Raw genomic sequence first — 144,179 nt, 5'->3', positions numbered from 1 at the left:
AATCATTTAGCATTATAATTACTATAAATGGGAAAATTCAAGAAAAATCAATCACTATATAGAATGGTAAGCTACCAACTCATTTCTTGTATCATATTGTTAAATTGTGTGCAACAGACTAAAAAAAAAGAAAAGAAAGAAGGAAAGAAAGATAATGAAAAAAAAAAAAACTAGAAAAAAAATTGTATTACTACTATAAAAAATAGTCTATTTTGAAATAAGTCAAAAACCTTCTCCAAAAATGTCCTGGTTAAGAATTCTAAAAAGGACTTACATGAAAGAGTCAATAAATAAATGTGTAAGCTCACAGGGCAGAGACCTTGTCTCTGTACCAAGCACTTAACACAGAAAAGGGAGTGGCGGTGGGGGTGGGGAGTGGAGGTGCAGGTAGGGTGAGTAAATGAAATTGTGCTTTAACTAACCGTGCTGGGTTATTTTTGTTTTGTTTTTTATTCTTGGCTTCTTTAGTATAGGATTCATTCAGTATACCCACCTCTCAAATAAAAACAAACATAACATACAAAAAACATAGCTAGAATATAAAGTTAAATAAAGATGGAAAACAATATATTGTTCCATAATTCATACATTCACTCAATAGGCATACTCTGTCTGGAAAGCTCTCATAGACTCACTGCTCTTAAGAATCCTTGGTTCCTTCTTATTCTTCAAGGCTCAGCTTCAATATTGCCTCCACTCTGCATAATCCCCACATGCATGAAGTATAACCCTCTGCATTTCTCTGGTCTCAATTATCTTGTGCCTGTTGCCTTTACAGCACTAATGTTTGTCACTTATTTACTGTTATCTCCTCAAGAGAAAGTAAGCTCCACAAAGGAACCTTGTTTGTTTTACTTATCACTGTATACCTCCTCCTAGTACAATCTCTAAGATACAGACATTTATTTTGATTGACTAAATGAGTATGAATAAATAATACCAGGTGCACTGCTAGACGCTGGGGAAAGATGAGCAAAATCAAGTCCCTGAAGGGACTCATCCAGTAGTACTAGGAGACTTATAAACAAATTACAATATAATGTGGCAAAGAATGGGAGCCCAGAAAAGGAAACAACTATCTTCATCTAGGTTGAGTCAGAAGAGCGCTTGTAGGATCAAGCCCTGAGCTGGGCTCCACATTCGGTGGGAGTCTGCTTGGCTATTCTCTACCTCTGCCCCTTCCCCTACTTGCTCACTCACTCGAATAAATGAATAAATCTTACAAAAGGAAGGGAGGCGCTTCCCAAACCTGCTGTCTGAACTGGGATTTATCAAAGGAAGGAAGGAAGGGAGGGTGGGCTTCCCAAAGCTGTCGTCTCAACCAGGATTTACCAAAAGATAAACAAGTCTGAAAGAGTAGCAAAGAGGTACTCTAGCTAAGGCACAAAGTGGTAAAAAAGAATAGAAGAGGAGAGACATCACTAAGATGGCAATATAAGTTGTTCTTAACTTTGCTCCCCCTCACAAGAAAAACAACTAACAACTATTCAAGAACAAGATATCACTGAGACTCCTATAGGGGTGAGGCTGAAACACCCCCTTATCATCATTGAGACCAAGACAGAATGCAATAGGAAGGTAAGAGAAGCAGCTATACACTGACTGCACTGTCCCTCCCCTGGACAGGGCAGCACCATGTGGAGAAGTCCCCTCTGAGACTCTGGTTCCTTCAGTAGGAAAAGAGAGCCCAGATGGGAAACCAGCACACACCCCCATTATTGTGAGTCACTTTTGGGGAGCTCCTATTTTGATCTTACAGCACTGTGATTTCTGGGAAATTTCCAGGGCTCAGCCACTGGGCATCTGACTTTGTCAAAGAATGGATGAAGTGCTTTTAACAATCAGCACACGGATCTTGGAAGAGCAAGTTCATACTTGCAGTGCCCAGTAATAATCTCAACCAGTGGCTTTGCTTATATGGAGAACCTAGACTGGGGCACACTACTGACCAGTGAACACAGCACGGTGCAGACCTTCCTGATTCTGATCCTTAGAAGGGGAGTTGTGACAGCCCTAAAGCCCAGTTTACCCACTCCCAGGTAAGGAGCTGAGCCACACCCCCATCCACACAGACTGTGGAGCATCTTCCCGCCCCATGAGACCAGAAGGGCTGGAGAAAATTCCTGAAAGCTGTGTGACCCCATAGCACTCAAGCCAAGAGGCGGCTGAGCAGGTATAATCACTCCAGAGCAAAGTCAGTACCACACATTGGGGCTTCCCCTGCTTCACATGGGCAGAGTGATTAATTCACAGAAAAAGCTGAGGATCACTCCCAGCCCCTGCCCTCCCACCCAGGCAGGGGAGCTGAGACATAGCCCCACACATTGCGGAGAGTCTTCCAGGCCATCTGACCAGAAGGGCTAGCAAAAATTCCTGAAAGCTCTGCAGCACAATGGCACTACAACCAAGAGGCGGGCGGGCAGAGCTGATAGACTGCAGACCAAAGCTAGTGGCCCTCTTCAGTCAAGGAACTTGGGATGCAGTTCTACTTGAGTTTAGACAACAAAGAGCTTTACTGGTGTTAGACCTCCTTCTGCCACTGTGCCCAGGCAGGAAATCTAATTTGTAGGCCCACTCATCACCAAATACAACCTTTAGTCGGCCTGACCAGAGCACCTAACCAGAGCACACAGGAAGCTCCACAGTCCAACCAACAGCCCTGTGTCCAGTGGCTCTTGAATAATGAGCACAACCCATGGCTTCCCCCATTTGCAGAGCATCACCTGAAAAGGGAATTGTGCACACTCGTGCCAATTCTAGTCCCCAAACAATGAGCTGTACAGATTCTGGAATCCATCCTGCTTCCCTGCCAGGGCAGGGAAGCTAATTTGTAGACCAATCCACCAATGAATATAGTACCCAGTCCTAACTATCTACTGAGTCCAACCAGAGAACCCAGGCAACTGCAGAACCAAGCTAGCAGCCTTATCCAATGTTAGCCTTCCCCCACCACTCCACCCCACTTCCTCAGAACTCATTAGCCCAGAAACAGACTGTAACAAGGCCCTACTTGCACAAGAACATTACCAGCAGACACACCTAAAAACCCAAACAGAGCTGACCAGTAAAGAACTCTCTCTGCAAAACAAACCCATAAATTATTAACGTTTGGAAGAGAAGGACAATCAAACGTGCAGATACTAAAGTAAGGAATAAAGGATCACAAATAATCAGATAAATATGACATCATCAAAGGATAGTAAAACTCTAATAATTGATCCTAAAGACATGAAAATGTATAAACTGTCAGACAAAGAATTCAGAATAATTCTCTTAAAGAAGTTTGGCAAAGTACAAGAAAAGAAACTAAGCAAAATTAGGAACAATGCATGAACAAATTGAGAAGTTTGATAAGGAAACTGCAGCTATCAAAAAAAAAAAAATGGAAATCTTGGGAGTTGAAAAATATAGTAACTGAACTGAATTCAAACATTTCAAAAGTAGACTCAACCATGCAGAAGAATCAGAGACTTTGCGTATAGGACACTGGGGTAAAAGGAAAAAAAAAAAAAAGAAAGCCTATGGGAATTTTGGTATGCAATAAAAAAAAAAATTCACATTATGGTAATTCCAGGAGAAGAAAAAGGAACAGAAAGTATATTTAAAACAATCATGGTTGAAATGGACATCTAGATCCATAAGGCTAATTACATGGGAATAAACTGAACGTGAACAGAGCTACACTGAGTCATAATTAAACTGTCAAAAGTCAAAGATAAAGGAAGAATTTTAGGAGGAGCACAAGGGAAAAAATTTACACACATGGGAACCCCCATAAGAATATCAGCGAATTTCTCTACAGAAACTTTTCAAACCAGGAGAGAATGGGATGACATATTTAAATTTTTTTATTTTTTATAAACATATATTTTTATCCCCAGGGGTACAGGTCTGTGAATCACCAGGTTTACACACTTCACAGCACTCACCAAAGCACATACCCTCCCCAATGTCCATAATCCCACCCCCTTCTCCCAAACCCCCTCCTCCCAGCAACCCTCAGTTTGTTTTGTGAGATTAAGAGTCACGGGATGACATATTTAAAATAATGAAAGAGGGGCGCGTGGGTGGCTCAGTGGGTTAAAGCCTCTGCCTTCGGCTCGGGTCATGATCCCAGGGTCCTGGAATCGAGCCCCACATCCGGCTCTCTGCTCAGCAGGGAGCCTGCTTCCTCCTCTCTCTCTGCCTGCCTCTCTGCCTACTTGTGATCTCTGTCTGTCAAATAAATAAATAAAATCTTAAGAATAATAAAAAATAAATAAATAAAATAATAATGAAAGAATTCTATACCTGGCAAAGCTGTCCTTCAGAAATGCAGGAGGGATAAAAACTTTCCTGGGCAAAATAAAGCTAAGGCAGTTCATTACCACTAGGCTTACTTTACAAAAAATGCTAAAGCGAGTTTTTTGAGTGGAAATAAAAGAATACTAGTTAGCTACATAAAAATATAAAAAGGTATAAATCTCATTGGTAATGGTAAATATATAGTTGTAGTTGGCTTCTGCAATATGGTAATTATGGTATATAACTCACAACTCTAGTTCAAAGTTTTTAAAAAATATAGTAAAATTACGCATGCCTGGGAGGCTCAGTCAGTTAGGCCTCCGATTACTGATTTTGGCTCAGGTCATGATCTCAGGGTCATGAGCCCCACATCAGGCTCTGTGTTGAGCATGGAACTTGCTTTAAGATTCTCTCTCCTGCTTTCCCTCTGCCCACACCCTGCCACTCATGGGCATGTGTGCATGCACTTTCTCTCTCTTCAAAAATAAATAAATAAACTATATATTGTCTTAATATAGTAAAAATAGAGGTTCCTGGGTGACTCAGTTGGTTGGGCATCTGACTATTGGTTTCAACTTGGGTCATGGTTTCATGGGTAGTGGGACTGAGCCCTGCATCAAGCTCTAAGCTTAGCGAAGAGTCTGCTCAGGATTCTCTCCCTTTGCTCTTCCCCGCACTTGTAATCTTACTCTAAAATAAAATTTTAAAATCTTTTAAAAAATTAGTAAAAATAACCATAACTAAAAAGTTTGCTACTAATTATACAATATTTTAAAAATGTGAACTGCAACAACAATGGTAAATGAGGAATGACTCCAATTTAAAGTCATAAGCTGCATCAGTCCCTAACAAGAGAATCAGCTTATTCTTTGAAGCCAGCCATTGACTTTTTCCTCTATGAAAGTCTTAAATGGTATCCTTCAGTAGAAGGCTGTTTCATTTACATTGAAAACCTGTCATTAGAGTAGCCACTTTCATTAATTACCTTAGCTAGCTCTTCTGGATAACTGGATAGCTTATGTGTCAGGATTTACTGCTTCACCTTACACTGTTATGTTACAGAGATGGTGTCTTTCCTTAAACCTCATGAATCCACCTCTCCTAGCTTCAAACTTCTTTTCTGAAGCTTCTTCACCTCATTTAGCCTTCTTAGAACTGAAGAAAGTTAGGACCTACAGGGAATGTTGTAGCTGGCTTAACCTTCTATCGAAACCACTAAAACATCCACATCAGCAGTATGGCTGTTTTGCTTCCCTATCATTTATGTATTCAATGGAGAACAATTTTCATTTCCTTCAAGAACTTTTCCTTTGCACTCACAACTTAGCTGTTTGGCTTGACGGGTCTACCTTTCAAAACTATCTTCACTTTCAACATGACTTTCTCACCAAGCTTAATCATTTCTAGCCTTTGATTTAAAATGTGAGACATGTGACTGTTCCTTTTACTTGAACACACAGAGGCCACTGTAGGGTTATTAACTGGCCTGGACTATGCAAGCCCTAGGAGAGGGAGACAGACAGGGGAATGGCCAGTTGATAGAATAGTCAGAACACACCACAACTTATTAAGTTAGCTATCTTACATGGGCATAGCCTATGGCACCCCAAAACAATTACAACAGTAATATCAAAGATCACTGCTCACACATCACCAGAAAAAATAGAGTAATAATGAAAAAGTTTGAAATATTTTAATTACCAAAATATAAAAACCTGAAGTAAACAAGTGCTGTTGGAAAAATGGAGGTGACAAACTTCCTTGATGCAGGGTTACCATAAACTTCCAATTTATAAAAAGGAAAAAAACACCGTATCTGCAAAAGGCAATAAAATGTGATGTGTCTTTACTTAGACAAAACAGACTTTAAAAATGGTAAAAAGCAACAAAGATGGTTATAATATGATGAAAGTTCAGTATATCGAAAAGATATTATAATTGTAAATATTTATGCATTCAATATTGGAGCACCTAAATATGTAAAGCAAAAACGAACAGAGTTAAAAGGAGAAATAGTGATATAGTAATAGTTGGAAATTTTATACGGCATTTTCAACAATGAAGATAGATTATCCAAAAAATCCATAAGTAAACAGTGGACTTAAACATACTATAGATCAAATGGACCTAACAGATATAAACAGAAGAAAAGACTCCTATATCCTAACTAATATATATGTACTTACTAAAACAAAATTACATCTTATATTTCTATGTTGATAATATTTAGAACATTTATGCTTCCATTCTATCCAACAGCAGAATGTAGATTCCTCTCAAGCACACAAGGGCCACTTCATAAGATAAACCATAGACTAGACAAGAAAACAATCAGCAAATTCAAAAAACCTGAAATCATATCAGGTACTTTCTCTGACCATATTGGCCAGAAACTAGAAATCAGTAACAAGTGAAAAATTAAAAATTCACAAGGAAATTAAACTACACTCCCCTAAGCAACCAATGGATCAAAGAAGAAAATAAAGGGGAACTAAAACATTTTTGAGATAAACAAAAATGGAAACACAATATACCAGAACTTGTGGGATGCAGCAAATGCAATTCTAACAGGGAAGTTCACAGTAATAAATGCCTACACTAAGAAGCAAAAAAGATCCCCATATAAACTACCTAACTCTATGCCTTAAGGAACTAGCAAAAGAATAAAGTGAGCCTAAAGTCAGCAGAAGAAAGAAAAAAAGATTGGAGCAGAAATAAATTAAACAGAGAATAGATAATTTATTTTAAAAAGATTAAACAAAGAGATGATTTTTGAACAAAAATGACAAATCCTTATTTAGACTAACCAGGGGAATAAAAAAAGAGAAAGGACTATCAACAAAACTAAAAATGAAAAAGGAGAAATTACAACTGGTATCACCTGGTTAATTCAAAAGATCGTAAGAGGCTACTGTTGAACAACAATATGCCAACAAACTGGACAACCTCGGAGAAGCAGAAAAACTCTCGGAAACATACAATTTGCCAAGATTGACTCAGGAAGAAACAAAATCTGAATCACCAATGAAAAATCTAATGAAGAGGGACACCTGGGTGGCTCAGTTGGTTAAGCAGCTGCCTTCGGCTCAGGTCATGATCCCAGCGTCCTGGGATCGAGTCCCACATCAGGCTCCTTGCTCGGCAGGGAGACTGCTTCTCCCTCTGCCTCTGCCTGCCATTCTATCTGCCTGTGCTCGCTCTCTCCCCCCCTCTCTCTCTGATAAATAAATAAAATCTTTAAAAAAAAAAAAAAAAGAAAGAAAAGAAAAGAAAAAAAAAATCTAATGAAGGAAAACCCAGATCCAGATGGCTTGACTGGTAAATTTCACCAAATATTTAAAGAAGAACCAACATTAATCTTTCTTAAACTCTTCCAAAAAATTGAAGGGGAGGGAATACTCCCAAACTGCTTTTACAAGGCCAGCATTATCCTGATACCAAAACTAGAAAAAGAGACTACTAGAAAAGAAAACTACAGGCAAATGCCCTAATGAATATAGATGAAAAACTCAATAAGATACTAACAAACTGAATACAGCAGCACATTAAAAAGATCATTCACCATGACCAAGGGGGATTTATCCCTGGAATGCAAAGATGGTTCAATAAATGCAAATCAATGTGATGCATCACATTAATAAAATGAAAGAAAGGAATCATATGATCATCTCAGGACACACAGAGAAAAGCATCTGACAAAATTCAACATTCATTCATAATGAAAAATTTTTAACAGATTAGGTATAGAAATAACATATCACACTATAACAAAGTCCATAAATCACAAGCCTACAGCTAACATCATACTCAACGCTGAGAGGCTGAAAGCTTTTCCTCTAAGATTAGGAACAAGACAACAATGCCTGCTCTTATCATTCCTGTTCAACATAGTACTAGAAGTCCTACCTAAAACAACCAGGCAATAAATAGAAATAAAATGTACCAGAAATGGAAAGGAGGAAAGAAAATTGTCTCTTTTCAGATGACCTGATATAATATAAAGAAAAATCCTAAAGACTCAAGCAAAAAAGATCAGGGAATGTAGTCAAGTTGCAGGATACAAAATGAACATACAAAAATCAGTAACATTTCGGGGTGCCTGGGTGGCTCAGTGGGTTAAGCCTCTGCCTTTGGCTCAGGTCATGATCTCGGCTCCGTGGGGAGCCTGCTTCCTCCTCTCTGCCTGCCTCTCTGCCTACTTGTGATCTCTCTCTCTCTGTCAAATAAATAAATAAAATCTTCAAAAAAAAAAATCAGTAACATTTCTATACAACAGCAACAAATATTCTGAAAAAATAAAAAAAAGAAAGAAAGAAAGAAAGAAATCCTATTTACAATGGCATAAAAAACCCCTTAGGAATAAATGTAAGAAAATGAAAGATCTCTCTACATTGAAAGCTACAAGACATTAATGAAAGACATCAAAGACACAAATAAGATACAAATAAGTAAAAAGGTATTCCATGCCATGGATGGAAGAATATTGTTAAAAATATCGATACTACCAAAAGCCATCCATAGATTCAATGAAATCCCTATGTGAAATTCCACTGGCATTTTTTACAGAAGCAGAGAAAACACTCTTAAAATGTATAAAGAACCATGAAAGACCCTGAATAGCCAAAGAAATCCTGTGAAAGAACAAAGCAGGAAGTATCACACTTCCTGATGTCATGCTATACTCTAAAGCTATTACAGTCATCAAGACAGTATAATAGGGCAATAAACAGACAAATGACAAATGAAACAGAACTGAGAGCCCAAAATATGATCAATCAATATTTGACAAGAGATCCAAGAATACTAAATAGAGAAAGATAGTCCCTTCAATAAATGGTGCTGGGAAAATTGGTTATTCACATGTAAAATAATAAAACTGGCCCCATATCTTTTATCACTTACAAAAATTAACTAAAATCAATTAAAGATTTAAATATATAAAACTATGAAATTCCCAGAAGAAAACAGGAATAAAGCTCTTAACATGCACCTTGGTAATTAATTTTTGGATACGACTCCAAAAGCACAAGCAAAATAAAAAATAAACAAGTGGGACTACATCAGACTAAAAAGTTTCTGCACAGCAAAATAAATCATCAACAAAGTAAAAAGACAACCTACAGAATGGGAAAAATTTGCAAACCATATATCCAGTAAGGGATTAATATTCAAAATATATAAAGAATTCACACAGAACTTAACAGCAAAAAAACAATTAGCCCAATTTTAAAAAGGGTAAGGGGCCTGAATACACATTTTTCCAAAAAAAATTCTTAAGGCCAAATGATATATAAAGTGATGCTCAATGTCACTAGTCATTAGGGAAATGCAAATTAAAATCACAATGAGATATTATTTCACACTTATCAGAAGGGACATCATCAAAAAGATAAGAGATGTCAAATGCTGGCATGGCTATGAAGAAAATGGACCCCTTATGCTCTGTTGGTGAGACTGTAAAATGGCACAGCCACTATAGAAAATAGTATGGACGTCCTCAAAAAATTAAAACTACCATATGATCCAGTAATTCCATTTCTGAGAATATAGTTAAAGCTCATATAAGGTGGGGGGTGGGGCGCCAAGCCCCCATCCATGTACTTGAAAATCTGTACATAACTTCTAACTCCCCCAAAACTTCACTACTAACAGCCTACTGTTGACTGGAAGCCTTAACAATTGCACTGACATTAACACATATATATTAACTATATTCTTCTAATAAAGTAAGCTAGAAAAAAGAAAATGCCAAGAAAATCATAAGAGAAAATACTTTTATAATACTATACTGTATTTAATTGAAAAAACGTTTACATAGAAGTGGACCCACACAATTCAAACCCATGTTGTCCAAAGGTCAATGTATATCCAAAGGAAACAAAACACTGACTCCAAAAGGTATCTGCACCCCCATGTTCATAGCAATATTATTTACAATAGCCAAGACATGGAAACAACCCAAGGCTCCATCAATGAATGAAATGGAAAAGAAGTTGTGGTATATATATATATATAGAATGGAGTACTGTTCACAGCCAGAAAAGAAAGGATATCTTACCATTTGTGACAACATGGATGGACCTTGAAGACATTATGCTAAAGTGAAATAAGTCAAAGACAAATACTGTATAATCTAACTTGTACGTAGAATCAAACCATACCAAATCAAACCCAAACTCATAGAAAAGAGATTAGACTGTGGTTACCAGGGGGAGAGGATGGGGAAGGGCAGGGCTTGGAGGAAGAATTATAGCCACAAGCTTCCAGTTATATGATAAATAATTACTAGGGATATAAAGTACATGACTATAGCTAACACTACTATATAATATATAGGAAAGCTGCTAAAGTTAATCTTGAGTTGACATCAGGAGGAAATTTTTTTTCCTGTCTTATTATATCTATATGAGAAGATGGATGTGAGCTGAACCTACTGTGGTAATCACCTCACAATATATGTAAATCAAACCATCATGCTGTATACCTGAAACTTATATAGTAATGTATGTCAATAATTTTTCAATAAAACTGAAAAAAAGTATATAATGTTCAAAAATCATGAAGATTTAACATGGTCGGGATCCAGGATAGAAGCAAAAAGAAGTAAAACTGGGGAAATCAGTTGCAATAAGATTGTAAAATGTCCAACAGGCCAAACCAAGGACTTGGGTTTTTATCCTGCAGGTAAAAAGGAACCGAGGAATAAAGAAAAAAAAAATGCATGATATATTTAATCTCCCTTTAAAGGCAGAGCAATTTTTTAAGTCCTCTTAAAACAAAATGAAACAGAGCAAAACTGAATAGGCTGAGCTCAAGTGTAATCAGAAACAACAGATTTTCTAACAACTATATGTTTAAAACTATTTGTTAGCTAATTCTACTGCATTGTTTTGGTTGAAAGAACAAAATTAGTTGTCAAATCTCAAAGACATTCCTCCTCCTAGAGGGCCTCCACACAACTGTTTGTGTGACTGCAAACAGCTGTGTGACACTGCAGCCTTGTCTTCTGCCCCTTTTTCCCCTTGGCCATCCATCAGTTATAATGTGTGCTGGAGAGACCACCTCACTCCCATCAGGTCCCCCTGTCCTCTATGCACAGCCAGTTCAACTGCATCCCCATTCCAGAACTGCAAGTCCCTACAATCTCACCCTGTCAATGAACACAACTACACAGCTTAATGCCACAATAATTTTTTTTTTTTTTTAACATCGTCTGGCTTTGGGCGCCATAGGGTAATTCTTTTTGACAAATGTTTATTGATAGGTGTGTTCTTCTTCCCCTACGTTCAAACTTTCACTATCCTTCTTAAAATCTGCAATCCAGTTTTCACTCATGAAATGATGTAGCCCAAAGAGACACAAAGCTTATTTGTAAGGAATACATCGAGGTCCCTACCCTCTCTTTATTCACATCTGCATCCATCCTACATTTCTCCTAACTTCTCCTAGAAGAAAGTCACTCCCCCTACAAAAGGCTGGTATCTTCTCAGTAGATCCCACCCCTCTCCTCTCAGTGGGAGCGATCATCCGTCTCTCTATCTTCTACTCCTTCCCTGCAACACCGATTTTCCCTCTGACCTTCAATTCATTTCCAGCTCTCGCCTTCTTTCTACACCCATTTTCACTGAACACTTAGAACAAACTATCTGCCTCCCCTTTCTCACTACTCTTCATTCCAATAATCCCAAAGTTAATGGACACTTTCCAGTCCTGAATTTTATTTGACCTTCTGCGGCATTTAACACAGATGGTGAATACTACCTAAAACTTCCTCCTCTGCTTTTATCTTTAGTCCTTATTCTCCTGTCTCCCCCCACCCACACAACCCATCTATCTATGTACTGGTGTTCCCTTGATATTCTTCTCACTCTTCACTCTCCCTGGACAAGCTCATCCTCATTTACAGATTATGCTACCACCTATATGACCTTGGCTTTGAAAGCAGTATTTCCATCTAGTCGACAGACAATCTCCATTTTGAGTAATACTCCACAGCCAGCTTAATTTAACACTAGCTCCCTGTTTACCCCTTCCCTACCTCCTTCTACCCAATTCAGAAATAGAATCACAGACCCCCATCAATTCTATATCCTTAATCTTTTCATTTCCAGACCCTCTCTTTCATGTATGCTTTGATTTAAGCTCTGTTTATCTCTCATTAAGATTATCCCAGGGTCGGGGCGCCTGGGTGGCTCAGTGGGTTAAAGCCTCTACCTTCAGCTCGGGTCATGATCTCAGGGTCCTGGGATTGAGCCCTGCATCGGGCTCTCTGCTCAGCAGGGAGCCTGCTTCCCCTTCTTCTCTCTTCAGCTCAGGTCATGATCTCAGGGTTTGGAGATGAGTACTGCCATGCAGGGCATGAAGCCTGCTTAAGATTCTCTCTCCCCCCCACCCCTCCCCCCTCTAAAAAATAAATAAAATAAACATTAAAAAAATAAAGACATTCCAATAGCTTCCTGTCTGTCTTCTACCGCAATCTCTCTTCCCTCACATCCACCTGTCACAGTTATCAAAATAATCTTTCTAATGAGACCGTACCACTGCTCTCCTAGTAGGCTCTTAATTTGAGCCAATAGCTCCTTACTGCCTACCTCTTAAAGTCCAAAATCCAGATCCTTGTGCATCTTACACCCTTTGTCCCCAGCCTTTTCTACCTCAAATGCCAGCCAAACTGAACTCTATACACTCTTTCATGTTTCTGTGTACCTCAAATGCCTGTTCCCAACTACATCCATATGAAAAACCATCCTTCATCCGCCCAGGTAAATTTTTTTTTATGAAATCACTACTGATGCCTCAATGCAGAGTGGGGAACTCCTGGTCTGCTGCTTTAACACACAAAGCAGGATGTGTTTCTGATACATTGGGTATCACAATATAACTTTATATCTGTCCTCTTTACAAAAGGAACTGCCAAAGAGCCATATTCAGTAAGTGTTTATTAAATTAATAAACAAATGAACTAATAAGAGTACAGAGGGCCCAAAAAAGTTAAAAATTTAAAAAAAGCTATTTCTCTGTTACCTTTAGATGTTAATCATTGGTTGACAAGGGAGAAATTAAGCATAGCTAAAAATGTTATGGACAAATAAACAATGAAAGGATATCTGTTTTAATCTTCCCTTAAGTCTGTAGCATTTCTGCACTACAAAATGGTTAACAGTCTACAATGACACTCATCCTATTGACTGCCAACTTGTTAAGTAGCAAAAGTATGAACTAGGAATAAATCAGCTGCAATTCAATTAATCTCTGCTAGATCTGGATTTAGATGTTAAGAAATACTTCTTTTATCTCAAGCAATAATTAAAGAAATATTTATTATCAAGCACTAACCATTAGTACTGCAAAGATCTTCCTTAGTCCAGGCCAAAAGGGGAGGTATACATTGAGCAATGAATTCTTTCTTGTCTTCTTTTGACAAAAATGGACAGAGACTTTGAATGGTATGCATATTACCTTCTGTTAGTGGGAAAAAACTGTTCAAAGAAAAGGAAAAATATGAATTATATTTATCCAAAACATGCAGTGGTTTCAGAAAATTCTTCCTCCTTCAGAATATTCAAAAAGACTAATAATGCCACTATATTAAGTGTATGGGGTAAAAAAGGAAACAATGACGAGACTGACAGCTGTTGGTTCTGGATGATGGAATTGTGGATATTTTCTGCTGCTTTTTTCTCCTTTTTACAGGCTTCTAATTTTTAACATAAGCATATATAACTTCACCCCCACGTAGAATTTTTTTAATTATACAATATATGGTGATTATGTTCTCCTTAAAAGTCAAAAGACTCATTTAAACAGTACCAGTTGTGTCCTTTCTATGAGTTGATAGTTGATATAAGTGCATATATATACTTGAATTTTATTCATATAATGAGATCACTCTAAATATACTGTTAACTCTAAATATACTTGCCACTTATATCAGAATATATATCTATATCAGAATATAGAGTATCAGAATTTTCTATATCAGAATATATAGTATAAATTACTTTCTATTTTAAAGCTACATAACTAAATTAAGAACAAAAAGAAAAATATCCCATACTATCATAATTTAACTATTGCCCCTAGTAGTGGACATTGATTTTTCTCACAAATTTTGCCCTTACAAATAAAGTTGCAATAAATGTCTGTGAGCAAGGTATTATTCTGCATATGTGCAAACAAAATACTAGTCTAGATTCCTAGAAGTAGAAATTATAAGAGCAGGGACGCCTGGGTGGCTCAGTGAGTTAAGCCACTGTCTTTGGCTCAGGTCATGATCCCAGGGTCCTGGGATCAAGCCCCAAATCAGGCTCTCTGCTCAGCAGGGAGCCTGCTTCCTCCACTCTCTCTGCCTGCCTCTCTGCCTGCTTGTCATCTCTCTCTGTCAAATAAATAAATAAAATCTTTAAAAAAAAAAAAGAAAAAGAAATTACAAGAGCAAAGGATATGTCTTATATTTTGTTAATTTCAAATTGCTTTCCTAAAAAGCATAATCAGTTTATACTGTCACCAAAACAAGTGTGACTGCACACTTAATGGATCTTCTTAATTTCTAGCAAGATGACAGATAAAATGTGCTGCTTTTAATTTGTATTTCTATCATTATTACTATGGCAAATCCTTTCGTATTTCACATTTCACAAATGAAATGACCATTGACTATCTGACTAATATATGAATTACCTGTTAAAGTCCTTGATACGTTTTTTAATTTGGATGGTTTTACTGATTAATAGAAGCTATTTGTATATCATGGACATTAAGTTTTTGTTAATTTATAAATGTTTTTTCCCATTTTGTCACTTGTCCTTTAACCTTTGGTTACTCCACTTTTGTCATACAGAAGTTTTCTTTTTCTAAAAAATTTTACTTATGGGTAAAATACACATTAATTTACCAAATTTTTACCAAATTAACTATTTTAAGTGTAAGCTCAGTAGTGTTAAGTACATTCACAATGCTGTGCAACCAATCTCTGGAAGTCTTTTCAGTTCACAAAATTGGTATCTCTGAATTTTCTACTAAATTTTCACTGAACAAGAACTCCCCACTTCCCCTCTCCTTGGTTCCTAGCAACCACAATTTGATCTGCTGTCTCTATGGATTTGACTACTCTAGATATCTCACATAAAAGGAATCATATAATATTTTGTCATTTAGGCCTGGTTTTCTCCACTTAGCATAAATGTCCTCACAGTTTATCCACGTTATAAGATGTGTCAGAATTTCCTTCCTTTTAAAGGCTGAGTAATATTCCGTTGTTTGTGTGTACCACATTTTTTGTTTATCCATTCATCTGTTGATGGGTACTTATGTTGCTAGAAGTTTTCATTTTTACAAAAATATCTATCACTTGTTTTACAGATTCTGGGTTTTTGTGCTTTAAGATCTTCCCCATAAGATTATACAGAGCCTCTTATTTTCCCTTGATACTTTTATATAGATCTGTTATTTACATTTAGCTCTCATCTGGACTTCATCTTTGTGTTTAATGTTAAGAGAGAGGTACCTCGCTTTTTTTTTCAAACAATCCAGTTTTCCTAACATCATTTATTATTGACTCACCACCTGCATCAAAAACTAAATCCTTGTATCTGTGTGGATTAGTTTCTGGACTCTGTATCTTGATCCAATGACTTATCTATTCATCAATTTAATATTACTTATTTTATTGGTAGGGCAAGTCTTTTTCACTTTTTCAGAAATTTCCTACCATTTTTCCCCCCTATCAAATCTTGAGCATTTTTTCTTCAAAGGTAGTTTGTCAAGTTTTTCAAAAAATATTGCTGGAATTTTTATTGAGATTGCACTGCAATTAGAGATTGATACAACCATTTTTATAATTTATCTTCCCACCTTCTTTTGTAATCTTTACTACAGTTTTATATTGTATTTTTTTTGTAAATTTGTTTCTAGGTACAGTTTTGTTGTCATTGTGAATAGACTCTCGTTTTTCCTATGTCATTTTTAATTACTACTGAATAGAATAGTTTTTGATTTTTCTGTCAAGTATAAATCCATCATTAGTAATTAGTTCTAATACTTCTCTAGTTAATTCCCTATTACTTTTATAATCAGAATCAGGTGGCGGGGTGGCCACCTGAGTGGCTCAGTTGGTTAATCCTCTGACTTCTGCTCAGGTCATGATCCCAGGGTCCTGGGATCAAGCTCCACATCAGGTCCCCTGCTGAGCACGGAGTCTGCTCTGTGTATGCTCGCTTCACTCTCTCTCTCTCCCCCCCCCCACAAATAAACAAATAAAATCTTTCAATTCTCATTTCCTTTCATTTAATTGCATTTCTTAAACCTGGTTTCCTTGATTGATTAGAGATTATTCATTAGTTGGGGTTGCCAAAGTAACCAAATACAACGAACTACAAAGTACAAACATTTTAAGTAAGAATACCCTTCTTTTCTCCTGTAATGCCGTTTTACTTCATCCGATGAAACACTTCGGGAAAGGATCAACTTAGCAATAATGAGAGACCAAAGGGTGCCATTTTCCATGGATCTAAAAAAGAAAAAGGAAAAAATCCATTTTCATAGTGTTTAAGATTTTTAAAGACTGTTTGCCTGATTCCTTTACAGAATTAGGTAAATTATCTCATGAGGGTATCAATTCACATAGGGCTTTTGCCCCAAAACAATGGTCATTACTGAATGGACTGGGAGACTTGGGCTTTCAACACTCCTTTACAACTGGTACTGAACTCTCATCCCAAAGCCCTTCGAATCCCAACAGAGGAGATTAGGCTTGAGCACCAGAGTCTGCAGCTGGGAAAAGGACATATTCCACAGGACACCAAGACTGGTTAATGCTGAAGAACCAAGGTATTAATATCAGCCAGCAAAAGTTCTAAGTGTCAAGTACATGGACTGAGATTGCAGAGAAAGATGTGCTCAGCCTGGGACCCCTGAAACTATAGAGCATACTCAAAACACTATTGGCTAGTGAAAAACAAAGGGAAGCAGTTCAACACAGTAATTTCAACAGGCTAAATACTAACTACTAAAACTGATATGATTACTCTAATACCTACTTCCTCAACCAGGTAAGAAAGTTTTGTGGCTATAACTTTTTAAAATATTTTATTTTTTTATTTAAGAGAGACACAGATAGTGAGAGCATGAGCAGGAAGGAGGGGAGAAGCAGACTCGCTACTGAGCAGGAAGCCTGATACGAAGCTCGATCCCAGGACCCTGGGGTAATGACCTGAGCTGAAGGCAGATGCTTAACCCACTAAGCCACCCAGGTGCCCCCGTGGTTATAATCTTAAGACACATCTGGGGGGTACCTGGGTGGCTCAGTGGGTTGAAGCCTCTGTGGGCAGCTCGGGCCACGATTCTAGGATCCTGGGATCAAGCCCCGCATTGGGCTCTCTGCTCAGCAGGGAGCCTGCTTCCCCTCCTCTATCTGTCTGCCTCTCTGCCTACTTGTGATCTCTGTCAAATAAATAAATAAAATCTTAAAAAAAAAAAAAAAAGAGGGGCGCCTGGGTGGCTCAGTGGGTTAAAGCCTCTGCCTTCGGCTCAGGTCATGATCCCAGGGTCCTGGGATCGAGCCCCGCATCGGGCTCTCTGCTCGGCAGGGAGCCTGCTTCCTCCTTCTCTCTCTCTGCCTGCCTCTCAGCCTACTTGTGATCTCTGCCTGTCAAATAAATAAATAAAATCTTTAAAAAAAAAAAAAAAAAAAGACACATCTGTATCAACATGCAAAGTAAAAGCTTAGATCTGAGAATAGTGGAAGGACTGATCACAGATACCAAAACAACTTCTACAAAGTTTCTGTTTCCTTCATTGTCATCTGTCCCATTCTTGAATGTATTTATGGATTTAAGAACACAGGCAAAGTTCAAATATCTTGATGAGTAAATCGAGAACTTGAATCCACAAAGTATTTATCATTAAGAATTGGGTTTAATGTAGGGCACCTAGGTGTTTTAGTTGGTAAAGTGCCTGTCTTTGTTTGGCTCAGGTCATGATCCTGGGACCCCGGGATCTAGCCCGGAGTCAGGCTCTCTGCTCAGCGGGGAGTCTGCTTCTCCCTCTCCCTATATCCCTCCCCCTGCTTACGATTTCTCTGTGTCTCAAATATATAAATAAAATCTTTAGGGGCACCTGGGTGGCTCAGTGGGTTAAAGCCTCTGCCTTTGGCTTGGGTCATGATCCCAGGGTCCTGGGATCGAGCCCTGCGTCGGGCTCTCTCCTCTGCAGGGAGCCTGCTTCCTCCTCTCTCTCTCTCTCTCTGCCTGCCTCTCTGCCTACTTGTGATCTTTGTCTGTCAAATAAATAAATAAATAATCTTTTTAAAAAATCTTTAAAAAAAAAAGAATTGGGTTTAATTTAGATCAATCCTCTGACTGAAGGATTAGCATGAAGTGAGCTTACATTTTACAGAAACAAAGCCAAAAATGAGTAAAATTATCATATAAAAATGGAAGTTGAAAGGAATTCTTACCTGTTAAATAACAGCTGTAAAAGGCCAGAAGTATTACCAAGTCCACATAAGTTATCATATGTAATATTCATCTTTTGAAGCATTTCACAAAATCCAGTTAGAAAAACAGGTGGATTATCTAATTCCTCATACCACTGCAGTGAATAGAGCAGTTCTGCAACTATAGAATGGACAACACATCAAGAGTGTTCTGTGAAGAGGCCTTTGATCATTTTCACTTCTCTGTCCCATTTTCTAATACTGCTATGTCCATCAGTCTATAAAATGATTTTCAAATCTGCTTTGAGATGTTTTATGATAATGAATTCTGAGAATATTCGATACAAAATATGAGTCTCCTTCCAAATCTTACTTGGTTCCTTTTCTGATTAGTTAAGAATGTGACAAGCCTAAGTTACCAGAAACACTGGAAGAATCTTCCTACTATTTTTGCCACAAGTGTTAACAAGATACTTACAGGAAAAAACAACTAAGGAACCCAACAGCTGAAATGAGAAGGTCAAGCCAATGTTAAGAAATGGGAAATACCATGATATAGTAAATAGGGTGGGGATCTCCAAGACAGACTGACTGGTCTGGATTCAAACGAGCTGTACGTATAGTTATCAATTAGAGTATGAAAATCTGCCACAGGGAGTGCTGTGAAAATTCAATGACCAGTACCTATCACAAAACCTAGCATATTATAGTAGACTACATAATTAGTTACAACTCTCTCTTGTAAAGCCACATATAGATTTTGGAGTCAGAAGACTTGAGACCTGATTCAAAATCTAATCCTCTCCCTTACAAGCTAAGTAACTTTAATCAACTCAAGATAAGAAAACAACAAGGTGAGAAAAACAACAGCAATAATATCTGATAGGATTGATAAGGAGATTAAATACATAATGTTGTCAGTTTGTCATTAGTAACACAGTTGACAAGAACAAGTGTTACAAAGATCATCACTCTGATTTCCAGTTCTATTTTGTATAGATTCCCTCTGTGGGCAATGGAAACTGTACTAAACTCCTCGCCCTTAACTGCCTGTGGAGAAGCTTTCTTCCCCAGGACATATGTTCTCTTCTACTAGTAACTACGCTATAGCTGAAGGCTTACAAACAAGACAGAGAAATTATGCAAATCCTCTGTACCTTTAATACCATTTTATATAGGTCACATTGCTTCCTACAATTCTACACCATTTCCTGGAAGGAGGGAATTTTCTGAAGTCCAAAATCCCCTTGGAATTCAACATTTGAAGCTCTATTTGCCAGGAAAAAAAAAAATGTATGTGTGTGTGTGGTGTGTGTGTATATAGATACACACATATCCCTATGAACACAAAGATATAGTGGTTCAAGAACTGAAAATTCAGAATCCTTGATGAAATACTAGACTCACTTAACCACTTTCTTTAAGGATATATGCCATAGGATCTACCTGTCTTACCAGCTTCAGTAACTGATATTATACCAAATTCTGCTCTACAGCTAACAAGATTATAGAAAGATTTCAGTATGTTTCCACCCAATCTGCAATTTACCACTCATCACTCAAGTAACCTCAGGTTTTTAATCACTAAAACAGCTAATAGGAATGGAAGATTCTTAACTAAATTGCAGGTTAATAAAAATTCTTCCAAAATTGTAATTACTTCAAAACATTTCTATTATATCTGAATGCTCATATATACTTACTTATTTTCTCAAGCTCATTATTTTCTAGGACTATTTCCTTTTTCAGTGCAACTAATACCATTTTGCTCAATAATGCTGAAGTACACAAATGGCTGGGAAGTTTCTTTGTATCTTGTTCTTTAAAATCTGTTTTGAAACACTCATAATTCAAACTCAATCTTCCTTCTAAAAGAGGTCTATGCAACCACTGTAAAAAGAATACATTAAATTATATACAAAATCATTAGATATTCTAAATTATCTATTACCTATACAATTAAGACAGGGAACAAAAATGAAATTATTAGAGTATCTTCAAAATGTTATTAGAATAACTTCAAAAGTGAAGTTATTACTAATTTATTAGCAAAATCACAGAAGTCTACAAGTTTGGGTTTTACTTTAGGAAATTATCAACATGTGTATTTAAGACTCCTTCAATTCACCACAGCAACTGCCACTGTCTTACAAACAAACATCCAATATATGAGCATTCAGAGATGTAAAGGCAAAGCAAATACTCATTTCACCTTTTTTTCTCCTCCCCCCAAAAGAAGACAGTTTGTTTACTTTTTCTTTCCCCCAGAACAAAATAAAAATGTCCAAGGCTGCAGAAAGTCCAAACTTCAGAATAACACAAGCACAGTTCAATCTTAAACATACCTGCATAGGAAGAGACTGTCTCATCTTCTCCCATTCACTGTTACTTGGCATTACACTTCCAATATATACTCCCAAAAGATTAGTATCCTCACTTTCTAAAAGTGCATTTAGCAAGTCATCAACAGCAGACAAGAGGACTTGAAGACTGAAAATAATACAAACAACATAGCTATTATGGTTACACTATGACTAACTTGACCACCCTGGTACACATTAAATACCCTGTGGCAGGTTAACAACTTACCTGAATGAAAGCCTAGTAAAAAATGAAGCTAAGCAACTCCTCTACCCTAAATTCAACATGTACACAGCAAAATTGTGGATTTAATCCATTATTTATGATTTGGAATTGAGTGCTGCTTCTACCTCAGAATGAAGGGGCCTTGACTTATTTCAGATCAGATATTTCTGAAATACAGATACCTTACTGTATGAACAAAACCATGATGTTCAGAAAAATATATGACCTAACCCTAACAGCCTCTGGAAGCATTCTCTTGGTTTTTCACTTTTACATATGGATTTAGGCATGAGTTGTGAAATATATTTGCAATTCAACACCTTAAAACAGTAGCTACCAGGCCCCCCAAAATAATGAAGAATAATCACTGTGTGTGGTGGCCATGAGAGGTCATTGCTATAATCCACGCCAGCCCACAAGAAACAGGATGGCACCACCATCACATCACTGAGCATAAATCTGGAGTCCAGCAGATATTCTAAAACAAATCACTCTTCAACTAAGGGAGTTTAAATGAATGATCATTAAAACAAATTCCTTTTGGAAAAATCTTTTTGTCTGGATCTTCTCTTAGAGTCCTATAGATTTTTTTTTTTTTTAAGATTTTATTTATTTATTTGACAGAGAGACACAGCAAGAGAGGGAACACAAGCAAAGGGAGTGTGAGAGGGAGAAGCAGGCTTCCTGCTGAGTACAGAGCCTGATGCAGGGACTCGATCCCAGGACCCTGGGATCATGACCTGAGTTGAAGGCAGATGCTCAACCAACTGAGCCATCCAGGTGCCCCAAGTCCCACAGATTTCTTATATCCTATATAGATTTCTTATATAGCAAATTGTTTTTCATATTCATTCATATTAATCATGGGATCTTATTTCAAGACAGTGATCAGGCATTAAAGAGAGAGCAAATGAGCAAATGAGCACAAAAGACATTAATTACCTTTTGATATCCAAAGATGAAGACTGAACTTGGTTCTTCAGCCACAGAGCAGACAAACGTAGGAAGGTACTCTGTTTATACGTATTGCCAGTTTGGTGGATCAATAAATTCACACCAGAGAGCCAAGTATTTTTCAGTTTACAGACAAGAAAGTCTAAAATCAAGATGTCAACAGTAATTTGTAATCCCTGTGAAGCAACTATCATCAGTACAAAATGTCTGAAATAACTCAGTGCAGACTTGAGATTTTTAAGATACTGCTAAAAAAGGAAAATAGAAAATTGTTCCAAAACAAAATAATTATATCATAAATTTGTAACGATACAAGGTAGCTCATGCCATGTAAATAAAAGTTAAGATTTTTAAAGTTAGCTTTCTTCCTCTCTGAACTTATTTACAAGAGCACTCTTCTTTTTGGAGATGTGAAAATTTATTACACCTTTTCCAAATAGAGAAGTTAGTATAAAAGGGTGTGGGAGGAGGGGTAACAATAGTAGTATTTTTTAACATTCCTTTCATAAGTAAGTCTCAATTAATATATAAGGCAATATAGTCCTTAAAAAGGCAATTTCAATTTCTTTTTGATATCTACCAACAGTGAAGAAGAGAAAGACATATTAATACCTGCCCCTTAATGAGTGTGGAGTTTGAGACATTAAGAAATTAAGCAACTTGCCAAACCACAGCCACTCAGTAAAGAGGCTAAGATTCTAACTCATCTATCATGGCCCCTTCTTAAACTGTTATCTTTGGTATCAAGAAAGAACTTAGACATAATGTCATATCCATCTTTAACTTGGTTTCTGAAGCTGAAAGTGTTTAAGATTTGCACCCCTTTACTCAAAATGCTTTCAACTTTCAAGTACATTATGATTCAATTAATAAAGCCTGGGCACTTACACTATGAAGGTCAGAGCCGGAGATTCCCAACAAAACATTTGAGCAGTAGGCTATTACCTGGCAAATGTGTTTTTTCTTTGCTCTGAGCACATAACTGAAAGAGAGTTAATAATAAGTCTTCAGATGATGGCATTAGCAAGCATCCTTTTGCTGAGCTGAAATAGTTATAGGCCACATCACAGATAAAAGACACTGACAAGTCATTATTTTCAGCTTCTGACAATTCCTTTCCTTTGGATAAAGTTTCATGAAGTTTAACAATAATTCTCTCCACATATACTTCTTCAATCAAGTAATCTAGAGGGAAAAAAGTTCACACAGACAAAAAAACTTTAAAAAATAAATTATAATATTAATATAAAAATATTTTAAAATATTTTAAAAATTTAAAAAATATTAAATCTGTGTATTAAAAAATGTAGTAGACAAAAGAACTTATACCAAAAAATCAATCTGATCTCTCACACATAAAAGCCCTCATGTAAAAAAAAAAATTTTTAATTAAGTAAAAAGAAAAAAAGCAATGCTTTACAAAATTACTGAACAGTTTTGTTATTTAAAACCCTTTAGAATATAAAACTGAAAGTATTACAATGTCTTCCAAGTCATGCTAGAAAGATTAATAAACATTTAGGGTGCTAATAAGATTAAAATATCTGAATGAAGTTTTGTTATTTTTAATCAATTACAAGCAAACATGGAACCCCTCCCCAAAAGTGAAAATGTATTCCCTACTAAAAAACAAAAGCCATATATTTGCCTACCATTTTTAACATGTTGGGATAATACCAAGCTTAGAAGAGCCCATCTTTCTGAGAAGTAAGATTCAGAAGATCCCGAGGATTCCAAGTCCTTACTACAAAGGTGATCTGCCAAGGCTGTCAACTTCTCTCCAAGGATTTCTCCTTTTAGCCAAGGAGTTACTAAAGCATGTTTATCTGAACTAGAACATGCCTAAAACCATAAAATCAAAGCAAAGATTAGAAGGAAGATCAAAAAATGTATCTGCCTAAAATATTACTTGTACTATATTACCTCCCTTCACCAGCATGGCCCCCCACTCTTCCTCAAGTTCTAAGAAAGCTGGTATTGTCTCTGTTCCCACTAGGCCTTGCTTACATACACTTTCATGCTTTACTCATGCTATCTTCCCAACCACAAATATTTCCCCTCTTCTTTACTTATCAAAATCCCATCCATCCTCTCGGAATTATTACAAAGCCCACCTGCTTTACGAAATCTCCCCCATCCACTCTAGTCCATACTCTGCACTGCTTTTCTCTGAATTTCTAAAGCACTTACTGGATTGTATTATTATTTATAATGTTTCATCTGTGTATGTCTTGTTTCCAATGGGATTGTAAGTTCCTTGAGAGTAGAGACTGTCTTAAACTTCTTTGATACCTGCTATCAACACTGCAGATATGTTCAATGAATAATGAATGGATCAACTTGAAAAGACAGATTTTAAAATGCTCTATATTTTAAATTTTTGTCCATTAATTTTACTAAAATTAAAGAACTATTATTTAATGGTGGTAAGCTACTTCAATATGAACAATGGGCCTTCTTATTTCCTCTTATTCTCTGCAATAGTAACTGAGGCCAGATACCTAACAGCAACTGGTTTATTTTCATGGAGTGGGAAAGCAAGAGAAAAAAAAAAACTGTAAATCCACCCCCAAAAGCATGCTGATCCATGTTTCCAGAGCTTCTTTTGCTTTAGGGCTGACAAGAAAGGAATTTGCAACTTGGTTCATTTCAAAGCAATCTGGAAAAAAAAAAATCCAAGTGCGGATTGGGTAGTGCCTAAAAAACTGTTAATCCTCTTATTTAAGAAACTTAGGTAACCAGAACTTTTATTTTAGCCTAAGCTTTACGACCTTGAACAAATCTCTTAACCAACCTGGGCCTCTTTCTTCATTTTAGAAATGAAGATTAACCTAGAAAATCTCTAAAGTCCTTTTCCGGTTACAAAATTCAGGTTTGTGTTTAAAGAAGCTGACTTTATAACTCTAATCAAGTTGCACAAAAAAGAAAAAACTAGAGTCTGGATAGCTCTAACATTGGCTTTGCTAATACAGTTTACTAAATAAAACTGATCTATTTTATAGAATCCAGGAAGTAAACTTCTAAATGTCCCTCAAGTTAGCAAGACATGAAGTACAATACTAATGTTTTAACAAATCCACAGAAACTGACCAGCTTTAAGGGGTTGAAGAGACCAGGTAGTCAGGAAGGGATAGTCTTCCAAACAGATATGAATATTTAAACTACCTGCCAAGTGCATTCCTAGATTGGAAATGGTCTTCTCTTACCAAATTACCAACCCTTTTTGCTCTGATTCTAGACTTACCAAGTAGTTTTCTGATAATTTGGCTTTTCATATACCCTGCCTTTTGAGAGAGAAGGTACTGGATAAACTAATACAAATGCTCTCTGATATGTTATATCTCTGACCGAAAAGCAGTAAATTAATATTCTGTGTTTATTTTGTAAAAAAACTAATGGGGGAAATAGAAAGTCACTATTTAGTGGGCATAGAGTTTCAGTTTTCCAAGATAAATTCTGGAGACTGGTTCACAATACTATGAATACAGTTGACACCACTGAACTGTAAACTCAGAAACAGTTAAGATGTCAAGTTTTATTATGGGGCTTTTACCATAATTGAAATAAAGATAGAGGAAAAAAAACCTGTAAATTAAAAAGTTATCTGGGGACGCCTGGGTGGCTCAGTTGGTTAAGCAGCTGCCTTCGGCTCAGGTCATGATCCCAGCGTCCTGGGATCGAGTCCCACATCGGGCTCCTTGCTCGGCAGGGAGCCTGCCTCTCCCTCTGCCTCTGCCTGCCATTCTGTCTGCCTGTGCTCGCTCTCTCCCCCCCGCTCTCTGATAAATAAATAAAATCTTAAAAAAAAAAAAGTTATCTATATAAAATTTAAAAATAATAAAAAATGCTAAAATAAAAAAATTTTAGGTAACTAGTCTAAACGTTTCTATGGTTGGAAGTATTGTGTCATTACATCTTCATTAGGATAAAACACTTAAGCCATTTCTAAAACTTCTAAATGGCTTAGGTTCCTTGATTTCTTTTCATTATTTTTATCACTAATTTTCTTATTTAGTCAAGTGGCGATCAGACAAAGCCTGCAAGATCTTAATTTACCGTACAGTATTCCAAAGTGGGACAAACTCAATTTCCTGAGGTGTTCTAGCCAAACCTAAAACCACTCAATCCATGTCTATAGAAGAAAGCGTAACTAGATTAAGGGTAAAATTTATAGTCTTAATTTAAAGGTAATCAAATGTTTAACTCTCCCTTTGTTATCTGTTAGGGGAGAAACACTGGATTTTCCAGAGTCTAGTCCCGCTTTGTGGATACTCCTATCCAGAAAAATAATACCTCAGAAAAGCAAACAGCAAAAGCTTTCCCAATAGTGGGAAGAAAGGTACAATAAGAAGGAAGTTCTCTAACAGCATGTGAATATGACTGGTTTTAATTTTCCTATACCCACAAATACAAAAAAAGGAGAAAAAAAATCCCTAAGATACCTTTTCGATGACCTGAAGAATAGAATTCCACTTCAGATCCCCCTGAAAGAGGAGAGAGAAATAATCTGCTAGAAGGAATGAAGTCACCATGTAATCACTACAAAATTAAAAACTTTTTTAGCAACTTCAACGTTAAAAAGTAGACTAAAAACCTCTGCCTTTTATTACCAAGCATTCATCAACTTACCATACTTACTCAACACATACTGGTCTCACACACTTCCCCATCACAATCAAGAATACATTGCTTGTGCTTGCTTTGGCAGCACATATACTAAAATTGGAAGAATATATTGCTCTTCTTTAAATAGATATTCACACCCAAGAAACCACCCAAGAATAACCTCCATGTGGGTCTCATTCTACTTTTATCTATAATTATTGTGGCAATATAAACCATTACAGTTTAAAGAGAGAGACAGAGGCACCTGGGTGGCTCAGTGGGTTGAAGCCTCTGCCTTCGGCTCAGGTCATGGTTTTAGGGTCCTGGGATCCAGCCCCGCATCGGCCTCTCTGCTCAGCAGGGAGCCTACTTCCTCCTCTCTCTCTGCCTGCCTCTCTGCCTACTTGTGATCTGTCTGTCAAATAATAAAATCTTTAAATAAATAAAGAGATAGAAAACAACAATACCTCAATGAGATCATCCAAGATATATTTTCTCTCCATATTATTGTCACAGCAACGGAGGGCACTGTATAAAATGTCCACCAAGAAACCAGCATCCTTCCTTGGATCTTCATTTAGCCAACCAATCAGTTTCTGGTATAAAAACTGCACTGCAGGATTTTTTTGTGCAAGTCTGGCTATTTCAAGAGGTTTGGCTTTGACAGTACTCTGTTTTTCATCACCTAACAGCATTTTAAATACTTGGGTTGAAGAGAAAGAGCTGAGCAGAGTAGAAAGGAACCTCAGATGTTGCTCTGACTTTTGCTCATTGACATAGTTAAAACTCATCATTGCTAGTTTACAGACCAAGTCTTCCAAAGGTTTCTTCCTTAGCGGCGATATAAGCTCTGAACAATTATGAGTGAGAGAAGGTTCAGTCATTAATTCAGAGCTTTCACTGTTCTCACCTTCTGAGGAAACACATTTTTCATTCTCCTTATTACTTTCAGGCAGCTCATCGGCAAATCTAACCTTACCAACTTTTTTTTTATTCGACTTCAGCGAGCTCTTTGGCTTCTGAAGGACCTGTAGCAGGTTAGATACACCTGACACGGATTTCACATCAGCTTCTGGCTCATTGATTTTCTCCACACAGATCTCTGACAGTCTTTCCCAAAAATTTAGCAGCACTTTGTCCAAACTGTGAGCTTTTTTATCATCTTTTTCCACATCTGCTTTGGCTTCCCAGGAACTTAAAGTTTCGGCTAAATGGTTAAACAGCTGCCCGTCTTGCAATCTTGCATCTTTGAGAACTGCATCAATAAAAGGAATCAACTAAAAGAGAAGGTAGAAATGGAAAAGTTCCATTTTCAGGAGAAATAGAAATAAAGTTTTAAACAAGGTATTTATAAAAAAATAAATTAAATGAAATAAACAAGGGCGGGGAGGTCCTTAAGCTGCCAACTCTGGATTTTGGCACAGGTCATGATCTCAGGGTCTTGAGATCAAGTCCTGAGTCAGGCTCTGAGCTGGGCATGAAGCCTGCTTAATATTCTCTCTATATCTCTCCCTCTGCCCCTCTTCTCATTTGCTTGCTTGCTTGCTTGCTCTCTCTCAAAATTTAAAAAAAAATAGAAAAAAAAAAAAAAAACACACACACAAAAAAACACAAGGTATTTGTAAAACACTATAAAATTCCGTATTTAATAACTGAAAAATGTTGAATTTTTCCCCCTCAAAATTCTAAAGAGTCAACTTGAAGGTCATTTTCATAACATACAAAGAGGTTAAAGATTTCACTGCATTCCCCCTAAATTATTCTTCTTATGATATAATTAACCAAAATTATTGGTCATTAACAAATAATACAGTTTTCTTCGCATACCCTGAACTTATTCAAGTTTTTTACTTTTTTCTAAATTAATATGAAAGACATATAGGACCAACAGAATTCAGAACCCTTTTTCTTAAATTACGAAGAGTAATTAAGTGAGATATCAAGCAGGATCTATGCTTATGTAACTTCATTAATTTCCTAACATAAGGAACCATATTCCAGAACTTGCTTTCATCACTGGTTCTAAAAGCCAAGCACAATATTTCACAAAAGGAGTTAAATATTTTAGAAGTAACAAATTATTGTATAATTTACATATAATATAAAAGGCCACAAATAATGTGTTACAACTCTACAAAACAGGGTTTGCACATACAGAGACTAACTAGTACTCAGAAATTATGGTATTATTCTGGCAACCAATAACATAGAATTTTTATTTAGCTGGTCAGAAATACACATTACTTAAAAATGAAATCTATATGAAGACTAATTAATAAAATGACAAGATACAATGAGCTTAATTTTATAAGGCAATGTGCAAAGGCACTGATGATTTTTACATTTGTAAGTACCTGGTCATTGACGAGCATCTCTTCAATTTCTTCTTCACCTAAGTTTTGTTGCATGATGAAACGTAAGCATTCAAAAAAAGCTGATATTACTGCTGAACATTCTGAAAAGCTGGTTTTTATTCTTTCTGTTGATAGCCTAAGAAATAATAAATAACTATGGCTTATTCTTTCACAAAAAAGAAAATACGCAACTCAGAAACACCAAAATAAAGACATAGATCATACCAAAAGAAGAGAGTTTTTTACAGTATAATTCTTAAAATGAAAACTAAGAACAATAAGAACTTGAAGTGTGAAAAAAGCACAATTTCAAATACGTCAACAAAAGAGAATACACAACTATTTTCTATTCAGAAACAAATCCACCTCCAAATTTTAAAGACAGGACTTAAATAAAGATAATAATGTAGTAAAAAATAATTTTTTTTTAAATTTTATTTATTTGACAGAGAGAGAGATCACAAGTAGGCAGAGAGGCAGGCAGAGAGAGAGAGGAGGAAGCAGGCTCCCTGCTGAGCAGAGAGCCCGATGTGGGGCTCGATCCCAGGACTCTGGGACCATGACCTGAGCCGAAGGCAGAGGCTTAAACCACTGAGCCACCCAGGCACCCCGTAAAAAATAATTTTGTAATCATTTAAAAAAACTGAGTATATTTTACTAGATAAAACTGAGTATCTTTTATTAAGTTCAACAAGTACAGTGAAATTTTTGTTTTAATTATGACTTTAAATAGCTATCATATTTAAGTTTATGGAAGTTACAAACTCTTCAGAGGTTCATTTTTTTCCATTTGGGCATTTGTATGTATCACAACATACCAAAAAATGACATTTTAAAAATGGTCTATGTCCATCTAAGGTCTTAATATATTCATTGCACTTTCTACTGTGTATTACCACCGAAGCCTTAAAAGTACCCAAGAAAAGCATTCCAATTGTAATTCTCTGAAAACTTTAATAAAAGTGTTTAATGAAGAGCAAAACAATATGGAGAAAATTTAAGTAAGACAATAATGAGTATGTCATCCTATCCATGTATGCAAACAAGAAAAATCTCTTGTTTTAACAATCAAGAAATTTAAACTTCTTACCCTGCAACAACAGAGGTGAGGAAATTTTTGAAGAAATCCAACTTTGGATCTGTAATGGTCTGAGGAAGTTTGCTGATAAATGGCAAAAGATAAGGATATATGACAGTAGCCAGACCCCGACCACCCTCACGAACCACAGCTGACAGCTTCGGAAACACACTTTTTTTTGCATTTACGTGAAGCCAACAGTCCTAACAAAGGAAATATTATATTAATAATTAGAGATCATAGAATACTTTTCCCAATTAGGAGACAAACGGGCTCTCAGAAGTATTAATCATGTATTCTACTTAGGCTAAAATCTCTTAACACTAAAACTAAAACAATTTAAACTAAAACTCAGAAACTTTAATAAATTTATTACATATAGAAATCATATACCCCACATGCTTAGGACAGAACTGATCAGAAATAATTAACTTAAAAGACTTCTATAAAAGCCGTTCTATAAAACGGGCAGCAGTATTCAATCTTAAATATAAGATTCAGATATACTGACTTGACTGGACGACATAAGGTTTAAAGAATAATTGATACTGGCTAAACAAAAAAGTACAATAAAAACTCAATGCCATTTTATAATCAGTTTAAAGATTTATACCAAGTTTCGGATTAAGTATTTTATTTCTAAGAAAGCATTTTTTTCCCAGTAAGTTTTAGATAGTATAATTCGATAGGCTCTCTCTCACACATATCTAAGGCTTCTAAAATATAAACTTCTAAGACAACAAATACTCCCCATGTATTAAATGTACCTCTGTTACACACCTCAATAGTTGTGAGTGTATAAAGTACAGCTTCCCAGAGAGCTGGGCACACAATGGGATCACTGTCATCAATGCTAAGCAGAACAGATGGGCTCACTTTAGATGCTTCCTCTTTCATCAACTGTGGAATACGCTGGCACAAAGCAGAAACTAACTCAAAATAAGCTGAGCGGATCTAAAACAAAAAAATGAAAAGCTGGATTAAATCAAAGCCTAACAGACCTAAAACGAAATTTTTTACTTAATAGCTGATAGTTTATTCATACTAGCCCTCTCATTAATAAAACTAAAAAGACTACAAAAAACATTTTAAAGTCTTCCATAGAGTATGGGGGCTGAAAAGACATTAGAAATTACCACATAAAAGGGAAGGCAGAAAGAATTCAACCTTCTATTTCTTTGGCTGAAGCAAACACAGATCCTCTCCAGTAGCTGAGGCCTTCAGCTGGGGCCTCATATTATTCCTATTGATGCACAAGGCTACGAGGCTGCACAAAGTTAAACACATCCAAACAAACAAAAACTAAGAAACCATGAGCCACTATCAACAGAAACAAAAGATGACACAGAGATCTGAGACTTTAAATCTTAGAATTATCAGTTATAAATTCCTTATCAACAATTTTTATTATATTCAAAGAAATAAAGGTTTAAAGAAATCTGAAAGGAAAAAGGATCTCAGAAAAAGCACAGCAAATGTGAAAAAGAATGAAGCACAATTTCTAAACTAGAAATAAACAGGCAGAAAGAAATACAGATACATGATAGAAAGATTAGAACTCAATTCACAGTTTAAGAACAGATAATGAGAAATAAAGAGCAAAAGAAATTATCCACCAAGTAGCACAGAAAGAGAAAAAAAGATGAAAAACAGCAAGGACAACATAAGACACAGAGGATAAAGAAGGTTTAATATATATTAAATCAGAATCCCAAAGCGAGAGGAGAGAATGAAGCAACAGAAATATCTGAAGAGCTTAATAGCTGAGCATTCTGTAGAGCCAATGAAATACACCAATCTACAGCTCAAGAAATCCAAAAAATCCCAAGCAGCATACATAGGAAAAAAAGCCACAACAAGACACATAATGGTGCAACTACAAAAAAACAAAAGCCAAAACAAAGAATAAACCTTAAAAGTGGCCAGAGGAAAAAGACAAACTACCTTCAAAGGAAGGACTGTAAGACTGACATCTAACTTCAATAGCAACAATATTAAGTCAGAATACAGTGGAATATCTTCAACAAAAAACAACTGCCTGTATTTAATCCTGTACCCAATAAAAATTTATGTCAATGAGAGTAAAGGGGTGCCTAGCTGGTTCAGTTGGTAAAGCACGAGACTCTTGATCTCAGGGTTGTAGGTTTGAGCCCCACATTTTGTGGAGATTACTTGAAAAAATAAAACCTTAAAAAAAAAAAGGAATGAAAATGAAACAAAAATATCTGATAGAAGAAAGAAAATGATTTCATCATTGTCGTATAAAATCAAGACATGTTCTTGTGTTCTACATACATGTTCTACATATAAGGCAGATGATCCCAGATGGAAGGTAAGAGATGAAAAAAGGAATAAAGAGCAAACAAAGCAACAAATATGTAGGTAAATCTAAATGAAGATTCAATGTATACTAATAATATTTTCCAGGATTAGAAAAATACACATACATACATACTTAACCCCATAAAGCACTTTATTTCTGTATATTTTATATAAAATACTACCAAATCAATGTTAGCAATGTACTTAAAAAGATAAATATATAGCATGACTAAGTTTCTCTCTTAAATGCTAGGCTAGAAAATTATATGATCATTTAAACATATCAGAAAAAGCAATCAAGGAAACTTGATCATTAATTTATGACAGAACTACTCAGCAAATTAAGAATAAAAAGGAAATTTTAAACCTTATAAAATCTAGAAAGCATCATACTCAAAATATTAAGAGTCTACAACTATTTCTTTAAAGTTAGAAACAAGAAAAGCATGCCAGCTATCACTTCTATTCAACTAGAAGACCTAATTAATACAAAGAGACAAGGGGAAAAAAAGAATTGGAAAGTAACCCAAATAAGTAACTATAGTCATAGCAAAATAACAGGCTATGAAAAATATTCAAAAAGATCTAAACACTGGCTATTAGAACTAATAAGAGTTTGAGAGAGTTGCTGAATATAAAATTAACATACAAAAGTATAAAATACCTACATCAGTACAAACAAAATACAAAAATGCAATAAAAATGTAATAAAAAACATCCCATATTTCACAATAGCACCAAAAACTATAAACTTGTTCAGGATAGAACACACTATAAAATATTATTTTAGGATGAAAAGGGCCTAACATAGCCTAAAATTTTTTGAAAAAAAAAAAAAAAAAAAAAAAGTTGGAGAGTTTCTAAACTTATTACAAAATAACAATAATCGAGAGAGTGTGGTATTGGTGTAAGGATAAACATATAAATAAATGGAACAGAATAGAGTCTAAAATTAAGATCCAAGATATACGGTCAACTGAATTTTTACAAAGGTGCCAGAATAAGGATAAGACAGTCTTTCAGGGGCACCTGGGTGGCTCAGTGGGTTAAAGCCTCTGCCTTCGGCTCAGGTCATGATCCCAGGGTCCTGGGATCAGGCCCCACATCGGGCTCTCTGCTCCATGGGGAGCCTGCTTCCTCCTCTCTCTTTATCTCTGCCGGCCTCGCTGCCTACTTGTGATCTCTGTCAAATAAATAAATAAAATCTTAAAAAAAAAAAAAAGACAGTCTTTCAACTTTCAGGATAATTCTATGTAAAAAGTTAACATGGGGATGTGGAAGGTTCAGTTGGTGACTCTGCCTTCAGCTCGGTCACGATCGCAGGGCGGTGGGATTGAGCCCTACATCAGGCTCCCTACTCAGTGGGGAATCTGTTTCTCCCTCTCCCTCTCTTGCCTCCTCATGCTCTCTCTTTCTCTCTCTCTTGCTCAAATAAATAAAATCTTTTAAAAAATTAATTTGATTCTCACCACTATGTGACACACAAAAATTAATTCTAAATGAACCTAAACTATAAAATTTCTAGAATAAAATAGAGAAATCTTTGCAACCTTGGGGTAGGCAAAGATTTTAGATAAGAAATCAAAAGCAAGAATCATAAAAGAAAAAAATGATAAAGTGGACTTCACAAAAATTAAAACCTACTCTCTAAAAACATTAAGAAAATGAGAAGTTAAGCCACAGACTAGAAGAAAACATTCATGATTCTTTATCTGACAAAATGTTTGCATCCACAATACATAAAGCACATTCACAACTCAAAAATAAAAACCAAAAACTCAAGTTTTAACACGGGTAAAAGAGGGGTGCCTGGCTGGCTCAGTCGGTAGAGCATGCACTCTTGATCTCAGGTTTGAGTTCAAGCCCCATGTTGGGTGTGAAGCTTACTTTAAAATTTTTAAATAAAAATTTTTTTTTTTTTAAATGGGGTGCCTGGGTGGCTCAGTCAGTTAAGTGTCTGACTCTTGATTTTGGCTCAGGTCATGATCTCAGGGTCATCAGATGAAGCCCCATGTCAGCTCCATGCTGGGCATAGAGACTGGGATTCCCTCTCTCCCCCTCTCTTTCTGCCCTTCCCCCCACTGCTTGCTTGTGTGTGCACTCTCTTAAAAAAAAAAATACAAAAAGTCAGTAGAAACTTTAGAAATAAAAAATTAAAAAGTGAGAGAAAAGTTGGAACAAACACCTCAAAAAAGATACACAAATAGCCAAGAAACACATTAAAAGATGGTCAACATCATCAGCCATCAGTAAAACTCAAATTAAAATCACAATGAAAAATCTCTATCCCAGACTCAGTAAACATTTTCTTTAAAGAGCCAGACAGTAAGGGCATCAGTTTTGGCTCAGTTGTTGAGTGTCAGCCTTCAGCTCAGGTTATGATCCCAGAGTCCTGGGACCAAGGCCCACATGTGCTCCCTGCCGGGTGGGAGGCCTACTTCTCTCTCTCCCACTCCCCCTGCTTGTGTTCCCTCTCTCTGTCAAATAAATAAAAAATCCAAAAAAAAAAAAAAAAAGAGCCAGACAGGAAACAGCTTAGGCTTTGTAAGCCATCTAGTCTCTCTCCCAGCTACTTAACTCTGCTTTACTTGTATGAAAGCAGCCAAAGACAATACAGAGTACTATTTACAAAAAATAGATGTGCAGGATTTTGACACATGAGCTATATATATAGTTTACTAATCCCTGATCCCACATCCATGAGGATGGCTTAAATTAAAACAACTGACAATATTGCAATAAGGATACACTGCTGATGAAAGTGTATACAATCACTTCAGTCACCAGTTTGAAAACTTCCTACAAATTTAACATATATGTACTTATCAACCACTGATTTCTTTCCTTGCCCAAGAAAAATGAAAACCCATATCCACACAAAGACTACATGAAACTAAGCAATAAAAAGGAATGGACTACTGATACATGCAACAACAATGAATGAATCTTAAAACATTATACTGAGCAAAAGAAGCCAAAGAGTAATGTTTGTCTCCATTTATATGAAAACCCACAAAGACCAATAATCTGTCGTAACAGAAAGCAGATCATTGGTTGCCTAGAGTTACGGGGAGGATGACACATCATTTTATCTTTTTTTTAATGTTTTATATCTTGATTATAGTGTTTATATGGATATGTACATGTAGATGGGTATATACATTTGTCAAAACTTACCAAACTCTCTGCCTAAAATGGCCCCATTGTACTATGAGTAAACTATACCACAATAAAGTTGGTTTAAAAATTATTCTAGGAGAGGCGCCTGGGTGGCATTCGGCTTCAGTCATGACCTAAGGCTCATGAGATCGAGCCCCGGAGTGGGCTTCACGCTCAGCTTCAGATTCTCTGTCTCCCTCTCCCTTTGTTCCTCCCCAACTCCCCTTGCTTGCTCTTTCTCTAAAATACATAAATAAAATCCTAAATAAATATATTCTAGAATGTTTTTTAAATCCATGAATAATTTGAGAGATACACCAGATTCATCATAAAGAGAGCAACAGAGAGCAAGCCTCTCCAAATCATTCATTACAACTAATGAATTACATTCATTAGTTACAGTCATCTGCATTTTTAGAAGGGTTTTACCCATTTATTATTTTTTACTATTATTCAAGAACTGCTGACATACTAGGGATGTAGTTGAGTATAAAACTTGAAAAATGCAGATGTTGAAGGAATAGTAGGTATCTTGTGCTTTAATACTTTGTGGCAGGATTGTACTATGAACAGACTATGTACATCACAAAAAAAACTAAAAATGAACCAAAGTGAAAAGGATACGTTCCAGGCAGTATCTTTCTATTGTAACCTGTTATTTAAGGGAATACTAGTGATTTGTTCTAAATGGGAGTTAAAACTTGTTCCAAATTACTCTTCCTCAATATCCCATTGAGGAATTCAATAAATTTACTGAAATTTATATAGAAGAATGAAGTGGTTTGGTTTCGTTTTGTCTTTTTTAAGCAACCTCTAAACTCAACATGGGACTTGAACTCGTGACCTTGAGACCAAGAGTCATAAGCTGTACTGATTGAGCCAGCCAGGTGCCCTGGAAGAATAAAGTTCTAAAACAACTTGGTCAATCCTGAAGACAAGGATTTAAAAAAAGTGACTCATCTGACCACGTAGTATTAGGATATATCATAATGTCATGTTAACATATCATATTAAAAGGGAATGGATGCAAACTTCTGGTACTGGCATAAAAAAAAAAAAAAAAAAAAACAACTAATGGACCAGAAGATAAGGTTTAGAGATAAACCTATGAACATGTGGAAATTTAATGTACCACAATGGCAGGACCATAAATTTATTGGAAAAGAGTGAACAGTTTACTAGGTAATGTTGGGAAAACTGGCTCATTATACACGAAGAGAAAGGTAACTAACTAGATCTCTACCTAACACTGTATAAAAAGGTAGATTATTAATGGATTAAAGACTTCATATGAGAAGTAAAAATTATATCTATAAAAGATATAACTATTAAAAATAGTTTTTATGGCTTAAAGTGGAAAAGGCCTTTATATGCCAAAATCAGTGACTTTGATTACAAGAAAATCACAATTTCTTTCTAAAGAGAACATAGGAGGGAACCTGGGTGGTTCAGTCAGTTAATTGGCTGCCTTCAGCTCAGATCATGATCCCAGGACCCTGAGATCAAGCTCTGTATCAGGCTCCCTGCTCAGTGAAGGGTCTGCTTTTCCCTCTCCCTCAGCCTCTCCGCCTTCTTGTGCTTGTTGTCTCTCTCTCTAATAAAAAAATAAATATTTTAAAATTAATAAATAATAGGGGCGCCTGGGTGGCTCAGTGGGTTAGGCCTCTGCCTTCGGCTCGGGTCGTGATCCCAGGGGCCTGGGATCGAGTCCCGCATTGGGCTCTCTGCTCAGCAGGGAGCCTGCTTCTCCTCATTTCTCTCTCTGTCTGTCTCTCTGCCTATTTGTGATCTCTCTCTCTGTCAAATAAATAAATAAAATCTTTAAAAAAAAAAAAAGAAAATTAATAAATAATAAATAAAGACGGCCTAGGAAAGGTGACAAAATGGTAGATTACTTGCAACGCCTGAAAACGACAGAAGTATTTAGGATATACAAAGAGCTCTTCTTATAAAATAAGAAAACTTCAAAAGAAAGAGGAGAAGGATATACACAAGTAGTTTACAGAAGAAACACAAACATTTTAAAAGCTTACATAGAGATGCTAAAAGTCACCAGTCAGCAGAGTAATTATAATTACAACTATCATTTGAACTCCTGTTAGAAAAATTTTGGGGGGGGGGGGCTGAATGCTGCTCGGTTCTGGCTGGAATATAAGGACATATATAAGACTCATCATGCAATGAAAGTTGAGACTAATATTCAGGTGAACAATCTGGCATCACTTAAAAAAGTAAGTATGCATATACTCTTTGATTCAGCAATTCAGAAGTTAAGAGAATTTCAGAAAAAGAAATCCTTGCAGATCTGAAGGTGTATGAAGATGTTCACTGCCGCACTGTTTGTGAAGGCAGGGTGTTGGAGGCAATCAGGGTCTCCACCACTGAGAGAAGGCAGTGCGTGTAAAATGGAAGGGATGCAAATTCCTGAATACTACACAGTAGTTAGAAGGCACGGACCAAATACACATATAACAACATGATAGACTTAAAGTATTTTAGTGGGGCACCTGGGTGGCTCAGTGGGTTAAAGCCTCTGCCTTGGGCTCAGGTCATGATCCCAGGGTCCTGGGATCAAGCCCCACATCAGGCTCTCTGTTCAGCAGGGAGCCTGCTTCCTCCTCTCTCTCTACCTGCCTCTCTGCCTACTTGTGATCTCTGTCTGTCAAATAAATAAATAAATAAAAATCTTAAAAAAAAAATAAAATAAAGTATTTTAGTACTCTTTATTTTTCTTTTTTCTTTTCTTTTTTTTTTTTTTTTGGAGAGACAGAATCTTAAGCAGGCTCCATGTTTAAAGTTGAGCCCAACAAAAGGTTCAATCTCATGACCCTAAGATCATGACCTGAACCAAAATCAACAGTTAAGACACTTACCCAACTGAGCCACCCAGTACTTAAGAAGTACTAAGTAAGGGGTGCCTGGGTGGTCCCGTCGTTAAGTGTCTGCCTTCGGCTCAGGTCATGATCCCAGGGAACTGGGATGGAGACCCACATTGGAGTTCCTGACTATTTCTCCCTCTCCCACTCCCCCTGCTTGTATTCCCTCTCTCGCTGTCTTCTCTGTCAAATAAATGAATAAAATCTTTAAAAAAAAAAAGAACTACTAAATAAAAAATAAATAGAATGAAATATAATACCATTTATGTGAATTAAAAATACAAGCAAAAAGGCTGCGATGCGCCTAACAGATAAAATTCGTGTTAGATAAGCTTCATTCAGGTGGGACTTCTAGTGCTTTTGTCCATGAGTTCAATGTTAATGAATAAGCAATATATATTAAGATGTTTTTAAACATACATTAAACAAGGTTATATGTTGACCAATTGAGAAAAACGATGAGACCAAAGACTCGCAGGCATCTAATCTTGTATTTCCCCTAAGAGCAATGCTTCAGTATTCACTAATTCAATGTTCCTGGGTTCTTCATATAACCTAATTACCATTAATAACAAGCACCAACTTTCTATACAAAAGGACATACACTATGCACATCAGAATGGTTAGCTGGTAGAAGAGGAAGATGGAGAGGGAAGGAGAAACTAAAGAGAAAAAAATGCATTAAGTTAGAAGAGCCTCACACAAAACAATTTTGAAGCACCATGAACAGAGGAATAGGATAATATGGCTCAGAATCTGAGGTCTAAATAACTAAATAAAAAAGTGAAAATACAATAATATTGCAGTAAAAGAGGAATTCCGTCCAACCACGAAGATGTGTTCACAGAGTTTTAAACGCAAATAATATGCATAAAGCAAAAATATAAACAATATCAAAGTGGAAAAAAGGAATCACAGAAATGCTTACAATAAAAGATTAAGATACCTGAGGTATACTGTGTTTTCCGTACTTCCAAAACTTATTCTGTGATAAAAGAGACTTAAATTTCTCCTCCAGAGAATCAAGCTCATTATCAGGTAACAGGCAAAGCAGTTTTTTTAATGCCAATAAGGAACAAGTTACAACCCGATAGAATTTAGCTTCTCTTTCTTCCTCTGGAACCGTTCTTGATGTGATGTGAAAAGAAAATAAATATACATAAGGATTGAGAATAAGCCAAACTACATATTTGGCACTTCTATTTTAAATGTTTTATCATTAAAGAGCTACTGAAGTTGCTTTATTTCTACATTCTATCTCCCTGTGCCAACCTTCCTCCCTTAAAATACAAACATAAACAGAATTTTAATCACATATTTTCAACTATTACGAGGTCAAAGTAGATTAAAAGCTGTGGCTTGAAAAAAACTGCAAATATGCTGCTCTCAGTAGCAAAATGATTCTAGGAAGCGGGTATCAGTGCATCTAAGATTACTTCCCATTATGAACTTCTAATAGTTATTAGTACATAAAAGTAAATGGGACATTTTACTACTCTTTCAATAGAACTATCCATAGTTCTTAACTATTTTAACCAGACCTTAAAATGATTCCTGCTAGGACTATCAAAAGGTAAATGTGGGAAAAAATAAAAAATATCTCTTTGTAAAAGAATAAGACACATAACTTCCAGATAATTCCAATTAAACAACAGGACAACTTGCAAGTAAAAACACTTAAAACAGCACCTGACATATAGCATTATATTAAGTATTTCCAGCTCTACATTTACAAACCCTTTTTTAAAAAATGTGACCTTGAAATGGTCATTTTATTATTTATGAGCGAAAGAAATCCTTAACATGAGTTACACAGATAGAACATAACTTACTGTGGGTCACTGAGTGTATCAGGTGTTTCTTTTATAAGATGATCCTGCAGCACCTATAGTGGGGTGAAAATTCCATAGCCTTGAGATTTTATTGAACTGTCAATGGTGAACAGTCCAAGCATAAACCTTATCTGACCTTAAAGTGTTTACCCCTATCCTAAAAAAGTAGCAAATTAAGGAGCAAACTAAAAGATTTGAACTTTACCTAATTTTCTTTCCCTATCAATCCCCAAGCTTGACTGCTTTGGGGATAAAAAGGAGAGGGTACTTCTTCTGAACATCTCCAGTCCTGTCAAGAGGAATTTTCCCTTAAATATTCCTGGTCTCTTGCTCCTCCGTTCCTCTTCTACACAGCAGCTGAATTCCCGATGAGCAAGTCTGGGAGAGCAATTGGGTTGTTTTCTTCTCCCCCTCCTTGTGAGTGCCCCCCAGCTCACAGAGGAGACCCATGTTGTGCTCTGCTTCATCATGGAGGAAAGTCTAAGGCTCCATTCAAAGTGGGTAAGTCTGCCTACTTCCAGGGTGCAGACTAGGCAATCTACTGTTCTAGTACCCCTTTTATCAGCCAATAACAACAGGTAACATTTAGTTAGCTTTTCCACATGTTCAGTATTGCTTTGAACAATTTCATCCATTAATTAAATTAATCCTCAAAACTACACAATAAGGTAAAATTTCCACTTTAATAGATGAAGAAATGAAGGCACAGAAACTTGCCCAAGGTCACATGCAAAACTAATGGTGCATACCCAATGGTATGACTCAGAATCTATGTTCTTATGGACAGTATTATGTAATACCTATAAATCTGACATTTTGGTCTTCATTTGCCTAACTCTTCTCTACAAAATTGATTTTGAACTTGGGGAAGCTCACACTCAGTATCTGTATACATAACCAAGTAAAGGGAGAATAATGGAGGAAACAATCCACATATTCAGTGAACAGTTATCCATCCATAATAAAACCAAGAACAAAAAATCAACCAAATGAAAAACTATGAACAGCCAAATCAGTTGTCTCAAAATCCACTTTCTAAAACCCTTAGTGTTCCAACTCATCACACTTCACTCTCATAACACTTATCACTTTGATATTTTAAATAAAACAATGATTCTTGGGTTAGAGAACTCCCTTTGAGAATATGATTAAAGCTACAAACCCTGTCCCTAGAAAAACAAACTTGGTAAACCTGAAAAATAAAGAATGGAAGAACCAAGAACTTAAAAACGGAAACAGAACACACATGTGTATGTAGGAGAGGTGTTAGGTGGAAAGATATGTAAGGCTAATTTTATGGTCTTCTGAAGGGCAATTTATCACTATCTACAAAAATTTTACATGTTCTTATCCTTTGACCCAACATATGGTTACTATAAATTCCATCACTCCCACAGGGTATGAAGAGATCTATTCAAGGATTGTTCACTGAAGCAGTGTTTGTTATAATAAAAAACTGAGGGAAAACCTCAAATGTTTATTAATATAAAAGGAATTAAATAAACCATTGTACATCCATATCAGAAAGCCAAAAAAAAAAAAGAATGACATAGATTCATACACATGTACTGATACAGAAATGTGAGGAAAAATAAACTTAGATTTATTTTTTAGAATGTATTCTTTCTTCAGATTTTGTAACATAAAGCATAAACCTTTTAAGTACTATGACTAAGATTTATAAATTAAAGATGAAACATTTAAATAACTTATAAAGATTCAATCCAAAATGTTACTTATGTTAAAAATCAAAAATGGTCAATTTTGTTAAACACCATTTTTAAAAGGTCCTCTTCCATTAGAAATATTTCACTTACTTATTTTTTCACAAGGCCACATAAAGGAGTTATCATTATAATATGCCTTATATCCCTTAAATATTTGAGGAAAAAAACAGAGAACAGTTCTAAGAACTTACACTAGTAATTTCATCCTTACAAAATGCTATGGCTTCAGGTTGCTTGCTTGGAGGGAAAGCTGCTTCAAAGGCATCTTTTGCTGCAGATGCAGCTGGTGTGTAAGTATCACACTGAGCCATTAGCCAATAGCCCATTAAACTTTTTAAGTAAGGAGCCAAGTGTTTCTTCACTTTAAGAATAAGTTTTTCAAAAGCCTGCTGTGTGGCTTCTCGAACCCGGCGATCATGGTCCTATTGAAAATACAACATAGTTTAAAATAGCTCTAGTCCATAAAAATACAAATACAGACATTTCTGGATATGTTATGATGACCCATTAATAAGAATTCACCTATGGGCAGTGCTAAACTAAAATTATTAAGTTTAAAAATTATAAGAATTTAATTAATTTTTCCTTTTCCCCTTCTTGCATGAGATAAAAACTATTCAAGATAGACTCAAGATTAGGCACTGAATACTGAGCAAGTCACACTCACTCTTTTGCAGCAAAGATGCAAAGAAATAGTCAAATTTTACTATGACTAGAAAGTATCTAGGTAATTCTCTAGTAATTACCTAATTTCTGAAATCAGACTCCCAATATACTTTATACAACAAACATGATCTAATCTGCATAATACTGGCATAACATTTTATAATTTTCACCAAAAATGAACCATATAAATTTAACAGTCCCCATGACTTCAATCAAAAACTATAACAAAACAAACAAACAAACCTAGCATACGTTTTTGAATACTTACAAGTGAAATTTTACAGAAAATTCTTGGCCAGTATGGAAGGACTCCTTTCACAATTTCTGTGTCTCTCTCTGTACACATGGTTCCAAATTCCTGCATAGCCTAAAAATAAATTAGCAACATTACTAAGGACCAACAGCCACAATATTGGCTATTGATGACATTTATTCTGTTCCAGAAGCTTAGTCTATTTTATACAAGAGGAGAATACACTGCTTCTGTTTATGCCATATGGGACTAATCTGAAGAGTTCCTTCACAGCACGGAAATTTTCTTTTCTTTTTTTTTTTAAATAAAATGTATACAAATTAAAAACTCCATTTAATACTATATGGTCAAAATTATGTTCTGTGATGGGAAAACCATACACCCAGAATTCCAAAGTGGTTCAAATACGTACAGAACAACAAACTAATTTATAACCCAGAAGATAAAAGGTAAAAACTAAGCTTACGTCTGTGTGTCAGAAAAAAATACAACTGTAAAAGAACTTTTTAGTGATAAATCATTGCTCATTTTTCTTTACATAAAGTATACCAATGACATTTTGTTTTAACAAAAGGATTTTTCTTGATCATTTTTATGAAAAACACAAAACTTGCTTTTAATTTTGTCGTGACATCTTTCTTAGAAAGTTTCCGCAGCACCATTCGGAAATCAGAATCTACAAGACTGTCAATTTCTTCAGCTCCTTGAATAGCAGGAACATAGCCTAGGTCACTCTGAGATGTTCCAAAACCAATAAATCCAGGCACCGTTCCCTGTTCTTTGGCAAGCAGTTCTGCAGCTCGGCCACTGTTTGAAGGCTGATAAGAAAGTTGGGAAAAAAAAAAAATCAGAGTACAGGAAGCATTTAAAATTTAACTTTATGTTCTTGTTCTTGACAATTCTCAAAGAGGAACAAGCTTTTATTTGATAACTTTTTTAAAAAAAGATTTTATTTATTTATTTATTTCAGAGAGTGAGAGAGTGAGAACACAAGTGGGGGGAGAGGGAGAGGAAAAAGCAAATGAGCCTGACATGGGACTGGATCCCAGGACCCTGGAATCAATCATGACCTGAGCCAAAGGCAGATGCTTAACCAACTGAACCACATAGGCACCCTTACTTGAGAACTTCTTATTTCCTAGCCTAAGATTTCATCTACTGCAATGTTCCCATTACCAAGAACCTATCAATAATAACCCTAGTGCTATTTCCTGGTCTGCTAAACATCAGAACAATGTTGGTTAAATTAGATACAATCCATTAGTGGCTCACGGTATCAACTTAATAGGTCATGACAGCATTTCCCAAAAAATGGAATAAAACTTTAAAACACAGAATGCCTCACATTTGGTAAGAATAAGTACTATTTTATAAAATTTTTAATTTCCAAATTAAATATACACACACACATATGTATACTATGTAATGATATAAAATTAATTCACACGTGACTTACATCTTTTCATTCATCCATTCAACAAATATTTATTAAACCACCACCATGGGACAAGTCTAATGACGGCTGTTTCTAAGATTAGGAGCTCCTTGAAGGTAGGTACACTCAGCTCCACATACACAGAGTTACCCTAACTTCTTTGAGCTATAATGGATACAAATTACATTACTATGGACATAAAATCAATTCAATGGTCAGCATATAAGACACAATCCTTTGAACCACAGTCAGTACTTTGTTAGATGGATACTCAATATAGTAGCTTTCTTGTATAAAAAGTTAAGGAGCTGGTTTTAACAACAAAAAAAATTTAAACTGCTGAAAGAATGTAGCATATTCATTGTCATCTAATAGAAAAATACCTCTGGGACGCCTGGGTCGCTCAGTTGGTTAAGCCTCTGAGTATTTGGTTTCAGCTCAGGTCATGATCTCAGGTGTTGTGAGACTGAGCACTGCATTGGACTCTATGCTCAGCATGGAATCAGCTTGAGAGTCTCTCTCTCTCCCTCTAGCCCTACACCTGCTCACATGCATTCTCTCTCTCTAAGATTTAAAATAAAACCTTAAAAGGGGGGAGGGGTGGCGCCTGGGTGGCTCAGCGAGTTAAACCTCTGCCTCCGGCTCAGGTCGTGGTCTCAGGGTCCTGGAATTGAGTCCCGCGTGGGGCTCTCTGCTCAGCAGGGAGCCTGCTTCCCCCTCTCTCTCTCTGCCTGCCTCTCTGCCTACTTATGATCTCTGTCTGTCAAATAAATAAATTAAATCTTTTAAAAATAAATAAATCGATAGATAGGTAAAATATAGTTACTGTTTCTTGTTACTTCCTCTACTGCATGTTCAATGCTTATACCCCCAGTTCAAGAATAAGAACCTTGATTCTATTTCTGGAAGTTAATTTTCTAATACTACACCTACATTCTTATGTGCTTGTCCTCTCAAAGTAGTAGAGGTAGCAATCCTAAGTCTACAGTTCAAAGGCCAAACTCAGGAAGACTTACAAGGTCTTTCCCCATCTGGCCTTAGCTTTCCCCAGGCCTATCTTCTGACACTCTTCTTCCCTTGTCACAGGTCCCCCTCTCTTCTCCCAATTTTGCTATCACCACTTATGCTCCAGTCCCAATTCAGTTTTCTGAATATGCTATGCCTTTCACAATCTGATCTTTGTGTAATCTTTTCTCTCCACCTGAAAACCTTTTCCTCCTTTTCACTGCCTGACAAACTCCTACTCATCCTTTAAAACACACTCTTGTTTTCACTGCTTGCCTCCTTCAGGTCAATTACCATTCTTTTTCTGTTCTCCCATCTTCTTTCTACTCATACCTATATTATAATTCTTTAATACATTATAATCATTTGCTTACTTATATGTCTATCAACAAATTAATAATTCAAAAATAAAAAACATCTATGATCTTTGAGTACATGGCATTCAGTACTCAAAGTCTTCTGCTGAATGAAAGAATGCTATTTTTTTTATTTTTTTAAGATTTTATTTATTCATTTGACAAAGAGAGAGAGAGAGGTCACAAGTAGACAGAGAGGCAGTGGGGGAGAGAGAGCGGGGGAAGCAGGCTCCCTGCTGAGCAGAGAGCCTGATGTTGGCCTTGATCCCAGGACCCTGAGACCATGACCTGAGCTGAAGGCAGAGGCTTAACCCACTGAGCCACCCAAGAATGCCATTCTTAAATTCAAATCTCAACTAAGCAACTTGCCCTTTCTCTAAGCCTTAGTACCACCATCTTTTTTTTTTTTTAATTTTATTTATTTATTTTTTGACAGAGAGAGACACAGTGAGGGAATATAGGCAGGGGGAGTCAGAAGAGGGAGAAGGGTTTCCTGTGGAGCAGGGAGCCTGAAGTGGGGCTCGGATCCCAAAATCCTGGAATCATGATCTGAGCCGAAGGCAGATGCCTACCAACTGAGCCACCCAGGTGCCCCAGTACCATCAACTTTAAAATGAAGAAATAGTAACTAAGTCATTACTTGGATTGTCAAAATTAAATGTAAATGTTTAAACCATTAAAACTGATTCCAGCAAGGATCACCAAAGGATGCTAAAACCATTAGGTGAAAGTTTGTGAGAAAAAAGATTGCTCCCAGTCTCAAAATACCACTCCCCATGTTATTTGTTAATAGCCGACAGAAAAAGATACCTTTATAATGGACATCACGGTAACCAATTGATTAAACAACACCAAAAATGGAACAAACAAGCAGCAATGTGCACCCTGATGCACTGATGATGTTTTATCATCTATGAAGCATTCCTATCAAAAACTGTTTACCTTGGGGGCGCCTGGGTGGCACAGTGGTTTGGGCTGCTGCCTTTGGCTCGGGTCATGATCTCAGGGTCCTGGGATCGAGCCCCACATCGGGCTCTCTGCTCCGCAGGAAGCCTGCTTCCCTCTCTCTCTCTCTCTCTGTCTCTCTGCCTGCCTCTCTGCCTACTGGTGATCTCTGTCTGTCAAATAAATAAATAAAATCTTTAAAAAAAAAAAAAACTGTTTACCTTGAATCTCCGCATAAGGAACAATCAGACAATTCTAAATTAAGCAAAAGTGCCCTACACTTTCCCAAATTGTCCGTCATAAAAAAACTGCCCCCAAAAGAAGAAGAAAAGGAAAAAAAAAAAGGGAAACTACCTAAAGCTAAATGGTTAAATGAATGGAATCACTCAGTCCTTCATTGTATCCTAGGTGTTTTTAAAAACGCTGTATCTAAAAACAAGTTATACAGAACATTATTGAGATGACTACAGAAATCTGAATACAATGTTACATATTATTAGACAATAGTACACTGAGGTTAAATTTTATGCATGTTGTAATTGTTCATGGTTATGAAAAAGAATTGCCTTTGTTTCAAATATATGTGTTGAAGGACTCAACAGTTAAATGTCATGATAGATGCAACAATTCTCATATGGTTCAGCAAAATACGTATATTTAGAGAAAGAAAACAAATGTGACCAGATATTAACAATTGATGGATCTAGGTAAAAAAACATATGGCTGGGGCGCCTGGGTGACTCAGTGGGTTAAAGCCTCTGCCTTTGGCTCAGGTCATGATCTCAGGGTCCTGGGATTGAGCACTGCATTGGGCTCTCTGCTCAGCAGGGAGCCTGCTTCCCTCTCTCTCTCTCTGCCTGCCTCTTTGCCTACTTGTGATCTCTGTCAAATAAATAAATAAAATCTTTTAAAAAAATATGGCTTGTCAGTCTAATATTTTTGCAACTTATCCTTATATTTGGAATATTAAAAAATTTTTTTAATTGTTTAAATAAGAAAATTAAACTTAACTGAGAATGCAAGTAAAGTGCTTAATGCAGTACCAGCACAAGGCAAGTTACTATTATTACAGTTGGTACTATAGGCCAAAAACAGATTAAGTGACAGATCTAACAAAATGTTGTACTGATATCACTAGAATTTGATCACAAACAGGAAAAATGCTTTCTCATAACATTGAACTGTGCCAAAACAAGCTAAATACTGTAAAAATAACATTATGATAATGTCCCTAATCATAAATTTAATCTACTTTGGGGTCTTCTTTAAACAAGTATTTAGGGGCACCTGGGTGGCTCAGTCGTAAGCCTCTACCTTCAGCTCTGGTCATGATACCAGGGTCCTGGGACAGAGTGCCCCCCCACCCCGCCCTGCGCTGGGCTCCCTGCTTAGTGGGGAGCCTGCATTTCCCTCTCCCTCTGCTGCTCCCCCTACATATGGCTTCTCTCTCTCTCTCTCAAACAAACAAACAAATAAAATCTTTTAAAAAACAGAGTATTTGGTGAGCTTCTACTATACACTAATCCTTGTTCTAGGCTCCTAGGACAATAGCCTTCATAAAACACCTGCCTTCTTAATACATCAGTGAAGCAAGGCAGTAAATGAAGACAGACTTAGTAAGTTACACAGTCTGTAAGAAGTCCTAAGTGCAAAAGAGTAAAATAAAGCAGGAAAAGAGCACAGGGAGTGCGATGGGGGCTATCATTTAAAATAGGAGGATCAGGACAGACCTCCCTGGGGTGTCTGAGGCAAAATTTGTAGCCGTCTAATAAAGAGCGTTAGGGAGCCTGCCAGGCAAGGTCAAGGCTCGGCGAGGAAGTCAGTGTGGCTGGATCGAGCCAGCGAGGAGGAAGCTGAAGATGGTGCCAGAGAAAGGAAGGGGCCAGAGGGTGACCACATACCATGTTTACCATCGTTTAGGGATCTGGCCTTTACCCCGAGGAATCTGGGGAGCCCCAGCAGGTTTCTGAGCAACGGAGCGACATGATCCGAAATGCCCTGCACACGAGGCTCACTTTCAATGCTTTCTACCCAACTCCCTTGTTCCCAGTGCCAGCCACCCCACCCCCGCCAGCCTGGCCAGGTAACCTTCCCACTGAAACGGATACTGAACCATTCCTTAATGGAAATTGTAGGATGTGTGCTCGGGTGGAGACAGCTCTGGCATGGGACATTTTTTCTCTCACAAACCCCCAATCTGCTCACAGACAACTCACCCCGTTCGTGGGGACGAACACACAACAGAGAGGTCACACTCGACACGCAAACACACGCCTCCCGACAGCCGCGCTCCACACGCCCTCTGGACGCGCGCGTGGTGCAGACAGCGGCTGCGACATGAGGCCTCCCCGGTCCGCCCAACCCCTCCGCACTCACCCTCAGGTTTCCCTTGGTCCGCTGCTTGTTCTTCCCGCCCATGGTCGCAGTCTCACCCGCACTCTCAGCCCGCAGCCCCCTGGTTGACACGGCCGGGCCACAACTTCCGGCCCCTATCGCCGGAAAAGGGCCGACTAGAGCGACTTCCCCGGCCCTCCCCTTCCGCCACCCACCCCGCCCTCCCACCGCCCCACTTCCGCTCCCGCCTCCCGCCGCGTCCTTCACCATCCGCCGCCGGAAACGTCACAACTAGAGCCCCGCCTTTATGAGTGACGTCATCCGTGCCCAATAAGAGGCCAAGCATGAGCCCTGAAGCTTCAAATCCTGTCTTTTCCAGCTTTCAAGGAACCGCATTTGTTCCTCTCTTAGCCGGTAGGAAATTAGGAAGATCCGTACTATGGCCATTTTCACGTAAAGGTAGTGGAAGAAGGACACGGTAGTGGCTGTGGAAACAGGGAAATGGTTGACGCAAAATGCAATCATTCTAATCACCTGGGCGTGTATTAGACATGCAGAGGGGCCCCAGATGGCGCACTTGGTTAAGCTACCACTCTTGATTTCAGCTCAGGTTCTGATCTGGGCATCTTGGAATTGAAGCCCGTCTCTGGCTCTGTGCTCTGTGCAGACAGCAACAGTGGGCTTCATGTTCTCTCACCCTTCCCCTTAACCCCTCCTCCTTGTGCGCGCTCTCCCTCTCTCAAAAAGACAAATAAATATTTTTTTAAAAAAATGCAGACTGTCAAAAAAAAAAATGCAGACTGTCAAGTCCACCTTAGGACTATTGAATCAGATTCTGCATTTTTAAAAAGTGGGCTCCCTTAAAAAATGGGGAGGGGGCTCCTTGCTTGGGGAGGGTAGCTGACACCAAGAATCAGAAACTTAATGGACTGAGCCACCCAGGCACCCCAGATTCGGCATTTTTAACAAGATTCCCAGGTGGTGTTAAAATTTGAGAAGTAGTGCCCTAGGTGATATTCTCTAAATCCCCGCCCCCCTTTCATATCAAAATTGTTAAGTGTGATTTTTAGAAAAGTCTAATAATATTTGAAATGTAAAGATCTAAGTGATTTTGTACTAAGTGATTTTGATTCTCAATGACACTAGAGAAACATAAGCACATATTGCTACTTATTGCCTCTCATGTCCACATACTCACCCCTTTATACTCAATTCCATGATACTGAGACTCTGCCAACTATTTCTGCTTTATTCAACTGGCCCTGTTAGGTTCCATCCATAGTGGGGACTAGAAGGAGACTGAGACAAGAAGGAGAAGCGACTGGCTCCATTCCCTTAGCGTCATCCCAGCAGTGGCGCTTTGCCCAGGCAGCATCAATTCGTTTACTTGGCAGCTGGTTTCACTTTGCATCTCTTTTCCAATAATCAACCATCCTTATTGTGCACCTCAGGGTTACCAGTAACTGAGCACCCAGGTAGGAACAGTCCCCTCAAAGGTTTAATTCCTAGCTCCATGGGACACCTCCTTTGAGCTCTAGACTTCTCTGAATATAGTTTATTCTGTAGACTGGAATTCAGAAACATGTTAATATTTCACAAGATTCTAGCCATAAAAATAAATCAAAAATTTTAAGACTCTCCTCAAAAAAGAAAAGCAAAATGAAACAAATACGCCTGTAATCTATAAAGTTGATGGCTTTGCAACATGAAAAGGGATTATTTCAGGGGCCCTTGGATGGCTCAGTCGTTAAGTGTCTGCCTTTGGCTCAGGTCATAATCCTGGGGTCCTGGGATCATTTCCTGCAGCTGGCTTCCCACTCTGAGGGAAACCTGCTTCTCCCTCTCCATTCCCCGCTTGTGTTCCCTCTCTTGATGTCTCTTTGTCAAATAAATAAATAAAACCTTTTAAAAAAATAAAAGATCTAATTGAAGATAATTATTAAATCCAAAATACTTTAAAAAATTAATAGTATATAAGTGCATGCCAAGAGATAAAAAACTACAAAACTTTAATCAGAGTCATGAATAGATGATGAAAATAATGACAACATTTAAAAGGTGTCAATCTCGAAAACTATGCATGTAAACCTAAATGTATTCCCAGTTGAAATCCTAGTAAGATTTTTTAAAAGATTTTATTTATTTATCTGAGAGAAAGTGAGAGAGCATAAGTGGGGAGGGGCAGAGGAAAAGGGAGAAGCCAGCTGACCCTGGATGTGGGGCTCCGTCTGGGGACTCCAGGATCATGCTCTGAGCCAAAGACAGAGGCTTAACTGGCTGTGCCACACACGTGACCCAAGAGTTTGTTTTTAAGTATCACAAAACGATCTCAAAAGCTCACTTGAAAGGATACACATGAAGAATAGCTACAAATATATTTTGAAAAGCAAACAGAAAAAAATGATTCATCTTAAACTTTAAAATGTGAGATATTGCCATAACCATCCAGAACGCATTGTTCAGGAATAAATAGTGAAACAGAAAGGCACATCCAGAAGCCCACCTTCAGGCTCTGGCAAGAGTAGCATTTCAAACATTTGAAGAACATGGATTGTCCAACAAATATCAGTGGAACAACTGGTTACTTTTTGAGAAAATAATTTAAATACCTATCTCATGCACTCTAAAATGAATTGCTGATGACTGAGCATTAAAAATGAAACCATAAGCCAATAGGATCCAACACTACATTAAAAGGATTATTCACCACTACCAAGTGGGATTTATTCCTGGGCTGCAAGGTTGGTTCAACATCTGCAAATCAATCAATGTGATACAATACATTAATAAAAAAAGGAACAAGATCCATATGATACTCTCAGTAGATGTTGAAAAAGCATTTAACAAAGTACAGCAACCTTTCTTTTCTTTTTTTTTTTATAAACATATAATATATTTTTATCCCCAGGGGTACAGGTCTGTGAATCGCCAAATTTACACACTTCACAGCACTCACCATAGCACATACCCTCCCCAATGTCCATAACCCCATCCCCCTCTCCCAATCCCCCTCTTCCCAGCAACTCTCGGTTTTTTGTGAGATTAAGAGTCACTTATGGTTTGTCTCCCTCCCAATCCCATCTTGTTTCATTTATTCTTCTCCTGCCCCCTTAACCCCCCCAAGTTGCATCTCCACTTCCTCATATCAGGGAGATCATATGATAGTTGTCTTTCTCTGCTTGACTTATTTCGCTAAGCATGATACCCTCTAGTTCCAACCACGTCGTCGCAAATGGCAAGATTTCGTTTCTTTTGATGGCTGCATAGTATTCCATTGTGTATATATACCACATCTTCTTTATCCATTCATCTGTTAATGGACATCTAGGTTCTTTCCATAGTTTGGCTATTGTAGATATTGCTGCTATAAACATTCGGGTGCACGTGCCCCTTCGGATCACTACGTTTGTATCTTTAGGGTAAATACCCAGTAGTGCAATTGCTGTGTCATAGGGTAGTTCTAGTTACAACATTTTGAGGAACCTCCATGCTGTTTTCCAGAGTGACTGCTCCATCTTGCATTCCCACCAACAATGTAGGAGGGTTCCCCTTTCTCTGCATCCTCACCAGCATCAGTCATTACCTGACTTGTTGATTTTAGCCATTCTGTCTGGTGTGAGGTGATATCTCATTGTGGTTTTGATTTGTATTTGCCTGATGCTGACTGATATGGAGCACTTTTTCATGTGTCTGTTGGCCATATGGATGTCTTCTTTGCAGAAATGTCTGTTCATGTCTTCTGCCCATTTCTTGATTGGATTATTTGTTCTTTGGGTGTTGAGTTTCATAAGTTCTTTATAGATTTTGGACACTACCCCTTTATGTGATATGTCATTTGCAAATATCTTCTCCCATTCTGTCAGTTGTCTTTTGGTTTTGTTAACTGTTTCCTTTGCTGTGCAAAAGCTTTTGATCTTGATGAAGTCCCAAAAGTTCATTTTTGCCCTTGCTTCCCTTGCCTTTGGTGATGTTCCTAGGAAGAAGTTGCTACGGCTGAGGTCGAAGAGGTTGCTGCCTGTGTTCTCCTCAAGGATTTTGATAGATTCCTTTCTCACATTGAGGTCACATGGGACTTGCGGTCCTCTGACCTCCAGCTCCTTGATAAATATTTTTGTTACTGAACTATAAAATAAAGTCTGTTATGCATGTTGGGGCTCCACTGGGTCATCAGCCCATGGAGACCTCCCCATCCCAGCTCTCTGTCTCTTGATTTCTTAATTCCCCTGTTCTCTCTCCGTCTTTCCTGGGACTTCTCGTGCTAGCCCAGAGGACACAGGACTCTATTTATTTATGTATTTATTTATTTACTTATTTTTTATAAACATATATTTTTTTCCCCAGGGGTACAGGTCTGTGAATCGCCAGGTTTACACACTTAACAGCACTCACCATAGCACATACCCTCCCCAATGTCCATAACTCCATCCCCCTTCTCCCAACCCTCCTCCCACCAGCAACCCTCATATCAGGGAGATTATATGATAGTTGTCTTTCTCTGCTTGACTTATTTCACTAAGCATGATACCCTCTAGTTCCATCCACGTCGTGGCAAATGGCAAGATTTCATTTCTTTTGATGGCTGCATAGTATTCCATTGTGTATATATACCACCTCTTCTTTATCCATTCTTCTGTTGATGGACATCTAGGATCTTTCCATAGTTTGGCTATTGTGGACATTGCTGCATTCAGGTGCATGTGTCCCTTCGGATCACTACGTTTGTATCTTTAGGCTAAATACCCAGTAGTGTAATCGCTGGGTCATAGGGTAGTTCTTTTTTCAACATTTTGAGGAACCTCCATGCTGTTTTCCAGAGTAGTTGCACCAGCTTGCATTCCCACCAACAGTGTAGGAGGGTTCCCCTTTCTCCGCATCCTCGCCAGCATCTATCATTGCCTGATTTGTTGATTTTAGCCATTCTGACTGGTATGAGGTGATATCTCATTGTGGTTTTGATTTGTATTTCCCTGATGCCGAGTGATATGGAGCACTTTTTCATGTGTCTGTTGGCCATCTGGATGTCTTCTTTGCAGAAATGTCTGTTCGTGTCATCTGCCCATTTCTTGATTGGATTATTTGTTCATTGGGTGTTGAGTTTGCTAAGTTCTTTATAGATTTTGGACACTAGTCCTTTATCTGATATGTCATTTGCAAATATCTTCTCCCATTCTGTCAGTTGTCTTTTGGTTTTGTTAACTGTTTCCTTTGCTGTGCAAAAGCTTTTGATCTTGATAAAATCCCAATAGTTCATTTTTGCCCTTGCTTCCCTTGCCTTTGGTGATGTTCCTAAGAAGATGTTGCTGCGGCTGAGATTGAAGAGGTTGCTGCCTGTGTTCTCTTCAAGGATTTTGATGGATTCCTTTCTCACATTGAGGTCCTTCATCCATTTTGAGTCTATTTTCATGTGTGGTGTAAGGAAATGGTCCAATTTCATTTTTCTGCATGTGGCTGTCCAATTTTCCCAACACCATTTATTGAAGAGGCTGTCTTTTTTCCATTGGACATTCTTTCCTGCTTTGTCAAAGATTAGTTGACCATAGAGTTGAGGGTCTATTTCTGGGCTCTCTATTCTGTTCCATTGATCTATGTGTCTATTTTTGTGAGAGTGCCATGCTATCTTCATGATGACAGCTTTGTAATAGAGCTTGAAGTCTGGAATTGTGATGCCACCAACTTTGGCTTTCTTTTTCAATATTCCTTTGGCTATTCGAGGTCTTTTCTGGTTCCATATAAATTTTAGGATTATTTGTTTCATTTCTTTGAAAAAATGGGTGGGATTTTGATAGGTATTGCATTAAATGTGTAGATTGCTTTAGGTAGCATAGACATTTTCACAATATTTGTTCTTCCAATCCAGGAACATGGAACATTTTTCCATTTCTTTGTGTCTTCCTCAATTTCTTTCATGAGTACTTTATAGTTTTCTGAGTATAGATTCTAAGCTTCTTTGGTTAGGTTTGTTCCTAGGTATCTTATAGTTTTGGGTGCAATTGTAAATGGGATTGACTCCTTAATTTCTCTTTCTTCTATCTTATTGTTCATGTAGAGAAATGCAACTGATTTCTGTGCATTGATTTTATATACTGACACTTTACTGAATACCTGTACAAGTTCTAGCGGTTTTGGAGTGGATTCTTTTGGGTTTTCCACATATAGTATCATATTGTCTGCGAAGAGTGATAATTTGACTTCTACTTTGCCGATTTGGATGCCTTTAATTTCCTTTTGTTGTCTGATTGCTGAGGCTAGGACTTCTAGTACTATGTTGAATAGCAATGGTGATAATGGACATCCCTGCCGTGTTCCTGACCTTAGCGGAAAAGCTTTCAGTTTTTCTCCTTTGAGAATGATATTTGCAGTGGGTTTTTCATAGATGGCTTTGATAATATTGAGGTATGTGCCCTCTATCCCTACACTTTGAAGAGTTTTAATCAGGAAAAGATGTGTACAGCAACCTTTCTTGATCAAAACTCTTCAAAGTGTAGGAATAGAGGGCACATACCTCAATATCATCAAAGCCATCTATGAAAAACCCACAGCGAATATCATTCTCAATGGGGAAAAACTGAAAGCTCTTCCCCTAAGGTCAGGAACATGGCAGGGCTGCTCACTATCACCACAGCTATTTAGCAAGGTACTAGAAGTCCTAGCCTCAGCAATCAGACAACAAAAAGGCATCCAAATCAGCAAAGAAGAAGTCAAACTATCACTCTTTGTAGATGATTTGATACTTAACGTGGAAGACCCGAAAGACTCCACTCCAAAATTGCTAGAACTCATACAGGAATTCAGTAAAGTGTCAGGATATAAAATCAATGCACAGAAATCAATTACATTTCTATACACCAATAACGAGACAGAAAAAAGAGAAATTAGGGAGTCCATCCCATTTACAATTACACCCCAAACCATATGATGCCAAGGAATAAATCTAACCAAAGAGACAAAGAATCTGTACTCAGAAAATAATAGAGTACTAATGAAAGAAATTGAGGAAGACACAAAGAAATGGAAAAACATTCCATGCTCATGGATTGGAAGAACAAATATTGTGAAAATGTCTATGGTACCTAGGGTGATCTACATATTTAATGCAATTCCTATCAAAATACCATCAACTTTTTTCAAAGAAATGGAACAAATAATCCTAAAATTTATATGGAACTGTAAAAGACCCTGAATAACCAAAGAAATGTTGAAAAAGAAAGCCTAAGTTGGTGGCATCACAATACTAGACTTAAAGCTCTATTACAAAGCTGTCATCATCAAGACAATATGGTACTGGGACAAAAACAGACACATAGATCAATGGAACAAAATAGAGAGCCCAGAAATGGACCCTCAACTCTATGGCCAACTATCTTTGACAAAGCAGGAAAGAATGTCCCATGGAAAAAAGACATTCAACAAATGGTGTTGGAAAATTGGACAGCCACATGCAGAAGAATGAAACTGGACCATTTCCTTACACCATACACAAAATAGACTTCAAACTGATGAAATGCCTCCATATGGGAAAGGAATCCATCAAAATCCTTGAGGAGAACACTGGCAGCAACCTCTTCAACCTCAGCCATAGCAACTTCTTCCTAGAAACATTGCCAAAAACAAGGGAAACAAGGGCAAAATGAACTATTGGGACTTCATCAAGATAAAAAGCTTTTGCACAGGGGCATCTGGGTGGCTCAGTGGGTTAAAGCCTCTGCCTTTGGCTTGGGTCATGATCCCAGGTCGTGGAATCGAGCCCCACATTGGGCTCTCTGCTCGGCAGGGAGCCTGCTTCCTCCTCTCTCTCTCTGCCTGCCTCTCTGCCTACATGTGATCTCTGTCTGTCAAATAAATAAATAAAATCTTTAAAAAAAAAAGTTAAAAAAAAAAAGCTTTTGCACAGCAAAGGAAACAGTCTACAAAACCAAAAGACAACTGACAGAATCGGAGAAGATATTTGCAAATGACATATCAGATAAAGGGCTAGTATCCAAAATCTATAAAGAACTTATCAAACTCAACACCCAAAGAACAAATAATCCAATCAAGAAATGGGCAGAAGACATGAACAGACATTTCAGCAAAGAAGACAACCAGATGGCCAACAGACACATGAAAAAGTGATCAACATCACTCGGCATCAGGCAAATACAAATCAAAACCACATTAAGCTACCCCCTCACACTAGACAGAATGGCTAAAATTAACAAGTCAGGAAACGACAAGTGTTGGCAAGGATGCAGAGAAAGGGAATCCCTCCTACACAGCTGGTGGGAATGCAAGCTGGAGCAGTCACTCTGGAAAACAGCATGGAGGTTCCTCAGAAAGTTGAAAATAGAGCTACCCTATGACCCAGCAATTGCACTACTGGGTATTTACCCCAGAGATACAAATGTAGTGATCCGAAGGGACATGTGCACCTGAATGTTTATAGCAGCAATGTCCACAATAGCCAAACTATGGAAAGAGTCTAGATGTCGATCAACAGATGAATGAATAAAGAAGATATTTTATATATAAGATATTTTAAATATATTTTACATATATAAAATATATAATATAAATAAAATATAATAAATGTGTAAAATATAGATAGCATATATAAGTACAATATATAAAGAATATATAATATATAAAGTAATTATATATAGGTAATATAATATATATAATACTTCCCACTATATATAATGGAATAGTATGCAGCCATCTAAACCCCCACATCTTGGCATTTACAACAATGCGGATGCAACTAGTGGGTATCACGCTAAGTGAAATAAGTCAATCAGAAAAAGACAATTATCATATGATCTCACTGATGTGAGGAATTTGAGAAACAAGACAGAGGATCGTATGGGAACAGAGGGAAAAAATAAAACAAGATGAAACCAGAGAGGGAGACAAACCATAAGAGACTCTTAACCTCAGGAAACAAACTGAGGGTTGCTGGTGGGGGGTGGGGTGGGAGGGATGGGGTGGCGGGGTGATGGACATTGGGGAGGGTATGTGCTATGATGAATGTTGTTAATTGTGTAAGACACAGATCTGTGCCCCCGAAACAAATAATACATTATATGTTAATTAAAAAAATGAAGCCATAAGATGTATGTTGCAAAGAGATAGACACATATGTCAAAAAGTACAAAGAAAGTTATGGGCGTGATAAATACTTTCTGGGTAGGATTTAATCTACCAAGGATTGTTGTAATAAGAAAAGCACTGAAGCAGAGTTCAACTACACTGGTAAAGTTTTATTTCTTAAACAGAGTTGTAAGACTATGACTATTCATTGTTTTACTTTTTGCCTTTTTGTGCAAAGTAAATATTCACAGATAAATAGAATGAATGTTGCATGTCATTTTCACAAGATTTTTTAAAAAAGTAATCTCTGCACCAACATGGGGCTTGAACTCACAACCCCAAGATCAAGCCAGATGTTCTAATGACTGAGCCAGCCAGGTACTCTTTTCACAAGAATTTTAAAAGAAATAATATTACAAGATTATGTAAATAGGTATGTTTTACAATTATCCTGGAGTAGGGAAAGTGTTGGGGAGATCATGGAAAAGAAGTAACAGCTGTTTGGAGAGCCTGGGTGACTCAGTCATTAAGCATCAGCCTGGGTCATTAAGCATCAGCTTGGGTCATTATCCCAGGGTCCTGGGATGCAGCTCCATACAGGGCTCCCTGCTCAGTGGGGAGCCTGCTTCTCCCTCTCCAGCTCCCCTTTGCTTGTCTTACCTCTCTCCCTGTCTCTCTCTATCATAAATAAATAAAATCTTTTAAAAAAAGAGAAAAAAAAAAAAACAATTGCTGGTTGACCCATGTGCTAGACCCAGGCCCTGAGGTGGGGGCCTCCTCACCACCCATCTGCCCCCCTTGAAATGTGGGTTCCATTTACTATTTTTGCTCCCAGAGACTGATCCAAGGACCCAAGCTTGACATAATGATGTGGTGTTAAGAACACCTGACAGGGGGTCCTGGGTGGCTCAGTGGGTTAAAGCCTCTGCCTTCAGCTTGGGTCATGATCCCAGGGTCCTGGGATCGAGCTCTGCATCGGGCTGTCTGCTCCGTGGAGAGCCTGCTTCCTCCTCTCTCTCTCTGCCTGCCTCTCTGCCTACTTGTGATCTCTGTCAAATAAATAAATAAAATCTTAAAAAAAAAAAAAAAAAAAGGACACCTGACAGTATATGTTACTGAACCTGGTTAAAACTTCTTTTTATAAACTTTTACGATTTGGTGGGCTGATGTGGGGATTCATTCCTCTTGTTGCCACCCAAGGAAGACTTTCATGTGTGTTCCCTTTGTTTATCAAACTGCTGCCTACCAGCGGTCAATGCCTCAAGCTTTAAGGTAATTAGTGTGTCACAAAACTTGGTGTGGAAGTAAGATGGGCTAATGGGAGAAAGCTCCATGTCTTCTAAAACTGTTTATAATACCAAAGGCTCAACACAGGATGGTATGAATACTCAAAAAAAAATTATTAAAATCAAAAAAGATGATAAAACCCTCAGTGTGTATTTCAGTTAAGCCTAAAAAAAACCATTAAAAATTTAAGAATATAATACTTTGATATTGTATATCCCAATTATTTGTTTACCTGAGTTAAGATTTATTAAACATTCTGATTATACAATTAATAAATTTTAGATAGTGGACTTTCTTGATTATTGATCTTTGGTTTTATGTTCTGTAACTCTGAAATAGTGGATTTATTCTCCTTGCATTTTCATGGCCAACACACACAGAGTAAAAATCATACTAAGTAAATTTTTAAAAAAATATTTTATGTATTTATTTGGCAGAGAGAGAGCACAATCAGGGGGAGCAGCAGGCAGAGAGAAAATCAGGGTCCCTGCTGAGCAAGGATCCTGATGCTGGGCTTGACTCCAGGACCCTGAGGTCATGACCCAAGCTGAAGGCAGATGTCTAACTGGCTGAGTCCCCCAGGCACCCAGGCATCTTCTATTTTTGTACTCACTTGGCTATTCCTTTAAAAAATAAAGCTTATTTTTTCTATTATTCTACCAAAAATATATTATCATTCTTTAACAGAAAGTTGTTGAAAATGTATTCCAAATTACCATAATATGTCTTAAAAAGGCAACAAGGAAATATGACTACCTCCCTGAAGCAACAAAAATCCAAGTTTTGACATCAAAAGGCAAATAGTCAAAAAGAGTAGAGTATTAAGTTGCACAATAAATACATTTCCACCAAAGATGACTCCCTTTAGTTTTGCCACTCAGTGGACAAATTTTAAGTGTACACCTAGACTCATAATTCTAGGAGAGAGAAAATCATTTTTAGTTCCAGGACACAGCATCCAATCAGTCCAAAACACAGAAGTTGGGAAGTCAGCTTGGTCCATGGATGGGTAAGTGACCTAAGTTGGCAAACTGGACTGACCAGAAGGACCTTTATAAAATGTTACGAGAAAAGGATTTCTTCTTTTCCTTCTACAGAATAATAAGGACTCTGGGGATATTTCAACTCTAAGAGGAAACAGCTTAAGGCTAAGGCTAAAAAACATCTTATTTCAAAGACATCTTTATTTGCCCCCCCAGTGATGCTTGTAAAAAGAAACAAAACAAACCATAACCACATGTCACCTAGTTCCCTGGAGTGGTATGCCTCTTCTTTCTCTCCCTGCACTCCCCAGTGGATGGGGGAGGTGTGGCCTCTCAGATTATAGCTGGGAAACTCCCACGGTTGTTTTTTTTGTTTTGTTGTTGTTGTTTTTGTTTTTTTTTTTTACCAACAGAAAGGTGATACTCCAAAAAAAGAAAACTATTGATGGATCTAAATACATTAAATTAAAATGTTTTTTCCCTCTATGTCAGAAAAATCAAATAGACAGGAAAGTCTGCAACATTAACTAGGGGCTAATATGCTTGCTGTTAAAAAGAATGCTTACAAATAAATATCTTAAGATATTTAAGAGTATAAATACATTATTTAAGATATCTTAAATATCTTAAGACTGCCCATTTAAGTAAAAATAAGTAAAGCATAAATAGGCATTTACCACAAAGGAAATATGATTGACCCACACTAAAAGTCAAATGAAGATAACATAAAATGTAGATTTTTCATCTAAAAAAATAACAAAATAATAATGATGATGATAAAAATCTAGAGAAAAGGAATTTTCAGAAGAATTGCAATTTTCATTTCTTAACTCTTTGTAAGGGCAATTTGACAAGAGACATCCAGGGTGTTAAGAGTCAATTTCCACTTTTGGAAATCTAACATGAAGACGTAAAGGTTGCTCATAATAGCTTTGTTGATTGCAAAACAAAAACAAAAACAGAATGAAACAAAAACCAAAAAGGTTATGATCTCAGTGATTAGGGAGCAAAAGGCAAGCTAAAGGCAAAGCACACGACTGCAGCACAAAAATTGCAAACCCCTCTGGGGGTGTGGGGTCAGAGAGGGTGGCCATATGTGTGACGTTCCTCAGGCACTCCTGGCTGCCTAAGAACAAAGGAAAGGAAAAAGCAAGTGGTTAACTGATAGAGATCACAGTCTCCATCAGTTTGCAACTGTCTTAATGATTTACCAAAAAAAAAAAAAAAAGCAATCTCCAGAAACCTATCGACTCAATTTTCTGGAGTCCTAACATCAACCTCCTCTCCATAGGACAGAAAAATCTTATATAATGAGTCACTCCTCACAACCCCAGTGCCGGTCTTTCTGCCCAGGAGTCCTGTCTCTGTGTTTTAATAAAGCCACCATTTTGTACAAAGTTGTCTTAAGAAAACTGTCTTGACCATGGGCTCCGAACTCTACCACTCCAAACCACATCATTCTGGCAGCCAACGTGGGGCTGAAACTTCTCATCTAGACTCTTAATTGCAGTGCAAACTTGGTGAGTAATTTTGCCTTTACTTTCATTTGAACCCTCATTTCAACCTGTCTTTTCATGTGTCCAAGTGGATGAGTTTTAAGTTCTGCTTTGGTGCTCAGCAGAGTCTGCTTCTGCTTCTCCCTCTGCCCCTCCCTCTGCTCATATACTTTCTCTCGTGCTCTCTCTCTCTCAAAAAAAAAAAAAAAAAAAGTTTGTACAGGAATTACCTTTACAAATAAAAGTGGACATATGGCCAATGTTTCCTGCCCACACTCTTGTTTTCTAATAATCCTTTTAACTTTTTTTTTTTTTTTAAAGATCTTATTTATTTATTTGACAGACAGAGATCACAAGTAGGCAGAGAGGCAGGCAGAAAGAGAGGAGGAAGCAGGCTCCCTGCCGAGCAGAGAGTCTGATTTGGGGCTCAATTCCAGGACCCTGGGATCATGACCTGAGCCGAAGGCAGAGGCTTTAGCCCACTGAACCACTCAGGCACCCCTAATCCTTTTAACTTTTAACCATAGTCTGATTTGGGACTAATAGCTTGTTTTCAGAATTTATCATTATTTCTTTGTAGATGATTCCTGTTCAAGATATGTATCAAATTAAGACACTGACAGATTGTCATTGTGGAATAAATGTACGTGCAATCAGATTGGTCAATTTTACCCAATAGGAATGTTTATATATCAAATACGTAATCGTATCAAATATGTAATCATTCTTAATAATCTCAGAAAGCTATGTGTCCTAACATTTAACTATAGTTTTTTTTTAAAATATTATATTTATTTGCAAGAGTGAGAGAGAGGGAAAAGAGAGCACGTTCTGGGGAGTAGGAAGGGGCAGAGGCAAAGGAAGAGGCAGACTCCCCACTGAGGAGGGAGCCCAATGTGGGGCCTGACCCCAGGACCCTGGGGTCATGACCTGATCTGAAGGCAGATGATTAACCAACTGAGCCACCCAGGAACCCTTAACCACAATTTCTTGTAGCTTTTTTTTTTTTTTTTTTAAAGATTTATTTATTTGAGAGAAAGGAAATCCCAAGCAGATTCGCTTCAGAGCTCAGAGCCCAACTCTGACCCAATCCTACCACTATGAAACCACGACCTGAGCCACAACCAAGGGTTGGATGCTTAACCAACTGAGCCACTCAGGCACTCAGGTACCCCTCTTACAGCTTTTATTGTCTTTTTCAAAGTATATAGTACAGGCAGGACCATCTAACTTGCTCTTCTCTCTTTTGATATCTTTTACTTAAATCCATTTTTATTTTTAAAATTTATTTATTTAGTAAAGATTTTATTTATTCGTTTGAGAGAGAGATTGAAAAAGAGCACACAAGCAGGGGGAGGGGCAGAGAGAAGCAGGCTTCCTGCTGAGTGGCATGCCAGATCCCAGAAACTGGAGATCATGGCCTGAATCAAAGTCAGATGCTTAACCGACTGAGCCACCTGGATGCCCCAAATTACTTCATCTTTCAAGAAAGACTGGGGCAAAAAATCAAAAGGCCAACAGTGACAAAAACTTTCACTATTCCTCTGCCAGTCATTGTCCTTCCACACCAAAGAACATCTGGAAAACATCCGCACATCCTTTGGTGTTTAAAAACTGATATAGCTGACCAAAGTCCATGTGGTTTCCTCTGGCTCCATTAACACTGAACACTTTTTCTTCAAAACTTGAAAATTTTCTTTGTCTTTCTATTTCGTCATTTGTACCATCAAAAGGAATGTCTTCTCGATGGCGAATTAAAATTCTCTTCCAGTTTAATTTTCTGAGTCTGAAAAGAAATTTTCAAAGTAGTCACACTGAAAATATGTTCTGTCTTCTAGAGCATTGAGAATAGAAGTTATAAAACAGACTTAGCAATGCCTTTTCCCAGAAGTAAAGATATTTACTTTTATGTCACAGGGATTAATTTTAATCAAATATGATGCTGGTCAGGATCCTATCCCTAAACTTATTCATTGCTACTGCCTCAAATCAGCATTTTACAAATGTGAAAACTGCTTTATCTCAAACTCCCAAAGGGACTTCTTAGAAACTCATTTAGGATGTCAGTACAGAAATGAGAAGATGAGAAACCCCTTTGTTTCACAAGGTATGCACAGCTTATCACATCACTAAGAATCCAATCCATGGAAATGAAGGGGATCGTAACATCTTGGACAAGGGCCCAAATAAACAGCTATTTACAGGACATCTTCTGTGTGCACCATGTCAGGGAAGGGGGTGATGCTGATCATATGTGAATTCTATTTTATCCATTGACTTGAGACTGAATCCCCCATAAGGTACAACACGAGGGACATACTAATTGCCAAATCTCTAGTATCTTGTTTACTAATAAAATTATTGACACAGCATACAACATTTGTGAAAGCAAACCTTGACCAGAATTCTTCACAGGCACTTTGTGGACCTTCCACACAAACAACACCAGGTTTCCCAGGCATGCTAAATCCTGATAGGGAAAGCTCCTTTGCCCACTCTAGAATATTCTTTCTTTTACACTTGTTGTAGATATGATGGCTATAGATCCACAGTCTTGTGAAAATCAGACCAACTGGATGGAATGTACTTCCTGGAGCAGGGGAAGGCATGGGGTCTCTGCTCATATAGCCAGAAGCATGTTCTCTAACCCACTCTGTGGCATTCAATATACAGACATCTCCAAGACAATTCTTTTGCAGGTATGCAGTCAGATCTGCGTTCAGCTGAGTCTGCTGGGATCTACTTAGTGATACTGATCTGATGGAAGAGATAAGGAATAAAAAATGAAGTCAATTTTCTCGGAACAGAGAACAGACTCAAGCCTTGCTTTTATTCTCAGGTTAATTTTAACGTCGATGTTGGCCAATTTCTGTCACATACCTGACAGTAATTTCAGGCAGAACTTCGGGGTATTGAAAGGGAAGAATACAGGCCAGAGAAAACATCACCTGATTAAAAAAAGAGAGAGAGAAGAAGAAAATGCCCTACGTGGTGTTTTAAGTCTTGACAGGCTTTCAGTTCTCCAAAAAGCAAAGTGAATTACCGTTGTTTCCTCGCATACATCCAGTTTCACATTGATAGTAAAGTAAACTTTCGAAGATCGTCCCTCCGACGTCCTCTTTTCAATACAATCTTTCAGTTCCGCTAAAGCCAGCTGGTCATTCACTATGAGCTCGTTCTCACCAGGGAACATACTGGCTAGGAGGTCTAACTCAGAGAGCTGAGCCTCTGCCTGTTCAATCTCAATCATTTTTGGATATCCGTAAATTTCTAAGGAGGTAAGAATAAGAGAGATAATTTGCAAATAGAACCTAGGGAAAACTCAATAGATCAATATAGGTCTTTATTGAAAGTGGGTTTGATTTCTTCATAAAATGTGAAATTTAAATGAGTGTTAATATACTAAGGATCCAAACTATGGATCATAAAGTGAAAGTCATAAAACTATAATAATAACCAGGTATCAAATTCCTCTGTATCTGGATAGTTGACCTGGAATCTTGAGCTATCACAATGAACAATTTCACTGAAGTAAACTAATTATATAGTCAAAAGCCATATCAGTGATATAGCCAGGAGAGAGGCTATGACTGGTTACTTTGAAAACCTAGAATGAACAGAATAAGTAAGAGAATTTTGTGGATGGCTAATATTTTTCTCTTAATGTTAGTGTTTATTTGTTTATAAAAAACAGAAGAATGTGAAGAAGAGAAAATATGCTAACAATCTCACAGCTCAAGTAACCTGTGTTGTATTAAAAGTACTAGGTTATAAAATTCAAGTGGTAGAAGGTTAAAAAATGAAGATATAGGGGCCCTTGGGTGGCTCAGTGGGCTAAAGCCTCTGCCTTCGGCTCAGGTCATGATCCCAGGGTCCTGGGATTGAGCCCCGCATCGGGCTCTCTGCTCAGCAGGGAGCCTGCTTCCCCCCACCCTCTGCCTACTTGTCATCTCTATCTGTCAAATAAATAAATAAAATCTTAAAAAAAAAAAATGAAGATATAGTTTCAGCTGGTGATCTCTTCCCCTACTTTCCTAAGTTTCCCATCCAAGTTGAAGAGTTTTGGTATTACAGTAATGTAAAATATTTTAGGCATTATACACATGCATAAATGGAAAATATATGGTGGTATAGTGTTTATGTATATGTAAAGAGTGAGATATATAATCAAAATGTATCTGCAGAGATCATATAAACATATCTTTTTTCCCTACTTCTTCCCTTCCAAATATATATCAAAGAACTATTCATTGTCAGTACATAGTGATTTATCTCATTCTTTCTAGTAGTTGACTGTCATACTGAATCATGTCAATAGGTCATAATTTACTGCATTCTTTGCCTACTGATGGGCACCTGGGTTATTTACACACATTTGATATTATAAACATTTATTTAATAGACGTTTTTAATAAAAGCTCACTGAAATTTTTTAAAGATAGGTTTTTTTTAAAGTTTTTTAAGTTTTATTTACTTTTTTTAAAAAAAGATTTTATTTATTTATTTGACAAGTAGGCAGAGGGTGGGGGGAAGCAGGCTCCCTGCTGAGCAGAGAGCTTGATGCAGGGCTCGATCCTAGGACCCTGAGATCATGACCTGAGTTGAAGGCAGAGGCTTAACCCACTAAGCCACCCAGGCACCCCTATGATACATGTTTTAAAATCTTTGTCGGGGGCACCTGGCTGGCTCAGTAAGAAGAGCATGCAATTCCTGATCACAGGGTCACAAGTTCAAGCCCCACATTCGCTGTAGTGATTACTTTAAAAAAATAAAATAAAATAAAATCTTTTGTCAGATAATCCTGCCATCTCTGTCATCCTGACATTGGCATCTATTTTATTGTCTTTTTCATTTAGTTTGAGACTTTCTTTCTTTTTGGTATGATGATGATTTTTTAAATTTATTTAATCTGGACATTTTAGGTATTATAAGACTCTGAAAAATACTCAAATCTTCCATTTTAGCATACTTCTTCTGAAACCCTGCTTCAGAAGAGAGAAAAAGGGGAGCTTCTGCCTTGGAGGGGTGGAAGTGCCTCCTTATTGTTACGCATGTGGCCTCCACTAACAGTACATTGATGTGTCACTTTGTTAATGTTAGGTGTTGGTGAAAGTTGGACTCCCCACTAGACTTCTTGGACATCACTCCAGAAGGGTGAAGGTGGGATGTCTTGTTACTGCTGCATCAGAGGGGAAATACAGGCTCCCCAAGTGGTCTGACATGGATCTGACATGGGTTTGACACTAAACCCTGGTAAGGTCCTCATTCTCACCCAGCAGAGAGGAAAGTCCTAGATCCCTAATCACATTTTTTTTTATATACCATCCTGACAAGGAGTGGGCACTGAAGTGGTTATTACAGCTCAGAGAAAGTGGAATCTAGGTGCACTTTGCTGGTGTGGTAGGGAAGAGGCCACAGTGTTTTCTTTGGTATTCACCCGATGTAGCACGTTTATTATCTAAGTGATTTCCATCTTGCTCAGCTGCACATTTCTTGGTACTTTAGCTAGAGAGAGCAGGGTTTTTTTTAAGGCTTTTCAATTTGTTTGGTCTGTACCCTTGATATTTCTTGGTTGCTGCTTCTTTAATCAAGTCTCAGGTATTTGAAGCAAAAAAGAATAACCAAGGATGTCACCATTGTGTCCTTCCTTGGCTCCCAAGGTCCCCTGGTTTTTCTGCTTTCCTCTTCACTTTTCAGAGTCTTTGTGTTTGTTTTATAGTGTCCAGGATCTTTAGTTGTACTTAGCTGGACAAATCAGGAAAAATACATCTACTCTGTTCCAAAAGTGGAAGTCCCTCCTACACAATATTTTTAACTTACTAAATTAGTATGCATGTGCAAACACACACATACACACACAGATACACATATACACACAAAGATGGTTAACATCTAATAATTGTTATAGAAGAAAAACTTGGTATAAGGAAAGCTGATCTAATTCTGTGAAACTGATCTAAAGAAAAAATCAGACAGTATATAAAAAAGGTGTTTATAAGGATATTCATTGCTCATTATCTACAATAAAAAAATCAGACATGACCTAAACATTCAACAATAGATGAGTTAAATAAATATATATCTAAACGGAATATTATGAGATCATTAAAAAGTACATATTAACATGGATATTCATGATACAATAGTTACCTTAAAAAAGTAGATTGTAAAAGGACATAAATAGGTATGATCATATTATTCATTGTTATATCATTATACACACTTGAAAAAAGTCAGAAAGAGAATTCACCAAATTAGTTTGTTAAATGTGGGTAGAAGGAAGAAAGGAAGGACTGACTAATTTATACGCTTCTTTATTGTTTGAAGTTTTAGGATTACTATAGAGTGTTTCTGAAATCAGGAAAAAAGGAGTTACACATCTGAAAAGAAAAACAGAGCTCAGTCCCATTGCTCCAAAGGAAACATGTCTTACCTTCTCAGAGAGAATTTACTCTGTGGAATCAAACACTATTATCTTGGTTAATGGCGTCTTCATAGAATTCTTTCTCATCTTTGGGTAAATGTTTATTGAGTAAATACTGTATGTAGAGCTTCATGCTTCATTCCTTCGCGGAGCTTCCTAATTAGTTTAAGGATCAGGACTTATTACCTAGTAAGATATAGAACGATGCAGATAAAAAAGGCTAAATGTGTTAAATGGCTAGTATAGGCATTATTGTGGGGATTAAGAGGAGTACATGTCAATGAAATGGGCTATCAGGAAAGAGTTAAGGAAGGAGACAGGATCTGAGTTGGATCTTTCTCCAAAAAAAATTTTTTTAAAGTTTTATTTAAGTAATCTCTACACCCAATGTGGGTCTCAAACTCATGACCCTAAGATCAACAGTTACATGCTTTCCCAATTGAGCCAGCCAGGTGACCCTGAGTTGAGCCCTAAATATAGGCTAAGACTTAGACAAGTGGAGAAGGAAGCATAGTGGTGACAGAAGAAAGGTCTGTAAGGCAGGAAAGCACCTGAAAAATAGTGTAGACCTGAACCTGTCCCTTCCTCACAATCCTGACTACAGAGGCCTAATTCAGGGGCTCATTATTTGGACCATTTTCTTTTCTGCTAGTTACTTATTTGTCCCCTAAACACATTCTTGGTCCTTCTTTTCCTTGCTCTAGACTCTAAAAAACTGACCTCTGTAGCCTATACCACCCCACTCTTTTTTCTTGTGGTTAGTTTCAGCTAATGCTCTGGCAGGAAAGGAGAGGATGGGAGGAGAAAGAAGCCAGGGTATTTCTTCACTACATCTTTCCTGTTTTGGTGGGATTCTGACAATGGTCGTGACTCCTAAAGACCATAGCTTTTGTGGGCCGCCCTTCTTCCTCAGCTCCAGCAAATCTTCCAGGCCTAGGGGCAATAATGCACCTCTGTCAACAGTCCCTTCATTATGCAATCTCTTCAAAATTTCAGAGTTGAGTGCATATCTATTTCCTTCTAGAACCGTGACTCCTCTTACCTGGACATTGCCTCCATCAACTCATGCTCCATATTGTCATTACACATATTGTATGCAGTGTCTAAAAGAGGTCTATAAAGACATGCAAGAGGGCACCAACTATTTATTAGGAATATGTTCTCATAATCCGTGATTGGGTAAGAATGTTGCAGTCTGAAAGGAGTTTGGGTGTGTTAGGTTTCCCTTAGTTGAAGGCAAACTAGCTGAAGACCCTGGCACAGCTACTTAGTGGAGTGAATTTATCCCAGTTCATGATCTGGCTGCTAGTTTCACAGATTGGTAGCCCAAAATGCCAACATATTTAGAGTGGACCCAGTTCACAAAGGCTGCCTTGGATGATTCATTATCAAGCCTTCTGAGAACATGTCCTCCCTTTATTACATCTTCTTTACTCCATCCAAATACAGTTGGATCATTTCTTTAATATTAGAAAATGGTATTTGGTCAACAATTTAGCAAGTTCACTGTATGGTAGTTTTAAAGAATAACAATTCTACTTAAATGGAAATGTATGTTAGTCACAAGTGACAGATCAATAACTGTATTAGGTCCTATCAAGAACACATTAAGGAGATGGGATCAGGAGGGAGGCAAACCATAAGAGACTCTTAATTTTACAAAACAAACTGAGAGTTGCTGGGGGGAGGGGGTCAGGAGAAGGTGGTGGGGTTATGGACATTGGGGAGGGTATGTGCTATGGTGAGTGCTGTGAAATGTGTAAACCTGGCGATTCACAGACCTGCACCCCTGGGGAAAAAAAATACATTAGATGTATATAAAAAATTAAAAAATTAATTAAAAAATAATTTTTAAAAAAGAACACATTAAGGACTATGAGAATGACTAAATGTGGTGGGGGTTGTTGATTTCATTACAATTAACTGGATAAGCAATCAGGAAAATAGGAAGCACTCTTACATGCATTGGCTGTCTCCACAGACCAGAGTATAAATCAATGCCAACACACCATTCCTAATCCCAGTGCTTTTTCAACTGAAGTCATTAAAACATTGTTTATCAAGGCATCAGTGCCATGCTGGGGAAAAAAATATTACACAGAGCACTTGTGTGCTCAAATAAGTTCTTGGATGCTGAATGACACAAAGTTTAACAGGTTTCTTCAGGGTAACAGCTGGCCATCCCATTGTCCTGACTAGTATTTATCTTAAACAAAAATAGCCCCATCTGGACAGTAAATTATATGGGCACACTTTTAGCATGTGGCTTCTCAAAGTCTTCATTGTTACATACCAATAGGGACTGTGAATTTCTAGGAAGTTTTAGTATGCTGAGTATCCCAAACCTATTTGACCCCAGATTTCTTCCCCCCAACTGAAGATTAGCTCTCTTCTACACAGAACAGATCAGGAATCCCTGCTTTGTCATCTAGTCATCCTAAGATAAATAGTTTAAATATTACCAATGCTACCCATCATCTCTGAGTTTTTTTAAAAAAAAACTGCTAGAGCTGCAAACACTTCTCCCTTCCTTAAACACAATGTTTTCTTTACTAACCAGTCACTTCATGTAATTTTATATCCTATTTTCATTTGACATCCTTAACATATATTTGCTCTGTTATTAAAAAGAAAATTCGGGGTGCCTGAGTGGCTCAGTTGGTTAAGCAACTGCCTTTGGCTCAGGTCATGATCCCAGAGTTCTGGAATGAAGTTCCACATTGGGCTACCAGCTCCACAGGGAGTCTGCTTCCTCCTCTGACCTTCTCTCCTCTCATGCTCTCTCTTTCTCTCAAATAAATAAATGAAATCTTTAAAAAAAAAATCCATGTAAGTATTCAAAGTCCCTGAACTCCTTGGAGTTCCATGAATATCTTTTCTAGTCTTTTATTTTTATTTTTTAAAGATTTTATTTATTTACTTGAGAGAGAGACAGTGAGAGAGAGCATGAATGAGGAGAAGGTCAGAGAGAGAAGCAGACTCCCCATGGAGCTGGGAGTCTGATGCGGGACTCGATTTCGGGACTCCAGGATCATGACTTGAGCCGAAGGCAGTCGTCCAACCAACTGAGCCACCCAGGCGTCCTCTTTTCTAGTCTTTTAAAGTTGAGGTTAGTTATTAGAGGTTATTAGATGGCGAGATGGTTATTAGAGAAAGTGAATTTATTTTGTATTTTTATCCTAGTGGTTTAAGTATGTACTCTGCTACTTAGACTGCCAACATGCACTTAACAACTGTGTGACCTTAGGCAGGTGGCTTAATTTCTCTGTGCCTCAGTCTCCCCATCTTTAAAATGGGGAGGATAGGGTCGCTGTGAGGACTAAATGATGGTGTGTGGAAGATGCTTTAAACAGTGCTTGGCAACAGAGTACTGTAAAAGTGGTTGCTGTTCTTATATTCATCCACAAATGTGTCTTGAGCACCTATTGTGTATCAAGCATTGTCCTTCACACTAAGACTCTAATAATGATCAAAAATCATAAAAAAAAATCTCAAAAATCACACACATAAAATGCCTTTTCCAAGCAAGAAGAACAGCAAGTTCAAAGGCCTTGTGGCAGGGAAGTGGTAGACCAGGTGCTGGAGCCGACTAAGCATGGGGCAAAATTTTAGGAGGCAAGGTTAGAGAGGAAATGTGGGGCAGTTTAAGTTAGGACTCAGAGGGCACGGCCAGGCTTTGGATTTTATTCTGTCCGATATGGAAGACCACCGCAGTGGTCTTACTTACCAGTAAGTTTCATCCAGAGACTTTACTTACTTATGAGACCAGTAAGTCTCATCCAGAGAATGAATCCAAGGCATTAAGAGACTGGAAGGATGGGTTTGGCATTTAGGTAGGGAAGATGGTGGACACCTGAAGCCTGATTTTAGAAATACTACGTAATGAAGTGTTATTAAGACATCTATCTCCTCAATAGAGATGTTCAGTAGACAGATGGATGTACAAGTATGCAATTTAGAGGTATATGGCTGGAGATGTAATTTTGGGAGTAACCAACATATATTTAAAGGCATGTTTGTTTTGTCACTTACTGAGTGAGTGAAGCTGGGAGAAAGTCCCACTGAATTTGGAGGTCTGGAAGATGAAACAGTGCCAGCAAACAAGTCTGGGGCCAAGCAACCTGGATGCGAACCACTGCGGGAACGATGCTACAGGTGTATCATTTACTTGTCCAACTTTTTTCGTAGATAAGATTTCAATGCAAAAACCAAACCAAAACAAAAACCCCGGAAGAGAATCTTCGGACTCAAGATTTCAGGGAAAGCTGTACGAATGTAGAATGAAAACTGAGTTTCCTAAGTGGAATCATTCTTTTCTCCTCGCAGATTCTTACTTGCAGCGGCTTCAGGCGGCACAAGCCCTGACACTGTGCTAGTCGCGGACCACTGCCGGAACCTTACGCACCGGCGCCGTCGCCCCTAACAACTGACTGGGGCGGGGGGGTGGTGGTGAGCGCGGGAAGGGAAGGTCCCGACGAATGCGGGCGGGGTCAGCAGCAGCCGGAGCCGGCTCTATCCAATGAGCAGTGTAGCGCGTGGGGCCGCGACGTCGCCGAGCTCCCGGAGGGGGCCACGGGCCTGGACCACGCGGGAAATCCTCGGTTCGGCTGGGCAGCGGTAGGCTGAAGACTCACCTGGGCCATGGACCCCCTGAGTGCGAAACCCTGGATTTTCTGGCTGCACGGACAGCTCAGGTCTCATCCAGCGGGAGCCTGGATGAGCGTTCCTCTGCTAGGCAATCCGAAGCCTACGCGGCCCAAGGGAAGTGAGACAACGTCCTCTTGGTTTGGCGCATGCGCACGCGGGGCCCTATGCCCCGGAAGCCCTTTGGTCCCGGCTGTTTGGTCCTGGCCGGTGCTCGGCGGCCGGAATTCCCGGCGATGCTATGTGCCTCTCAGTCGCAGAGTTCAAATTCCACTCTATTGGCATTTCTCAGCTGCTGCCACTGCCATGGAGAAGTATCAGACGGCACTGGTTCCCGGGTCAAGGAATGGTCCATTAAAGTAACGCTCCTCAAATACAAACATGGGTAGGAATCGTTCGGTTTTATGTAGCTTGGGATTAAGTATGTAAGAGTGTGGTTCCCTATTCTGCGTTTCTGCTATCTTCCCACACGACAGGGATTCTTCTGGCCCCCAAATAGCAAAGCGTTAGGGAGAAGTGAGCCTGGATGGTGGTGGTGATGACTTTAGGAAATACTGTGTTATTGCATAGAAATATGTCTCTGATAATAAAAGGACAGTTTGAAGGTGAATCCACCATAAAAGTAATTTAGATTTTTTTTCTTCACAAACTAAATATAGAGAATGCACTTTTTCTTTATGTTACATATTCATTTTAAAAATCTCGAGTTTTTTTGTGAACATATTTATTGGTATAAGGTATCAATAACTTGCACAACTTTTTTTTTTATGAAAATAAGATTAGTACATACATCTTCATAGCTGCATCTTTGAGATGCTGTTTTGTGGGCATTTTTCAATGTTATTACTCTTTTTTCTTCAACTTTAAAAACAGATTTTATTTATTTATTTGAGAGAGAAAAAGAGAGCACAAGGTGGGGGAGTGGCAGGCAGAGGGAGAAGCAGGCTTCCCGCCAAGCAGGGAGCTGGATGTGGGACTCAAGCTCAAGACCCTGGGATCATGACCCTAGCTGAAGCAGACACTTAACCAACTGAGCCACCCAAGCGCCCCCTTTTTCCCCAATTTTTATGAGACATTTCAAGCATGCAGTAAAGTTGAGATAATTTTACAGTAAAGTAGTGAAGAGACTCTCAAGGGAGGAAAGAAAGAAGGGGGTGATTTTGCTCCTCAGGGGACATTTGGTAATGTCTGAAGACATTTTCAATTGTCACAACTGGAACGGTGCTTCTGGCATCTAATGGATAGGGTCCAGGGAAGCTGCTTAACTTTCTTCAATGCTGAAGATATCCCCCTACAGCAAAGAATTTGCTGAGAAACTGATGTTGTCATGATTCTAGACACTATCGTAACCTTTTATTCTACCAGTTCTGTTTTATATTAATCCATTCATCCTAAACAGTCCATCTGTTTTGATGCATTTCAAAGCAATTGCACACATTGGCATACTTCTCCTTAAGTACTTCATTCTGAATAACATTAAGATTCAAATGTTTGATTTTTAATTTTGAGGTAAAAATGAAATTCACATCTTTAATGTATATTTGCTGAGTTTTGACAAATGCATACACCCGTGTGGCTTAAATCCTATTAAGATATAGGACATTACTACCATCCTAGAAGTTCCTTCATGCTCCTTCTCAGTCAGTCCCCACCCAAATCCCCAAGAGGCAACCACTTTTGATTTTTTCCTGCCATAATTAGTTGTGCCTGTTCATATCCATGGAATTACATAGTATGTACTTTTGTGTAAGTCTTCTTCCACTATAGTATTTTATTTTTTTTAGATTTTGTTTATTTGACAGACAGAGAACACAAGTAGGCAGACAGGCAGGCAGAGAGAGGGGGAAGCAGGCTCCCTGCTGAGCAGAGAGCAGGATTCCGGGCTCTATCCCAGGACCCTGGGATCATGACCTAAGCTGAAGGCAGAGGTTTTAAGCCACTGAGCCACCAGGCGCCCCTATCATATTTTACAGATGCATCCCTGTTCTTATGCCTTACAGTTTCTTTTTATTGCTTAGAATCCCATTTTATGAGTATACCACAGTTTTCCTATTATTTTGTTAAAAATGTGGGCTGTTTCTAGTTTCTGGCCATTATGAGTAAGGCTACTCTTGCAAACTTTTTCATTTCTAATGACTGTCCTTTAATAAGTATGTGGTAAGCATTTACTATGTTCCAGATATTTCTGAGTACTAGAGATAGCCATAACCAAGATAAACGAGATGTCCCATTTACATTTGTATGTTTCTGTGTATGTATGGGTGTGTGTGTGTGGGGGGGATATATAGGTAAATTTGAAAGAAAAATACTAGATAGTGGTAATTGCTGGGTAGTGACATAAAATAAAGTGATGGGAGTGATCAGGTGGTTCTATAACCTAGATTGCCCAATTTCTCTATGAGAAAGCGACTCTTAAGTTGTAAACAGAATTACAATAAAATAGCAACCACAGAAGATAGTGGCAGCAGCATTCTAGGCAGAGGAAGCAAGTGGTACAATGTCCCTAAGGCTGCGTTTGAGAATAGAAGAAGAAAAAAGCCTGTGTGCTGAGTGAAGAAAGTTAAAAAATTCTATCAGCGGTAAAGAGCAGAAGAGTCAAATGCAACTCTTGTTACTCTGGCCAGTTTGATAGGTCAGGATGCCACTTTCTTAATCTACTTTTCTCTGATTACTAATAAGATGAACATTTCTTCCTGTCTCTTATGACCAGTTGTCCTTTTATTGTGAATTACCTGTTCATATCCCCTGCCTATTTTTCTGCTGGCGCTTGCAGACCCCCCCCGCCCCCGCACCAAGCGATTGTTGTGTCTTCTGTAAAAGACTAAACTCCAGGGTAGCGAGCCGGTGTTCATTTAATTCACTGCACAGGAGGCGCGGCACTTACGTATTTTTAACAAACCCGTAGCAAATGTTTGAAAATTTTACCTTCCGTTGGCAAGGTTAAATTCAAGACAATTACGTACTGAGCATTTAGAAGGCGATTGGGCAGAATAAGGGGAACTGCGTGAAATGTAAATGTTACCGTCCTAGCCTGCCTTCAGATGTAACGTGAATAAGGAAACCCATCAAGGAGACTCCAATACTCTGACCACCACCAGGTGCTCATGCTTCCGAAGCATTTAAACCACTCCATAATTACACCAGAGTGAGGAAAACAGCCAGCCAGGTTCTTCCCCGTGGCTGTCCGAACTTCCGGAAGGAATTGCGCGCAAGCGCCGATGCAATAGCGTCAGCGCCGGAGGCTCCTGGGACTAAGCCGCCTCCCATAATGCCACGTACCGGAAGTTGTTGCTTTCTAGGGGTCAGTGTGGCTTGAGCTCTGTCGCTCTCTCCCCGTCACCGGGAGGAAGACAGAGCTGGCTGCCCAGCCCACAGGCTCATTAGGGGATGCAGTTATGGGCGCTGTCGCCGTGGGTGAGTTCTGCTCCCGCTGACGCGGAGTCACCGCTCGCATAACTTCCTGCGTTTTGAGAGCCCGAATTTCCTGCCTTGACCTGGTTCTCTTCTCGAAGGGTCCTCTTCCTTAAGCACGTTTACCCGGCCTCGGCCCGGTACCGCGTTCTCATTGGCTTCATGTCCTGTCAGTTCCAGGAGCTGGCCAATGAGTTGTCGGTGCTGGCGCCCCGATCGACCCCGGACCCGAAAGCTCCCCCGTGGGTGCTGAGCAGTTGAAGGGAAGGGGAGGTGTGGCGGGCGCCGCGCGGCCAGGAGCACCCTACAGGTGGGGTTTGCTGCCGCGTCCGTGTGGTGGATCGTAGGAAAGGCAGGATTTGTCATCTCAACGATTCAGTGACCCTAGGGTAGGTCAGATGTACGGCAAACTTGAAAGCCATATTTAAGATCTGCTGACAAAGTTTTATAAACGCTTCCATTTTTAATGGAATCGGGCAGGCATGGGAGGACTGGGAAGGGGAGGGAGCTGTATTACTATGCGAACCGGCAAGACCAGCTTGGATTTAAATTTTGTGTGGAGTCCTGTAAAGGGTAATTTGGTTGAGAAGCTGACTCTCATGTGAACTCACCTGAAAAACTTAATAGGTTTATTGATGTTTTATAGCTGATGGTACTTGATACTCTTTTTTCTAGGTTTATTTGATGCCCTTTATAGCGGCTAATGATTTATGGTAACGCTTTCCAAAGCTTTGAAGTGTCCTCTCACCGGAGTAGTTTACAGTTGTCAAGTTGGTCTTTGGTGTCTGGGCTACCGCAGTCCTCAAACCAGATTTGCTAATGCTGTCTTCACTACTGGAGACGTCTAAATTCTTTACCTTTTTGTTTTTCACCGGAACCTGTTTGCTTCATTCTTAGGTGTACCTACCTATGCACCTTATAATCGTCTTTTATATCTCAGGTACTATGCTCTTTTTCTGTTTCAGTGCAAGCAGTATTTCTTGGGAAGTATTTTTATATGTACTAACACTGTATTGGATGCTTTAGGCAATTCAGAAGCGATGCCTAAAACCATTTCTTTCTCCTAGAACTTTAGATTCCAGATAGAGAAATAACACGTGTCCAGGTCAAAGATTTAAGAAGCAGCCCATGGGATTAGGGGACAAAAGGAAAAGCACACGTTATAAAGGTTGGGAAACTTAAGTTGAGAGGTTTATTTATAGTAGAATGGTTGCCTAAGGCTTCATTGAAGTGAATATCTTGGAGAAATGGTAAGATTTTGCTAGAGGAGAGAACATCCTAGCTAGAAATCAAAGTCTTAGAGGTGGGGCCACAGTGTTTTGGAGAGACTGGTTTGACGGGAAGGCAGAGAGTGGTGGTCTTGGAACTGAAAAATCTGTGTTTTAATTCCATCTCAGCCACTCTGTGATCTTTGGTCATTTTGTTTCTGAGTTTTTTCCTTTAGCAAAACTCTCCATTTAAAGGGTTGTGTAAAATCAAATAATATAATGTTTATGAAATGGCATTGGAGATTAAAAAAAAAAAAAGTGGTATAAGTAAACTTTACTGGTTCTTTGCTGAGAAGTAATGAGAATCAGGATTACCAGAGTACTGAGGACAATTTTTAAGGGACTGTAAGTGCACAGGTCAGAAGCATAGATATGATGAAAATGGTATTATTAGATGTATCTGGTACTGGAATGCAGCACAGATTACAGGGAGTTGGATTGAGGCAAGAGCTTGGGTACTGTTTCCTCCCCCCCTTAAAATCTCTAATTCTAGAGAAGATGAATTATTTAACATGTTATTTTAGGGGGATGAAATGTATGTAAAAAGTACCCTAGTTTTATATATGCCTGTATACTTTGTGTTGTTTGTTGTTAGTTAATTCGTTTATTTTGTAAACATGGAACCGTGTTAAATTTTAGATGATCCTTGGAAAGTTTACCTATTACTAGATGTGGCACTTCATATAAACCTTTTTGAATTAACTAACTAAACAAGTAAGAGCTAAAAGAGGAATATTTCTAAGACCTTAGCCACGACAGGATAACAGCTAAGTATCAGAATTAATTGGGAAGTGTTTTCAAAACCTGTCTCCCAGGTCCTGCTTTCCACTTAATGTAATCAGAATTTTAATAAACATCCCAGGTAAAATAATTACTATAGTCATTCAGGTGATTTTGACACCACGTTATTTGAAGTGAAGTACAGATTTTCAGAATCATTATTATTTAAAGTTAGGTAGATCTGTATGTACTTTCAGCACTTTTAATCTATTCGAATTTTGAATTGTTAACTAAGGAGATGAAGGTTTGATGTGCAGCTAGATTTGTTATAGTCTTCCAAACTGATTTTGGCAGTAATATAATAATGTAAACAGTTGAGAATGCAGTTGTTATAAATTTTCAGTTAGCTAATACCCAGAGGGAATCCTGGTATGGAAAATGTGGAACAGTGGATCACTTTTTATATTTGGCTTTGAAATTTGTAAATTTTCTAACTCCCTTTAGTAGATTATCTTCAGAATTATTTCATATTTTTCTTGGAGAAATTATCAATTTGATTTGCATAGACTGCAAAGTTAAGAAAGATAGCTTAGGGGAACGTGATATTATTCTGTTTCAAAATGCCACCACCACTCCACATTCATGTAATGAAAAGTTGAATTCCTGGTAGTATAAAGTGCTGAGACTTAAAGATCTGTATAAGAAGACACAGATTCTTTCCTGACTCTTACACTTATTGCAAAACTCTTAATCTTACTAAGAATCAGTTTTCTAAGCTATGAAAAACAGGAGTAACACTTTCCTGTGTACTTCAGAATTCTTACTGAAAACTGGATGATATTTGTGAATGGTCTTTGTAAATTATAAAGTGTGATAGACGTAAAATATGTGGCTTAGTTACTATCGCCTAGAGAAATATAAAACATACTCTTTTTTTTTTTTTTTTTTGTCAAGCTAACTTTATCTTGTTTTCTAGATTGTTATTTTGTGTCAGTAAGTAATCCATAAAGTGCCAACATGGGAAAGAAACGGACAAAGGGAAAAACTGTTCCAATTGATGATTCTTCTGAATCTTTAGGTATATTTTACCAATTGAATCTTTAAAGTTATGTTTATATCCCTAAATGGACATATTTTAATATGTACAAATGGGATCAAAGTGTACATTATTGTTCTTTAATTTGCATTTTAACTTAATGTTTTTATTTACATGTCATTTAATCGTCTTGATGTTCTTAATGACATGATACTCCATTGATGTAAAGGACCATGGGAACATATTTCATAATTTGGTAATTCCCCAGTGTTAATACAAATTTAGGTAATCTTTAACTTTTCAGTGATATGAATGGAATGATAGTAAACATTTTTGTAGCTAAATCTCTTTGCACAACCAACTATCTTTTTAGTACAGATTTTACAAGTAGAATTGCAGAAATAAATGGCATAAATATTTTCAAGGCTCTTTTGCTTCCATAAAAATGCCCTTCAAATTTTTTTTACTAACAGGCCCCCTACCAGTGAAATAAAGAGCCCATTTCCCTTAACATTATCAACACTGGCTGGTATCATTTGTAAACATCTGCTGATTGTCTAGTTGAAAAGAGTATTTTCTTTTTTTAGTTTGTATTTCTTTAACTACCTGTTGAGATTTAGTAGTTTTTTATATGATCTCATTAGTTTTTATTTTCTCTGGGTGCAGGTTAAGTTCATTGTACAAAAGCTAAATGTGCCACTTGACTGGTTTCTGAACCTCTTGGGTCCCTGAAACAACTGAGGTGTTTTAGAGTGACTTGCAAAGCCCTTTACTGATCTGGTCCCAACAGGGTTTTCGGGCTCAGGTCCTGCTGTTTGTTTTTACACACGTGTGAGATGACAGTCTGAGGAGACAGTATGCACTTTGATATTTTATACCCTCATACTTTTGTTCATGGGATACGGCCTTTTCAGTTGTTCAGTCCCTGAGTTTATAGTTTAAAGTGTGAGCTTTGAGGTCAGGAAGACCTGAGTCCAAATTCTGGCATAGCCATTCTGTAGTTATGTGATCTTGTGCACTAAATCTTAGTTTTCGCATCTGTCAGTGGGGATAGTAGTGTCTTTCTTTTAGGGGGATGTGAGAATTAAATGAGATCATGTATGCAAAAACATTTAGCACAGTGTCAAATTCATAGTAAGTGCTTAATATCAGAAAACTTTCTCACTATAAATAAGACTGTACAGATGTTACCTAGTCTAGGTAACCTTCATTGATTTTAGCCCTTTGTGTACTGCTATAGCACATTTTGGAGATACTGTTTTTGTTTGTTTTAACATTTTGGAGATTCTTATACATTTATTTATTTATTTATCTGCTTCTGCCAGAATACTACTCAAAGAGAGGAACTGTGGCTTGGTCTTTTTTAGGTTTTCTGACCCCATCACAGTGCTGGGATTGCAATGGTTGTATTGTTGACTTAACAAAAGACCTCTTCATGAACCTTTTAAGATAAAGAGAATAATAATATGATAAAGGCCTTAATTGAAAGGAAACAGATAAATGAATTGAAGTGAATTTGGGAAGGTGATGTTTATACCTGGGACTTCAAAAAGCCAAAATTTAAAATTTGTATAGAATCTCTTTCTCACATCATCATAATATTCAAATGTCAAACAGAAATTTAAACTTTCAGATTATCTAACAGTTTGTTTATAAATTCATTTTTGAAGTTCAGATGAAGGGTAGGTTTTGAGTTTAACTTCAGAAAGCCATTTTTATCTCACATACTCCTTTATTATTTGTTTTAATAGAACCTATGTGCAGACACATTAGAAAAGGATTGGAACAAGGTAATTTGAAAAGGGCTTTATTGAATGTGGAATGGAATATTTGCCAAGATTGTAAGACGGACAATAAAGTAAAAGATAAATCTGAAGAAGAAACAGAAGAAAACCCTTCAATTTGGCTATGTCTTAAATGTGGGCATCAGGTATGCTTCGGTTTTGATCAATATGGGATTTTATAAAACTCTTTGAATTTATTTAGAAGGTGTTAGTAAAACCACAGTTTGGGTGAGTAGGCTGCCAGCTGGTTTAGGTCCTTTTTCCTGGAGAACAGATTGGGGACTGAGGTCTGTGTATATATGGTTTATTGGATAGTGTTCTCAAGTACCACAACCAGGAAGAGAGTTAGGGAGCCAAGATTAAGCAGAGGGAGAAGTTGAAGTGAGAGGCAGTACTATGGGGCCTCAGCTGATCCCATAATGAATTCTGGCCTTCAGAGGTGTCCTGAGCTGAGTGAAGGGGCCAGGCCTTTGTACTTGTGCATGGACTAAACACTGGCTGTGGGATGCTGCTGGGGTGGGGAACTGACCTTGGGCAAGGCAGCTTCGTTACACTGAGGATAATTCCTGGGGATGGATAGATTGAGCTGTGAGCTGTCAGTAGGCCACGTTCGTGGCAGCTGGGGGAGTGAGTACCTGGGTTTTGGCATGGATGGTATCTAGGGGCAGAACAGCTCACAGTATTGCCATGGTACCAAAGGTCAGGTCTCTCTGTTATTGGTGGCAAGTTAAGTTCCTATGTTAGGCTACTGGGCTGGGCGGCATTCCTGTCATGAAGCTTCAAGATGAGGCAGAGGACTTTTTTTTTTCTTTTTAATGGAATTTTTTTTTTTGAGATAATTATAGATTCATATACAGTATAAGAAGTAATATAGAGATATCCCTATATACATTGCCCCATTTCCCCCAGTGGAACTTTTTTTTTTTTTTAAAGATTTTATTTATTTGAGAGAGAGCAAGTGAGAGAGAAAGAGCATAAGCTGGTGGGAGCTGGGAGGAGCAGTGGGAGACGGAGAAGCAGACTCTGCTGTGCCAGGGGCTCGATGGGGGCTCAATCCCAGGGCCTTGGGATCATGCCCTGAGCCGAAGGCAGACCATCTGAGCCACCCAGGCACCCTCAAAGTGGAATATTTTATGAAACTATAGTATAATATCACAACCAGGATGTTAATATTGATACAGTCCATTCACTTTTAAGCAGTTCTTCCTAGTTTTACTTCTCATTTGTGTGTATGTATGTTGTGCATGTGCGATTGTGTGTATTAAGTTCTGTGTAGTTTTGTCACCTGTCTAGATTCATGTTTCCACCAGCACAGTCAAGATACCAAATACTGTCAAATTACACAGATCTCTTGTGTTGCCCATGCTCCTGCCCCCTTTTTAAAGTAGGCTAATGCAGGGCTTGAACTCCCAACCCTGAGACCAAGACATGAGCTGAGATGAAGAGGCGGACGCTCAACCAGCTGAGCCATCCAGGCACCCCATATGTTGCCCTTTTAAAATTACACCCACATCCCTACTGCCATCTCTCCCTCAAGCACCCCACAGCCACTCATCTGTTCCTTATTTCTAAAATTCTGTCATTTCAAAAATTTTATGTAAATGGAATCATACAGTATACAACATTTTTGGATTGGCTTTTTCACTTAGCATAATTGCCTTAAAAGTTACTAAATTGTGTATAGTTCTTTTTTATTACTGCGTAGTATTCCATGCTATAGATGTACCACAGTTTATTTATTCTTCTGTTGAAGGACATCTGGTCTGCTCTCATTCCATATTTGGTGATTACAAAGAAAGCTGCTATGAACATTTGTAAACAAATTTTTATAATTTCATTTTTTTGGAAAAATGTCTAAGAGTGCAATTACTGTTATGTACTAGTTGAATATCTAGTTTTTAAGAAACTGCCGAACTGTTTTCCAGAGTGTCCATTAATGTTTTATATTTCTACCTGCTCTGTATGAGTGATCAACTGTCTCTGCATTCTTGCTAGCATTCAGTATTGTCGCAGTTTATTTTTAACAGTTCTGATAGCAGAATAGTGCTATCTCATTGCAGTCAGACAATTTAAAAGTATTTGAATGTTGGGGCTTCCTGGGTGGCTCAGTTGGTTAAGCACCCAGCTCTTGATCTCAGCTCAGGTCTTGATTTCAGGGTCATGAGTTCAAGCCCCCTGTACTAGGCTCCATGCTGAACGTGGAGCCTATTTAAAAAATAAAATTGAATGTTAGCAAAGAACACATTTATTATTTGTATTTGAAAGGTTTTCACTGAAGCTCTTAAATTTATAAAGTGAGAATGAATATATTTTCCTTTACCTTTTCAGAATACATTTCCTATTATAAATTTTATTTTGCTATCTATTTAGTTCCTAAAGTTAAGATAATATCACTCTTAATTGTTAACTTTCGTCCTGCTATAGTCACCTTTTGCACTATTAGCAAGAGATTCTCAAAGGCTATCTTTTTTTTTTTTTTTAAGATTTTATTTATTTGACAGAGATGACAACCTCTCTTGGCAGAGAAGCAGGCAGAGAGAGAGGGAAGCAGGCTCCCTGTCGAGCAGAGAGCCCGATGTGGGGCTCGATCCCAGGACCCTGACATCATGACCTGAGCCAAAGGCAGAGGCTTAACCCACTGAGCCACCCAGGTGCCCTTTCAACTGCTATCTTAAGACAAGTCATCTCATTCTAAGTTTCAAATAATCTCAAATGGTGTTAAGAAAACTTTTTTTCAAAATTAATAATCATTTATTTAGCATTGAATATTGAATGGGATAAATTAAATCAGTGGTATTGATACCATAGAAGATTAGAAGCCATTGATAAACAGTTCCCCTTCGAGGTATATTTTTAGCTTTATAGAAACAGGACCACTTCTGTAGTGCAATCTAAGAGAGTTTGTGGCCTAATTCAGATAGATACATAGTGAAGATATATTTCATAACAGTGACTTAACCAGCAAAAGACAGAAAATCTGGTCGTATTCTTTTATGACTAAGTCTATACATCTTGTAGGTGAAAAATCTCCCATTTGCTTGTTCAGTTAATGCGTATTGACCTCCTTCCATTTGCTAATTTTTTTTTTTTTTTTTTTTGGTAGTAGAAGATTAATTCTGTTTTTGTATCTTCAGGATTTATAGTTCAGGGGAAGAAGGATATAAACATTAACAACTTTACTATGAAGTAGAACATAAGGAATGCCACCAGGAATTTACACCATGTTTTGTAGGAGTTTGTTTACAGCAAGCATACAGTGTTTTCTCATCCAGGAGGATAAACATAGGCTTCTGAGAGGAGGTGGTCTTTGAGCTAGACCTTGACAACTGGGTGGGATTTGATATAGGACAATATGAAAGTTAACTCCAGAAAATAGGGTCAGATGGTATTAGGTTTGTTAATTAAAAGTTTGAAAGCAGGGGTGCCTGGGTGGCTCAGTTGGTTATAACCGTCTGCCTGTGGCTCCGGTCATGATCCTGGGGTCCTGGGATTGAGTCCCACATGGGGTTCCTTGCTTGGCAGGGAGCCTGCTTCTCCCTCTGCCTACCTCTCTCTTTCTCTCTCTCACTCTGACAAATAAATAAAATCTTTTAAAAAAAGTAATAAAAAGTTTGAAAGCAATTCATAATTTTTGAATTGAGTATATGAACAGAAATTTGTTTCAGATACCATTAAGCTGAAAAAAATATGTACGTGAAGAAAAAGTCAAAGTCAGGAAAATACTTAGGAAGCTGTTAAGTGGCTCACACTAGACCTAGTGAATGGCTCCTTAACGTGGTTTAGTTGGGACTAGAAAGGATAAGTTGGAGAGGAAGAATACTTTGAGTGCACTGTTCCTAAATACCTTCTTGTTGAGATGTTTTCAGTTGCCTGTTCGTACTTAGGTTTTCACAAAATTGGTACTCTCTTTAGAGTCTAACATGTTATTTTAGAATTGTAAGAGTGAGAATTTTTCAAGCCATTTTCTTTTGCATTATGAATTATGAATTCTCTTTTTGTGAACTTTTGTGGCTGCGAGGTTTATGATTATGATTCTCTAGGGCTGTGGCAGAGATTCTCAGGAGCAACATGCCTTGAAGCACTATATGACACCAAGATCTGAACCTCATTGTCTGGTTCTCAGTTTGGACAACTGGAGTGTCTGGTAAGTTTCAACTCTTATGCCTATCATTTGACTGGTAATTATTTGAAATGGGGGGATGGAGGTGTTTAAGGAGCAAGAAATTGGGGAATGGAGGTGTTTAAGGAGCAAGAAAGTTTAAATTTTTGTGGAATTTGTTTAAATACTGTCACTTTCAGAAGGCTTGAGAATGTGATATTTGAGAACCTTTTGCTTAGTATTGTACACACTTAGAAATTGTAGCATGTAGAAGACCTGTGAATCTTCACCCGTTTGTTTTTCTTCTTGCTTGTGATATTATAAATGGCATGTGGTGGGTTATTATTTAAAATTTGGAACACTGAGAACAAATTTCAGATGAACTGAGAATATAGTAAAATTTTGGCAATGAATTTGCGTGAAAATAAATGTCAGACTGGTACATGTATTTCTTGTAACATCAAAACCAGTTTTCACATCTTTAAAAAACATTTACACAGCCGTGTTCACAGAACATCATCTGTCAATTTTAAAACTTGTGAATTTTAATGATGTAGGTCTGTATTTTGAAATATGTGTAGAAAAAACTTTTGACTCTAATATTGTAACTAGCCATTTCAGCAAAATGTCTGGAATTTTCCTATAGTATTTGTATGTAGCCACAGTTCTGGCTAATTTTACTAATAGTAAACCGGAGTTAACATGGGTAATCTTCTTCAAGAAACCACAGAGTTTTTATTTTCATTTTCTTTAATAGAATAATTTGGTGTTTACACATTTTTGGGTTCCAAGCATTATAATTTGTCCCCTTTTTTGGTTGTGTTTGTCACTTTTCTTCTCTGTGTTCTTTTGGGACACAGGTGTTACCTATGTGATGATGAGGTCCAGTATTGTAGTTCAAACAGATTGGGTCAGGTGGTTGATTATGTTAGAAAACAAGCTGGTACTACAACTCCAAAATCAGGTAAAATCATTTGTTTCTTAATGTACGCTGTAATGTTAACTTAATGTATCTATTTAATGTTAACTTAATGTTAATTTAGCTTAATTATTAAATGTATAATGCTAACTAATGTATCTTTATGTATCCATTAATGTATCTGTACTGCTCAGCATTACATATACCTGAATAAAATGAATTATGGTTGATTTCAAACAAACGAACTATTTTTGGTTAAGAATGTAAAACATTGGGAATATAAATTATTATCCTGTGTTGGAAGGGAATCTAAGAAATCATCTAGTCAGAGTCTGTGACAGTCTGAAGTAATGAGCAGTGATGCCCTTTCTGTAGAGGGGGACTTGAGAGAGGCCTGCCTCATACTGACTTCATTTTGTTACATTTGTGTTTGGATAATACAAAAGTGAAGGCCAGCTATTTCTCAGTTTTTTTTCATGCATAATCAAGTTGATTGGGTTGGCATACATCATCTGCTTTAAACTTGTTTTGATTTTTACAGTCACAGAAGTATCTTTGCCCAGCCAGAATTATTTGTTCTTAACTTCAGGGTTCGTTTTTGACCTGTTCATTTAAAAATATATTTCATGTCCACATTCTTTACTTGATTGCTTTATACTCTAATTTCATAAGGTAGGATGTGCTCATTTATTAAAAAACGCCTTGCAGTAGAAAGGGGGAGGGTTTATACCAAACATACAGTGTTTGGTTTCATTTGTCAAACTAATGCTTCCATCACTTTCACATATTTTTTAGTGGTTTTTCTCTTGTGATGGTAATTTACTTACATTTATTAGAAAACATTTAAAATCAAACAGATGGGAATAATGATGTTAGGTAAAATTTCACAAATTCTAGTACTCTGTCCCAAGTATAACTTTGCATTTGGTATACATTTTGCTGAATCGCTTTTTCTTTCCTTTTTCTTCCCCTTAAAGCAGCAAAAGATGGTAACATTGAACTCGAAAATAAAAAATTAGAAAAGGAGAGTAAAAATGAACAAGAGCGAGAAAAAAAGGAAAACATGACTAAAGAAAATCCTTCCACTAATTCTGCTACCCAAATAACTGTGAAAGGACTCAGTAATTTAGGAAATACATGTTTCTTCAATGCAGTTATGCAGGTGCCAACGTTAATTTTTTTTTCACTCTATAAAACTTTTTTCCCTCACATTATAGGATGTTCTTGCATACTTCTTATTATAGTATTAATTTTTTTCCCCAAGTAATTTATTTCTGGGTTTTCGAAGAATACTTCAGGAACTGTTGACTTTATATGACAGTAAAACACTGTGCTAAGCATTGCATGCATTAGAATTCAAAATAAACATTGACCCTGGCTTCAAGGAACTCGTACTCAAACGTTGGGGAAGCACAGGATAACCTAGTACCGAAACAAATACCTACTTACAGATGGTGGTAATGGTAATGTAACTACTTCATGTTAGATAGTAGGCAGTGCCCTTTTGGGGGTGATGAGTAAGCTCTGAACTGAAGAACTTATGAGCCAAATAAAGTGGGGGGAAAAGAGCATGCTGCTACCTTTTGTTTCCTGAGCTCGATACAATAAAGACTGCAGTGTTGATAGTAGTTTTCTGTTTTGATAGAATAGACAGTTAAACTGTTTAAATATTTTAGTGATAAAGTAAATATTTGATTTGCTTTGAAATAAATTTCCTTTTGTTTCCATCCCATATTCCAGAATTTGTCACAAACACCAGTGCTGAGAGAACTACTAAAAGAAGTAAAAATGTCCGGAACAATTGTAAAAATTGAACCTCCTGATTTGGCACTAACTGTATGTACTTAAAGATTTTCTTTTACAATCAGTAATTCTCCTCTCTGAATATCTGCATTCTAAATTATTTTAAAGAATTTATGCTCATTTTCACCTTTTTTTACTTGTTTTGTTTGCTTTTACTTTAGACTACTGAGTGAAACATTTTCAGGCTAATAGATTAAGCCTTTAGATTTATTTGCTACATGTATGCAATGTTGTGCTGTGCTCTGGTGTTTGGTGTAATTTTTGGGAAAGCTGTTGATAGGCATGAAGCCCTAGGCATGCATTATTATTTTCAACAGCTTTTCAGGTGGCTCAAATTGTGTGTAGTAAAATGAATTTTATCCTGTCCGTTTTTATTATTCACATTTTGCTCTGGCTCTTTCGATTCTTAGGTGGTCTACTCCTGATATTCTAAAACTAAAACAGTAGAACTGATTTTTTCATAAGTAGTCAATGAACAGAAACTTTCTACATCTTTTGATGTACGTTTTTTGAAGTTTTAAATGTGACCGCTCTATCAGGAACATTGGCAATAGCAGTTGATTAGCTACATTTTGGAAACATAAATGATTCCAAACTTTGACTGAAGAAAGTAATTTTTATTCCCATATTCAGGAACCCTTAGAAATAAACCTTGAGCCTCCAGGCCCTCTTACTTTAGCCATGAGCCAGTTTCTTAATGAGATGCAAGAGACCAAAAAGGGAATCGTGACACCTAAAGAACTCTTTTCTCAGGTCTGTAAAAAGTGAGTATCTGCTTTGATTTTGTTTTCAGTGCATCAGTAAGATGCTGAGAAATAATATGAAAAACTCAATAGCATTAAAGTCAATCCAGTATATATATTACAGCATGGTTTATTTCATTTGGATTAAAAAACATGAACTTCATGTGAAAATTAAATCTACTAAGGGTGTTGTCAAAACTGAATGGAAATTTTGAGAAAGTACATTACTTTTGAGATTTGGAATGTGATCCTAAGATTTTATAAAAATAGTTTCATATTTTAGTAGACTCATCATTGTTTTTCTGTCTTTTCTTCTTTTTTTTTTCTGTAGAGCAGTACGGTTTAAAGGCTATCAGCAACAAGACAGCCAGGAGCTGCTTCGGTATTTATTGGATGGAATGAGAGCAGAAGAACAACAAGTTAGCATATTTTGACCAGTATAATTTATATAATCCCATCTTCATTAACTTGTCCGGAATTTAACATCTGAAGGCTTATTAATTAAAGCAATGAAAACTAGTTATTGAGGCCATTGTATTTAAAATTTTTTTTCCACACCAGTGTTTTCAACTGGTATATTTTAATCAGTAAAATGAATGTAGAGAGTTAGAAATGATTCTCCTTTTCATGTTGCTCTGTTTTCCTTGGTGGCTAGGGCATTAATATTCTTTAGGAGCTGTTCTATAGTACTAGCCTATGCCAGGAGTGCTCCAGAGTATTGGAAAATGTTTCTCCCAAAACAGTTCCCAGTTGCAGCGCATTCTTACTCTTGCTCTGAGTGTGATTTAACACCGCTTTTTGAGTCTAGGAAGTATGCTCATTTTTAAGAGTCAGGGAATGTAGTTACGTTTTTAAATGTTTGTAAATTGCCAGATGTAAAGTAATGTATTTGGGGATGTTGAGTATAATTAATAATAGTAATATGAGTAAAAACAAGGGATAACTAGTGATGACATTTATTTTGCTCTTATTTTATATCAAGCATTGTTTTTAGAATTTTGTGTGAGTTATCTTACTTGGTCCTCCCAACCTTTCTCTGAGGTGGATGCTGTAAATCATTTTCTCATTCCATAGACTGTGAAGCTAGGGTGTAAATAAGATTCAGGACCTGGTTCAAGGTCACCCCGTAATGGTGGCTCTCAGCTTTGAATGCTGGATTCCCCTATAGCTCTCATTTAAACAGTCTGCTTCTAGGACATAATATTTCAGTGGTCTTTCCAAAGGAGGTGGGCATGGGCTCAAATGCTTTGGTTTGAATAGATTAAAATCTTAAAGTAAGACAGTGCCTTTGTGTAGGGGTTAGTGATTGTTTTGTAATTTTTTTTAGCTCCTTGAATTAATTTCAAAAATGTGACCTTAGAAATAACTAATTTTTATTCAGTAAGTTTGGGGAGCTAATTCTTGATCAGACTTGATTACATATTTTCTAGGGAAAATAACTATAAAACTTTAAAAATTTAATAGTATATATATATCCATTTTATTACTTTTAGAGAGTGAGTAAAGGAATTCTTAAAGCATTTGGTAATTCTACTGAAAAATTGGATGAAGAACTAAAAAATAAAGTTAAAGGTAATGTCTGACTTTTTGAACTAACACACTATAGTTGAATTCTTCTGTAACTTAGGACAAGATTGCTGGCACTTTTATTTCAAATTCAGTTATTAACATAATTTTTCTTTATCACCAATGATTTAGAAAAATAATTTATACTCCAAAGGGGAATATTTTTGAAAAATTTAACTTTGGTGTATTTTTATGCAGTATTATAGTGAAATTTAAAAAGATAGAGCTAAAATGAGATCAGTTTTGTTTTTCAAAAGCTTACACAGTTGACACTTGAACAATGCAGAGGTTAAGGACACCAGTTTCTTCTCATCCCCATTCCTGCACAGTTGAAAATCTATTTATGACTTTTGACTCTCCAAAAACATCACTATTAATGGTTTACTGTTGACCGGAAGCCTTACTGATAACCTAAGTGGAAAAGTAACATGTATTTTTTTTGTAATATGTATTATGTATGGCATTCTTACATAAAGTTAATTAGAGGAAAGAAAATGTTATTGAGAAAACCATAAGGAAGTGAAAATACATTTTTAGTACTGTGCTGTATTTATTGAAAAGATTCGCATATAGGTGGACCCACAAAGTTCAGACCCACACAGTTCAACACAGTGTTGTTCAAAGGTCAACTATATTTCTAATGAGCAGTGATATGTGAGTTACACTTGTCTGTGTGAATTGTCAGTAACTGGTTTGTTAATCATGGAGCCAACTTCATTATTATTGTGTGGCATTTAAAGATTTAAAACAGACCAGTCCGATAGAACTTTCTGTGATAATGGAACTCTTCCGTATTTATGTTGATAGAGTAGCCACTAGACATATGTGGCCATTTAGCTCCTGAAATGTCACTGGGGTGGTTGAGGGGCTAAACTTTTACTTTTATTTAATTTTAATTTAAATCATCACAAGTGACTAGTGGTTACTATATTGTAAAACACGATTTTTTGTTTTGTTTTGTTTTGGTTTTGTGAGGCTTGAATGCAGGGCCCTAAGATCAAAAGTCAGGTGCTCTACTGATGGAGCCAGCCAGGCACCCCTTTGAAGCACAGTTTAGAATCAACACATAGCACCTGTTTGCCTCCTTAGTGTCCTTTAGGGCCGGGCCAGTAGCAGAGAGAATCCTGCCCTGCTGGCGCTGTTGTCATCAAGTGTGTTTCTGTATAAATGGACACACTTACCATTTGAATAAGGCTTATATATTTCACGTATTTAGAAAATTGGGTGACCAGGTGGTAAAATTGTCTTATTCTAAACTTATGAAGATTATTTCTGGGAACATAGAAAAAATAAAAAGAAGATTTTGTCTGAAACATTTTCCTAGTGTTTTTGTTTGTTTGTTTGTTTTTTGATTTGACTTTGAATGGAGTTCAGTCTTAGAGTTTAAAAGTTTATGGGCATTCTCTCCTCAGTTTGCTGCTGAATATTATGAGAGTGGCAGAGCTAGAAGTGGTCTAGAGTATCGTCCAGCTTGGCCCCATCTGTTCATTTTACTAGTGGGATATTGACATGTAGAAGGTCTCACTGACTTGCACGGTTTATTTTCCACTGACCCGATCTAGGATAAGAACTTTTTCTTTTTCATGAGACATGATTGTGTTAAATTGTGTTATGCTCAAAAGCGGAGTATTTGCTGCTGACTATGGCATAAAATAAAATGGTAATTATGAACAGAGAAAACCTGTGGGATAGGAAATTAAAAATAAAATTTTAAGGTTAGATAGGTAAGTAAATAGTTTTAACTTATTCTGTTAATTACGTAAGGGTAATTGATAAACCTTTTTTCCCCTTCTAGATTATGAAAAGAAAAAATCTGTACCAAGTTTTGTGGACCGCATCTTTGGTGGTGAACTAACTAGTACAATCATGTGTGATGAATGCAGAACTGTAAGTTGATGTAATGTGGACTGGATTTATTCATTAATATTAATAGATTGTATTTCATCGGTTGTATCTTTCAAAAACAGAAGTATCTAGTTTCATAAGGTTTTCTCTTTTGGGCTGTGCAAATCTTCATAGTTCTTTCCTGGGACTGTGAGCACTCCTTATGTCTGAAAGAAGTTAGTTTAACATTTCAAGTTATTTCTCCTAACCCAAAGCCCTCAACATTGTAATTTTTTATTTTGTTAATTTATTTTAAAATGTAACCCCCCACCGTAATCTTACTATATAATGTCTAAAATGAATCTTTTCCTTCCTTTTTACATTTATCTGTTTTGGTTGATTAAGGTCTCCTTGGTTCATGAATCTTTCCTTGATTTGTCTCTACCAGTTTTAGATGATCAGGTAAGACCTACTGAGTGTATTTTGTTTAAGTAGATTTTTTTCCTCCCTGTGTTAGATTTTATGAGGGAAGCCTTGTCACTCTTTTCCAAGTTTGTACATTAACCCTTGGAGGAATTTTTTGAAATGTATTTGAGACAGAAGAATTTTAAAGATTTGAATGGAAATTGGGGTAAATATTATTTTATTTTAAAAAAGTATAGATAGTGTGTCTAGAATTCTTTATGGATTATTAGCTTGATTGGTAGACCTATAGGGAAAGTGTTTTCTTTATACTAAAAATTAAATTTTTTTTGTTATTTAAGACTAAACATAAATCCCTTACAGTCTTCATTCAGTTCATGCATGTTAATAGATAGTATCTCAGTTTTAAGCCATATCAATTCGGCTTCATCAACTAGTGGTTGGAAAAAAGAAAGCCTGTTATGAATATTGGATAAATTGTTATTCAGCTTCATATGAATTCAGGGTCTGTTTAATCTGTGTTACTTAGTGATTAAAGTCTTACCAAATTTACTTTATTTTCCCTTTTTCTAAAATTCTCATTTACATGGGAAGAAGGAAAAGGATAAAAAGGAATGCCTGTAGTGGGACAAGTAAATAAACCACTGATAAACAGAAAGCGCAGTTAGAAAGTGGCATAATTACTGTAGGAGGCAGCACATATCTTAATAAAATGCATGATATTCCTTTCAATTTTACTGGCATGAGAAGCTGCCTTTTTTACTGTTTTGTTTGTTGGCTTGTTTTCTCAGTATGTAAGATTGTTCTAGTATTTGAGATGAATGAGTTTGTCCTAGATATATTTTCAAACATTGTAGAAAGTAAAACCAATATGAAATAGGAGTAGAAAAATACTTAGGTAACATGAAATCTCTTCACCAAATAGTTGTAAAATTTTATTTTTGGCTCATATTTTAAGAGTGGTAAGAAAAGTATAAATGATAAAAATTTGAAAAAGACCATGGAAGATGAAGATAAAGAGAGTGAGGAGGAGAAAGACAATGATAGTTACATCAAAGAAAGGAGTGACATTCCATCGGGAACAAGTAAGCACTTACAGAAGAAAGCAAAGAAGCAAGCCAAAAAGCAAGCCAAGGTGGGTAACTGGGAAGAAAACTATGCTTTTCTAATTTTATATTTGCAACTATTGAGTCTGAAGTCTGAATGACCAAAAGAAAATGTTGTGCTTTTGTGTTTTTAAAATCTTGTGTTGCTTGTGAGACCTTTCCTTTTTTTAGAAGGAGAGAGCAGAAGCTGGGGTGGGGTGGGCGGGGCGGGGGGGGGAATAGTAGGGGGTGGAGAAAGAGAATCCCAAGCAAGCTCCATGCCAGCCCAGCATGGAGACCCTGTGGGGCTCTATCTCATGACCCTGAGATCATGACCTGAACCAAAATCAAGAGACAGGTATCAAACTGACTGAGCCACCTGCACACCCGTATTTGTGAAAACTTTTAGGAGTTGTAGTTCATTTTTAATAATTTTTTGAGTTCTTTTAATACATTGACTTTCAAAAATTTAAAAATATATAAAGAAGCACAAAGTACCCCTCCAGCTCTGTCCTTTCATGACATAGATAACCACTTGCATTAGTTTCGTATGTGTCCTTCTGGAGTTTCTTTTGAAAAATATGGTCAAATACAAATATGTAGTCTTTTTTCCTCCTAATTTTTTTTTTTTTTAAGATTTTATTTATTTATTTGATAGAGATCACAAGTAGGCAGAGAGGCAGGCAGAGAGAGGAGGAAGCAGGCTCCCTGCTGAGCAGAGAGCCCGATGCGGGGCTCGATCCCAGGACAGCGGGATCATGACCTGAGCCGAAGGCAGAGGCTTTAACCCACTGCCCAGGCGCCCCCACCCCAATTTTTAAAGAAATTATACACACTGTTCTGGATTCTTTGTTTTAGTTGGGTTGTGCTTAGTTGGGTTCTTGGAGATTTTTCCACTTCAGGACACAAAGATTCTGTTGTTTTAAACAGCAGTACAGTATTCTCCTTTATAGATGTCCTGTAGCTCATTTCACTGTTTCTCTATTGATTTAGGCTGTCTGTAGTCTTTGCTCTCTAATAACCAGTGCTGCAGTGAATAATCCTGTACGCCTGTCATCAGTACGGCACATTTTGAGAAGAGGGATGGCGTTTGTAATTTTGATAGATGTACCTAATTGCCCTCCACAAAGGCTGTACCAATTTATATTTCCACCAGCAACAATGAGATTTGCTGTTTCTCCTTAACCTTGACAGAAGTGTGTTATCAAACTTCTGGATTTCTGCTGGTTTCATAGATGGAAAATAATTTCTCAATGCAGTTTATTTTCCATTTATTTTAATATAAGTATGTTTTTATGTTTGAGCCTTTTGGGTTCCCTTTTCTTTGCAGTATTTGCTTATATCCTTTCTCCATTTTTCTTTCATGTTCTAACTGTTTGTAGCTGAGGCACACGGGAAAATGTTTGTGTCCTGTGTGTGTCCTTCAGCCTTCTGCTATTACAGATTAGCCGCACGGGACTGTCATCTTATTTGGAGTCTGTAGGCATTCCAGTGACAGTAGTGGTGATGAAATGCCTTTCTCCCCACTCTGCTTGTAAATAGGCTGCAAATGGCAGATCAGAATGCTTTTAGGAGGGAAGTCCTTTATTGTCCTCTGTTCGTGAGGCTTCCTTGCTTCCTCTCTAATTTGGGGCCATTTATTTCCTGGGATGTTTTCCTCCATCCTGCCCAAAACAGTCCTGTACTTGTGCATCCTGGAGTTTTCAGTTTGTTTTTTCTTCCCTCAGTACAACCTTGGATACACGTGGATACATTGCTTCCTGCTCTCTTTGTAGTCCTCTCCCCACGTGGTTTCCTACTTGGCTGCTTCGATTTGGCAGTTTCTGTCTAGTTTACTACCCTGTCTTGGTCACTTCCCTTAGAACACAGACTGTGTCTTGCATGTTTTTATCCCCCCCCACCGTGTCACAATATGTTGATGACTGGTGATAGTTTATTCCTGGTTTCAGTGAACGAGCTTTCTTCAAAATTTATTTGATCCCTGATAGTAAAGGAGCTTTTAGGATCAGAATTCTGGGAGTGCACACTCTTCCTTATAAGCTTTTTGGTAAACAAGAAGTGCACACTCTTCCTTATAAGCTTTTTGGTAAGCTGATGTGGTACATGTATGCTTTTTCTTCTCCTATTATTTTTTCTTCTTCCTTTTTTTTTTTAGTTTTATTTTTTAATGTTTCATGCTTTTTGCACAGAACCAACGAAGGCAACAAAAAATTCAAGGAAAAGTTCTTCATTTAAATGATATCTGTACCATTGACCATCCTGAAGATAATGAATGTGAGGTTGAAATGTCACTTCAGGGAGAAGTGGATGTTAAATCCAACCATATTTCAGAAGAGGAAATTATACATAAAGAATATTGTGTTAATCAGAAAGATGTGAATGGCCAAGAAAAAATGGTAGAAAGTGTAACTGACAATCAGAAATGCACAGAAGAAGTAGATATGAACAGTGTCCACGTGGATAACGATCTGGAGGTCCTGGCATCTTCTCCCGGTGACTGTACTAGGAATGTAAATGGTGCCTATCTGACAGAAGGGAGCGGTGATGTGGACATTTCCAGTGGTTTCAAAAACCTTAACTTGAATACTGTTCTTCAACCTGATGAAATAAATATAGAGATTCTGAATGAGAGTCATTCTCCTGGGACCAAGGTATTTGAAGTCGTAAACGAAGATCCAGAAACTGCTTTCTGTACTCTTGCGAACAGGGAGGCTTTCCATACTGATGAGTGTTCGATCCAACATTGTTTATATCAGTTCACCCGAAATGAGAAACTTCGAGATGCCAATAAGCTGCTTTGTGAAGTATGTACCCGGAGACAGTTTAGTGGACCAAAGGCAAACATAAAAGGTAATTTAGATTCTCTCATTGAAAGGGAAAATAATGTTCAGGGGCACATTTTGCACGAACAGGTAGAATACTGCTATCTTAATTGTATCGGGATTTGCACGGCATCAGTAAGTTCCCTCCCCTGTGTAATATTTTAACAGAAGATTGAACAAACAGACCAAAGTGGCTGATACTCTGTGGCAGCCGAACAGCAGATACGAGTGGGACAGTTTGCTCTCCAGCACCTCTCTCTGGGGGTGAATCATCCTACTGAGTTGTTATTGCAACAGGCTCCTCACAGATAGTGGCTCTCTCTTAGTCTGCTCAGTTTCCCGTCAGCATTTGTGTTGGCCCTCCTCTCCCTCCATGCCGGGAGCTGCACTTCCTCTGGGCGCTCCTGGGACATGCCCAGTGCAAGGTACCGGGAGGACAGTGCTTTCTTCTAGTCGCCCTCAAATACAGAACAGAAAAATAGTGATAATTCTCTTTCTCCCCACCCCCATTTTTTGAGCTTGGGTAAGTGGGATAAGGAGGGATCGTGGAGTCCCAAGGATTCTTACTAGAATTATCGAAACTTTAAAAAAAAAAAAAAAGGTCTAGGTTTTTATTTATTTGCATGTCAATATAGGAAGTAAATTATGTTGACTTTATAGCATTTCAGTTTGTTTTAGAGCAGACATTTGCCAACTGTTGTTCACAGTCAGGTTTTTGTATGGTGTCTAGAAATATTTTTTACTGATGAACATTTGAAAACGATTTGGTGGTAGAAAATACTAACTTTGAGCCCCAACTGATTCAGTGGTATCTCTTCAGTACCGTTCTCCTTGGTAGATCGTACTTGTATTCAGTTATTGCTATATTTTGAATTACAGCAATAAAAATGTGGGAATTTGTGGAAATTTTTACTGATACTTACAAAATGTCCTTGGTTATGCCTCTTGGTCCACAGAACCCAAAATATTTACTATCTGGTCCTTTCCAGAAAGTTTAAAAGATAAATCGATTGTGTTAGATGCTTAAAATGATACTATAGCAAATGTGAATGCTCTAGAAATCTAAAATGATTTTCACACTGTTAAAATTTCTTTCTTTAGGAGAAAGGAAACATGTTTATACCAATGCGAAAAAGCAGATGCTAATTTCTCTTGCTCCTCCTGTTCTCACTCTTCATTTAAAGAGATTTCAGCAGGTACCCCTTTTTAGCTCAAATTTGTTTTAAATAGGTAACACTTGCTTTGTTATTATCTTACCACATGACTGTGTTTCTTTGGTTTTCTGTTGTTTTGTAATTCTAACTTTAAAAAAAATTAAGAAATATACCTGGGCATGACAAAAGCTTAGATGAAGATGCCTCTCAAGGTGGAGACATGTAGGCACAATCCTTCCTCAATTTTATTAGAACGCGTGTTGTCTTTTCTTAGTAAAATTAGCATCTTCCTCTAAACTTTTTTCTCAGGTTAAGAAAAAAAAAAAGTCCAGTTTACTAGCTGTATCTCACAGTTAAGAAAATTAGTGATACTATTTTTTTGGGGGTGTGGTACCTTATTTTTACTGACCCTTCATAAAAAGACATTGATACCTTGGATTTTCATCATTTTGGCGACCCTGTCTTTTCTAGAAGACTTCTGTAAGCAGTACAAGTTTTAAATTAAGTTCCAAATTCCCAAAGTACCTTTACAACATTTTCCCTGCAGTGGGTGGTGTACGGGTTTGCCTAGCTGGGTGGGTCTCCATGAGCCAAGCACTAAGCTTGGTTAGAAAGGAGGCTGAGAGTATGTGGCTCCACAGAAAAGTATTCTGCTATTGCTGAGTTTTAAGCACTCAGAACTCTGAGCTAATCTGGCTTTTCTGGATGGCTAGAGCAGAAACACTGAGAATTTTCTCAGGGGAGCAGCTTTCTTTTTTTTCTCTTTTTTCCTTTTTTTTCTCTCTCTCTTCTTTCTTCCTTCCTTCCTTTCTTTGTCTTTCTCCCCCCGCACCTCTCTCTTTCTTTTTAAGTCAGTTCCATGAGCCTTGTGTGAAGCCCACTGTGGGGGGTTTGAACTCACACCCCTGAGATCAGGACCTGAGGTGAGATCAAGTCTGTGGCCATACCACCCTGAACATGCCGGATCATGTCTGGCTTGAGATTGAATCAGGCACTTAACCAGCCACACCACCAGGCGCCCCGTGGGAGCACATTTCTTAGTGCGTTGGGGGGTGTGTGTGGTGGGCACCTAGCAGAAATCATTTAATGGTCAGAAAGAAAAGAAAAGAGTCTCCTGAGAAGACTGAACTCTAGGGTTGGGTGTTGGTGGTGGTTTGTGCATCAGAGTAAGACTACAGTTTATTTAATGTGTACAGATTTTCCAGGAAAAGAAATCTATTATCTCTCCTTTTTTTAGGCTGGTTTTAACCTACGCAAAGTTAACAAACACATAAAATTTCCGGAAATCTTAGATTTGGCTCCTTTTTGTACCCTTAAATGTAAGGTAAGTGAAAGTGGTCTTTTTGGGATGATCCTTTGAAGGGAAATCATAGCTTATTTATCAGATACTCCAATAGTAACTCACTTAAGTATGAAGTTGATAAGAATGACTGAGTAGAATGGGTCTTTGATCTTTGTACCATTATAATTTCAAGATCTGTGATGAATCATTTTGAATATTAGGTTGTTAAATTTAATTCAACATTTTTTGAATCTCTGTTACGGTGGCAGACATTGTCTTGGGAGCTGAGGGCACAAGACTAAAGATCAGCAGGTAATTAATTTCAGTTTAATATGGTTGAGTGTTAAGACTGGTATACACAGAGCGGGGTGGTATGCACTTAACCCAGTTGTTGGTGGGTCAGGGAAGTCTGCTCTGTGAAGTAGACCACACCTCCACCGCTACTTAAAGAGTAAGAGTTACTGTGATGAATCAAGAGGAAGCAAGTTTTTCAGGCTGAGGGAACAGAACAGCTGGTGCACAGATGTGTAAACTGATGTGGTGGGGACCAGGGACTGGCAGTATGAGCAGCTGTAGAGCTTGCAGTGCAAAGCCGAGAGAGCACCGGGATGTGAAACCAGAGAAGTGAGGTGGGAATGAGGCCTGGAGGATTATCATGGTGAGGAACTTGGGCTTTCTTAAGAGTGTAGTAGGGTGCCACTGAAGAGCTTGAAGCCCTGGGGTGACATAGCCAGATGCGTGTATTACACAGGTGACTTGCTGAAGCATGGAGGAGGTTGGATTTTAAGAGGGAAAGACCAGAGAGGCAGGGTCTCCATATTAGAGGAGGTGAAGATGTTGAATTTAGTCAATGGTGAGGACTTCAGCTAGGTTAAGAGAAGGCAAGATTGCGAAAGTATTTTGGGAGGTAAAATTAACCAGACTTATGATGGGATTGGTTTGGAAGATGAGGAAGAGGCCTTGAGATGGATGGTAAGGGTAGTACAAGAGGCATTGAGCATGATTCCTGAGGCCTGGATGAGTGACAAGGCAGCTGGGCCATGGGAGTAGCATTAGCTGAGGTAGGAAACACAGGAAGAGGAGAGGTTGGGAGGTGGAGAAAGGAGAATGAGTTTGGTTTGGGTACATTTTCATGTATTTTTTAATACTCATGGGGCTTTGTTAAGAAAACATTTGGATGTACATATGTGAAGCCTGAGCCCTGAGGCAGGGAGGTGAGATTTGGAGATAAAGATTTGGAAATCAGTACATTGGTGGTTAAAACAGGATAGGATCTCCTGTGTGGAGCACGGAGAAAGAGAAGAGATGGTTAATGACAACTCTGGTGAGCATCAGAGCCCAAGAGGCATGTGAAGAAGAGGATGACACTACCAACGGTCTCAGCAAATATCCGTGTTGAAGAATTTGGATAGAGAAACTATAGTATTTATTTTTTTAAAGATTTTTATTTACTTGACAGACGGAGATCGCAAGTAGGCAGAGAAGCAGGCAGAAAGAGGAGGAAGCAGGCTCCCTGCTGAGCAGAGAGCCTGATGCAGGGCTGGATCCCAGGACCCTGGGATCATGACATGAGCCGAAGGCAGATGCTTTAACCACTGAGCCACCCAGGCGCCCCGAGAAACTATCCTATTAAAGCTGTAGATTCCAAATACCTCAGTATCAACATTACTAAGTTTTTATTGGCAAAATTTGAAATGATAGAGATTCTCTTTTCCTGCCTCCCAATTTAGAATTCTTCAAGAAAGGTATTTCCGAGCTGGTGGGTAAAGGGAATTGTTATTATCTTCATTGTATCACCATGGGACAGGGCCACTTTTGCTGGTAAACAGAAATACCTGTAGTTGGATTAGTTCAAACACAGGGTCATTAGGAATCTATTATTTGCCTAAAATGTCATTGGCCCATGTTCAAGTTTCAAGGAAAGGGTGAGGGGGCCTCAGTGTCAGAATATCAGAGAAAAAGAAAAGTATTTGTGGATTAGATGGTATAGGGGTCATGGTAAATTTTTAAAGAATTGTTGGTGACTTGAATGAGAATATTGGAAATAAAGCCTGTAGATACATCAGAGGCTTTACTGAAAAGGAAGATGGTGGACCAGTGATTTTGTTAAGCCTGGGAGACTTAAGTAGGTTCATAAGCCAAGAGGAAAATTTACTCCTTGAAGATACAGAAAAGAGAGAGAACTGATTAAGCAGGACCCTGGAGGAGAGGAGAAGAGTTTAGTAACACTAAGTTGGGAGCATAGTCTCTGAACAAAAGGAAGAGGTACTTCATGTTCCTGAGAATGGGCAGCTTAGAGTTGAATAGCTTGTTATCTTGGTTTTCCTGAAGTGGGAGGTGAGGTCAACTGCAGAGATTAGTCAAGGGTTGGGGGATAAGGAGAGGCTAAAGGAGTGGTGAAGTGCGGGTCAGTTGCTGTGCAGGCAGTCTGTGGAACTAGAGAGCTAAGGAACAAGTTACAAGATCGTAGTCACACGGAAGATCCCAGTTAGTCCTCAGTCAATTTACCAATCCACAGGGTGTGTAATTTTGCCTCCTAGCAATAGCAGCTGTCTGCGTGTGGGGCTGGAAAGGGTTTGTTGTAGGATTCAGAGTAGAATTTTCTGGTCAATGTGCTCGCAAAGCTGTGGTGTGTGTAAAATGATTTCTAAGACTGATGCATGTGGTCTAAGTTCTCCAGCTTTAATGTGCATATGTCACTTGGGCCTCAGTAGGTCTCAGGTGGTGGTCTGTGCTGACACTGCTGTTCCATTGCCACTTGGAGTAGTGAAGACACAGATCTGATTGGGGAATGAGGCCAGGAGAGGCTTCATCAGCCAGGAGAAAAGGACTGGAACATTCAGTTAGGTTGGAGAGGGGGAGACAGGTGAGATGAAAACTGGAAGAATGGAAGGAGTTGTGGGCTGAGACTAGAAAAATAGGAAGACTTGAAGTGGAACAGTTCCAAGGGAGGACGCATTGTAGAATTTAGTCCTGGGTGTGGCAGCTCAGTCGGGATGGCGGCAGAAACCCTGGGAAGCGGAGCAACTCTTTGAAGAGCAGACAGGATTTGGGGCAAAGTATGAAGTTTTCTAATGAATAGGGGGCCATGGATGTAAAGAGATGATAGTTTGGAAGGACAGGGATGCACATTCAGGACTTTTTACAAGAGAACCTAAGTTGGAAGTTGTCTGAAAGTGGCCCCCAACTCAGAGAACGCCTTTCCCCGTCCCCAGTCTGCCCTACTGCATGTATAGTATCTTAGAATAAGCAGCCTCCATGGTCTCGGTGGTGAAAGTGAACATGTGAGAAGTTGAATCTCTAAGGGACATATATAAATTTAAGGGGGAGTTTTTTAAACGTGAGCCTCTTGATCTTAAAAGATGACTTAGTCTGGGTGGGCGGGGTGGGGGCTGGGGAGCTATACTCGTAGAGCTATTATTTTGCAATTATCAGAGCCCAGGACTCTTATAGAAGCTGGCAAGTTCAATTATTTAAGTATCTGGGCCAGGAAACTGCAATTTCAGGTGGCCTCAAGTTTATGATTCTAGCAGAGAAACAGCAATGGTAACTTTCTAATAAAAGCAATAAAAACATCCAGCCATGGTGTGACACTCCTCAGTACGCTGGGTAGAGGTAGGGAAAAAGTAGTCAAGGTCAGACTTAGGATTTCTTCATTCTCAAAGTAAAGGTTAGAAACCCTTTGCATAAACTGATCCTGCCCCTGGCATCTGTAAATGGGACTAGAATTAACTTTTGAATTCTGTTCACTTTGAAAGAACGTGGCTGAAGAAAATACTAGAGTACTGTATTCCTTATATGGCGTCGTTGAACACAGCGGTACCATGAGGTCAGGGCATTATACTGCCTATGCCAAGGCCAGAGCTGCGAATAGTCATCTCTCGAATCTTGTTCTTCACGGGGATATTCCACAAGGTAAGAGATCTTGGAAAATTCTGGTATTCAGATTATGGCAAAACCAAAATAATAATGAACTTGAATCTCCCCATTTATATTTAATTTTACTTCTCTCGACAGATTTTGAAATGCAGTCAACCAAAGGGCAGTGGTTTCACATCAGTGATACGCATGTGCAAGCTGTGCCTACAACTAAAGTACTGAACTCGCAAGCGTACCTCCTGTTTTATGAGAGAGTATTGTAATAGTTTCAAAGAGTGCTTCCTCCAGAAACAAGCTTATGGCTTTTAAAATGGCTGTAATAATAATAAAGAAGTAAAGCCTAACTATAAAATCATGTTCACTTAAAATTAAACACATGCCAGAAGAAATCATGTTTATTAAAATACTGAAGGGAAGACACCTAAAAATTTACAGTGGTTTTGTATTGTCATAGTGGTTTTTATTCTTGCTGCCAGTTTCTGGAAAGGATTCTGAATTCCTTAAGTCCTCTGTGCTTAAATATGTCTGGGTGGTGGGTTATAACATCAATAAACTGACTTACCCCAAAACTTGTTTTATTACTTGGAGGATTTTAAGTTGCGTTTTTACCCTAGCAGATAACATTTTAAAAAATGTTTCAGACTGGCTAATGAAATTTCAAGTGAATTTTTAAAGTGTTGGTTATTGAAGCATAGACATTAGATATTGGCAGTAGTATATACTTGGAAGAAAGAAATCCTGTTATCTGCAATTCTGATGGCATATAGTGTGTGCAAGCTGGTGTGGGTTCTGTGCAGTTGTTAATGGATCCAAGGTAGATACTCTTAAGTAATATGATACCAGGCCCTCCTTAATGCTAGCATGCCAGAGAAAATGTCATTTTCCCAAGCCAGCCAGCATTGCCACATTGCTTATAATCCTAAGAGTTAAGGATACCAAGCTTGACTAAACTTCCATTACTCTTAACACTTGCTAACTTTATCTAAAATCCAGTGAGTCCTGCTGCTTCCAAAATTCTTTTTAAATACCAAAATATAAATTTTAATTTTTCTTTTTTTTTTTAGATTTTATTTATTTATTTGACAGACAGAGATCACAAGCAGGCAGAGAGGCAGGCAGAGAGAGAGAGGGAGAAGCAGGCTTCCCGCCGAGCAGAGAGCCCGATGCAGGGCTCGATCCCAGGACCCTGGGATCAGACCTGAGCTGAAGGCAGAGGCTTTAACCCACTGAGCCACCCAGGTGCCCCAAATTTTAATTTTCTTAAAATATAAAATTTCACTGTTACCAGGAGACCTTACATAACCAATACACATAATAGCACATGTCCCATAAAAGTCAGTTAACCTTTCATGTTATTTTTTTCAAAACTCCATACTGATCTTAAGGAAAAATATCTACTTCATAAAAACTAACTTGCTTAATTTAACTGTATTAGCAGATAGATTTTCAGTTGCATTACAAATATCTTTATATTCTACTACTGGACTGTATTTTAAGTTAGGCATTACTAAAACAAGTTCTCTCAAGTCTAATTCCCAGAGCGGAGCTGTGAAAAAATTGAAATCCAGCAGTCTGTGGGACGACAGACTTCCTGTAAGGGGACAGAGAGTAAATCTGGCTTTGTAGGCTATTTAGTCTTTATCACTGCTTCTTTACTCTGCCATTTCCTTATAGAAAGCAGCCACAGGCCATATGCAATTACACGAGCGTGGCTGTAGTTCCAGAAGGGCGGCAGGCCAGATGTATATTGGAACTGGCCCCTAAGTACTTAAGTGGCTTGCCTGAGGTTCCACAGCTAATTTCATTACCAAGGTTGAGACAAACAGGTCATTTACATCCAAGAACAGTACTCATCAGACGGTGAGGCTTTGATACCAACAACATGTTTATTGTATCATCCAGCTGAGGATATAAACACAAAACACTTCTTAATTTAAGGAAAATATGAAAACATCAGGCAATTCTTAGACTACTACTACAAATGTAGTCTTCAACTATAGTAAAAACTAAGCCAGTCAATCATTTTGGTCATCATCCCAGTCTTTCTTCCCGCTTGGAGGTTTGGGCCCACCGGCTGGTTTTGCCATGATGATCTAAGAAAACAAAAACCACAAGCACATACTCATAAACTCTACCTTTAAAATGAAAAGAAAGATTTTATACTAGACTGATTCAAGATGAAGCAATCCTCTCAATATAAGCAATCTGTTACACACTGCATACAGGACACTATCACAGAGTTGTTAGCTTCCAGCAATGCTCTTGTGGACATTAAGAGCAACAAATCCACCCGTTAGTGAAGGGCATTCTAAGACATGCGCTTCAGTAACTCAATAACCCTATGAACCAAATGTGAAAAATAACTGCATGCATTACTGTATAAATCTGTTTGGCACCTGATTTGCTATTTATATATGAAGTTCATCTTGCCAGTCATCTTTATCCCAATTTCCTTGTGGTTTAGGAGCTTTAGGTCCACCTGCCAGTTTTGCCATTATAATCTAAATGGTTGGTACATAAATATAAATATATATAAAAGTTCAACACTGAAATTTCATAGTACCTGTAAAATCCATTCAAATGGCAGGAAGTGTATATTCATAATTATCCAAATACGTAGAGTTTTCTGCTAACTTAAAACCAAGAAGCCCCTTATTTGTCTAGAATGCACTAATCAAGTATGTTCCAAGTATAACCATCTTGAATTTTTAAAGGATTAATTTGGGAGAAAAGAGTTAGTGGCAGCTTTAGCTCAAATTTGGAGAAGCCAAATTAAATTAGATGGCTTTCCTCAAAGTAGAACTCTCAAACTCTTAATGTAAATTCTGAATGTCTAAACTAAAAAGAGTATTCATTGCTTCCCAAATTTATAGGACTGAGAGACCTCTTATGGTAGAACATCAAGGGGTATGGCTGGTGTCTCAAGCAGCACAAACCCTAAAACATCTTCACAACCACTTCCAACAGATCAGCATCCCTTTTCAGAAGCTTCTACGGGAAATCTAAACTTTAAAATTCTTCATACAACATTTTATTAACTGAGGTTAAATTCAGACTGAATTAAAAGCATTATTGGGTACAGTTTAGAACCAGAGTAGAGCTTGATAAAACCAAACAACCCAGAACAGTTCTCAAACTATTAGTAGGCATCAGTCACTGAAGAGCTTATTTAAAACGCTGCTGGGCCTCCTCCCAGAGTTTCTGATTCAGTGGGCCTGTTAGGGCCTCTGGAATTTTTGTACTTTTAGCAAATTCTTAGGTGATCTTGATGCTGTTGGTTTAGGGACTATAATTTCAGAACTAGTGAAATACACACTGAACAACGATGAATCTAGCCCTATGTTCTTCAGCACTTAAAATTCCAATTCCCGAATATATACTACGTGCATATTATTTACAACAATCTTAAAGAATGTAAGTTCATTACAGTAACAAACTGGTTACTGATAGATGGGTTCTTCAGGTACGTATTTGAAAAAAGTTCACAGATACCCAATGAACATCCCCCTTTACTAGAAAACAAACAAAACCCAGGCTTCCCAGTTTAAAACCAAAATTGTGAAGTATCTTTGTGATCAAGGTACTTGCATTATTGTATTACTGTCTCACTTGGGAAACTGACATTCAGGAAGTTCCTTGTTAAAGAACTTCCACTATTAGAATTCCCGTTTACTTCATGCTTCCAATGTACTTAGCTTCTCCAGTCCCTGCTATTTTTAATGTAACTTTTAGAGCAACCATTTTCTTCGGCTTGCATTATAACTATTTGAGAACTCCAAAAGCATATTATGCTGGACACTACTTGATACAGATATAAACACACCCTATTAATAAAATCCAGGGCATGAACATTCAATCTGTTTATTTCCAATGAGCTGAAACTAGATATCCAGTTCCCTTTTTTGGTCGTCTCACAGACCACAAGTAGGGAAAAAGCTCTTATTTTTACTGCGGCAGAATATTTTAATCTCCTTTCCATTAATTTCTACTTATAACTTGCTTCTCCCCAGGTTCATTTGGCATGATTTTCACCTAATGGATTTTTATAACAATGCCCCTTCACAATTACAATTTTCTATTAAGTACTTGAAAAATAACTCATTGCTTAACAATCAGTTTAGAACTCTCTAGGAAAATGGATTTCACTGGGTACCAGAAAACACCTTTTGAAAAACCTCCTCTGAATTCAGGCTTGTATCTGAACCTAGAATAGTCTTGATTGTTTTCCTCTTTGCCACAGTATCCTTCCCACCACCCCCTACAAAAAAAAAAAAAAAAAAAAAAAAAAAAAAGCAGAAATACTATGATTTTTAACATTTTTCTTTTAGATCTTCAAAACTTAATTTGTCATAGCAAAAAATTCTATGCACCTAAGTCCTATCATTTCCACGGACAACCAGAAGTTCCATTTTCCTTAAAGTTGGTGGCACATGTGCTTCAGGGCTTCATGGAACCTTCCACGTTATGAAACTGAACTCCCCTCCCTTCCCCTTATTTGTAGAAATGGGTTTCTAGGCTAAAAAATATCTGAAAACTATGAACTTAAGCTTGTTTTATCCATTCCAGTTTAAGAATGGCAAAAATTTCTTTCAGTGAAAGGATACTCACTGCAGCTGAAATATACTAAAAACAATTTAAAACTGTAACAGAAAAAAACCCAAACTTTTTGAGGGGGCACTTTTAAATAAAGGAACAGACCTTTGGCTAGAATAACCAGGTCTATCAAAATACACTACTGAACCATATGAAAATGAATATTTTGTAAGATCAGAATTTGTCACTCACCTGGTCTACTCTGAGTACAGTGACGGCAGCATTCGTAGCCAGTTTGATAGCCCAGTATTTTCCCAAATAAGTGTCTAGAATACCAGCTTCCAACATGTCCTTTACAGCAGGAACTTCAGCCTGTCAACACAAAAACAATTTTCATTTTTTCACTTTAAATTGCTGAAAGTGAAAATGTGTTTAGGGCAGTAATAAAAACACACGGCTCCTTATGTAGGAAGCTGCCAGGTCAAAGTACTCCCCTACGCACACTATAAAACAAAGGTTATTTAAGGAAAACAATCAGACAAACTGTCAAAGCTTTTGTTAAAATCATTTGCTTACAAATCAGAACATTTTCCAAATAACTTTACCTTTTAAACTTACTACTTCCATTTTTATGTTTTACATTTACAAAATAAGTTCATAGTGTTTGTTTTTTCAAATACCTCAATATCTAATCCAACATTCTTATTTCCTTCTTGATGTACTGCATAAAGTTTGGAGATGACTTCATTGGCCTTAACTCCAGAATTTTCTGCCAGTGCCCGGGGAATAGCTTCAAATGCCTCAGCAAACTTCTTAATGGCATACTGTTCAAGTCCAGGACATGTCTAAAACAAAAATGTGTTTAGCACTGTATTCTATTCAAGGACCACGAAAAAGTCAATTTATCCAGAGAAAGCTATACCTCTCCATATGATGTGATCTGTTTGGCTAACTCGATTTCTGTTGCTCCACCTCCAGGAACAAGGCGTTTATCCTAGAATACATAGTTTAAAAGCATACAATACCTCACACCTGCATTTCAAAGGACACAGTACTAAGAATAATGCCTTAAGCAACTAAAGGTACATTTAAAATAAAAAACCATAAGCTAACTTTTTCTAACAGTTAAAAGTTACTTTGCTGTTTCTTTGCATAATCATTTCAGAAAACTATTATACTCATCAGCAATGAACACTTCAATCTTAAGTAAAAAGGGTACTTTGCTTTTACATAAGCCATTCATTTTGAAATTCTCTACCAACTATGTTTGAAGCTTTACAAAGTACTAAATTAAAGATTATTGCGAATACTGACCCTTGTGAGAACTTTGAAAGTATTAACACCATCATCTACTGCCCTTTCTATATCATCCATCAGATTGTCTGTGGAGCCTCGAAGCACTATGGTAGAAATGGCACCATCTTCCTTTTCTGTCAAGAAATTTAAATAGATTAATACAAGCAAATGAACACCCTGCACTTACATAAACATACTTGACCATTTCTACATACCATGCTTAAAAACCACCACCTGTGTGTCTCCAACTTCTGAGAGGTAAACACTGTCACAATGTCCCATTTCTTCAAGGACAGGAGGAGTCTAAAAGAAAGTGACTGTTGTAATAAAAGTAATTCAAATAGGTTCAACTACATTTTATAATGTTGTCCAAAATACATACCAATCTAGGAAGAGCTGTAGCACCGACTGTTTTACATAGCCTTCTGAGATCCCATTTTGAATTCAACCTTAAAAAAACCCCAAAGACTTTAAGAGAAGTTTTAATTCCATCAGATAACATAACAAAATGCAGAGATGAATGAGGGAAACTACCCTGGTCCCCTAGTCACATTCTTGATTCTGAATTGAAGTTCAATAGGTCTGGACGACACAGTGTAATCCACACATAGGTGTATGTAGATGACATTATTCTAGAATTGGGAGAGCTCAAGTCTCACTAGAATGTCAGGATTTATAGTCCTAAAACACTAAGGCAGGCCTGGTATATAGAGAACTTCTCCCTTACTCTGGCAATCGCTCATGGTGTCCCAAGGAAGAGAAGAGACTTACACTGCATATTCGGTCAGGTGTGCTGGGAGGGGTCGGAATGGGTAGGTACATTGTCTCCTGTCCCCATAAATGGGTTTATGGGTTACAAGTTATATTTCAGATCCCATATCTAGACTGTGTGCCCCTGGCTTGAGTCTGGTCTCTCAAATTGAGGCTTTTGCCTGGAATGCTTTTTCTGCTCTCTCCTCAAATAGTATCTGTTGATTGGTCCTTCAGCTCTCAGTATAAATACCAGTTTTCTCACAGGTGTTTCTTGTCCCTCTAGATCAAGTTAAATCCTATTATTTGATCCAATGTCTTCAACTTGCCCTTTTTTTAACAGTCATGAATTCATGGTGTACTGAAGCTCTTTGGTGTTTCACCATCAAAAGGCTATTTACAATACACGTTAATAGAATGCAGCTCTCACCTCACCAACATGATATTGTACTTGTTTGCATAATGAAGAGCCATGTCTGCCACTTTACCACCTGTTACGATGACATTTGCTCCAGTATCAGCTATTGCTTTAACTTGTACATCCATGAGATTTTCTTCTCCCTTGCTAAAATTCATCAATTCTTCAGCCGTCTTTATCAATACCGTTCCCTAGCAAAACAAACAAGCATGCTCCTTAGAACCATTTTACTACGTTGGTGTTTGAAGTCACAGAGTAATATTGTACGAAATAAAGATGTGGAAAAAAATATGAAAATAATTATACATGAGTTATGAAACAATACATAGTGTGTATGAAACTCATTGAAACTCAGCTTATTACTAGAGCCCCCCCACTCCTAAAACTGATGCATTTTGCTGTTCGACAGGCGCTTTGTTGGTAAAGTTGGAGAAACACTGTTATTCTAGATATGTTGGGCATGTGATCTTGGCATTACTTTTGACAAACGTCAATTAGTGTACCCAAAGCACTGTATTGTGGTTCTTCAAGTTTTTCTCAACTTTTCTAAAATGACTACACCTGGCCCATCTATAACCGGTGACACTTTAAAAACCATCGAATCAGATTTTAAGAATTCTAGGGACAAAGATGGAAGTGACTTACAAACAAGAACTTCAAAACTTCCTAAGGTTTTTTTTTTAAAAAACAAACCTATCATTTTCATATATTAGCATGTTTTTGTTTCAGGATGCTATAGGATCTCAACCTCTAGATATATTAATGAAGAGCACACAGTACTCCCATTCCATGAGCATTTCACTTGCAAGAACCACAAGGAGTCAAGAGCTGTATATGAGAACATAAACTATACTGCTACCATTTCATATTTCAAACTTAGTATGCGAATTAAGTATCCAAAAAAGAAAAGGAGTCTGATTCTAAGAAACACATACAATCCTGGTCTTCAATAATTATGCAGTAGAGCAATCTCTTCCTGAAAGCTTAAGAATCATAAAACATTAATCTGAAAAGGCAATGTCAAATTTTTACCTTTAAGGTTTTGAAGTCTACATACCTTAGTTTCAGTTATCATGCCATCAAAAGGACAAGAGTACACTGCTATTTTGGCATTTTTGACAGATGTTACATCACCTTCGGTTTCCTTCTTAAAAACCATGCCATGTAATACTGAAGATGAATAGATGCCAGAGCCCTAAGATTGAATATAAAAATCATCAGTGATCTCATCAAAATAACATTAGGGCTCAGCTGTCGATTTTACATGTACCCAAAAGACCTGTTTCTAAATAAAGTAAGGTATTAAGGCAGTGACTCTTGGGACTAAGGAATGGGGTGGATAGAAAGCACATGGGTCTGCTGAAGGTAGAAATCACTGAAAATGAGCCACTGTTAAGAAGGGGGTGGAGGCTGGGGCGCCTGGGTGGCTCAGTGGGTTAAAGCCTCTGCTTTTGGCTCAGTTCATGATCCCAGGGTCCTGGGATCGAGCCCCGCATCGAGCTCTCTGCTCAGCAGGGAGCCTGCTTCCCTTCCTCTCTCTCTGCCTGCCTTTCTGCCTATTTGTGATCTCTGTCTAAAAAAAATATCTTTAAAAAAAAAAAAAAGAAGGGGGCGGAGGGCCTTCAGTGCACTAAGAGCAACCAAAGACAGAGAACAACTGCTCTGAGCCCTTCATTCTCTCACTCACCTAATACATGGTGCCAATGTAGCTGGCACAGCTGTTAGTACCAGGGATAGAAAAGGGAACAAAGCAAAGTTTCTGATCTTACAGGCTTACAATTCAGTGGGGGAGGAGAAGGTAGTGCATGGAGTCAGAAAATGCACAGCATCTATATAAATACACAACAGGTATATTTATATAAGCTAAACTCAAAATTCTAAATTTTCCTATGGGAAACACAATTTTTTAAATAAACAAATACTCTTAGTATTGCATTAAGATGTGAATTCTAATATTGTATTGAACTTCATCTCATTTGAAATTAGCTTCTAAGTTTATTAGTTTAATTCAGCTTAATATGAAGAACACAAGACATATTAATATTTTGTTTATACACTGTTCTCAATCTTCAACTTGTCGTGAAAAGATAACTTTACAAGGAGATAATACATCAACACCCTTAAAAAATTTAACCTACGAATATAAAAAATTACAAATGATAGCTCAAAAGACACAAAGTCCTAAATGCTCAAAACCTGGGATAAAATTTAGATTTGGATCAAGATATCTTTTTCTTTCTGCAAAATGTAACTGACCTTTGTCGACAACACTGATAGATTTTCTAAACTTACCAGAATCTTACAAACTCTGATGTTATCAACATTGAAATGGCCAGAATCCGGAAAAATAGACACTGTTAAAAAAATGAGACATATCAAAAGATATTTTGGAACAACAGATAAAATATCTTACTTTCATTAAGATATTTTTATTTTGGAGCTTTTCATTGACCAATATACTCACCACATGCTTGAGCAATAAGCTTGGCCAGAAATACTTCATTACCGTATTGTTTACTCATTATGGAGGTATGAAGCAGAGAGGATACTTCATCAACATCCCGAAGATTTTTTGCAGAACAACATACTAAATCAGGAAGAATCTCATGGGCTTTTCTGCAGGCTATTTCATAACCTTCTATGACCTTAAAGAGCAAAAACATTTCCTTAAAAGACGTAATTTTGACATGACTTTATAAAACATAGATTATTTTGGTAACCCAAGAAATATGGGTATTGGTTTTCCAAATAAAATGGCAAAGTATACTTTCAGAATAAGCATTCATGGCACAGCCTACTCATCAAGAGTTTAGGCTTTTGTGATGACCCAAATTTGAATGCTAACTGCCACTTACAGATTTTTCTAAGTTAAATTTCCCTTTCCTCATCTAAAATAAAATAGAACTTTAACAGGCCATACTCACAGGTTTCTTGTAAGAAGAGGATAAGATACTACACGTAAGGCATGTGTGCTCCAAGTGGCGCAAGTTAAACTGTTACTACAATGATGATTCTTACAGTGTGTGTATACATGGTCACAAATTAAACAGGAGTACGTTATAAAATGAACACTTGCCTCTGAAACTGACAGGCCAATTCTCAGAAGCTCTTCAGCTAGTTCCAGAAGGGCTCCAGCAAATACCAGAACAAAGTTCGTGCCATCTCCAACCTCTTGTTCTTGCATGTGAGAGGCCATTACAATCATTTTTGCAGCAGGATGCTGCACCTGGTAGAAATTTGAATTTAAACATCGAAATATTTGATCCTTAAGCAATACACAGTTTTTCAGTTCCATTCCCTCTTAAATTAAGACTCCAATCTCCCCATGGGCTAGGTAGCTCCACTCAATCATACTGCTACATATTACTTATAGTGTAGTGCACCTTCCTTTGATGGTCAGCAATCCAGTATAGATGTCTCTGCACATAAGATTCAGGAAATTACACGCATATTTGAGAGAGCATGAGCATGTGTGCACGTACAAGTGGGGGAGGGACAGAAGAGGGAAAGAATCCCCAAAAGACTCCCCGATGAGCTGAGAGCCCTATGCGGGGCTCAATCCCTAGACTGAGATCAAGACTTGAGTCGAAATCAACAGTTGTACACTTAACTGACTGAGCCACCCATGCTCCCCATCATTACAGTTTTTTTTTTTTAATTATTATTATTTTTTTATTTGACAGAGATCACAAGCAGACAGAGAGGCAGGCAGAGAGAGAGAGGGAAGCAGGCTCCTGGCTGAGCAGAGAGCCTGATGCGGGGCTCGATCCCAGGACCCTGGGATCATGACCTGAGCTGAAGGCAGAGGCTTTAACCCACTGAGCCACCCAGGTGCCCCCATCATTACAGTTTTATTAAGGCAATGTTCCCATCATCCCTGAATAACTCCTGAGACCATCTTACTGTCCAACATTAACAATCACAATGACTAGTCCTTCTGTAAACATCTTATGGAATGAAGTTTGTTTGTTCACCATATTATTTTAAAAATGCACTGTTATTTAAACAAGTAGAGAAATGTTAACATACTTACAGTTTCATCTGAAAAGATTAAGCTCTAATGCTCTAAGAACGAAGTTCAAGAAAATTCCTTGAAGTTGAAAATATCTTTCAGCTACAAAGCAGCTAGCTGAGGAATGGCTCTCTAATGTTCAGGTGCCAGACCTTTCTCACAACCCTGCCAGCAGTTACCTATTCTACAGACTCTAACATCAAAACTGTAGGTGAACAAAGCAAAATGCCACCAACTTTTATTTTCACAAAGCCAAAGAAATAGTTTGTGTTTTTTTTAAAAATCACTGTTTTAAGTACTAGTGATTTCTGCATTATGGAATAATTCACTTCAGTGTCCTACTCTATACAGAATGAGACAACATACTCAATTTGATATGATTATTAGCAAATATACTTTTATCACAACCAATTCTCCATAAATTAATAACTTGTGAGGTTTTTAAATCAAGTGGTGAGATGTTAAAACTAAAGAAGACTCCATAATTAAGAAAATCAATATAATAAACTTTGAAGTTGGGGCAAAAAGTTCCTTATTACCTTAAGAGATTTTTTCCTATGTCAATCTATACTTAATTTTTGACATCATCAAAATATTTCTTGGCTTCAAAGAAGTAACTTACTTCTAGCTCTCTTAAAATAGTGGCTGCATCATTTGTCACAAACAACTTCTCCAGGTGGTTGATAACCATTTTGTTCATTCCTGAAATTAAAGAAAAAAAAAGAAAAAGAAAAAGGGAAGAAAAAATTTAGAAAAAGAAATTCATTATCACTCAAATCTTTCTCCAAATACCCCAAAAAACCTAGTTAAGAAATATAAGCTTGTATCTATTTCTTAAAATAACTATAAAAATTTGACATGTATTATTTACTCTTTTTTTAAATTATTATTTACTCTTTAAAACTACCTTAGCCAAAGGGCACATGGCTGGCTTGGTCATTAAGTGTCTGCCTTTGTATTAAGTCATGTTCCCAGGGTCTTGCGATCAAGCTCCGCACTGGGCTCCCTGCTCCCTTTTCCCTCTCCCACTCCCCATGCTTGTGTTCCCTCTTGCTGTCTCTGTCAATTAAATAAATAAATAAAATCTTAAAAACAAAAACAAAAAAAACTATGAGCCTAAACGTACTCCCATATTATTCCTGTCCTTTCTAACCTCCGACTGTTTATTAGGGAGACTATCTTCTCATATTTTTGTTTAATAAATGTAAATTACATTAACATGTAGAAAGACCAAAATAATCTACTTTAAAATAGTTTTATTGCTTTCCATACATGTGTATCAATTAAATTCAGTTGATGGTAGGAGGCAAAAGAGAACTTTCTCCCTTACATTAGGTATCACCTCAATAGTGAAGGCACCATAATTTTTCTATCATCTTAATGAGAAAAAGTAACACTTTGATTTCTTTTTTTTTTAAGATTTTTATTTATTTATCAGAGAGAGAGGGGGAGAGAGCGAGCACAGGCAGACCGAATGGCAGGCAGAGGCAGAGGGAGAAGCAGGCTCCCTGCCGAGCAAGGAGCCCGATGTGGGACTCGATCCCAGGACGCTGGGATTATGACCTGAGCCGAAGGCAGCCGCTTAACCAACTGAGCTACCCAGGCGTCCCTGATTCCTATTTTTCTAAAGAGATCTGAGTTGCTGGTTAAACACTGTGAACACTACACTGGTGGCAATGAACTACAAAATTACTTCTGTATGGCGGCTAGAACTCAGTTTATGTATAATATTTTTTTTAATGTATAATATTCTTAGAGTAAATTTGAAGAAGTACGCAAAATTCGATTACTGCATCTTTTAAAACATGAATTTGGAAATTACCATTTGGTCCATATGCTGTACGAGTTGTTTGGGCAAGCTCTTTGCAAGCCTGAATGTTCCTGTACACAGCCTCTTCTAATCCAGAAAAATGCTGTAGAACAAAAACAAAAACAAAACCTCCTTCTAATTAAAGAGTAAAAGACAAGGTTTTTCTTCATCTTATAATGGGGATAATTATAATAGTACCTACATATAGGACTGCTTAAAGAATAATCAAGCAAGACTTATGTAAGGAAAGCATAGTGTTTGGTATTCATAAATTTGCTCACTGGGGGAATAAACTGACATTTTTAAGGACCACAGGTATCCACTTACACATCAAAACATAAAACGTATGATTTCTTTTTTAAAATATAGTGAAAAGTGCAGGAAAGAATGTTGTGACTGATTAGTAAATGCAGATGAGGTATTTCAGGTAAAGTTTATCATTACTTTTGGACTAAATGTGAAAACATGGTATGAATACTTTTCTGATTGTGTTAGGAATCTGAGCATTATAAAACCAGCAGTTTTCTGTTTGTTGGGAATTTCCACTTAACATACCTGTCCCCAAATGCTTATATGGACTTCTGAGTGCTTCTGTAAACTGGAACACAATTCTAACGCATCCATGTTGAAAAACTGCTGAATTGCTCACAACGTGAAAATTCTCAAACTTTACACTGGATTTTGATTAGAGCTGGGATTTACTTATGGCCTCAGATGGGTTTCATGAGCCCCCCGTTTGTTCAGTGAGCATTTTTCTAGAGTTGCTATGCTCAACTTAGTAGTCATTAACCACATGCAGTTTAAATAATTAACATTAAAAATTCAGTTTCTCAATCCGGTTCAGGTGTTCAGCAGACACATGTGGCTAGTGGATACTGTATTAGACAGAACTGATACACTGCTTCTCACCTTTTGGCTAAGATCAAGTAGACAACTGACACAGAACATTTCCCTCATCATGGGTAGTTCTATGAGAGTTCTGCTCTGGAGCATAAGGTGTAGCTTTTATAATATTCATAAAAGGAACTGTGATCTGCACAAGGTTAATAACCACTGCTTTAGAGACCATGTCTTCAGAGTCAAGAGCTGAACTCTTACAAGAGCATTTAGTCTGATCTGGCTTAACTGCTGGCTTTTCCCCCTCACCCATTCTGAGGAACAGCCATGTGATCATAAATCCGATTCCATCAATGGTCTCCCATCACTCCTAGGATAAAATGTAAATCCTTCCTCCGGGCTAAAAGGTCCTACATGTTCTGGTCCTGAATTACAGGTTCTCTAAATTCATCTCACCATTCTTGAGTTCCCTTAATGAGGTTCAACCCCATCACGTTTCTTACCGTTTTCTCTAACAGGTCAAAACTCACTTCATCTTTAGGGCCTCTGTACCTACTGGTTTCTCAGCCTGGAACACTACCCTGTTCAATCTTGGCTGGTCCCTTCTGTCACTCGGTACCGAGCTAAGAGTTCTTCCTTGAACATCTTATTTAATTGTTCTATCTACCTATGACCCTTCATTTTTTGGGGGGGGGGGGGAGAGACTTTATTTCCTGTCATTCCCTACTACAGTACTTTCTAAGGAATCTTTTGTCATTACTATTTTTTTTTTTACAATACTTTCTTTTATCAGTATCTGAAACTATCCTTACTTGACTGTCTCAAAAGAATAAAAACTATGAAAAATCTTCAGTCTCATTTTTTAGAATAGTCAATGTCATTACCAGCAAAGCTGTTTTACCAGTATTTACATCGGACCCTGATATTCGATATACTCCTGTTATCCCACGTGTATTCCGCCATCCAGAACCTAGTTCCCTCACACTGTTACTGTAAACTGAACCACACAAGGATCTGTTATTTCTTTAACCAGGTACAGGAGATCTGGCGGACAAAAAAGGGAAGACTTTGAATACAAGAGTCAAACTTACTGGTAGTATATGAAGATATTTTAAAGAACTTAGGCTCTTGAAATGATGTTCCTGAGCTGACCACAAAACAGATAAAGTCTTAATTAATTAGTCCAGGGCGACCCTTATTCTTGCAGTTAAGCCAGACAGTGGCACCTCAAAGGGACCCCCATCCTTTTCTTAACGGAGAGACGAAAGCAAGAGCTGCGGGTAGGCTGTACATCAGCTCATCTAAGTTGGGACCAGAACCCATCCGGATGGAGAGTAACGTTGTTCCTACCGCAACGCACTACTGCGGGCGAGCCGAGGAGCCCTCCCTCTATCCCTCGCTGAAGGACAACGGTCCAGAACTGGCCCGGGTCCCTCTCCTCTCCTCAGATCACCCACTCCCTGAACTGCTGTCAGTCGGCTTCGCGGTTCCCGAAGCATTTCACCTACGTCATTCGACTTCACCCTCAAGACCCCCTTTACGGGCGGAGAGCCGGAGGAGCCCCGTTTCAGGGAGGGAAGAAAACCCCATCAGCGGTTTCCCGCTTGCCCGCCTAGGAAGCACAGGACGCGAATCCTGCGGCCGGGCCTGCCTCTCGCCGCCTCCGCCCCTTCAGGGAAGGGAAGGAACGAAAATGCCCGTGGGTCTCGGCAGCCAAGCCTCCCCCTCCCCCCAGAACACCTCCCTTTCTGGAATCTTCCTTTTCTCCGACCGCTGTGCCCGGGGAGCACACCCAGACTGTGAGCAGGCCCCTCTCCTTCGCTCCGGCCGCCGCAGCGCTCCGGCAACTCTCCTACCTCACTCCCTCTTCCGCCATGCCTTACCTTCGCCCCCTCCTTGAGCATCTGGGCAAAGCCCGGGGCCTTGGGGACGTGAAGCGCCATGGCCTCTGCAGGTAGCCGTTCACGCGCTCGCTCGGAAGATCCCAGAGGAAGCGAGGGGCACGCAAAGCCTCCTGGGGACGCAGCGTGCGGTGACCTCACGCTCCTCCTTTCTCTCCAACTGGACCCACCTCTTCTCTAGCAGCCCGATCTGAAGCCTCGCGAGAAAAAAACAGCGTCTGCAGCCAGACCCGAGTTGACGATCCTCGATCACGTCGATCGATTGGGCCGATCACAGAGCGCGCCCTCCGTGTGTCAGCTAGCGCGCTGGGTCCGGGGTGTTAAATCCCTTGCTGAGACTCCAAGGTTGGGACGTTTGGTTTTTGCCAGATTTGACCTGGAACCCACTCCTTTTAAAATTAAGACCCACCCCCAACGTCAGGGCAGTTGTGCTTTTTTTTTTTTTTTCTTTTTTCCCCTCCAGCTTTATTGAAGTATAACATACACATTGCAAGACATACGCAATATACATTGTGGTGATTTGATATAAATATCCGTTGTGAGATTTTTCAGTATGATTTCCTCACTGTGAAAAGGATTAATGATGGTACTTTAATCTTTTTTTTTTTTTTCCCAGTGTGCCTCCCCCCCCCCCCCCCCCCGAGGCAGAGCACCTGCTCTCCTCCCCTTCGAAATACCTCGCTGGGCGTCAGCTCTGTCCTGGGCCTGTGGGAAGCGCTGGAGACTTGAGGGCGATAAATAAAATCTGTAGGAAAAGCTATACACCGTGTGCCAGCCTCGGCTGTTGACGTGCGCTGTATCAGCTAGTGGTCGATCTTAGGAGTTAGCTCTGACCATCTCCGTCTGATACAGGGAAACCGACGTTTGCAAATGGTAGTTTGTTCAATATCGCAGCGCTAGAAACGTTAAATTTAGGATTCCTAACCCTGATTACAAAATACGGGTTCTTAGCCATTAGCTGTATTGCTCTGTTCTGCTTCTTCTGGGTCCCAGAATCTTAAAACCCGATCTCTGTGCCTCCCCACATCACCATACGGCTGATTTCAAAAAGGTTGAATGGTAATAGAATATTTTTAGGAATAATTTCACTCTGTGAAAGTAACCCACTCTTATGGAAAATGCAGAAAACGTGAAGCAGAACGTTTTGACTCGACTTTTGTCCTTTGACTCGGACACTACCAAATTGTATATTTTTAAAAATTGGAACACATTTGCTGTGCCTTAAGGAATACTCAGAGGCATCAAGTGTATCATCAGTAATAACTTCTAATAATCACTTAAAATACATAATTATTGAAATAAAAACTTTTTTGCCATGTCAGATCTAATGATGTGTGAACCACTTGTTGGGAAACATTATAAGAGATCAGGGATTCTCAAAGTGTGACCCAGGCACCTCTGAGGCTCGCCAAGACCTTAGGGTCCTCAGTAGAAAACGATTTTTATAAGACTAAGACATGTGCTTTTTTAATTGGGGAGTTTTCCAGAAATTCACTATGTGTGTGATTAAAATAGTTTGCATGTAAAGGGCATGAGAAGCCACGTTTTTGTTTAGTTTTTTTAATTAATAAAAATAAAAATAGGGGTGCCTGGGTGGCTCAGTGGGTTGAAGCCTCTCCCTTCAGCTCAGGCCATGATCCCAGGGACCAGGGATGGAGCCCCATATTGGGCTCTCTGCTCAGCAGGGAGCCTGCTTCCTTCTCTCTCTCTGTCTGCCTGCCTCTCTGCCTACTTGTGATCTCTGTCAAATAAATAAATAAAATCTTAAAAAAAATTATACAAAATAATTTTTGTTTAAGTCAGTTTTTAATTTATAATACAACAAATATTGATAGCTTTAACTCACATAAACAAAAGCTCTTTGAGAACCTCAATTTTTAAGAGTAAAGGAATCCTAAGACTGAAAGGTTAGAGAACTATTGCAATAGATCAGTCTGGAATAACAGAACAACTCGAAATTTTCTTTTCTTTTTTTAACTCGAGATTTTCTTCTGGATTGGCTAAGAAATTAAAAAGTTTCATTCATCTGACTCAGAGCATTACTTATAAGCATAACCAACACAAAATAAAACTGAAAGGGGTTAAAAATGATACATGGTGACATTTTATTAAAAATGACTAAGGAATCAAATTTGATAAGGACTATGGGAAATTAAACTTGAGGACAACTATTGATGAATCAAGTTTCCATGGGAAGTTTATAGTAAAAGATCAATATCATTAATTTTAGTAAATTGAAAGGAAATGGAAAGAACTAAAATCAATTAAAATCTCCTGTATGGTAATTTACCAAAGGATTAAATTGATTTAATTGCTAAGGAAAATACTTTTTAGATGAAAAAATTCATTGATTTTTTTTTATTATTTGGGTTAAATTGTGTATTCATCATTATGGAATCAAAACCTCAAGGACAAAATTTCTGCTGGATCCTAATAGTAGGTCAAATATTCCTCACTTGGAATAGAAAATAACAAATTCTTAATATGGCTTCAAGCCCGAGGTACTTGTCCCTGCTTATCTCACATGTGTCTTCTTCTTGGCTTTCTCTCTTGGCCACAATAGTAGTTCATCCTGTCTGCTTTACTCTTCTGCCTCAGGATATTAGCTTCTATCTACTGTTCTCTCTACCTAGAATGGTCTTCTACTCGCTTTGGCTGAGTTAATTCTACTTCAGTAAACAGATACTTTCCTTAGAGAGCCTTTGATGATTCTCAAGACAGTTCCCATTGGTTACTTTAATAGCTTCTGTGTTTCCCCTTCATACCATTTGCCACAATTGTAATGACAAAATTAGTTAAAATCTTTCCTAACCAATAGGTGGGTGCTGTGTCATCAGCACCTATTAATGGGCATGATGCAGGGCTCCATCTCAGGACACTGAGATCATGGTTTAAGCAGAAACCAAGAGTTGGACACTCAACTGACTGTACCACCCAGGTGTTCCTAGTTTTGGATTTTATAATTTATTTTGTTTGGACTTACTATTTTACTTCATTTTTTGGTTAAAATCTCTTAATTTCCCTCTATACATTTAAATGTGTTTCTTTGTTTTCTGTTTTAATCAAATCTTGTTGGGCTTAGGGAACCTGTGTTCCCTTTCCATGTTTGGAAACAATCCCAGGGAGTCAGGCAGCTGGGATTCAGAGTATCACTGGACTTTGGAGGCTATGGCTTAGTTTGAATGCTCAGACATGCTTGTCCATGAATGGTGCTTTGCACTGAATCGCAGTGGATAAACAGAAAAAAGGGTGATAGATTTTAATGGATTAATTCCATGTAATCAAGAAAGCTGGTTCCATGTCAGTCACCCAGCAAACTAGATCATTCCTTCCAATCAGGGAGAAAAAGGAGTGAAGCACCAGGCCAAAATGATTGGGGAGAACCAGGGGAGTGCAAAGAAGCACACACCTCCTGATAGGTGACTTTTATGTCTTTATTTCCCTCTAAACTTTCCATTCCTAGCCTGTTATCTATGGAGTAGGGGTGAGGCTGTGGGACATTGAGCCTCAGACTACCATGTCTGTTTCACAGTGTTACAAGTTTCTGTCAAGCATGCATGAGGTAAGGAAGTTCAAGACCAAGCCCTAATTGATTTGGATGGTGAAGATACAATGAGCCACTTTCAGAATCAGTTTATTACTGACATTGACAATGAAAGGAAAATTAGCCAAAGGTGTCAGCTCCCTGGGGTTATTGTTCTACATGCAAAAAGAATGACACTGTGGGCATCTGTGTGGCTCAGTCAGTTAAGCCTCTGCCTTCAGCTCAGGTCATGATCCCAGGGTCCAGGGATGGAGCCCGCATTGGGCTCCCTGCTCAGCCAGGAGCCTGCTTCTCCCTCTCTGGCTCCCCCTGCTTGTGTTCCTTCTTTCGCTGTGTCTCTTTCTGTCAAATAAATAAATAAAAATAAGATTGTAAGGAAAAAAAAAAAAAAAAAGAATAGGATTAGCCGTAGCCATGCCTCATAAGAACCCTGGAGATGATGAGAAACTTCTTCATAACAGCTTCCCAGAGGGGATAGGGAGGTGTTGAACTTTTAGATCCAAGACAAGACTCTTGTCCAGGGTACCACATCAGCAAACTGAAACTTAAACAACTTTTGTGTTTCTGGAAACACTCTGCTGCCCAGAAGTGCAGTATATCCAGTCAACCAATCCCCAAATACCAAGCCAACCCTGGGCCTTCTCAATCCAAACAAGTTTGACTGTGTGGCCCCAGACAATCAGAAATTTCCTATTTGTTTTTTTCTTATTCTTTTTTCTTTTTTTTAGATTTTATTATTTATTTGAGAGACAGTGAGAAAGAATGAGAGAGAGAGAGACCATGAGAGAGAGACAGAGAGAGAGACCATGAGAAGGGGGAGGACCAGATGGAGAAGCAAACTCCCCGCCAAGCAGAGAGCCTGATGTGGGACTCGATCTGGGGACTCCAGGATCATGACCCAAGCCAAAGGTAGTCACTTAACCAACTGAGCCACCCAGGTGACCCATTATTCTTTATACTTTATCCTATTAGATCTTTTTGCCTTGCACTCCACTTTGTAGTTCTCCATAAGGTGACTGCTTCATGAAGTTTGAATTAAAGTTTGTTTTTATTTTTATTTATTTATTTGACAGAGAGAGATCACAAGTAGGCAGAGAGTCAGGCAGAGAGAGGAAGGGAAGCAGGCTCCCTGCTGAGCAGAGAGCCCGATACGGGACTCGATCCCAGGACCCTGAGATCATGACCTGAGCCGAAGGCAGCGGCTTAACCCACTGAGCCACCCAGGTGCCCCTAAAGTTTGTTTTTATCACCTACATTGTCTTCTTTAATTTTTTTTTTTTTTAGTGGAGGTAAGAGGGAAAAGGCCTTGGAGAAGCTCTTTGCAGGCCTCCCATCCTCTTGTAATCCAGGAGAATCCTAAAACATTCTGCCAAGACCCAGCTTAGTTTAGGATTGCCTTTGGCTGTGTGGTCTACACGAACAGACGCAAAGTCTACATGGATAGATGCAGATCCATTCTCCTAGTTTTTTGGCACAATTTTTCCTTGTGGCTATCTTCAGAGGGTTCACTCCAGCACTGATTCCTGGTCCTCAAAGAGGCACATCTTGCCCTTCCCTCATTTGAAAGCTTACCCTTCCTCCTCATTCTGCTGAAATAACACTTCTCTAGCCCCGTGTTGTTAGAGATCTTACAGCCTTTTGTTACCCTGGATTATTTCCTAATCTATAGAATATTGGCTTTCTAAAATATCACCAAGACAGCATGTTAATGAGACAAAGCTGAGTTTATTGTACTGCAAAGGGAACACTACTTTGATACACTCTTAGTAACGCCTTACTTTGAAGATGGCAAAGTTAGGACGTTTATGAGTTTCTGAAGTCCAGGCAATGAGGAGCGTGGGTCGGTTTGAATAAGGATCACGATATAGAATCGATGAACACAGCGAGATGAGGATTTGAGGCAAGGCGTTCAAAGAATCTTGAAACATAAACTGTCATTTGATCCTTTCTATTGAGGAGTTGGTGGATCTTTCAGGAACTTCCTTGAAAGTACAGTAAAGTTATTTGCAGCTTTGATGTTCCTGTGCCAGTGTTTTCTGGAATAGTTATGTTGATGATGACTTGCACTAGTAAAGTCATGCTTATGTGGACATCAAGCTGTGTAGACATCTCCCCTGTGTAGATGGTTTCAGTTCACTCCTGACTACTTTCCCTGGTGACCATCAAAGGGGATCCTCTCCAGATAATTAAATGTCTCTTGAGCTTAGCAAAAGGAAAGGTATCTTAGTCTGAGCGTTTCCATCGATCCAAATGCTGGTGATGGTGGTCATGTTTGGAATCAAAAGAGGGTGCTGGGTTGACCCTGAGCTGACAGAGGCAGATGCCCCTCTTGCTGACACCAATCCCCACACCTTGATCAAATATGTATCTTCTCTATTTTTGGTTGTTCAGCTGGACCTTGTTTCCCTTCCAGGGAATAAAATTCCTCTATTAGCATGTGGTGTAGTTGGGAACTTAAGACCTTATTTTAAAAATATCAAGTAAACCTGCCATATGTCTTCTGGCTACATTAATCGTTTTACTGAAGGAGGCTTTAAATCCCAGGTTTTGTTTCCTCTTTTCTTAGAGGGAAAAACTTCCATAGGAGGTGCTAGTTATGCCTTTGTTTTTCAAACTTACAGGAGGCAGAGATGATGGCTACCAAGGACTTTTAGTCAGTTCAGGCTGCCATAACAAAATATGCTGTTTTATTCTGAGGCCTCTTTCTTGGCTTGTAGGTGACTGCCATCCTGCTGTGTGCAAGACCTCTCATGTCACTTTCTTAGAAGGCACTGATTGTATTGTATCAGGACACCACCCTTAGGGCCTCATTTCACTTTAACTACCTCTTCATAGGCCAATCTCCAAATACAGTTACATTGGGGATGAGGGGTTCAACCTATGAATTTTGAGGCATTAATGTCAAAGCATTCTCCAGTCTTACAAGGACTTTTTTAGTCTTGATTAATTTTTCTGATAAATCAGCCGAGATTCACCTCAACGCACATATGGCCTTTAGCAGACTTCCCACTGTCTTCCGGATGTTGGGCCCCATTTCTGTCATCTTTGGACTTAAATTTATTCCATGAGTCCCCTAGCAGGAAGAACCATTTAAGCACTTGGTCTGTTAAAGAACAGATGGAGACATTCATCTGGCCTCAAAATATCCAAAGACAGATTTAATTTCCCATGAGCCATTTCTCTGGGACCCCTCTCCCCCCAAGGAGATGCTGAATGGTAAATTTCCCACCAACTTCATTTCCAAACAGAGGCTGCTCATTCTAAACAGTAAAACAAGGCACAAACCTTGAAAGGTCAGTTCTGTCTACTCTGGGAGCAGTATTACATGAGTTAGGCTCCTTGAGGTTGCACGGAAGAGAAATCATTTTAGAGGGTGTGGATTATTAAGGATTGCAAAAAAGTAAGAAATTGCATATCTATCCTAGGGTGAGATGACTTTTCATGTCTACTGCTACAGGTTGGTATCTCTGAGTTACTGTTTTTTTTTTTTAAATTTAATTTTATTATTTATTTGAGAGAGAGCAAGAGTGGCCGAAGGAGAGGGAGAAGCAGGCTCCCCACTGGGCAGGAAGTCTGATGCAGGGCTGGATCCCAGGGCCCTGGGATCATGACTAGAGCTGAAGGCAGATGCTTAACCCACTCAACCACCCAGGGGCCGCTCTGAGTTATTATTTTTATACCCAAGTTTATCTCTGTTTCTATGGTTTCTGCTTCTCTTCACCTCTTTCAACTCTTGGCCTATTTTTCTTCTCTCTACATCTTAGCTTCAGCTTCTTTCCTTGTCTCTATGTGTCTCTTAGCTGCCCTGTCCCCCTCAGGTGGGTCTCTGTGTGTTTCATATTTAAACATCCCAAGACAGAACATTCGGTCAGTTCAATGAATTGCTATCTAACAAAAAGGCCCCAGGTTCTGCTGAATTCTCAAATCAAGGCTACTACAAGCCTTTGTGACTGCCTTGGCCTAAGCAAGAATTGCTGGCACGCTTAATGGTGACCATGGGCCAGGATCATCTGTAACTTTCATGTAAGGAATGCCTTATGGCTCTTTTGTTCCAACATGGGCTGTTTGTGTGACCCACCTTCAGATCGTGTAAGATAAGATAAGTAGTCCAGCCAGTCTGTCTAAGGCAATGCTTAGTGAACAGCTCCCCTGAAGTCTTTCTGGATCAAAGCAAAGTAAAAAGAAATGAAATTTGTTATCCTTAATCACTCCCTGAGTATTAACCATTCTGAGAATGGAGATTTTAACTGTATGAACGGGATCATTTTCCTTACTTTAAATATTGGCTTAATTGCCCCATGCTGATTTGTGCCTAGCCAGGACTGATCTGGTTAGGTTACCAGGATAAGAAAGGGGAAATGGAACAAGACATGTCTAGATTCCATAGGCAATGCCTCAGATCACTGGAGACGGATGACATCTCTGTCTCAGGGCCTGAGAGACAAGTTCCCCTTCTGTGTTTACTAAAGGATTGCTGATATGCTGAAACTGTGCTCATCAGTCCCTCTTATAGAAAAAAGAGGAGTTACCGCCATAGCTCCTCTGATGGACATGCGAGACTAGTGCCCTTGTGCCGACCTGTGTTGCAGAGGCCAGGAAGCCCAAATTGTACTTCCCAGGTTCCCTTGTGGTTATGGTCCTAGGTATCAATGAGTCTCCAGCAGTTATACACACTCATGTGAGAGGTGGAAGGAAGGTGGTAAGGAGACCTAGCTGATTTTCGTGAGGACTTGTTGTGTCCTCCAGCAGATAGGGTCAAGACAGGATGCATTTTTGGCATCCCAATTCCATAGTTAGACTCCAAAAATGTGTGGCCAGGAGAAAGCTTCTGCATCCTGTCTTTGGACTCTCTGCATCAGAGCTGTGGTGGGGTACTCCTGATCTCTCACACTGTCTGGTGGTGTTTCTTGACTCTCAACTGTCCCATCATGTAGAAAGTATAGTTCCCAACGTGGGTCAGTTCTGTGACACCCAGGATTTATTCCTGGAAGCTTGCCACTCCTTCCTATCACGGATGTTTCAAGAATCTTGATTCCTTGTACTAAGGCCTTTCTGCTTGTAATACTTGAGTGGTTTCTGTTTTTACATGGGATGTTGATTGAGAAGTTCCTGTGTGTATGATTTTTAGGAAGCTGAAAGCACTCATGGCCAGCCTTGTGAGCTAACATAGGAAATGAAATTTGGAACTCATTCAGGATCTTGCCAAATCCAATTTTTACTCGGATTTTTAAAAGTCTTGTTTTTAAACTTAATTTCTTGTGGCTGGCCCAGACCTGGCATATAGAGCTGAGAGGAAAGATTTTGAGATGAATCTGGTAAGGATGTTTGACGACACCCCAATAGCAAACAGTATGAGACTCCCCTTTTCTCAAATTTGTAATTTGAGATAAAGTGCTTTCTTTCTAGTGTATGCAGAGAACATTTTCTTTCATAGTCTTTCTGATTTAAAAGGTCAAATTAAATAAGTCCCTTCGTGAAGATTTTCTGTTACTAAAATGGTTTATGGTCTGTTGGTGATTGGCCTTTCTAACTTTGTTCTGATGGACAAAGTATATAATGTATCCTGCTCTCCAACCTTTTAAAAAAAGATAAATCCTCTGCCCTTTTCTAATTATGGATTTATCAGATTACTGTTTCTTTAAAAAAAATATTTTAGCTACTTTCTTGTCGCAAATTGCAAGTCCAGGTTTCTCAGGCCAATATTCTATAGAAGGAACAGGCTTTTGGTAAAACTATTCCACAGTAAAGTATTTTTCCTCTCTGTATATTTTATACAGAAATCTTTCTGTAGAAGATAAGATCATATGAGATAAATAAGGACTGTATGTAGTCTCTACTATAGGCCTGTTTTCATGGATGTCAAACATTTCATTACTTTTCCTTTTTATGTGACTTGTCGGGAAAAGTCATCTCATCATTCCTCCATTATTTTTATTTTATGGGCTCTATGAATCTTACACCTTTCATGTTTCTTTCTTAAACTGCTGGAATTTTTGAGCCAAATGTATATATTAGAGTCCCCCAATAATGGGTCAGTGATCAAAGGAGCAAGACTGATGCAAAGCAAAGGTCAAGCAAAGCTTTATTTCATGCCAAGCATTGAGAATCAGACCGACCAGTAGGGGCCGTCTCTTACAAAGAGGCGATGACCCTTCCCAGCCTCACAGACTAACTTTTATAGAGGTGGTTGAGCCTGGCTTATACACAGGTGGCCAATGAGATTGCAATACACAGGGAAAACTGCATAGTCATGCTACGTTGGCAATACGGGTGGCCAACTGGATTTCAACTTACAATAGTAAATATATGCACGCCCTACTGCACGCCCTTGTATCAGGGCTTTGCAAGTAAGTTCCTGGGCGGGGCGGTGGGTGGGTGGGCAGGGTCAATCTAAGTTTACAACCAAATGGCTCCCTCTGGCTAATCAGGCCCTTACAGTATAGGTCTTCTGTGTAAGATAAAATCTTCCGTGTAAGATAAGAACAAGATAAGGCGTTCCCATCTTTTTATTTATTTTTTTAAAATCTTTACTCAGTATTTGGTTCTGTGGATAGCAACTAGTTATAGACTAACCAGTACAACATTGAACGCAATCTAGAATCCCATATAGAAGTTGTATCATAACACCTGTGTGAAGATCTGGGTTTGGAAGAACAGTTTTCTGATCAATTGAACAATTGTCTCAAAATGAATAAAACAGGAATGTTTGAAACCCTCCTTTCTTTTTACTCATTTCCTAATATTTAATATTAATTTTGGATGAGCTAATGGAATCCCTCCCTACTCCCATTCAGGGTAAAAGTAGTAAATATTATCTACTAATATCACCAAGCTCTAGAAATGACTTGACCAACCCTTGGTCTGATTTTCTAATATTACATAAAAGAGTAGCTCAAATTCAGGCACAGCAGTAGTTAGTGATTGCTGTATCAGCTATCAGTTGTTGCCTCCGTTATCAAAGGCATGAGACTGAGACAAAGTAAAAGTTATGCAAAGTCTTATTCTATGCCAAGCATTGGAAGTTAGACTGACCAGCCAGGGGAACGAGGCTGAGACAAAGTGAAAGTTATGTAAAGCTTTATTCTATGCCAAGCATTAGAAGTCAGACTAACCAGGGCCACCTCCAAAGAGAACGACGGCCCCTTGGTCTTACAGGCTAGTTTTATAGGGCACAACCGCAGACATCTACATATGTGGCTTTGGCTGATTGGATGTCTCCTCCCTGTGTGTTTTAGTAATGGTTACCCGAGACCGATACTACTTAGTAACTGCTGAGGTGTTTATTAAACAACAAAATGGCCTTGTTTTAGGTATGTGTTTTAGCAACAGTTACCTGGAACTGATATCAGTAACTGCTGAGGCATTTATTAAACAACAAAATGTCTACCTAGGCAACATGGAGTCACTATGGCTAAGTAGGCCCAGGCAGGCCGTAGGGGTTTAACAGGTTTTAATGTGGAATTGGCCCCAACATCAATAGCAAACCATTCCAAAGCTTAGTGGCTTGAAACAACAACTACTTACCATTTCTCACACATATAGGGCTGGTTGGGCACTTTGTTTGATTTGGACCAGGCTTTGTTGTATTAGGGCAAGGACAGTCAGCTGGTGGGCAGGCTGGGAATTAGCAGGTTAGGAGGCCTCAAATGGAACAATTTAGCTGTGTCTCACATGGCTTCATCCTCCAGCAGGCTACCTGTTCTGGTGCTCACTGAAATGGAGAGTTCCAAGAGAGCAAGACAAAATGAAGAAGCCCTTTTCCAAATTTGCTACTACCCCACTGGCTGAAGTAGGACACATGGCCCAGGCCAAAATCAGTGTGAGTGGGCAGTATCAGAGAGCATAGACGCAAGGATGTTTGACAATTGAGGACCCCAGTGCAATCAGTCTACCATAGTCACTCAAACTTCAATCGCCCTTTCTGGTCAGAGTTTTCTAACATTCACTGGCTTTTTTTCAACAATTCCACTCAACGGGTTATCTTGGGAAAATATCAGGATGAATGTGTCTTTTGTAAGGCTCACTAGAAAGCAGTATTACTTGAATTAAGATTTCCTCCAGTGTTTTACTGAGGTTTTTTCTTTTTCTTTTTCTTGAGCCACAGTGAATAGCTGGTAATATCTGTACAAAAAAGATGCAAGCAAAAAAATTAGTGTGGCTATTCTTTGTTTGTCGAGCTTTGGTAGCCTTTCCATTTATTTATATTTCTAAGTGAATTCAGAAATTTTTGCAGGGCATGCTGTCCATCCATTCTAAAGGTACTTGGGTGTTTACCTCGGTTAGTTCTTCAGGTTTCCCTGCTTATTTTGCTGCACAGAATATCTGTACCCTAGAATTCTAGTTTGAGAATATAACTTTTAATCATCCCTTATCCCTATTAGAGCCTAATTGCAAAAATTTATGTTTGTGAGAAACCCCCAAGTGCCATACAGTTCATTCCCCTTTAGATAACAAATTTGTTGTTGGATCAAGCCAGACCACCAAAATTCTAGTTATGTGGAGAATTGAGTTTGACATTGCATTTTGGTATCATGCCATTGTCTTGAAACAACAACTACTTTACAACTACTTTACAGCCAAATGTAATGGACTGTATGTAGTCTCTACTCTAGGCCTGTTTTCGTAGATGTCAAACATTTCATTACTTTTCCTTTTTATGTGACCTGTCGGGAAAACTTATCTCATTATTCCACCATTGTTTTTATTTTATGGCCTCTATGAATCTTACACCTTTTGTGTTTCTTTCTTAAACGGCTGGAATTTTTGAGCCAAATGTATAGTGCAGCTCTGTCAACCATAGATGCCAACGGCGCACCATTTCTGTATACTACTCTTACTACTTGATTTGTTATTTTCTTGCTTGTTCTTTCTTTCTTTCTTTTTTTTTTTTTTTTTTGCTCAGACTATCTCAGCTTAAAAGAAATCTTTATTGACTTTATTTGTTGTTTTTTTTTTTTAATAAGCCACATCAAATCCTTTATGAAATGTGATAGGATAAAACATATATGTATTTAAAGTATAAGTTTATGGACTTACAGATGATTTGAGGATGATTCAAGGGTTTAGAAACTTCACTTCAGAATAATTTTTTTTTTTTTTTTTACTAATTTAGGGAGAGGAATTTGTAGTTTTTGCTAGAAACACAACCAACTATGAGTACAACAATACCAAAGTTTAAAACAAACTTAAGAACTCACATTACTAAATGTAGATTCTATTAGAAATAATAAGGGGAAGGGTTAAGTGTCTGACTCTTGATTTAGGCTTAGGTCATGATCTCAAGGTCATGAGACTAAGCCAGGCATCGGGGTCCATTCTGGGGGTGGATCCTGCTTAGGATTCTCTCTCTGCCTCTTCCTCTGCCGCTCTCCTACCACCCCTGTGCCGTCATGTGCTCCCTTGATCTCTTTTTCTCTCTCTGAGAAAAAAAAGGGGAACTAAAGGATCATTCTAGAATTATTTTCCTTAAGGTATAGACACTAATTTATTCATATAAGATGGTCCCTGATGTCTTTTGGGTACTTAGCGCATGAGCCAGTACTTATTTTTGTGGTTGGATTAAAAAAGGATGCTTGATGGTTCAAATGCTTATCAGCCATCGTCATGCTTGCTTGTCCTATTCTTAATGTTTTGGCTATTTTTATTACAATGATTTCCACTAGGATTTTCATTAGGGCCAGTCTAAGGGAGATAAAAGTAAGAACAGATCCATGTGTCTATTTATGTAGTAGTTGGCTAGCAAAATTATTTTCTCATTGCTATTTGATTTAACTATTTTCTGTTCCTTCACAAATATTCACTGTTCTGACTGTGCCAAATCACACTACTGAGGTGAAAGTTAAGTCACAGCAGGAATCCTGGTCAAGAAGAAGGATATGGCTACCAAAAATCCCCTTCCAGAAGATCTTTTTATCCCGCTACATCATCATACAGGGATTTTGGACAACTTAGGCAAACAGGCTAGCAACACTTGGAAATTAACTTTGTGAGACGAGTAAGATAATTTATGCATAAATGAGAGACACAGAGAAGGAATATGTTCAGAAAATGCAGTATTACACAGTCAGTTGTCTCAAGATGACTCTCAAGCTTTGCCAAAAAATTACAAAAGAAAATGGAAAACATGTTAGTAAGGAAACTGCATCCTCAAGCCCACTACTTTCTTCTCATTTGAGGTACAAAATGACTCTTAGGCTCTTACCTGGAGCCTTTTGGACTGAGAATTATTGTCAAAAAATACCACTCATTCCCATAAGCTTTATACTGTGGTCTAGTTTCTCCCTCAGGGTAAATAAGAACAGGTGTGAGAATGCAAAAGCTAACTATCAGACCTACTGACAGTAGTAAGGATAGATAATAGCCAGGCAGACAAGAGCCTGATATTCTTTTTTTTTTTTTTTTTTTAAAGATTTTATTTATTTATCAGAGAGAGAGAGTGAGCACAGGCAGATAGAATGGCAGGCAGAGGCAGAGGGAGAAGCAGGCTCCCTGCCGAGCAAGGAACCCGATGAGGGACTCGATCCCAGGACGCTGGGATCATGACCTGAGCTGAAGGCAGCTGCCTAACCAACTGAGCCACCCAGGCATCCCAAGAGCCTGATAGTCTTAAAGGATATGTAAAGGACTAGAGGAGCCAAAGTGGGGCTATTTGGTGAACTGACAAAGTGTGGCTATTTGGAGAACTGACTGTAGGCAGCAGTGAGTTACTCTTGAGGTGATCTTTGGATGACAAAAGACAAAACAAATAATGATACTTGCATCTTGTTTAAGTGGTGAGTGAAGATGTTAAATACATTTAAATTCTCTCAAAAATGATGAGAAAACATCTTTTGACCCTTGATGGGGGAAGCTTCACTTTTCTGGAAAATTCATTTATGGAGGAAACCTCATTCCCCCAATTAATACTGGGGGATACATGAGTTAAGTGTCTCTATGTTTAATAGTATTAAATGCTAATGACATAGTTAGTGTGTTGTTTGAAGAAAAGATGTGATGGCTTTTATGTAGAACCCTAATTCTTTACCACACCTGTGAAAGACAAGAGGGGTAGTTCAATTATTTCTATGCAAAGAGGGGCACCTGGGTGGCTCAGTTGGTGGAGCATCTGCCTTTGGCTCAGGTCATGATCTCGGGGTCCTGGGACTGAGCCCTGTACCAGACTCCCCTCTTAGTGCAGAATCTACTTCTCCATCTTCCTCCCTTCTCTCCACTTGTGCTCTCTCTCTGTCTTTCTCAAATAAATAAATAATAAATAAAATATTTAAAAACAATTATTTCCATGGAGAAACCAAGCAGTTCACATCATTGAAATTTCAGGAGTTAGATGGGATGTGGCAACAGATCTCACTGTATGCTAGCCCTCTCCCAATCTTTTCCCATAAGATCCTCAGTCATAGCCCTGTTTTGATTAAAAATAGGGTAGGACAAATGTAAAAAAGCAACAGAAAGAAATGAACTCTGGAAATCTTACAGCCAACTATTACTGTTGGCAACCTCTGGGAAGTCTACAGGAGGTCAGTCGCCTGTTTATTGAAGTGCTGATTGAAACTCTGGGACACCGGTTCTTTCCCTTAATACAAAACCAGTTTCAAGCCAAGTCACTTAAGACCTTTTGAAAACCTTCTCCAAAATAGCATGTGATATCCTGAGGAAAAAATAAACCATGATTTAGTAAACGAAATGATCCACATAGTAAGGATGGCTTTATATGGTGTTCTCACAGAAAGAGAAGGCACAGATGATCAAGTGTGGCCGGGGGTGGGGTGGGGGGGAATCTTTGGCGCACCCATGTGAGTTCCAACTTGAAATGGACTTCTCCATATTCCCAGCCCAGGAAGTTTTTGCTCCCCACCAGCTCTGGGAAATGGGTGGAAAGATTCATACTAACCCTGGGAAATAGAAAGTCCACTTACCTGGCAATGCTCCGGGAGAAATTAAGGAAGGTTTAAGGCATTTCATAGTGACCATGGAATTAAGTCTTGTTCCTTCAGATTGATTTTGCCAGAGGCACATTGTTATTTCATTCCAGAGGGCAAAAATCAAGGCTAGTGAACAGTGCTGGCCCAAGATTCGACTTCAGTTTAACTGATGACAATCATCATGAGAAAGACCACAGAGCAAAAGAGGGGCCACAATGATGAGAATTTGGTGTTATGGTGCTTGACAACTCACTCCTATCCTCTATTCAGGCCTTGTTCTCAGGTAATATTACATTACTTTGACCCTGACTTTTTATTTTATTGCTTTAAGACTTTATTTGTGGGGTGCCTGGGTGGCTTAGTGGGTTAAGCCCCTGCCTTCGGCTCAGGTCATGATCTCAGGGTCCTGGGATCAAGCCCCGCATCGGGCTCTCTGCTCAGTGGGGAGCCTGCTTCCTTCTCTCTCTGCCTGCCTCTCTGTCTACTTGTGATCTGTTGAATAAATAAATAAATAAAAATCTAAAAAAAAAGACTTTATTTGTTTATTTATTTGAGAGAGAGAGAGAGCCTGCGAGCAGGGGAGGAGCCGAGGGACAGGGAGAAGCAGACACTGTGCTGAGCACGGAGCCCGATGAGGGGCTTGATCCTATAACCCTGAAATCGGACCGCAGCCGAAATCAAGAGTCAGACACTCAGCTGACTGAGCCACCCAGGTGCTCCAACCCCGACTTTTACATGAATGAAGATCCTGGGCCTTACAGTATTATATGTCCGTGTTGTTCATGTGGCCACAATGACAACATATCTTGTTGAGTGTGAGCTGTGCACCATGCATTTGCTGTGTGGAACTCTTCACGGAGGTTTTCTCATTTAATCTTTAATAACCGCTCCGATGAAAATCCTCTAATGACTTCCAAGGGCACTTGTAATAAAACTAGACCCTCTAACAGGGGCCCTAAGGCTCAGTGTAATGCCTCCTCTTTCTATCTCACATCCTGCTTCTTTCCCACTCGCTCTGCTTCCTTTTATTCTTAAAACACACCAAGCTCACTCCTTCCTTGGAGCTTTTCCACCAGAGGTTCTTTCTGTCCGGACAGTTCTTCTAGACCTTGGCGCAGACGGCTCCTGGTCACTGAGGTCCCGGATGAAATCTCACCTTGCAGAGAAGGTTAGCTTGATCACCCTGTCCAGAGTACGTCCTGATACCCTTTCACGTCGCTCTGCTTTATTTTCATCAAAAACCTAACACTCCCTGAAAATGTTCCTGTCGAGTGATTTAAAAACTCTGTCTCTGCTCATTTGAATGTCAAGTTCCTGAGCATTTGGATCCTACATATTCATTATTATTATGTTCCCAGCTCTCAGAACAGTGCTTGGCACATGATAGGTATTCAACATGAACTCCAGTTTCCAGAGCAGGAAGCCAAAGCACTAAGGGGTTAAGATACCTGTCTTTGGCCACACGACTCCTAAGATGCATGAAGGATTTATCCAGGCTTAATTCCAAAGCTAATTTTCCTAACCACCATACTATGACACAGATTAATAGATCTCTTTCCATCAAACCTGGACTATTGGAAGGATTACGCTGAAAACAAAACTTCGATGCCCAAGAGCAGAGTTCTGGTTGTGTTTAAATCTACTAAGTTAATTGAGTGGGTTAAGAACTTCTGTACTGAACCACTGTGCACTTTTTTTCTAAGCCACAATTAAATAACACCCATATTTCTCCAAAGTGCTGAATTTCAAGACTGTGCCCTCAGTAGAGAGCAGAGCTGTGAAAATATGTGCACTTTTGTCCTAATAACTGTGATCAAGATAGATGCGTTCATTTTTTTTTCAGGAGTTTATGTGAAGTGAAGCTTAAATAGACATATAATGTAGGCCATTCTAAATATTCTTTTTTTTTTAAAGATTTTATTTATTTATTTGTCAGAGAGAGCGAGCACAGGCAGACAGAGTGGCAAGGAGAGGCAGAGGGAGAAGCAGGCTCCCTGCAAGGAGCCCAATGTGGGACTCGATCCCAGGACTCCAGGATCATGACCTGAGCCGAAGGCAGCCGCTTAACTAACTGAGCCACCCAGGCATCCCTAAATATTCTTGATTAAGAAGTTTAAATATAAGCATAAGAAACAGCAACGAATAAACGCTATCCCCCTTTGTTGCATTTTCCTGCATTTGCTTATTTTAAGATATGTGATCTATATTTGATAAACAGTATGTAAGTTTGCAGTCTTGCACTACATTTTCATCATATTTTGATTTATGTGTAAGGACTAAATATAATTTCTGGGTTCTTCCATCTCCTTCTCTTAAGTTATTTAACATCCTGCAAAGTTTAATTTAACCATGCTAGTTTTATTTGATAGGTTAAGTGGAATTAAATTGGTTTTAAAATAAATTACACTGCAAATAATAAAAATGCTAATAGGAAATATATTCCTTAACACTAATGCTATATTTCTTGAGGTTCTTGAAGCCCAGTTATTATTATCATTACAGACAGTCTTAGCCTGCAATTGACCAATTTATGGATGAATTTTAGTAAGACAAAGAAAGGTGTTTGTGCATGGGTACGTGTGAGTGTGTGTGTGTGTGTGTGTGTGTGTGTTGAAGAAGGCAAGACAGTCTACCCTTTGTGGTTCTGCTTTCTCTGACGTCACAGAGACAAAGAATTTCCTTCATTTCTCTTCTTTAGTTTGGAAATCTTGGGTGTGATTGTCCCATTGAGTGAGCTTCTTTTTTTAGCAACATAAGAAGCTAACAAGCTCCTGGTGCTGGGCTATCTGCTATGGGTGTGTCAGAATTACCTTTCATCTCTGAATCCAGAAGCTGGGAAGGCTGCTCATACTGTTGGAGAAAAAGAGGATGGGCTCCTGAGATACCCAGTTGAGCCTTATATTTTTTTTCTCATAAAAATACTGCTATATTATTGTTTGATGGGTTTATTAATGTAATGTGTATTTATATTTTTGCAAACTTGCCCTGGAACAAATGAGAAAAAGAGTTTTAATTCTAAATGACCAGTGAATAAGCGGCCTTTGGGAAGATAACCCCTTCCTAAGTTGAGGGATGCTTACTGTTATGCACTTCACTCTATTAAGTTTGTAGCTGGTGAATGTTTGTGATCTTACTGTGTCTTGATCTTGTCTGTGAAGTTGGGCTTTGAAACATATATGACATATTAACCTCATGAAGGCATCGTATAGAAACAAGCAGCATGCATCTCTAAGTTGCATTTGACCTTATGGCTCTGTCTTTACATAGGTTTTATATAAAAGGTGTGTCTGAGGGGTTCAAAGAGTGAAAGAAAGAAAAAAAATGAAAGGAAAGAAGGAAGGAGGGAAAGAGGGCAGGACAGAAGAAAAGAAGAAAGGGTTGGCATGACGTAACACTAGTTTCTCATTATCAAACCTGTTTTCTTGCCTTTATTTTCATCATTATTGAATTCATGATAAAAACTGTAAAAGTAGTAACGTGACATGTAATTCATTCATTCATTATTTTTTTACAGACTCCTTCACTGTGCCAATTTTTTCCCCTCTGGTACAGTATACTTACTGATTATACTGGACAAGATAGGGCTTCCCAAGCCCTTCCCCTTCTTCAGAGGGTCTGGGATGGAAACTGTGGAGGTTGGGAGATTCTCAGTGTGTTGGGGGATGAGTTAGGCAAGGACTCCCCAGCAGGTGGGGACTTCCTTCTTCCTCTTGCTCTTGCTGGGACTTGTTGTCCAGGGAACTCTTAGTCTTTGGAGGCCATGTGGACCATAAGGTCCACCACGTGGTTGCTGTAGTCAAATTCATTGTCATACCAGGAAATGAGCTTGACAAAGTGATCATTGAGAGCAATGACTGGGGACGCGGGAGGCCATGCCAGAGATCTTCCCATTCAGCTCAGGGATGACCTTGCCTACAGCCAGTAGAAGAGATGATGTTCTGGTCAGCCCCTTGGCCATCATGCCACAGGTTCCCAGAGGGGCAGCTTCTGGGTGGCAGTGATGGTGTGGACTGTGGTCATGAGTCTCTTCACGATGCTGAAGCTGTTGGGAATGACCTTGGCCAGAGGGGTCAAGCATTTGGTGGTACAGGAGGCATTGCTGACAATCTTGATGCAGTTGTCACTCTTCTCATGGTTCATGTGCATCACAAACATGGAGGCATCAGCAGAAGGAGCAGAGATGATGACCCTCTTGGCCCCACCCTCCAAGTGAGCCCCAGCCTTCTCCAGGGTGGTGAAGACCCCAGTGCACTCTACAACATACACAGCACCAGCATCGCCCTATTTGAGGTTGGCAGGATCTCAATCCTGGAAGATGGAGATGGGCTTTTCATTGATAACAAGTTTTCCGTTCTCATCCTTGATTGCAGAGAATTTGCTGTGGGTGGAATCATACTGGAACATGTAGACCATGAAGTGGAGGTCAATGAAGGGGTCACTGATGGCGACAATATCCACTTTGCCAGAGTTAAAAGCAGTCCTGGTGACCAGGCGCCCAAGATGGCCAAATCCCCAAATCTGTTCACTCGCACCTTCGCCATCACGTCTCGGGGGTCGGGGTCGAGGCTGACTCTGCACCAGAAGATGCGAAGATGTGGCTGTCTGTCCAACCAGGAGGAGCAGAGAGCCACTGGGCTGATTTTCTTTTAAAATTCTACTAAATAGCCTGCAGAGGGTGCACTTTCCTTAATTTAGGTCCTTCCAACCACTTACTGACCAAAAAAAGGACAAACTGTTTCATAAGATTAAAAACAGTTATCTTGTCATTCATGACAACATAGAGGGACCTAGAGGGTATTATGCTATGTAGAACAAGTCAGACAGAGAAGAACAAGTACCATATGATTTCGCTTACATGCGGAACCTAAAAACAGGACGAATGAACAAAACCCAGCAACAGACTCATAAATACAGGGAACAAACCGGTGGCTGCCAGAGGGGAGCGGTGGGGGGAGCTGGGTGAAACAGGGAAAGGAGATTAAGAGATACAAATTTCCAGGTATAAAATGAATGAGTCACAGAGATGTAAAGCACCGCGTAGGGAATATAGTCAATAACGTTATGATAACGTATGGTGACAGATGGTGACTACATCTGCACCGCTGAGCCTTATGTAATGTATAGAATTTCCAAATCCTCATGCTGCACACCTGAAACTCACATAATATTGTATGTTAGCTAAGCTTCAATAACAGAAATTTAAAAAAAATATATATATATAATAAAAAAGGTACAAGTTCTCTTTTCTTTCTGCTTTCTATCACACAAAATGGAGTATGTAAAATGGAATATGTAAAAAGCATAGGAAATAGTCTTTTTTACTTTTCTACTAATACAAAAATCAGTTGTAATGTCTTCCTTGCTTTATGTGGAGCTAGGATCATCAAGCCTGTGTCCTCCCTTACGTACTGACGTTTTTTTCTTTTTTTAAAAATTTGCTACATTCTTGGGGCTTCCTTTTTTCCTCACTCTTTTGTGTATGTGTGTGTGTGTATCCCTAACTAAAAACAAGCAGAACAGAGTGTACTACAAAATGGTGCTGTGTACGCAGGGACCCTGTATTTTTAATTATCTACTAATTTGGAAGCATGAAACATGAGAAATGGCCTCTGTTCCTTCGAGAGACTTATCTACCAATTCTGAGAACTTTTTAATAGAATGTAAGTAACAGTTCCTAGTCAGTCAATTTTTAAATGGTTCTTTGTGTCACAATATGACATACAGATTTTAATTAAAACCTTTAATTTTGGGGGCACGTGGGTGGCTCTGTCAGCTGCCTTTGGCTCAGGTCATGGTCTCAGGGTCCTGGGGTCAGCCCCGAATGGGGCTCCCAGCTCAGCGGGAAGTCTGCTTCTCCCTGTGCTCATACTCTCTCTCTCTCTCTCTCTCACATGCTTTTTTTTCAAATAAATAAATAAAATCTTAAAAAAAAAACTCTTCAATTTTATTTTCCGATTTGTTTACAAATGTATAATAACAACTACTATTTATTTCATTCTTCTTACATGCTAAGGACTGTGTGCTAATTTTTTATCTGGATGATTCCATTTAATAGTTATAATAGCTTTTTGGGTTGGGTACTATTACTATCACCTCTATTTTAAAGATGAGGTCACTGAGGATAGGAAGGGTTAGGGAGATATCTTGTGTGGCCCAACTAACACAGCAGAGCTGGGATTTCATGCTCACTCTGAATGACTCTAAAATCCTGTTTTTTTAAACATCATGCATGGTATTTCCCAAGCCGTGGGTATATGAACTGCAAGTTACAGATGTTGATAAAGAGTGTTATACTCACAGAAGGAATCCTAGAGTTTCTGTAGTTACACCTGTCTGCTTTATGGAAAAAACAAAAAACAAAACAAAACAAAACAAAACCAAAAAAACCCCAAAAAACCCAAACCTGAGGTCAGCGCAGGCCGAGTGGTTTCTCCATTGAACATCCAGGACCAGAACCCAGGCCTTCTGACTCTAGGCCCAGTGCTCTTTCCTCTGATTAGAAATATTTCCAGATTTAAACTCCAGTTTATAGGACCATTAATAATTGTACAGAAGAGGCAAGAGGTTTCAAATTCTCAGAGCAAAAAAGAACTGACATCAAAAGGTTTCTTTGGGGTCATTTGTCTCATGGTGACTTTGAGTTGGCCTTGATCTTTATTTAGAATTGCAGTTTTATGCTCTGCAACAAGTTTGGCCTTGTTGAAGGACCGTGCAAAGGTCAGTGAGTTGGCTGCTGGTGATTGGATGCACACTCAGAAGCCAAAGTCTATTACTGTGCTCCTGGAAATCCCCAGATCGCCTCTGGATGGGTATCACTCTCTGGAAGCTGTGGGCCTTGTGGGCTTTTTGCACACTGCTCCCTAGGAGCCCAATGTTAGTTGAACAGCCCTTTATTCTGCAAGGATCCGGGTCACAGCAGGACAATGGCTCTCAGGCGTTTGGGGTTTTTCTCTTTCTCTCCTTCAGCCGATGATTCTGATTCTGTTTCACTTGCTCCAAAAAAGTGTGGTTTAGAAGACCAACAGTCCCCCTGACTTTGTTTAGCTATGCTCTTTTGTTCTTCTCTGATTTGAGTACAAATTTCCCCCCATCTTGAAGGCTCACAGGAACTGTCACAAAGATTTTCTTTCCAAGGAACAGCCCACACTGTTTAGGTTTACCCAACTCCTGCATACACAGCACATTTCATATTGAACATGCTGTTTAAGTATTCCTACAACTATTATTTCTCAGCTAATACTGGATTTGTTCCAAAAGCAATGACTGATTGATTCTTTCCTTCCTTCCTTCCTCCTTCTCCCTCTTTCTTTCTTTCTTTTTCTCTCTTTCCTTCTTTCTTTCTTTTTATTTATTATTTTTTAAGATTTTATTTATTTATTTGACAGAGAGAGATCACAAGTAGGCAGAGAGGCAGGCAGAGAGAGAGGAGGAAGCAGGCTCCCCACTGAGCAGAAAGCCCAGTGTGGGGCTCAATCCCAGGACCCTGAGATTATGACCCGAGCTGAAGGCAGAGGTTGACCCACTGAGCCACCCAGACACTCCTTCCTTTCTTTCTTTTTAAAAAAGATATTGTTTATTTATTGAACAACACAAGCAGAAGGAATGACAGGGAGGGGGAGAAGCTCTCTCAGCAGAGAGCCCAATGCGGGGCTTGATCCCAGGACCCTGGGATCATAACCTGAGCTGAAGGCAGACACTTAACGACTGAGCCACCCAGACACCCCAGCAATGATATTTTTCAAGGATAGAAATACCCCCTCCATAACCCATCTAATAAGGTACTCCTCTTTATCTAGAAAAAGAAAACATCTGGGTTTGAGTTCCAGCCTGGCTACTTAACAATCAGTGACCTGGGCACATCAAACTGTGAATGTCAGTTTCCTTAGCAGGAATACAAGAATGATGAGAATTATCTCCTGCATAGGATTAATGTGAGAACAAGTGACGTAAGTAGGAAAGTGCTTTGTAAACTATAAATGATTCAAATCTTAGCTTATGTCAAATTGTTACATACTTGTGAACCCTTGAATGCATAGATGTTATTGACATGATTGTTTCTATGTCATGATTTAGGCTTGGACCTGTCCAGATCCATAGTTGTGACTTTAGGGCAGTGGTTCTCGACTTGGGACAATTGTGTCCTCCCAGGGGGATATTTAGCATTGGAGATTTAGTCTGGAGACATTTTGGGGTGTCCCATTAGGGGGATGGTGCTGGAATCTAGCAGGTAGATTCCAGAGACTCATTTAAATATTCTACGATACACAGGATACCTCCCTACAACAGAATGATCAGTCCTAAAATGCCAATAGTGTTGAATTTGAGAAACTCTAGAACAGTGCCTCTCAAACTTCAGCATGCATCAGAATCACCTGGGGGTTTGTTAAAACACAAATTGCCAGGTCCCATCCCCACATTTTCTGATTCAGAAAGTCCAGGCTGGGTCCAAGAATTTGAATTTCCAAGAAGTTTCCTGGTGATACTGATGTTGCTGGTCCAGGGACCACACTTTAAGAACCGTTGCTGGAAACAATTCCATCAATAAGCATTGGTGGATTTGATAGGCTTCTTTGCTTAGTCAATACAGCAAAATAGTGTCTTGTTAAGTGGTGCAAATTTGTATTGGCTAGTCTGGCTCTGGGACTAAATGCTTTGTGTGATCTATGTGAGAATTTAGGTAGTGACAAGGCTTTGCCTGGCGAGCTTCATGGAGACAAACTGGCTAGGGAAAATAAGAAAAGAAAAGAAAGGAAGAAAATAGAGAAGGAAATTGGAAATATTACTATTATGCATAAAATAGGAGATAAAACAAAATTAAAACTTATTTTCAATTTTAACTATCACCATTACAATTTCCCATACGTCAAACTTGAGATGTCTGCTAGGTACCTATGGTGTGATGAACACTTCAGTTTTTAGGGGAGAGGACAGTGGATTTATTACCAGTTTGTTTAGGTCATAGCCATCATTCTGAATCCTCTTGAAATTATTAGTTTTTCCTGTAAGCACTATGGCCAAGCGACATGATATATAGTTTCTATATATCTTCACATAACTTGGGCAAAAGACCAATATTCCAGTTTAATTACAACCTGTAAAGATATCATTTTTATAATGATGTTTACAGTTGGTCAAAATGTGTTATATTGGGGCAAACAGAAGTACAGAAGTCTTGATAATTTTTTCTTCAGGTTTTAGCTCAGTCAGTAGAAATTGGTCAAGTAGTTAAGACTGGACAAGGTCAAAAAAGTGTACATAAGAGCAAATTGTAGGTAAATTGTGTCTGTATAATTAGAAGGAATATTAGTGGGAAACATCTAGAGGGCATATTCCCCAGGCTTGCACTGTCCAGTATGGTATATATATAAAGCTGGCCATAGTGCCTATAGGAAAAATGATTAATTTCAAGGGGATTCAGAAGTGGGTGGGTCGTTAGATGAAATAGATAAAGGGGACTAAGAGTATACATCATTATGAGCATTGAGTAAGTATAGGACTGTTGAATCATAATATTTTACAGCTGAAATTAATATAACACTATATGTTAACTATACTGAAATTAAAATAAAAATATTAAATAAAATTAAAAAAATCAATTCCTTAGACATACTAGCCACACTGCAAGTCCTTAAAAGGCTTATGTGGCTAATGTTTACTATATTGAATATTTCCAGCGTCCCTGGAAGTTCTTTGGACAATGCTCATCTAGACACTATTGTGTCAAGCTCCCTTTCTTTGGGATGAAATAAGCTAAATATAAATTTTAACAGAGATTTTATTATTAACCTATAATGTATTATTTGCCCCAGGGGTATAGGCCTGTGAATCATTAGGCTTACACATTTCACAGTACTCACCATAACACATACTCTCCCCAATGTCCATAACACAGCCTCCCCCCCACAGCCAGCAACCCTCAGTTTCTGAGGGTTTGTCTCCCTCCCGATCCCATCTTATTTCATTGTTCCCTCCCTACCCCCCCAGGACACCCTGCCATGCTTCTCAAATTCCTCATATCAGAGAGATCATATGATAATTGTCTTTCTCTGATTGACTTATTTTGTTTAGCATAATACCCTCTAGTTCCAACCACATTGTTGCAAATGGCAAGATTTTGCTTTTTTGATGGCTGCATAGAATTCCATTGTTTAGGGGCACCTGGGTAGCTCAGTGGGTTAAAGTCTCTGCCTTTGGCTCAGGTCATGATCCCAGGGTCCTGGGATGGAGCCCCACATCA

General features: G+C 38.4%; 4 protein-coding genes and 1 pseudogene across 32 annotated transcripts in view; 1 reads left to right on the top strand and 4 right to left on the bottom strand.

The window, feature by feature from the left end:
* LTN1 (listerin E3 ubiquitin protein ligase 1) overlaps positions 1–49,417 on the bottom strand; it is a 69,482-nt gene extending 20,065 nt beyond the window's left edge. For all 3 annotated transcript variants that reach the window (XM_082706394.1, XM_082706392.1, XM_082706393.1), the window contains exons 1-19: positions 49,248–49,417; positions 43,745–43,948; positions 43,146–43,244; positions 42,403–42,633; positions 40,485–40,537; positions 39,599–39,779; positions 31,076–31,249; positions 30,308–30,498; positions 29,218–29,353; positions 27,331–28,140; positions 26,701–26,742; positions 23,911–24,100; positions 23,204–23,443; positions 22,247–22,400; positions 21,064–21,208; positions 20,422–20,608; positions 18,740–18,899; positions 16,688–16,792; positions 13,621–13,763 (exon numbers count right to left, since the gene is read on the bottom strand). In XM_082706394.1, the coding sequence (XP_082562520.1) occupies positions 13,621–13,763; positions 16,688–16,792; positions 18,740–18,899; positions 20,422–20,608; positions 21,064–21,208; positions 22,247–22,400; positions 23,204–23,443; positions 23,911–24,100; positions 26,701–26,742; positions 27,331–28,140; positions 29,218–29,353; positions 30,308–30,498; positions 31,076–31,249; positions 39,599–39,779; positions 40,485–40,537; positions 42,403–42,633; positions 43,146–43,244; positions 43,745–43,948; positions 49,248–49,289 (3,487 nt within the window). In that variant the 5' untranslated portion in view covers positions 49,290–49,417. The remainder of the gene's footprint in view (positions 1–13,620; positions 13,764–16,687; positions 16,793–18,739; positions 18,900–20,421; positions 20,609–21,063; positions 21,209–22,246; positions 22,401–23,203; positions 23,444–23,910; positions 24,101–26,700; positions 26,743–27,330; positions 28,141–29,217; positions 29,354–30,307; positions 30,499–31,075; positions 31,250–39,598; positions 39,780–40,484; positions 40,538–42,402; positions 42,634–43,145; positions 43,245–43,744; positions 43,949–49,247) is intronic.
* A 13,889-nt stretch (positions 49,418–63,306) lies between these two features.
* RWDD2B (RWD domain containing 2B) lies at positions 63,307–73,283 on the bottom strand. 5 transcript variants are annotated; one of them, XM_082705717.1, is made up of 7 exons: positions 73,096–73,244; positions 68,471–68,647; positions 67,475–67,782; positions 65,081–65,307; positions 64,918–64,985; positions 64,432–64,794; positions 63,307–63,823 (listed from the first exon to the last, which is right to left on the bottom strand). In XM_082705717.1, the coding sequence occupies exons 4-7, from the start codon at positions 65,285–65,287 to the stop codon at positions 63,589–63,591; spliced, it is 873 nt and encodes a 290-aa protein (XP_082561843.1). In that variant the 5' UTR covers positions 65,288–65,307; positions 67,475–67,782; positions 68,471–68,647; positions 73,096–73,244; the 3' UTR covers positions 63,307–63,588. The 5 variants fall into 5 exon arrangements, with proteins under 5 accessions (XP_082561843.1, XP_082561842.1, XP_082561840.1 ...); XM_082705716.1 differs by lacking the exon at positions 67,475–67,782 and adding an exon at positions 72,494–72,596 and having other exon boundaries at positions 73,096–73,240; XM_082705714.1 differs by having other exon boundaries at positions 72,494–73,227.
* A 79-nt stretch (positions 73,284–73,362) lies between these two features.
* USP16 (ubiquitin specific peptidase 16) lies at positions 73,363–103,492 on the top strand. 21 transcript variants are annotated; one of them, XM_082703757.1, is made up of 19 exons: positions 76,396–76,519; positions 77,414–77,456; positions 79,481–79,582; positions 81,292–81,470; positions 85,365–85,468; positions 86,284–86,387; positions 87,320–87,504; positions 88,083–88,178; positions 88,779–88,909; positions 89,220–89,307; positions 90,382–90,460; positions 92,250–92,341; positions 92,684–92,740; positions 93,660–93,836; positions 95,976–96,636; positions 97,710–97,804; positions 99,000–99,086; positions 102,803–102,959; positions 103,062–103,492. In XM_082703757.1, the coding sequence occupies exons 3-19, from the start codon at positions 79,522–79,524 to the stop codon at positions 103,184–103,186; spliced, it is 2,478 nt and encodes an 825-aa protein (XP_082559883.1). In that variant the 5' UTR covers positions 76,396–76,519; positions 77,414–77,456; positions 79,481–79,521; the 3' UTR covers positions 103,187–103,492. The 21 variants fall into 21 exon arrangements, with proteins under 21 accessions (XP_082559880.1, XP_082559879.1, XP_082559889.1 ...); XM_082703761.1 differs by lacking the exon at positions 77,414–77,456 and adding an exon at positions 76,691–76,826; XM_082703747.1 differs by having other exon boundaries at positions 76,407–76,519; positions 87,323–87,504.
* Positions 103,493–104,790: 1,298 nt separating this feature from the next.
* CCT8 (chaperonin containing TCP1 subunit 8) lies at positions 104,791–118,692 on the bottom strand. 2 transcript variants are annotated; one of them, XM_082705527.1, is made up of 15 exons: positions 118,463–118,692; positions 115,755–115,845; positions 114,555–114,634; positions 112,997–113,146; positions 112,385–112,565; positions 112,213–112,274; positions 110,978–111,115; positions 109,933–110,111; positions 109,135–109,201; positions 108,968–109,055; positions 108,771–108,886; positions 108,379–108,450; positions 108,137–108,301; positions 107,709–107,828; positions 104,791–105,016 (listed from the first exon to the last, which is right to left on the bottom strand). In XM_082705527.1, exons 1-15 carry the CDS (start codon positions 118,520–118,522, stop codon positions 104,939–104,941), a joined length of 1,647 nt encoding a protein of 548 aa, XP_082561653.1. In that variant the 5' UTR covers positions 118,523–118,692; the 3' UTR covers positions 104,791–104,938. The 2 variants fall into 2 exon arrangements, with proteins under 2 accessions (XP_082561653.1, XP_082561654.1); XM_082705528.1 differs by having other exon boundaries at positions 112,385–112,558; positions 112,993–113,146; positions 118,463–118,682.
* A 19,088-nt stretch (positions 118,693–137,780) lies between these two features.
* LOC309869707 (glyceraldehyde-3-phosphate dehydrogenase pseudogene) lies at positions 137,781–138,489 on the bottom strand (annotated as a pseudogene). Its single transcript has one exon. The product of its transcript is annotated as a glyceraldehyde-3-phosphate dehydrogenase pseudogene (transcript).
* Between the last annotated feature and the right edge of the window lie 5,690 nt (positions 138,490–144,179).

The sequence above is a fragment of the Mustela nivalis genome (assembly GCF_964662115.1).
Source record: "Mustela nivalis genome assembly, chromosome: 1".
In the NCBI taxonomy this organism is placed as follows: Eukaryota; Metazoa; Chordata; class Mammalia; order Carnivora; family Mustelidae; genus Mustela; species Mustela nivalis.
This window is presented reverse-complemented; position numbering and strand designations above follow the sequence as displayed.

Coding starts and splice junctions, on each gene's coding strand:
- RWDD2B (XM_082705713.1), bottom strand. CDS start 65,287: ATGATTGAGATTGAACAGGCAGAGGCTCAGCTCTCTGAGTTAGACCTC. Junction 64,986..65,080: donor ATGTATGCGAGGAAACAACG/GTAATTCACTTT, acceptor TTTTTTAATCAG/GTGATGTTTTCTCTGGCCTG. Junction 63,824..64,431: donor TGTGAAGAATTCTGGTCAAG/GTTTGCTTTCAC, acceptor ATTTCTTTTCAG/ACTCAGAAAATTAAACTGGA.
- USP16 (XM_082703763.1), top strand. CDS start 79,522: ATGGGAAAGAAACGGACAAAGGGAAAAACTGTTCCAATTGATGATTCT. Junction 92,342..92,683: donor TGTGTGATGAATGCAGAACT/GTAAGTTGATGT, acceptor TGGTTGATTAAG/GTCTCCTTGGTTCATGAATC. Junction 102,960..103,061: donor TCACGGGGATATTCCACAAG/GTAAGAGATCTT, acceptor TTCTCTCGACAG/ATTTTGAAATGCAGTCAACC.
- CCT8 (XM_082705527.1), bottom strand. CDS start 118,522: ATGGCGCTTCACGTCCCCAAGGCCCCGGGCTTTGCCCAGATGCTCAAG. Junction 111,116..112,212: donor TCAGAGTTTGTAAGATTCTG/GTAAGTTTAGAA, acceptor ATTCAATCTTAG/GGCTCTGGCATCTATTCATC. Junction 107,829..108,136: donor ATGTTGGATTAGATATTGAG/GTATTTGAAAAA, acceptor TTGTGTTGACAG/GCTGAAGTTCCTGCTGTAAA.